Source organism: Pholcus phalangioides, unplaced genomic scaffold (genome assembly GCF_987345545.1).
Source record: "Pholcus phalangioides strain wild (caught in Gottingen) unplaced genomic scaffold, Ppha-v1.0 ptg000006l_1, whole genome shotgun sequence".
Lineage (NCBI taxonomy): Eukaryota > Metazoa > Arthropoda > Arachnida > Araneae > Pholcidae > Pholcus > Pholcus phalangioides.
The window spans coordinates 1,538,737-1,682,915 of NW_028301599.1; the positions used below are offsets into that span (position 1 = coordinate 1,538,737).

The window sequence follows — 144,179 nt, forward strand, 5'->3', positions numbered from 1 at the left end:
ATAAAATAACATGACATCAATGAAATTGATTGGAAATAAAAGAAACTGTTGAGTTCATAAAATGACAAAAAAGGATTTGAGATACATTCATAGATACTTTGGTTATAAAAAAATTATATTAAATTTTTTTAAATTTTTTTAAACAAAATTTAATTTTGAATAAGATTGAGTCAATAATATCTCAATATTCTTTATTATTTTATGAAGTGAACAGTTTTTTTTTATTGTCAATCATTTTTTATTAAATTACATTGATTTCAGTCGATTTTATCATGCGCATAAGCTGTTTTTAATGCACTTTTTTTAAAATTAGTACAAATTCGAGTATTGGAGATTGAAAGGGTATTTTGTTTCATTAGTCTCAATTACAGTTTTAGGCCATTGCAGAAATATCTCCAAACGTAGATGAGTTATAGCGGCTACTACTACTGCCCGAATATAAACCTACCGTCTCGGTATTATGAACCGAGTACGGAAATGTTTGTAAACAAGGGATGGGGATGCAACCTCTGACGTCCTACATAGCCTTCAGATTTGGTTGATAATGATAACCGATGGGGAAAATAAGTCTGGTTCTGACTTGGCTTCAAAATGCACCAACATCTTTCGACGAAACAAATTGGTAACAAACAAATTGCCCGTCACTGTGAACGAATTTTTTCCCATATGGTATTGGTCTGCTCCGTACTTTGCGAAAGTGATGACAATAGCCAAATGATAATATTATCCCTGATTCTAATAAGTCGTGTCTACTGTATCTTTCTGCAATCAAAATGTACTTTTTAAACAATTAAAAATCAATTGATTTTTTAAAATGATGTTTCTCTTTACACAAAAATTCTTGAAATAATAATCATAATATAATATCATCTCCCACACAATAATGTGTGTGTGAATGAGCCTCTCTATCCCTTGGACTAATAATAATTGTGTGGGATCTAACCCATTTAATGGAGGATAACCGCTCCAACATCCGTGAATGAATTAGTCCAATCGCATTTTTATTTACAGAAGCAACTTATGGAGAAGATGCATATGTTACTGCCAAAACTCGAAATTTGCCAGATCGCGAAGTGGCTGGTTAGATCACGAATTCGACGATTTCATTGTAAATTGAGTTGCCCAGTGTCTGAATTATGGGCTTTCACCAGCCAGGGATCTCCGGCCAATTCGAGACTTTGTCCAAAACTCTCGGCAAATTCGATTTTTATCAGTAACATATATGAATTCAACAAATATCTACAGAATATTGGATGAATAGTTTTTTTTTCTTTTCGATAACCATTGCCAAGGATAAGCATCTATCGACTCTTTTCGATTCAAGTTCACGACACATTCGATTTCTTCCATGACATATATTTTTTTTTATTTGACGAAACTGCACATAATATAGATACAATCAAAGTAAACATAATATTTTCTTGGATGTTAAAAAACACTTTTAAGCTGTCTTTATCGCGTTACATATACTAAATTTATTATTGATTTGTGTTTTTTCCTACTACAATACTGAAAATTTTTTCTCGTAGAGAATGGAAAATTGATGTTTGCCAAGATCAAAGAGAGAATGGCCGGTAAATAAAAGCATATTGCAAGTTTGAGTTGAAAAATATAACAGTTTGCTGACATTTTTTTTTTTGGACTCTGAAAAATCTAGAACAAGAAAAAAAAATTATGACGGAAACACAATATTACAATTTTAAAGTTGTTTCAAATTGAATTGGAAATTTTTCAAAATTGTGCTAGCTTATGAAAAAAAATATTTATGGATTGAAGGCCCATAACTGCGTTGAACATAAGTTTCAGATAACATTACATGAAGCAAGTTTTTTTTGAACATTCCAAAAGAAATAGCGGAACTACTTTCGTTTTGAATTTGTATGAAAAAAAACTCTTTGTGAAGTAAATTTTGAAAATGCTCCCACTTAGGATCTGTATTTTAACGATACTCTCTAGAAATAATTCTTTTTATTACCAAAGAAAAAATTATATGGAAAATTGGAACGTTTTAGTTTGTAAAAAAAAATTTCACTGTGAGAAATTACTGGCAAAATTGGTGCTATTCATGTTGTTTCCTATTTTTTTATTTTGCATTCTAGAAAAGTAGAAACAATGGAAATAATTTTTTTTCGTCTATTTTTAAAAATAAAAATTTACAGAGTAAGATCAAACACATTAGTATTTACTAGGCACATGGTTAATAAGTATTGCGATAGCGAATAATTTGTTTTGACAAGTAGAGAAACGTGTATAGTTTTCTCGTGCGGATTGGCAAAAAGCCATCGTATTTGTTTTTTGGTTGTTAGTATCAAGAAGCCAGTCTAATTTTCGGAGTTAATAATAATAATGTTTATTTAACAATTTTATATAGATTTCTTTTATGAAATTGCATCATATTGATTCTCACCAGCTCATTATGGAATTATTTTAACACCAGAATATTTATAGTTTTTACAAACTTAAAAGTGAACTTTCTTCGGAAAAAAATGTAGGAAATTAAAAATACTCATAGTATCAAAGTTTATTTAAAAAAAATTTCAACAAAATATTTAAAGAATTGTATTGCGTTTTCAATTTAAATTACAATCAAAACAACGACGAAAATTTGTGAAAAAAATGCACAGAAAAATAGATTAAAAGTGTGTGTGTGTGTGTTTTCTTGTAATTTTATTCATATCTTCACTTATATCAATTTGTATATAAGTATTGTAGAGTGAAATTCATGAATTCGTAAATAGTTTGGAAAAACATAAAAATTGAAGGAATATTTACATTTTTTTTGAATGCGGTTTCACGAAAAAAATATTTCTCACGAAAGGAGAATTTTTTTTTGGTACCAATATACCAATTTCCTAAATTTTATGAATTTTTATGGATTTATGGGATACCTTATATGTACCCAAATATTGTCGATAAACGATGGGAGTTACAAAAGAATATCATTTCAATTACTTTCATATGCATGCTCTTCTTGAAAGATGTTTTGAGAGTCAAACAGATAAAGCAGAAATACGTTGATAGAATTCTCAAAATTATGAAAGCACAAGAAAATATCAAAAGTATAAAATAATTTGAAAATAAAAATATACAAATACTAATTCTCTAAAATATATACAAATACTAATTCTAATACTAATACTAATTCAAATATAGAAAACTTGTTTTGGTGTGAAAATATTTTGTCCTTTGAGCGGCATCGACGAGACATCGCACCTCCTTAAAATGATCTTATTTTAGCATTGACAAGCCCAAGCATTTCATAAAATTGATTTCTCAACCGATCACCTTTTTCCTCTTCCGCTTACTTGGAAACTGCTGAGAATCGGGAGAAAGTGAACTTTATCCAAAAATATATGACGTTTTGAAGAGAGTTGCTGTGCCTCTTGAAGGGTTAATGCTAAAAAAGTATGCAAGTAATCCCGCTTTGGAGTCAAATTGATTTTATCTTGGGTTTTCGAAGGTTATTGTAATTATAATGGAGTATTTAAACGAAATTAGGAAATATTTGGCTATTATTATAATATGTTGGCTATTATTATTATTAATATGTGTATCCAGAGTGGATACTTTGAAGTGAATCTGTGATACAGAAATATACTGTGTCTAAACCTGGTGAGGTCTTATAGCTTTTCAAGAAGTACTTGTTTGAGAGAGAATTAGTCTCATAGCCTGGAAAATTATGACAGATTCCTCCTGTTAGATGATGGTTTCTCCCAAGCTAATCCTACAAAGTATACTCATAAAATGAAGCTTCATTCGTAATCTGTTCAACAGCAACAAAGTCACGTGGTATTTTTATAACATTGTATTACTAATACATTACATATACGAATAAACTCCACGGAGTCGTATCCGGGTCCGGCAAAATGTATTAGCTCTAAATACATGAAAAATAAATTTCCATTTTCCTTGATCTTATAATTCCAGCATTTCCAGAGCCGTAAAAAAACTTTATTGCGTATAATCTTTGATGTACGTGTTCTAAAAAAGTGTAGCTCAAGTGATCGTTTGGAAACCAGATAAAGCAGGAGAGGGTATCCGGCTTCGGTATCATCTAGTAAAGCACGTACTGTACCCATCGCTCTCTCCCATACACGTGATGAGTGAAGGATTAGGCGTATGCGTGTGCGTGAAAGGTTCCATTTGCGTAATAATTCCAGCAATAAACTGCCCTTACGTGACTTACATTTATACGAGTGAAATACATCTAGAAAAGAGGGAGAGATGGAGTCATAAATTTGACTTGGGGAAAAACTTCGAAACACCCTCATATAAACGCACAATTACGCCCCCCCCTAGAATTTATGGTTAATTAATTTTAATTTTGTAATGGAATGTTTACTAGAGTTCCACGTGCTAGGAAACCTAATTATATAAACTCAAGTAATACATCGTTCACTAACACATATTAATTTCCATAATTAAGTAATTTATGTCACATTTTTGATCGATGGTGAGATGTATTTGCGTGAGTGTGAATAAGATTCACGGTAATAGTATTGTTTGGGATCTCAACTGAAACACTGTAATATTACATGATCCCCTCAAAGCATTAGGAACGTGTGAAAAATGATGAATTATGATATGCAAAGGATGTAGAGACAATATTTAAGGGGGGGGGGGGTCTCATGCCTTTTAAAATTATCAAAAAATCTCAAAAACTATGGTTGTACTAAAAATATAAAGAAAACATAATCTTTAGCCATTGATTAATTTAAAATTTTTTACACAAGTGTTTGATTGCATATGCTGTGTTATGTTAGTGAAATATTTGACATACCTCGAATACTTTGGTTTCTGTAAATTTTCAAATATTGAAGGATAAAAAAAATTACCAATACTGCATGCGTGCTAAAATAACCTGACGTCAATGTAATTGAATTAAAATTGATTCAAAATAAAGAAAATCATTTCGTACACCAAATAAGGCACGATATTGAGATTTCATTGATTGGACTTTATTCAAAATTGAATAAAAATTTCAAATTTTTTGAAATTAACTTTTTTTTAAATAAATGGATCTCAATGTTTTGCCTCACTTCTACACTGAACAGTTTACGTTATGTTGAATCATTTTTTTATTCAATTTCAGTCATGCTATTTTATCATGCGCACAAGGTGGTGTTAAAAATTCATCTTTTTGTTAAACCAATGTTAAACAAATGGGTTGTTAAATAATATTTTTAATGATACTTTCAACTAGAGCATACTTTTTGAGAATTTTTAACAAGTTAAACGTTATGACACCCATTAAATCAGTGGTTCCCAATGCGCGGGTGTGCGCACCCTTAAGCGGTGCGGGAGAGAATTTTTGGGGGTGCGAGATTAATAATAAAAATCTTAAGATTAATTAAAATTACATGTTGACTAATTGAATGATGAAAATTTAAATGATGATATAAATTGAATTTTTCGCATCCCAAAAAAAATATGAATCATTCCAATATTTTTAAGCCTCGTCTTCTGACTCCTGCTCGCAAAAATGTGTCGTACGAATATTACGTTGTAAAAGTTTCTTTTTCGATTAGCGATAGTACTTGTTTTTTATTTCGGTTGAGAAAAAATACCATTATTTACTTAAACTATGTCGTGGTTTGTTTACATTGGTACATCATGTTATCAGCATGTTGTGCCTAGATTTGATAGAGTCGTCAACAGACGATTCAGGAAAAATGTCAAAAAATCCAATCAAGTGTAAAAGAAACATTGATTTATAGTTGCTGCGGCTCAAATAAATAAGTAAAGAACTATTCAATGATTTTTTGAAATATAGTATGTTTTTTTCAGTTTCGTATTTGAATTAACTTTAAAAAAATTATGTCAAAATTAAATATAGTCGAAAAGACATTATGTAATAAGTAAAAGAATTCATAGAAATTAGTTATTTGATAATTAATGCAATCAATTGCAAGAAATCCCCAAATTTTTTAACAGATTAAAAACGTATTATCCAAGGGGGTGCGGGAAGGGAAAAGTTTGGGAACCACTGAATTAAACATAAGAATATCTTATTAATTGATAGTTTTGGTTATTCGAAATATACTTTTGGTAATAATTAAATATCACCGTTTATTCCATATTGACAATACAATATGAAATAAATCCTGTATGATTTGGAAAATATTGATTATTCAAAAGTGGGGTAAATTTTAAGACTAGACTTGATGCTTATGTAAATTAATGGTAAAAATCAGTTCTTAAAGAGCATTATATGAAATAGTTTCATATTCAAATAAAATGGTTTGGATCTTTTTCGAGTGTTAAATAAATGAGATAATCTGGAATATGCCGAAAAAGTACTTTTCCTCTTTTTATGTGGAGCATTCAGAAAGACAATCGTGTGAAAGGAATTGATATGTCCCAGAAAATTCATCTAATTCTCAGGATGTTCCCAACATGGACTAAATTTCCTGTTAATTCGTTTAGAAAACATCAAACATTCAGTTTTCACATGTTATGATATTGTCTAAAAAAGATACTAATATTTTAGTGCAAGATGCTGCAATTGCATTAACAAATTTTTTCGGTTATAGACAGTGATGACATTGACAGAATGGTGGCGCCACGATATTATTTGTTGTTCCACACATTAACGCTGATGTATTTTTATCTAATAAGATCAGATAAGATACATCAGCGTTATCTAAAAATGAGGAAAACTTTTACCTCATTTAAAAAAAAAATCTAATTGATTATAGTATTCTTTTGTTTTGCCAGAACAGAAAAATTGGGGCATTATTATTTTATTATTGTACATAAATTTATTAAACAAACTGATATGAGGTTTGTTTAAAAATAAAAAAAATTATACAAAACATATGAGGTTATCGAATAAAATAAAATGACCCGCAATGTGTAATTCAATAATTTATTTTTATGCATAGAGGAAATAGAGTAGAGTAGTATGGGATAGTCAGGTTTTCTCTGCCTTTAGGCATGGCATCCAAATGGAACAGTGATAAACAATTTCAAAATGCCCCCATGATGCTATAGCGTCATTGTCACTCGGTTGCCACCACCATCACGGCTGCTATAGGAGAATATTTGTTTCCCCCCCTAAAAATGTACTTATGCAAATTTCGAAAACCTTTATTAATGATTAGAACAGAGTCTAATGATTTGCAAATAAGCCAAAAGTGTTGTGTTTTATTGCGTTGTGCTTATTTTTATTTTGTAATGCTTTTTCCGGTTAAATGGAACGATTTTTTTTTCATTGATGGTGTGTCGTGTAAGATGAAATACACTCATGTCCATAAATTAAGGATAATGCCAGCTACGGCAAATAAAGGTTCAGAAAAAAAACAAACGTTACTTATTCATAAAGCCCATTTATTAAACAAAAGATAAAGAACAAAAACAATGGTGTTTGTATGATACCATTCATAAAAACTACGATTTTTGCTCCCTGGAGCAATTGTAAAAAATATCTCCTTTACAAAAACTTACTATTACATGGTTGGTATGATGGTTAATACATTGTATGTCTCCCATGCGATGAAATACAGTCCGTACAACGCCTAGGCATGCTGAGTATCAAATTATCGATCTGATCTTGGGGAAGATCACTCCACTCAGCAAGCAATGCTCTTCGAAGTTCCGGTACACATGTAGGAGGTGGTTGACGGGCTGCAACTCGTCGGCCAAGCATGTCCCACACATGCTCTATCGGATTCAAGTCAGGTGAGAATGCTGGCCATTCCATACGGGTTATATCCTCAGATTCAAGGCATTCGTTTACGATGTTTGCTCGGTGAGGACGGGCGTTGTCATCCATAAACACAAATTCTGAGCCCATGGCACCCCTAAACAAACGCACATGTTGTTCCAGAATGATGTCCCGTCCCGATAAATTTGGGCTTTCATGGTTCCGGTTTGAACATGCAGATATGTTCTGGAACCCAGTATAATTCCACCCCAAACGAGCAATGCTGCACCACCGTAACGGTGTCGTTCAATGATGTCTTGGTGGTAACGGGTACCTGGCGTTCTCCATATGAAAGTCCGACGTGAATCAGACTGCAAGCTAAACCTGGACTCGTCGGAAAACATCACACACGCCCACTGTGACGATGTCCACATTGCATGTTCTCTACTTCAGGCTAATCGCTGCCGACAGTAAGTTGCCGTGAGCGGAACACATCTGACAGGCCTGCGAGCATATAGACCAATATCTCCCAAACGTCTATACACGGTTTGCCTTGAAACTGTGGTACCCGTGGCTGCAGATAGCTGACGAGACAGGTCGGATGCTGTGCTCCGTCTGCTTCTTTTGGCAGTTACTGCCAAATACTGGTCTTCATTCGGCGTTGTAACTCGGGGGCGACCTGTACTGTAACGTCTACTGACATTTCCGTTATCTTGGACTCGTTGCCAAAGCCTAGAGATGACACTTTGGGCAATTCCAAGTTCCTCGGATACTTCCATCTGAGTACACCCACATTCCAGGCGGCCGATAATTCTACCACGTAGAAAATCATCCACATGCGTCCTCTGTGTCATAACTATTCGCTTAGGGCACTGAGCGCCTTACAGAAGAACTGTTGTGAACAATTTTACTTCTTTGCCACCATTCCTTATATACTCCCCTCTTACACTCTCGTCATTGTGACGTACTATCGGCATCATCTAGTGGCTTCCTGAAATTTGCATATCATTCTTGCAGATGTGTGTGATAATTCTACAGGTGAAATTTTTACTTTAGATTTCGATTTCCGTGTGATTCTGAATTATCCTTAATTTATGGACATGAGTGTATTATAAGTATCGTGATGGAAAGTTTAGTAAGACAGAAGGGGAAATGTCTTAAATTAATGTTTCCTGTTCACCAACTTTGACTCTTGTAGGGCAGAATAGGAACGTGAAATTTTTTGGCCCCTGTAAATGATGCCTATGACACCACAGCATTATAAACTACGAAAAAAAAAACAAACGAAACCTCTTTTTTATTGTCATAGACTTACTTGTTATGTTGAATTGTCAAAATTCATCATAACATTACATTAACTTAATCTTAAAATAGTTTTAATTGTAGAGAAAAGAAAAGATTATTATATTGAATAGATTTTGCCTTATGTTGTATTTGTACAGTGGAATCTTACATAATTAATCATTTGATATATATTATGGTACATATAATAATAATAATAGTGGAAAGCAAAATCTATTCTATAGAAAGTTTAGGCCTTAAGATACAGTTGTACACGGTACTGCTGCCTTGGGGCCCCAGATGAGAAACACGGGTCGAATTACAAAGGGTTGTAAGAGAGTGAAAGAGATGGTCATCGAGCCATATAAGGTAATGTTTGTTTTTCAGGGGGTGTGATTAAGGGTCCTTGGCGAGAAGAATTTCTCCGAAGGTCTTAACAGTCCCCTTAAGTTTCCCCCTTTTTTCTGTTGTACCTCATTCCCCCTCTCTCTCTCCCTTCTCCGCCAACTGTAAATTAAAACGCCGAATAATTCCCTTCAGGACCTGTACTCAGTACATTTTCATATAGTTTTGGATCGCCAAGGGGCCTTTTTAACATACCCTCTGGGAAAATTCGCTCGCAGTCTGAGGAGATAATTTTTCAACGCTACTGTCGGAGGAGAGTTTTTGCTCTCGCTTGTAATTGAAGCTTGCGCGAGTTATATATGTTCGCTCGCTGGTGATTTGAATTTACTATGTGCCTCGTTGAAAATAATTACGCTACCCGAAATGTAACATTCACGCTCCTGTGTTCTCGAGTAAATCGCGTGCGTCTACCGCTATGTGATAAATAACGATTGCACGAAAGAGCAGAAATCATATGGATGGAGGGTCTGGATCAATGGTCATTCCAGCAATTACTATGATAGAGGACGGCTTCGCCTTCCAAAAGGCCGATAGTAGCCAGCTACCGATAGTAGCCAGCTAGCGATAGTAGCCAGTCGGTGAGTGCCCCTACCAACCTGTTCCTGAGAGGTGCTCTTAACAACAGGAGTGCTCCTACGAACCTGCTCCGGAAAGGTGTTCCTAACAACAGGAAGGATTCCTAGCCGCCAGTGACCTGCAGAATATGCGGGAAAATAAATTCCGTCTTCACTATGGACAAACCTCCATGCTCACCTTTTCGAGCTTCAACCGTAGTTTGCATAAATAGACAGAACGATAATATGTAAGTTTTTTTTTTATTTAAATCATTGTAAAGCGATGTTGTTTTTTTTTTGTCTCGGAAAATCTAACCTTCTGTAGATGTTTACATTTATATGTATAACCTTTTTAATTGTTAAAAGGTAGCTACCCACACCATTATTTTCTATTGTTAAAAATTAAATATCTTCTTTTCCTTAAAATTTGACTCTGATTTACTTGCTCATGAAAGTGTTGTGTTGTTTTCTTTCATCTTATGGATTGCTAAACCCCTTGTCTTGATCCTGCAATATTTATTCGAACCTGGGTGAATGGATTCCGATTTTGAATCAAAGAAAAATATAAATTAAAGAAGAAAGGATCAAGACAGACTCACCAAATCTTGTTAGTTATTAATTCAAATTAGTTTTCTTCATTATTAGCCCTCCACATCCCTTTTCCGCATTACTCCACGCGTAAGTGATTTTTTTCAAATACTTTTTTTCTCTCAGTTGTAATATTTATTTTTAAATACGATACACTCATCAATGTAAAGATAAGAAATCAAGTTTCATAGAAATAGAGATTTCAGGTTTCTATGACGTTTCGAATTGGAATGATTGAAAAATAAAAGTGGCATTCCCGAATAAACTTTATGCAGTTTTTTAAACAGAAAAATAAGTGCATCTAGGAAGGCGGACATCAACTTGTATAATTCATGTAATGATATATCATTCAATCGGTCCACAAAGAACTTGGCAAATAATTATCTTCTATTTTTCATTAAGAATAACTTCGGAAATAGCGAACAAGAAGTAAATTCAGATTTTATTTTAATAAATTCCAGTTTTAACAAATTCTCAAAAAAGTGTCGAGCTTTTCCACTAGTAACTAGATGGAACAGAGTTTTTCTTCTGAAAATTTGAATTATTTCGTAATCACTGTAATTTTCGAACATGAATTTCGTCTTTGCTTTAACTCGAAAAAAAAAACTCCATCCCAGTACATACCATAATTATTCGTTAAGTCAGAATTATTTAATGAACTACGCAACAGTTTTCTGGTTCATCCAACCATTGTCACCAAACAGTGCTGATGATACAAGATATGAATTTCTGCATTATTTTTATTTATACAAAAAGAAGTAAATATTTTTTCGCGATGCATTAAACCATTACAGAACCATCAATTAAAACTAAAAGAGAAGAGTTGTAATTTTTTTGCCAACATTTGTAACGCAGCCTGAGAGAATAACAAATTTTTCGTAATTATCCAACTCGGAGTGGCTCACGAGAACACACGCATCGTTCCAGTCAATTAAGCCCATATTTTCTACATTTTCGCTAATTCTGCTGATTCAGATCCTTTTGCAAACATAATTAAAAAAAAAAGAACGTTTTCTGGTTTATTCGAAATAATTATTTTGTATCAAACTAACAGCATTTATTGATTGAGCTGCTCTGCAATGCAACCAAAGCATCAACGGAGCTTACATAAAAAGAAATTAAATTTTCTAGTTCTCTGATTCAAGTATCTATTCAACTTGTGGCCCTTTGCTCTCAACTCAATGATTAATTTGGTTTTGAATCAAATAATTTTCATCATTCAGTGGATACCTCGTTTTTCTTTCATGTTTCATCATTTGCATCAGTTGCTGAGCGATTTCCAATTATTTCTTTTAGCATATGTTGCCTCGTTCTTTTATTTCTAATAAAATTGATAAAAATAATTTCTTCACCGAAACGAATAACTCTGAAATGGTTTATTATCATGACATTGGGAGCTTCTATTCATGCAGTTTCCAAAGATGGTAGTCAATTGGGAGCATTTTTATTTCCTATTGGAAAGTGGCATCTATCTCGAGAAACTTATAAATAATTATATTCATGAAATATATTTCAATGATAATTCAAAATTAATTCTGACGGTGGAAAACATTGAATTGAGAGAACTTCTGATAAAACCATGCATATTTATAGGGGGGTCCAGAAATTTCCCCTCAGACATTTTGCACCTGCTACGTCTCGTCGCCGGTACATTTCGTCTGCCCTGACCGCATTAGTGTCCCAGAAAGTAAGACGCTGACTGCGTGAGAAGCCAAATGGTTGAGTGAATGACAGTATGAGTGAATAAGGGACTGTATGGGTGACTAGGTGAGTTTGCGATTTACTGAATAAGTGAGTGTGAGTGATTGTATGGGGGAGGGAAATGACCATATAAGTGTGTAACCAAATGATTGATCAAGTGTGTGACAGAATGAGTGGACGTGTGACCGTATGAGTAGCCAAGTGAGTTGGGAAGTGACCACATGAGTAGCCAAGTGATAAGTGAGTGACCACATGAGTAGCCAAGTGAGTAGTTGAGTGACTGTATGAGTAGCCAAGTGAGTAGGTGCGCGACCGTATGAGTGAGTGTGGGTAGTTGAGTGATCGTATGAGTAAATGAGTGTGAGTGACTGTACGGGTGTGTGAACGACAATATGAGTGAGCACAAAGTGAGTAATCAGTTTAGTGACCGTATGAGTGAGCACAAAGTGAGTAATCAGTTTAGTGACCGTATGAGTGAGCACAAAGTGAGTAATCAGTTTAGTGACCGTATAAGTGAGCACAAAGTGAGTAATCAGTTTAGTGACCGTATGAGTGAGCACAAAGTGAGTAATCAGTTTAGTGACCGTATGAGTGAGCACAAAGGGAGTAATCTGTTTAGTGACCGTTTGAGTGAGCACAAAGTGAGTAATCAGTTTAGTGACTGTATGAGCGAGCACAAAGTGAGTAATCAGTTTAGTGACCGTAAGAGTGATCATTAAATGTTTGTAAAACGGTTTAATCGCATTTTGTGTGATGATTGTGTAAATCAGGGTGACATCTGTAACTCCTGTAAACAGACTATGAAACCATCATCCACTCAAAATTTACAAATCATGAAATTTTTATTTTTCATTGTGAAATACTCATTAGGTACTTTGCTTTTGATCAGTTTGAATTAGTTTCTTCATTTTGAACCCCGTAATCTATATTATCCCGTACCAACGTTTGTAAACGCTTTTTTTCCTGGTATATTTATTTTTAAATGAGATACACTTGTGAGTGTAAAGACAAGATACCAAATTTTTCAAAAGTACAGGTTTCAGGTTTCTATCTTGTTTAGAAATGGAGTAATCGAAAAAAAGACATGGTAATTCCTGTACCCGAACCTCATATATATATAGAAAGTCGATTCCCGTTTTAACGAATATTGTTATAGCGAAAAAAAAACTTGTTTTAACGAAAACTTTTCTAATCCCGCAGATAAGTTTACATAGGAACAATTTGAAAATCTGGAATTTCTTTATAACGAAATTCAGTTTTGACGAAGGGATTCCTCCGGTCTCTTGCAGTTCATTATAACGAGATTCGTCTGTATTTAACTAAACCAAGTATTTACATACATGACGCAAACATTTTCTTTATTTTCAATCGATTTTTGTTCGATTATTAGTTCTACGCTATTTTATCATGCGCGCAATGTGCTTATATAACATTTTATCTCACTGTTTGAAAATGTAATATTAGTTAATATTTTAGTTAAGTAAAATTATTAATTAATGCCAATTATTAGTTGATGTTTGCAAAAACTAAGTACTGCATGAAAGATATGGAGAACATAACGCTGGTATAGCATAGCAAAACAATCGAAAATGTGTACCGAATTTGAAATAAATCAATGGTTTTAATGATATTTCTGCAAGAGTATAGCACTATTGAAATGTAATTAATTAAATGCTGTAATTATAAAATGCAATTAAGTGTAATTATAAATGCTACTAAATGCTATAATTAACAAAATCCTATTAACGCTTTGCATGTTACCAGTAATATATTGAATATTGCACTGTCCGATTAATACTCTTGTCTGATAAATAAGCAGAAAATCTATTATTTACTGCGTACTTATCTCTCTATAATCAATGATTTTTAATGTTTTGTCTGAAATTAATGACAATATTCTTCTTAATGTCCAAGCAGCAATAAACAAAAATACTCTAATTAAATCTGTTCACTCTAAGAGAAAATAATAACAACAAAAAATTGAATTTATATTTTTCCCTCTAGTTTTTCAAAGAGGGCGAAATAATGATAAGCATCGCATAAACAAGACTTTTTCTCAGGTTTGAATTTCATCAATTAATTTCGATAGATTATATGTTAGAGTATCTGTTCGCCGTTCGAAACACAACACCGTAATTGCTCCCGATTCGAAAAGTATATACATTCTATTGGAGGTTTCATCATGGTTTTGATGAATCTCTCCCGCAAGTGTTATTGTTGGCACCGTTTAAATACTTTTGAAGAAAAGCTCTCTGTGTCCATTGGCCGAAGAAGTGCGATTCATCATCTGAGACTGACATCCACGGGTTGGGAAAACAATTATTGGGGGGAAGGGCGAAATAAAAGAAAGTAGAAATGGGCGAGGGTTCGGGCAAGATTAATGAAAATGCGCTTCTTTCCTTATTTTTAGTTTTTTTTTGGAATTTTCTAGAAGATTGGAGGCCCTCCTACAGCGTGCTGATATATATTTCATTTATTATTTCTAACTCCTAAAAAAGAAATCACTCTTTTTGGTCATCAGATGATAATGCGTTTTTTTCCCTTTGTTACATTCGATTTATTAAGGGTTTAATAGATTTTTTTTTTCGAAGAAAAATATGAAAGCGATGCAATATGCATATATCTTTTGAGAAAAAAAAAACGGTCCCTTAGAATTCGTGGGAGATGGTTTAACGCATTTTAAGTTTGACATTCGTATAAGTGATTGATATTCCTGTTAAGATTTACTTTGAACGTATGACATACCAATAAACTATCATAGAGAGATGAAGTGGAATTGAGAAGGGCTCGATACATCAAGAAAATTTATGGAAAAGGGTTTTTATGTGTCTTTTAACAGATACAGATGCCTCGAAGTTGTCTTGTGGCTATGGTCGTTTTAGTTGAGAAACTCCAGTCAGTGCAGGACTGGTCAACAATGACTACTAATATCTATTTTTTGTTTTACCGCACAACCAACTCCTGTCATATCGCCATTCGGCAATTTACTACCGATTGAGTTGGATCGAAAATCTTTCTCGCTAGAGAAAGTCATGTTGCACTTTTGTTCTCGTCTTGGACAGAGGGAACTTCTGGCGGTAGCATATCGGTCGAAAATGACTAACTATCCACAAAATACATCCCGACTGGATAATAAAAAGCCTCCAGGCTTTTCTAAAAATCAAACCAAAGGTTTTTTTTGCATCAATAACTTGACTGCCAGCTCACTGTCCAGCTTGTACTTGGTGGTGGCTAATTTGGCCTTTATCTCATCAACCGTTTGCCGCAGAGGCATGATTACAATTTAAAAAAATGCTCAAAATGTATTCAAAATTCACTCTACACCAGTGCGAGAGTGAAAATACGGTGTCTTAAAAAAAAGCGAAATTTTATATGGTCTCCCGCTTCCCCTCTAATTACCAATTAGAAATTTTTCGCCCTGCCTCTCCTGAGGCCCATAAAAAAAGTCCCATCTTCTTAAAGTTCAATATTCGTTACGATATTTTAATTCAAAATCCGGAGAAAACAGTTGGGGGGGGGAAGTAAAACCTACCGGACAAAATCATCCTTTTCACTGATTTATGCTATTCTCTCCCAACTATTTTCTATTTTTTTTTAAATTTAAATAAGTCAACGTATATTGAACTTAGAAACGTGAAATGAACTTAGAAAAATAACTAATGCTATTAAAAAACGTTAATAGCATTTTATTAATTATAGTATTTAATGGCAATTATAACTAAAGTTAACAACATTTTAAATATAGCATTTAATTGATTAGCGTTTACAAAACTCTTCAGAAACTTCACTCTAGTAGAAATACCATTAAAACAAAAGATTTATTTAAAATTTGGTACATATTTCTGATTGTATATTCTATGCTATACCAGCACAATGTTTTCCATATCTTCAATACTTTATTTTTGCAAACACTAACTAATAACTTAACGTAACTGAAACATTAACTAATAACATTTTCAAACTGTAGGATAACTATATAAACACATTGCTTGCATGATAAAATAGCATAAAACTAATGCAACTGAATAAAAATTGATTCAAAATAAAAAGAAAACAGTTTGATCCATCATATCAGACAAAATATTTGCTATCAATTTATTATTTGATCTGTTTGGATATGCATTTAGGAAGTGCGGGTAATATGAACACTATTATTATTTTTCCGATTTCTCCAATTTAAAGCATGATGGAAACCGGAAACCTGTGATTTTTGAAAAGTAGGAATCTTGTCTTTTCACTGACAAGTGTATCGTATTTAATTAAAAATAAATGCCACGTCTGAGGAACAAAAAAAGCGTTAGAAAATATCCTTCTCTCTATAGGATAAACTGGAATATATACCAGGGTCAAAATGAAGAAATCTAATTCAAATTGATCAAAAACAATATTTAATGAGCTTACGACACGGAAAATAAAGATTTATTCTTTTTTTTTGTAGCTAATGATGTGGTGGCTTTATAACGAAGAAACAACTATATTTTTAGAATGTGAGAAGAATTTATGGGTCCAAAAGCCAGAAACAGAATAAATTTCCAAAATTCTATAAATTTTAATTTTATAACCAATGAATCAAACAAAATCCAAGTTGTAATGGATCTTCAGATCTCTGAAACTTAATCTTTATAAAATTTAATTTCGCTAAGTTTTGTGGAATAATTATTATCAAGTTTAAAAATTTCTTTCAACTTTGTTTTCAACTTGATGAAGCTGCTAGAAAACGGAATTCTACATGTTTATACTATGCATTTGTTTCACATTTGTGTGAAATTATTATATACCCAGATGGTAGTTGAAATTTTATTATTCTTAGGGACGAGAGATATTATAAATGTTTAATTGAAGAACAATGTATAAGAGGTGAAAATAGAAAGCGAAATGAAATATAGTAACGTCTAAAAATGTAAGTATTTATTTTTTACTGTGTATCCCTTTTAGACTGTGGTGCCACAAATGCGTTTGTGGTTATTGCTCACTGTTGATTTTTTTCTTTTTGACCTCTGGGAGCTCTAACTTGAACAGTAATGTTAGTTTTGGATTAGAAATATGGCGAATATGAACTTTGAGGAAGCAATATGAACTTTCGTCAGAAAGCAGCAATCCAAGTTAAACTTCCATGGGTGGGGTTTAAGTTTAAGATCGCGTCCAAGAGAAAGTGCCTGCGAGAGAAATGGAATTTATTACGTAAAATTTTTAAAAATAAAATTCTGGAAAAAATTGTATGTGAAGAGATAAATATACTATACGCGTTATCTAGGCAGAAAAAAGTTGAACGAGGTGAATAATTTCTTTACAAAAAAATTGAAATTTGAAAAACAAAATTGAAAAAATAAAGATTTGCTGACATTTATGTATTTAATGCATTTTTTTGGATCAAAAATGCAAAAACATTTTGAAAATTCCAGAAAAATAAACGCTCGGGTATGAAAGGGAGGATACATCTCGAATCTTAACACCAGAAGTAGAAGAAATCATTGTATGTGTGGTAGGTGTTATATATTACACCTATCATATAATAAATATGTATTTCATGCACGTAAAAAATTACACATAGCAATCCTTTTATAGTAAGTACAGTATACATTACGTTTGCCAACTAGATATCCGTTTCCAATACCAATATCTTCTTACACTACTATTTATACAGGAAATTTTTCTTTTCCATTTCGTCGGTTCCTTTCATTTTATGCTGGAATACTCACACGTACGGGATTTATATTTATAGGTAGAAAGAGAAGAGATGAAGAAGAAAATTCACGACTCGCATCCATAGTAAAGTGTAAAAGGTGAAAATTCCTACGGGAGTCATTTTATGCGGCCTATTTTATCCAAAGTTTATCTCGCAGAAGAAATGAAATACATAAATTACGAATCTTATAGTCTCAGTTATATTAAGGATGGTAACGTTACACATATATACGAGTATATGTAAATATATTGCGACCGTGATTTTATACTGTTTCTTTCAGGCAGTCTCACGTAAATACGATCGAATTTACTCTAGCTTTTTCTTTTTCTTCCCTCCATTATGAGTGTATCGAAGTTTTTCCTGCAAAGAGAAAACTCGTTTTATGCATTAAATCAGTAGAGAATACTTCAATGTCACAGTATTGGGATGTCAATATTAACTCTACTAATTCATTCAACGTTCGATGCCGTTCTAACCATTATTCCATTGGTAATCAATACAAAAATATAACTTCAATCGTTATTTCCAGTGAAAATATCTATTCGAATACTTTTTATGGTTACTTTTTTGAATCCCTTCATAATTGTCTAAACATCTAATATTGTGTCACAATTTATTGATTTATAATATGAAATTTATTGATTTTTTTCAGTTCTCTGTATGATTTAAATATCATTAAAAATGCAGTAAAAGGGTATATAAAGATGTTTAAATACCTTAAAAACCCGAGTATACACTCTTCATTTTACTCTCACTGAACATTTTACATGCCAAATTAAGATTTGATTTGTTTGGTTTTTTTTAAATTTATTTCCCCTCTGATCTTTTAGTTTAGATACATCAACCATAAAATGCATGAAAAAAATTTCTTGTGTGTTTTGTGGACTTGCCCATATCCATAGAAACAACATGAAAATTAAAAACAAAACAATTAAATTTTATTCTTCCTTCTAAATAGGGGATACGTGCTGAAATAAATGAAATTTTTGTTTTGTAAATTAGGTTTGGAATCTTTCACGTACAGGGAAAAATGCAGTTCTTTTAGGTAAGAAAAAAATATTTTTTCTAATTAATAAACCCGATATTCTCGATCGGGAACATTGGCCATTAAAAGGTTAAAATCTGAAGACATTTTATAGGCACATTCATTTCTTGAATAGTAGCTTATATTAAAATTTTGGGATTTGTTGCTAATAACAAAATAACATTGCTATCGAAAAGAATGAAAATAGTTTACTAGAATGGAAGGAGAAAAAATGAACTAAACATATTCAAAGAAAGTAGAGAAAAAAAAACAGAAAAGAACATAGAGGTGAATGTGATAAGATCAAAGGAGATAATAAAGTGTAAGAAAAAAAAACAACAAAGAAAGTATGTGGAATAGAATAATAAATATGTTCAAAAAAAGAAAAGAATCAAGTGTGGAAAATATTAAAGGGGAAAAGGATTTTTAAAAAAGATGAAAGAAATAAACCCAAAAAAGGGGAAAAAATTAAAATTAGTTAAAATATACAAAAGAAAAAAATGCAAAAAAGATAAAAAAATATAAATGTAAAACAAAAAAAATAAAGTTGAAAAATGAAGTACTTTTCTAAACATATATATATTTAAAAACATTATTTTACATGCACAATTTTTTTCTGAAATGCGTTTTTAATTGGAACATTTCATCATTTTCACCGCACCACGGTCATTTTCTGCACACGAGAGCTAATTAAACCGGGACCTACAAGTTACTGCCGATTCCGAACGGCAGTCTTGTTTTTTATACTCATCGAGAGGTCGGTGCACTGACCCTTCGATGGGGGACTACCTGCGGTAGCAATTTTTTCTGTGGTCACGTCGCCGTTTCTGTTGTACCCCTGTGTCAGGAAAGTTTTCTGACAAGGGCGAACCGGGTATCGAACTCGCGACACCTCTAAACATCCTGTGGCACTTTAGGCGAGTATCTAATACAAATACAAACACAAACTCCCCAACAGGTAAAATGCCCAACCAGGTGGCTGAAAAAGCATGCCTATGTATTACTCCTTCTTATAAAAAGAAATAAGTAATAAATGAATATTAAAAAAAAAAGAAACGAAATAAGTGTAAAAAAAGGTAACAGAAATAAGAAAGATGGCAGATAAAGTAAAAGAAAGAAACAAAGATATGAAAGGCAAAAAAAACCAAAAAAAAAAACAAACAAACAAAACAGATATAACAAAGAAAATAAAATGTAGATAGAGAATGAAAGAAGAAAATGAAGAAGATAGAGAATGAAAGAAGAAAATGAAGAAGATAGAGAATGAAAGAAGTAAATGAAGAAGATAGAGAATGAAAGAAGAACATGAAGAAGATAGAGAATGAAAGAAGAAAATGAAGAAGATAGAGAATGAAAGAAGAAAATGAAGAAGATAGAGAATGAAAGAAGTAAATGAAGAAGATAGAGAATGAAAGAAGAACATGAAGAAGATAGAGAATGAAAGAAGAAAATGAAGAAGATAGAGAATAAAAGAAGCAAAGAAGAAAGAAAATAAAAAAAGAAGCAAAGAAGAAAGAAAATAAAAAAAGAAGCAAAGAAGAAAGAAAATAAAAAAAGAAGCAAAGAAGAAAGAAAATAAAAAAAGAAGCAAAGAAGAAAGAAAATAAAAAAAGAAGCAAAGAAGAAAGAAAATAAAAAAAGAAGCAAAGAAGAAAGAAAATAAAGAAGGATGATCAGAACAAAGAAAAATTCAGGGATGAAAGAAAAGGGGGAAATCGGGAGTATGAAATGAAAGAGAAATTTCACTTGAATTGATTAAAAAGAAGACTATATTGTGCAAGGGCGGAATACGGGGGGGGGGCATGGGGGGCAATCCCCCCCCCCTGCGTCAAAGGTAAAGCCGCCTGATCTAATGTATTTGCGTATACATTAGACCCCCAGACATTCAAGTCTATCCCCGCCTATGAAATGGTGAAATGATTCACTATACACACAGAATTTATAAATACAAATACGAAAAAAGGCCAGAACAGGCAAAATGCCGAACAAGGTCGCTGAGAAAAAGATGCCCATAACAAATATCAAGCAGAGACCTATCTGAGGAGACACTTCGTTTTAAACAGCGAGATTATTGTTTTTGTCACTTTATAGGCATTTTATGCACACCTGGTATACTTACCATAATTCCCCGTGTGTAATCTACAAACGCAAATTTCGTTACTTTGAGAAAAAAAAATTCACCATAAAGTCCGCAGCCGCTTATAATCCACACCTGAAAAAATTTCATTTATCCGTAATAAAATCTTAATGAATGCAAGTTGTTGTTCGTTACGATTTTTCAGAAAAATGCCAATTTTTATCAGTCCCCTGTGGACGTCATGTATGACATTCAAGTAAGTATAAAAAACATTTATCTTTTCACACGTTAATTTTCAAAATAATATATTTTTTCGGTATAAAACTGACAATCCATGGATTACACACAGAAAAATACGATGGACTCTTATCGTATGGTCCATACTGAGTTGGCCTTTGACCTTGACGTGCGAAGGGAGGGTTCATTTTCCAAGGAGGGGAAGGAAGGAAAAGAACTCGCTAAAATACCGCAAAAGACGCGAACGGAAAATACCAACTAGCTCCTTTTCCCTGAAACCTTTTTACCGAAACAAGATAAATGGAATCACCCATCGTGAAGTTTCATGGCGTAGCCAGAGGCCAACTCAATGTGGGTGTACAATATTTACCGTTTATACCAGTTTTTCTTCCGAAAGACTATTATTTTATGTCTTATATCGAGGTATCATTATGCTAAGCACTTGGTATGGCGGAATTGTACGGGTGATCTTTTTTTTCATAACAAAATTAGCCCGTTTCCGGAAAATTCACCAACCAACAATTCATGGAACGGAGAATCGTTGGGAAAATTCACCGCGCATCAACAGTTCAGCATGAGTGAATGAATGATCGAATGAGTGAGCATATGAGTGAACGAGAGAGCGAATGAATGCGTCACCAAATAGGTCGCTCGCTCTGTTACTCCCCGACTATGCCGCTCATTCAATCACTAATTGACCAGGTCGCTTACTCGCTTACTAAGTGATATGTACTAGGTCGCTCACTTTGTTATACTCCCTGACTATGTCACTCACTCTGTCACACACAGGTCACGCACTTACTAAATAGGTCACTCACTCACTCTGTAGATCACTCAGTCCATTGATGCGTTACTCAATATTACACTCACTCAATAAAACGCTCACTATTACATTCACTCACCAAGTCGCTCGCTCACTCACTAGGCCACTTTATGTCTAGGTTGCTCATTCACTCACCATGTCATTCACTCTATGTCTAGGTTGCTCTTTCCCTCACTATGTCGTTCTCTCTATGTCTAGGTTGCTCATTCACTCACTATGTCGTTCACTCTATGTCTAGGTTGCTCTTTCCCTCACTATGTCGTTCACTCTATGTCTAGGTCGCTCATTCTGTCACTCCCTCACTCACTAGTTTGCTGAATCACAAACACCACACAACCATTCTGTCGTCTCTCACTAATTACTGTACCATTTACAAACTCACTCCCTCGGTCATTCCTGGCTCACTGACTCGTGCCGAGCTATTGTCGGTGAATTTTCCGTGAAATAAATTAGCCGCAGGTCTTTAGTGATTGAACCCTGCGTTTTATGTTTACGGAGCCTTCACGGAACCCGAAACGTTAGTGCGAAAGGATACGAATTAGTAGTGTTTGCTATGTTTTTAAACCAACGTCATTATCATAGTTTAGTTAGAAAAGATTATTAAAATCTCGTCTTTGGAGTTTAATTAAGTGAATGTGTGTGTGAAGAGTTATCTCTTTGCCTCTTTTCTACACTCCATTTCCTCGCTTTCTCAGCTTGAGCTGAAATTAATCAATGACGGTGATTCTGTTTGAGCAAATGTTTATGAAAGGGATTCGAGTCTTTCATCGGTGGCATTGAGAAATGAATGAACAATTAACTCTGTGGGGGAAAATTTTCGCGCGATAGTTGTTACAAATTTTCTGTCTAAAACTTTGGGATTCTGGTGTAAAGCGTTTCTCACTCAAGTGCCAAGAGGGTGCTTCCAGGTTCCCCAGCACTTGATGTTTGAAACATCAATTAGCGGTTTCTCTTGGAGATATTTGACTGCTACTAACTCACTCTTTCACTCGGTGCTCTTCGTGACGAGATTGATGTTTAGTTATGGATGTTCAGTGATTTTCGAGGAAAGATACTCGATATCCTAAGCTTTAGAGATGCCTAATTTACTACGAAAAATTAAATCATTGAATGGTGCCATTCTTTTCAAGTAATTGATATTTGAACTAGTGAGTAACATATCTTAATCGTAATTTATTAAATTTGTTAGATGTTTTTCTGTATCAGAATGTACCCCAACTCCAAAATACCATCTTAAGCATTGGAAGCAATAATACTTAAAACATTCAATTAGTTTCAAAAATGAAGAGGAAAAAGAAACAAATATTATCATGAAAACCTTTTGTTTTAAAAAACGTACAACATCAAATAAAAAATCTACAACAAAATTTATTTTGTTTATTTTATTCAACTATTTCACAAAATGCCTTTCTCTTAATTTTCGACAAAACATACTTGTTCTTCATTTTCGAATATATTTACTTGAATTATTGAGATCAAGAATTAAGATTATTTTTATTATTTTTAAATTATCGCCTTTGGCACTTTATTTGATTGGGATTGGCAACTTTACTTGCCTCTGAAAATGTCTTCGCTGTAATTGGCAACATTACTTGCATTTGACGATTTTTCGGCGATGATCGGTGATAATCACTACGGATTGTGATTTCCCGTATTTTTATGAAGAAAATATAGTCAGCCCAGGCATTTAACGTGGTGTGTGTATTGATATCTTTCTGCAGGAAAATCTTTCGCGGGCTGCATGGAAACTCTTGGCGGGCCGCATTTGGAACGCGGGCCGTTGGTTGTGTACCGATGCTTTATATTGTTTGCAACCAGCACAAAAGAGCGTAGGACAATGATTTCCAGCATTACAAGAAACAGAAAAAAAAATACACTTGGAAAAAAAGATCCATAAAATTCAGTGAAAGAAATAGAAATGGGTTTTAGCTATATCATATTATAAAAGACTAGACAACCGACAGACCACAAACATTTTGTATTGGTAATATTGATTGTCCCTGAAATGAGTGGGAGAGATGATATCAAAAGGCTGACTGGATTTAATCCGATGAAAAAAAGTCACCAAAGTCACTGGACAGAAGAAAATGGGAAATTTTGAGATGGTCCAGACGTAGAACGATTGATGATGATGATAATGCCATTTGTAAGGCATGAAACAAGAGGGTCAAATGTAATCAAGCTCGTAACGAATCGGTTTGGTCTCAGACAAAGTGATCCCACAGACGCCATATCAACCAATAGCACAAATACAAACTGCACCACCTCGTCTCGTCCACAAAGAAAAAAGAAATTGGTCAACTATAAAGAAGACTGACTGATGGCACAAGAACAGTACGATGCCGTGGAAATCGAACGATTTAAATTGAGGATGAAATCGATTATGGATTTTATCGGATTAATTATTGATTTCAATATGCAATTTAGGATTTTATATTCGAATTACGATTTAATATGCGATACAGGATTATACGCTTGTATTTCCGATTGTGATCTCGTAATTGATTTTATATTATGATTTTATACTTATATTATGATTTTATACTTATATTATGATTTTATACTTATATTATGATTTTATAGTTGTTATGATTGTAATGAATATTGTGTAATGTATGTCTTTATAAATAAATTGCCAGAGGTATCCTGTATCCTGGGGACAATGAGCCGATATTGCCATATGACAATGTGGCCTGCGTATCTTTCGCTTTGACGGTTTGGTTACAGATGCCACTGGGAAAGATGAAAATCACAAAACTTTTAAAACTTTGAATTATATTGATTGATGGATTTATTTATTCAAATACTAGTGAATTTCAGCAAAACCTCTCTTATCCGGACTCCTCGTGACCTAGGTGATTCGGTTTATGGGATTTTCCGCGTTGTGAATCCAGTTTTGTTTATATATATATATATATATATCCCAAGTTTTCAGAAGCAATAATGTTCCTCTTTGTGCACACATTTTGATTTTTATTTTCATTTAAAAGAAAATTTATAAAGCAATATATATGCATATGAGAATAGATAGTAAGTTAATTTTAAACCGCAACTTCCAAATTACATAACGTACTAGTAAAAAAAAGACAGCATTTACATATTCTTTGAATCTAGGCATTGTGCGTATCCAGAAAAAAAAACCACAACAACCCTGTATAAAATGAGTTGTTTTTTCCTGAAGATCATAAACAGTAGATTTTCCGATTCCGCATTGTTCCCACAACATTCTTGCTGCTTTTACGCTTTCTAGTCTTTCCAAAATTTCATTTTAGGGAGATTTCACGTATAAGAGAAATTGTTATAACTTGACACATTATTTTTCCAATCCAAACTTTTTTCCTCAATCAATTTTTACCGTAAAATTTCATTAAATCCATTTTTAGAATCTGCATACTATATGAAACATCATATAAATTTTAAATTACCTTTCTTTCTTACAGTAATCATAAAATATTGATTTTTGCGAAAGAAAAATATTCCAAGGTACAACAGGGCGGAGGGGGGGGGGGGCTTGCGCTTTAAAGTATGCACTGTTGTATGTTGAAATAGGGTAAAATTACAAAGACCAAAAAGAGGAAGAATAATATAATGGGTATTTTTTAACATAAATCAAAAATTTTAATAAAAAATATCAAAATAATGACACAAATACGATTATTAATATATATATATATATATATATATATATATATATATATATATTAAAGTAACAACAACGGAGTATAAGAGCATATTTATTTTGATGAAATGCATAATTAGTCTACGTTGTACTTGTAGAAAGGAAAATAAAAGTTTTTAAATCTTTAGTTTTAGATCTGGCATTGATGAACAATGGAATATTTTCTTTTCTTCACGTCTCGTCCTAAGGAAGTTTACTTGGTAAAAGTTCTTGTTGGACGCACCCTAACACTGTGTTTTTTTCAAAAAATTTGACTAAGAAATAACTGAAGGTGAATGGAAGAGAATAAATGGAGGTAGCTGAATTTTTTACAAGAAAAAACTATGGAACTGTAATTTAAAATATAAATTGTATTTAATGGCGAAAAAGAGAAATATATATATAAAGAACTAGTTTTAGTAGGGTATTCTGATGTAAACTAGAAAAATTTCAAGCTTTATATTGTTCCGAGGTACATGATGTTCCACCATTTGTGAAAAATATTAATAACTTTTTTCACAGTGATTGGAAGGATTGAGCACTTGGTATGGTTCATCAAGTGATTACATAGAATAGAATTACTATATATAGTTCAATTAAACTGCAATGTTGAGAAACAACGTGACGAAAACAAGCGAAGTATTTTTTTACTCAAATGTGCCAATTGCAAAATATCGGTCAAAGAAACAGGAATGAACACCAGAACTTTGCCACCAGAGTTATACCGTTGTCAAAGACCCCTCCCAGCCCAGCTTCGTGGCAGAGTCAGGGAAGGTAACAGACAAAGAGCTGAACACACATTCAGTTGTAAAGTTATATATTTGTATTATCTCTTGCACTCCAAAAACATCCGCTAAAATGCAATACCAGTAAAAACTATTTCAAGTACTTCAAGGTTTACTATGGTCAAGGTACCACTGTTTACCCTACTTAAAGCGTAATGTTTCCGTTTGTAGAATCAACCTGCCACATCACTTGATGCTTTCGGCATGTTTGGAAATTCACCTCTAGGTAATTACAGAAAATAATAGAGCGCTGGAGAAGTTAAAAAAAAAACACAACAACAACTAAGGTTGACTGTACAGCGCAGGGAAATAAAATGATGAAGGAAAAGTAATTTTGACCGAAACTGACTTTCTTTCACATTCATTAAGACACCAGGCTCTATCAGTGTTTCCACTTTCCCAGAAACCAGAAAATCACAGTGGACATCAACAACCGAAAAAGATATAAAATGAGCCATGTGATGGAAACAGGTGAAATGAAATGTGGATAAAAAACGTTAAAGTGTCCGGATGGGAAAAGACAGAAGTGTCCAGATTATGGGTGTGAGGAATCCCGCCGCGCGCTCTCTGACTCCATTAATTATTTAAATTATAACGTGTATATCTGTCATCACATCGTTCACGCACATGCATCTTTACCGACAGCGCCGCCACAGACATCCAGATTACAGAGGTTCTGTTGTATCCAAACATGCAGTAGCTGCTGCTTATAAGAATCAAATTTTGTTCAGCCATTTTGATTCGTATAAGCGGTTGCTTCTTATATATGGAGAGGTTTTTTGTTGTTGTTCCTACATGGTTACCACTTACGTAAGCAAGGGTTGTGGGGGACTTATGAATATCTTATTAAATATTTTAATTATCAAAATTTTAACAACAATAACATACATAAGGGATTTGCACATGTGGACACCCAGTTTGGCCTGAAAAAAGATTTTGATATCCGAATTGCTTCTGGCTGTGCTCGATGCGCAGCCATAAAATACTATAGCCGCGTTCACATGTGCAAATATTGCGGTCCAGCACTCGCTTGACGACTTTTTTTTCCTTCGTAAAGCCGGGTTTTCTTAGGAGTAGAATTTCTGCGCCGTGTGCAGCGTGAGAATGCTGATTGGTTAAAAACTTGAAATTCAGGGTTTTTTTTGACCAATCAGAGTTTTCACGCTGCATGCACTGTAGAAACCAGCTTCTACGAAAACCCGGCTTTAGGAAAGAAATGGAGAGCATTGGAGAGAAAAAGATCTGGTTTTCAATAACCGCTCTTTTCTATTTCCCATGTGAACGGGGCTTATGGGTACACGAGAAGCAACTGCATCCCCGACTCTGACGCCACTGATATCTTATTGTTATCCTTCCATCGCAAGACTTCGCTCTCCGCCAATGTAGACTGACAAAAATGTTTCACAATACTACTATTGTGCTACTGCTCGAAAGCATAACTATAAAAGATCGATCCGCTTGTCAGCAACTTTTTTTCATTCATTCTTTTTTTAAAATTTTACTGTCATTCGGTTTCTGACTAGTATATTTTTTTTCTTTACCATAAACCTCTTGCCGATAAGTTCTATCATACATGGAAGCTCACTACTACTAATCTGTGATACTCACTGTTTGTAGGGCGGGGGCAGCAGCTAATATATGGGATGGTTATTACAAAGGCAAAAGTGACAATAAGTAGTCTTCAATATAACCTAGAGCATAGTTTCCCAACCTTTTTTTTATCCCATCGCCTCCTTCTTCAGAAATTTTTTTCTCTCAGCGTCCCCAACGCAATCTAACCCATAGAATCCTATGCTATACCCGTAGCTTCTACCGACTCCTGGAACATTCCATCGCTTCCCAGGGGGTGTTAACACTCACGTTGGGAATCACTGACCTAGAGAATAACAAAAATATTCTACAAGCTCCAACCACTGAGATGGTGGCAGTTTCTGTGAGAAAAACTTTTTTTTCATTCTTATAAGCGATAATCAGATTCTTATAACCGATGATTTTGCTATTTTAAAAAACTGCGCTTGGTACCGTAATTTCACACAACTATGGTCCAAACACCCGTGCTCACTATAACATTGATAATCGAAATGCATCTAGTGAACAATTAATTGCTAAAGCAAAAATCATACATAGTGTAATATGGAGATGTCATTAGGATGTCCTCTTTCCGATTCTTTCCCGCGAATCAGCTGTTAGTTAGGAGTTGTTTTTCACGTTATCTTGTCAGCTGCAAACTTTCTCGGCTACAATTTATTACAACAAGCTGTTCTGCGCTACTGGTGTTCTGTATTAGAGGTGAATTATATTGTAGTATTTACATATGTTTAATAAACATTTTTACCGTGACGTGCATATAAAAATAATTATAAGAAAAATAATAGAAAATTGTACTTTGCTCTTAACTACGGTCCAACCATTTTTATGGACCACAAGTTGTCACCCGCGTGGATTTGGTAATCTGAAAATTACTCGTCGATGATTTCCTCCATGTAACATTTGAACCCCTCATGACCGCCTTGGGTTATGAATATTCAGAAATCCCGTCTTAGTGAGTAATTACATTATAATATACAATATCGACTAAATTTCACATTTATGGCTTCAGCGATTTCGGGTCAGTGATGATTGCTCCATATAACCTTTGAACACCCCTCCCTAAGGGGGCCGACGTTTGGGAAATCCCTTCTCAGTGAATTCTCTCCTTCTCTACATTAAAATATGAAAATATTGACCAAATTAATACGACACCCCCCTTCCTCCTATTGAACCCACTTATCTCTCTATGAACTCCCTTTTTGACCCTCTTAGGGGTAGAATTTAGAAGGAACCCTTGTTTATTTTCTTCTAGCAACGAAGATAAGGATCGATGTATGATACAGTTGAAGTAGATTCTCTCAACTATGCGATTCGTAAGCGATTTACAACACGAAATATATGATAGATTATACTAGTTGTGGCTTCATAACACAACTATGGTCCAAAATTTAATTTAAAAAAAAATCCATATTTGAGCTATGGAAGCTAAGAAATGAAAAAAAATGTTTAATATTCATGCTTGATCTTTCTAAAGGCAATATCAGCAATTTTTTTTAATAGCTTGTGTGTGCAAGCGTGCGTGTGTGTGTGTGTGAATACGGAAGTTTTTTTTTAAATTAAAATAATAACGTGATCCTCACGTATTCCCAAGGGACCAGCATGATCCATCCAGAGAATTAGTTGGTGTTAGTAAACATCCATGCCCGAACCGGGATTCGAACCCAGACCTGCACAGTGAGAAGCTAGGTCCCTAACCCCTCGACTGCCAGGCGGCCAGTTAGTCTATACGGATGTAGAAAATGGTGTTATTTTGGACCATAGTTTTGTGAAATTACAGTATTAGTTTTGTCGATGTGATTCTTATAACCAGTGGTTCTTTTAATTGGTGGCTACTGTATGGTGGATTTATTCAGTTAGTTTCAGTTTAATTAAAAATGTTACCCAAAAGATATGAATTAAATCGGTAATGAAATCCTTCCTAGATCATCAGTGGTTGCGACTTCTTAAAACACGAATAAGTCAAATTCTCAGTAGTATGAAGCCTTTGTAGCATCAATACAAGTAGAAGATATACACAACAGGAAATAAACAGACCAAATACGGAAATAAAATTTCCCGTGTACAGTTTTTCCCATTTTTCTTGATTCCAAATCTTTATGTACGCAACATGTATGTTTTTTTCCTTATAATTCAATGACATATTTGGTGAACTACAGTATGTTTGTTCTGATAGAGTGGTATTATTCATGCAGTTGGTTTAGAAAAGAGCTTCCTGCAAATAATCTCAAAAACTGAAACTTTCGATTGTGAAGGCCTATTGTGTAGTGTATGAATAGGAAGTTAGATAGCGAGGATTTCACACACGCACTCATACACATAACACACACAAACACACACACTCACAAAGAATAGAATGAAAGGAGAGGAAAAAGATTCCGAAGAGGAAAGAGATCGAAAATAAAAAGATGAACACTTGCTGACGCGTCTTACGTTTGACTTATTGGGGGGTTTTCTTTTTCTACTTCTTCTTTGAAAAAGCGCCTTCGCCATTCGTGGTGAAGACAGCTTTTGAGTTATGACATAGATAAGACATATATATCTGCCGGACACAAAAGGAAGAACAAATTCAAGAAAGGATGAGAGATCGAGCAAAGGATGGAGTAAGATAGAGGCTCGCAGAAAAGAAATATCGTGTGATGCATGGAGTGGTTTGTGGGGAAAACTGAAAAATGCTGTTTGAATGAAGTTTCTCTTCATTTTTTTTTGTAGTTCTCATCCTTACAATATATATATACATATACGTACGATTTTTACATAACAAGAACTTTCTATCGAATTAACTTTTTATGTGCGTCAAAATTATGTATTAAATATACGCAGTCGAGTCGGATTATTGTGATCATCATGTGTACGTAGATAACGCTGTGCAGCAACGGAATTTTTACACGAATGAAAGTGGTTATTTTTATAGACTTTTTTGGTGATAGAAAATAATAGTAAAAATCTTCTCTTAGCTGCGGTTACGGAGTAATATGAAAATTTTAATTTTGCGTATATACGATATGTTTTAATGCATTAGTGAATTCATAGCCTTCATATGGTTAATTTTTTTGCTTGCCTCTTATGGACAACGTTCAATGTTATCTTTGGGTAGCAGCTATTTGTATTCTTTTCAACGATTTCTGAGACATCGAGACATCACTTGGAGTGGGAAACGTGCAATCCTGCAAAGTGGAGAAGAACGAATACAATATGATGAAATGGTGATTTTTGGAAAGAAAATTTACAAGCTTCCGCCTGGAAGAATTTTCTTTCCAAAATTTCATGGTGGAGAGTGGTATCACCTCTCTCTAAACCTGCTACTACCTAAAAACGTCAATACCGAGATCCTTTATAGGTGTTTTTAGCTAAGGCTGCATATTCAAAAAAGGAATATATTAATTATTATGTTATAGTAAAAACTTCCAAGGTTGTTTTTTGATGCGTATTAGCGATTTATAAAAGCACTGCGCTGATTTATAAGCGTCGCAATTATAACGTCCTATTAAAATATAACAGATAATAACCCCCGGCCTGGGAAATATAATTCCACATACGGGGTTTCCAGAGGAAGCATTTATTTTCTTCAGTAAAATGAGGGGGGGGGGGAAGAAAAAGTCAACTTTGAATCCTTCCAGGGAGCAGCACCATTAACATCTTGCAAGCAGCAATTTTGTGCCCCTGGGTTTATAGTAATTATTTTATATTCTTGCATTGAATTAAAACAGTTATATGCATAGGACATACATGTACGGTATATACAAATATTTATGCCAGCTATTCCGAATAACAGTTCACAAACAGGTACTTGGAGAGGCTGAGAACTTCCCTTAAAAATGGTATTTTAATGCCCATATTTACTACGCTTATCACAGTGTAGACACATATTCTCAAAATTCTTCGACATTTTATGTCATATTACTACTACGACTTATGACTTTGACCGATACAAATGAAACACAAAAGCGGCCGATTTACTCTGAAAATTGAGGTAGATGAGGTTTTTATTTGGGATTTTCCTGTTTATAGCGATCTCTATTAAACATGACAAATTTTGTCTTTGTAAGAAAGAAGAAAAAGTTGGAAATATTTGAACTGCGTCGGAATTATTTTACGAAAACTACAATTGGCTTATGAATTTGATAGGAATAACGTCATTAGTTTACAACCAATAAATTATCACATAAAAAATACAAAAACCGAAATTAGTTACGACTGGAACTTGTGAACTTCCAAAATCGAAGTTACGTAAGAAAAGAATTGCGGGAGAAAATAGAAGAGCCATTCATTTGATAGAAAAACATCGACCCCAGGCCTATATTTTGGGATATATTCTGAAATTTATTTTCGGTGTTAATGGTGTATTGTGTGCAGATGTCTTACAACAGATGTGACGTGATATGAATGCATTCTGAAAATGTATCAGTTGTTACTGTCACAGATTGAACAAGTTGTTCATCAGGTTAAAAAAAATGTGACGGCTTACCAGTCAAGCCTGACAGTGTCTGAGAAAGTTTGTGTTGTCCAGTTCATGAATTTTTTTCTACTCTCTTTGTTGCTGCATCACATTCTTTCGGTTAATCAACTAACAATGGTCGAAAGAAGAAGCGTTTTATTTTGTCTGCAGCGTTTTTATCTCCTCGTCCTATCGTCCTAGAAAACAATATGCCATATGCTTCCTATGAAATATAAGTTAGGAGCCTCCTTGATGTGGATCAGGCACAGAACAGAATGGACCGACCACGACCAAGCTTTGTCACTCATGCGATATAAACTCATTGTCCTGGAGGGTGTGACCGTGCCGGAAAAAAATTTGGAGTTACAAGGAGAAAAACAACTGGAGTCCCTATCACATAGGATCTAAAAAAAACCAGTCATGTTTGTGCTATCATATACAATCACTAAAAACATGTGCGAGGTCAGATATATAACGAACGGAACCAGATTATACATTGAGTTCAAGGGGCCCTATTTGGGGGTACCTAGAGCAGGGTTTTCCAGCGTAAAGTTTCTCGCGGAACCCTTGATAGTTATGAGGCTGTTCCGTGGTACCCTTGATGGCCGTGAGGATGTTCTACGTAACTCAAACAAATACTTGAATATTTACAAAAACAGAAAAAATGTCTCTTCCGCCGTCTGAAAAGCTTCATAGCCTCCAGGGCAAAATGAAAGAGAGCTTTGGTAACAACTTTAAAAGAAACATATGCCATAGGTGAGCTCTCGGGGGAAGCAAAAACTTTATTCACGCATTAAATGTTTGACGTCCAACTCCTTTTTTCCTAGATATAGTGGGAGCATTCTTTTTTATTTTACCTGCACAGACCTGTTGTTTCCCTGCATATGGAATTTTTATACCTCGATATATCTGCGTGAAATGGCAAAAATAAAATGCTACCTTATATAGCATGGGGAATTATTCTCTGCTCAGTAAAAAAAAAAAAACTCTGTTTACAAGGAAGGAAAGAATTTTTAAAATTCACAAAAATATATATTTGAGCTAAAATACAATACTATGACCCTAAACTATAGAATGAGAAATACAAGAACATAATAATGTCTCAAAATTGACTAAAAATGGATATACGATAATATGGTTCTGGGGGTACGATTTATTACAGTCGATTCCCATTATAACGAATACTGTTATAGTGAAAATCTCGTTTTAACGAACACTTTTCTAATCCCCCAAATAAGTTTACATAGGAACAATGCTAGGTTACCTGATATCCTTTATAACGAAATTTCTTTTTAACGAAGTGATTACTCTGGTCTATTGGCGTTTGTTATAACGGGATTTGACTGTATTTTAATTAAAACATCATTGAACTGGGACGATTGCTGTCATTTATCAAATGAAAAATATTGTGATTGATCACTGGTTTTTGATTACGTGCCGCATTGAAAAAGAATCAATACAGTATGATATTGAAAAATATTTTTGAACTATATTAATTCAATTGCCAAGTGTGCTTCAAAATTTCAATAATTGCTGTTTGTGCGTTGTAGATTAACGTTAGCAAGATGCGCAATAGTAATAGAGAGCATTCTTCTTGGCTATAGAAATTGTAATCACGAAGAATATAGATAGGACTCGGTTCGATTCTGGTTTATATCGATTAAGATCAACATGACTGTTGTAGTAGACTTAATGGCATAATTATTGAAAGAAATTATTTCAAGAGGCATTGAGAAAGAAAACAATTTTGTTCAAAACAATTATATTATTTACAACATTAACCGGTAGGCCACGTGAAACAAATTTCCAATTCTTTTCCTATTCAAATTGATAGGCGTTGTACTCCCTACCCCCTGACTATTAAGAAATTCGGTTGTATAGTACGATGGTCATTTACTGAAAAAAACATTAACTAATATATTTTTGTTACAGGGCCGTCATTTCAACTTTTCTGGGGGGGGGGGTGGGGAGGCAAAGAACATATACTTAATATATATATATATATATATGTATATATATACATACACTGAAGAGCCAAAAAAACTGGTCACCTGCCTAATATCGTGTAGGGCCCCCGCGAGCCCGCAGAAATGCCGCAACACGACGTGGCATGGACTCGACTAATGTCTGAAGTAGTGCTGGAGGTAATTGACACCATGAATCCTGCAGGGATGTCCATAAATCCGTAAGAGTAAGAGGGGGTGGAGATCTCTTCTGAACAACACGTTCCAAGACATCCCAGATATGTTCAATAATGTTCATGTCTGGGGATTTAGGTGGCCAGCGGAAGTGTCTAAAGTCAGAAGAGTGTTCCTGGGGATACTTTGTAGCAATTCTGGACGTGTGAGGTGTCGCATTGTCCTACTGAAATTGTCCAAGTACGTCGGAATGCACAATGGGCATGAATAGGTGCAGGTGATCAGACAGGATGCTTACGTACCTGTCACCCGTCAGAGTCGTATCTAGACGTATCAGGGGTCCCATATCCCGCCAACTGCACACGCCCCATACCATCACAGAGCCTCCACCAGCTTGAACAGTCCCCTGTTGACATGTAGGGTCCATGGATTTATGAGGTTGTCTCCATACCCGTACACGTCCATCAGCTCGAAGCAATTGGAACCGAGACTCGTCAGACCAGGCTACGTGTTTCCAGTCCTAAACAGTCCAATGTCAGTGTTGTCGGGCCCAGTCGAGGCGTAAAGCTTTGTGTCGTGCAGTCATCAAGGGTACACGAGTGGGCCTTCGGCTCCGAAAGCCCATGATGTTTCGTTGAATGGTTCGCACGCTGACACTTGTTGATGGCCCAGCATTGAAATCTGCAGCAACTTGCGGAAGGGTTGCACGTCTGTCACGTTTAACGATTCTCGTCAGTCGTCGATGGTCCCGTTCTTGCATGATCTTTTCCCGGCAGCAGCGATGTCGTAGATTTAACTTCTTATCGGATTTCCGATATTCACGGTACACGCATGAAATGGTCGTACGTGAAAATCCAAATTTCATCGCTACCTCGGAGATGGTATGTGCGCCGACTATAACACCACGTTCAAACTCACTTAAATCTCGATAACCTGCCATTGTAGCAGAAGTAACCGATCTAACAACTATGCCAGACACTTGTTGTGTTATATAGGCGTTGCCGACCGCAGCGCCGTAGTCTGATTGGTTCCATATATCTGTATTTGCATACGCGTGCCTGTACCAGTTTTTTGGCTCTTCAGTTTATATATATGTATATAAATGTACATTATGAAAATTTACTTTTTGTCGAAAGTCACCAATTCCAGCGCCATAGGCAGTCTGTATATAAGTCCTCATATCAAGTTTTAAGAAAATAATGGAACTCTGTCAACTGTTCCTGTATCGAAACACGTAAACAAAATAAAAAATTCAAATAGGAATTCAAGATTGAAAAAAGTCATAGCCAAATGTCTATGGCCCTCATCAGGGAGGAACAACCTGACTCACGTTTCCGAAGGAACGAACGGAGTCTCATTCTGGCTTAACACAGTGTTCCTCCCTGATGAGGGCCCTAGACATTGGCTATGACTTTTTTCAATTTTGAATTCCTATTTGAATTTTTTATTTTTTAATTCGTTGATTAATTTCTTTTTGAAATTTTCAATGGTCATATTTTTTTCCCTCAGAATTACCGAAATAAATAATTACAGAATCACCAAACAAATAATTAAAACAATAGAATTATTTAGTGATTTAAAATCGAGATTATTCTCAGAATTAATTAATTTATAATCCATAACTATTCAAAACATTTTTTATAGAATTAGAGGAAAATGCCAATCCTTTCTGGACGTGCGGGCCACATCATTGGTTTGAAAACGTGCCGCAGGATACTTAAGTGATCTGTAACTGTGTCGTGGGAATCTGGAACTGATCCGATTTACAAATGGCGTAAGGCAGTCGTGTTAGCCCGTTCGGGTTTGAGGCCGTTCTCGTAAGTACGTAAGCGAATACCGTTCCCTGATTTCAATTGCGTTGTGTATTGTTTAAAAAGTATATAACCCAGGCAAAGTTTACACAAAGTAGTCATACACGAGATGCTGGAAGTTAATTAGTTTATTTACACTATAGTTAATTGAATTAATGCAAATTGTATTCTCATATTACCATCCTTATTAAAAGAAATTAATACAACTTCATTCAAAAATACTTAACAAAATCTTCGGTTTGCCCCCAAAACAATTAAGCTCTTGGCCCTGAACATTATATGACCCGTGATTTTCCATTACACCTCAGTTCGCCCCCAAAACAATTAATTACAAGTACCTACACTATATGTCACATATGGGAGAGAGAATATAATCCATGCATCACTCACCAGGTGAGACCCTTCTCCAGTCTTTAGCCCATTAGACACTCATCGCAGCCAGAAAACCGATTCTTCTGATTACAACTCTCGTCTTCACAAGTCATCTCTTTTTCAGTCTAGTTTCGTTACTCCATTGCTCTCTAACTCCAAAAACTAATTCCAATTCCCCGTATCCAGATTTTCTCCTCCCTTTTAGATTTCATTTCGGACGTCCCCCGTCCCTTGGAAAACTCCACCCATTTAATTTGATATTTTACCCATCGTCTCTAAGTTTCTATTCGTTTCTTGAAGGTTTATTCATAAGATTGGCCACTGCCGATCCATCCCTAATTTCTTTGTCCAAGCGACTCTCCCTTCAGGACCCCGAGAACCCCAACGGCCATGGCCTAACCTTTAACCTTTCCTTGTTCGTCAATCTTCCCCACTGAATGAGCCAACCATACAACACTATTTCGATTCCCTTCTTTAGGAGTAATTAGAACCTCACTTCCACGTTCAATATACGGTACTTCTACTGTCAATAACTTTTGCGTTCTAGGAGGAATTCTCAATTTACTGACATATCCTTATTCCTTAGACAACCACTCTCAGCATCCAATGCAAAATTACCAGCCTTAATAAAACCATAGCCCAATATAATATCATACTCAGGGCTCAGCTGCTGTTCCGCCACATATACCTTTTGCAATTCCTCTCTAAAACCCAAATACCGCTGTGGTGGTCGAGTGGTTATAGTGCCGGACTCGTGATGCGAGGATCCGGGTTCGCACCCCGCAGTGGTGGTCGGCTGAAGTTGGTTTTCTGTGGTTCCCAACTTCAAGGCGCAAATGCGAGCCGATCTCCCCGTTAAAAAGTCTCGCCACAGAGAGCAACAGTCCTACAACGGTAAATCATTCAACCATAACACTTCACTCATAGTTAGTAAAACTGGGGGCAGATGACAGCACTACACATAACAAGCATTACACAGAAAACAAAAACTTTACGTCAGGTTGCACTACACGTACACGCACATTCCCGCATGTACCGATTCGTTGGGGGGGGGAAGGGGGTGCATGTGTGGTGTAGCAGCAGTAGGTAGGGGCTCGGGGATCCATGATGTTCTTAAGTCAGCCACCTCGTTGGGCAATTTGCCTGTTGTGGCGTTGTATTTGTATTTGTATTGGCACGAAGTACACAGCGGAGTGGCTCAAAATTTTCCCGGTCACCCCTCGAATTTGGATGTTGTCATCATCGGCTCTAGTACAAGAAATTTGTTTCATGATGTCTTGCATTGAAACTGAATCAATCACACTAATGCACGCACCTGAGTCTATAAGTGCACGAAACTGTAAATTAGCTATCTTAATCTTTACAATCGGTAGGAGAAATCCATTAGCTTCCCTCTGTTGCAATATACATATGTTCTTTTTCTTATTTACAAGATTTCCCCCCACCTTTTGATTGTCAATTTCCTGTCTGTTGGGGTGGGACCCCTGGAGCTGTTGTCACCTCTTGAGTTTGCCTTTCGTTTCCCTCTTGCCTGAATCCATTCACCGATCTTTTCTGTCGGCACCACCGCCGAATATGGCCTTTTCCCCCACACCCATAGCAAACAAAAGAATTCTTGTGGTTTTGAGACGTTCTCCACTGCGGGAAGTTGCTTTGTTGGGACTGAGAAGCACCCTGTAATTGTTGCTGCGGACAGGCATTATATCCCGTGAACTTAACTTGCGTATTGTTATTATTATTATTACCTGCCGGATTAGCGGAGCTAAGTTTCAAACCTTGTACCTCCCGAGCTAGTTCTTCGAATGAAGCCCTTTGTTGCCTGGCTTCTGTCATTAGTTGAGTAACCAAAGTCTCTAATATTTTAATTTCTGTGTTTCTAGATTCATTTCTTTCATCTGCGACCAATGCTGCACTAACTGATGAAAACTTTGTTACACCAAACACGGCCAAACACTTTACCAAACACGGCCAGGCTCAGTCGCTTACGCAATCTAAGCGCATTGCCCGGAAGGCGTAGCCGAGTCGGAAAAACCTCATGCATTCTCTCGATTTACAAAAATAGCATAAATATACACAAATAATAAGATACATAAAATCAAGAACATTTTCTGAATGATATTAATCATCGTGACAGCATATGCAGACGAATCGACTAATAAAGAAAAACCAAGTTACTGTACAAAACATTTTGGTGAAAAGGGGTGGCTCGGGAGGGGTACCATTGAGGAATCCTTTGACTGGGACCGCTTAAGTGGTCTGGAATCTCCCGGTGGTCACTAAAGTGATCTGTAAATATGGCAGTTGTTTCGTTTTTACAAAATTAGATTTCAAGTCGCCGGACACTTCGGATGACTCCGATAGCCACATTTGCCCCGCGGGTTATGGGTTGGGCATGTATGATGTATAGAGTTAATAGATTTTTAATTTTTGTCATAAATTATATCATTTGTGGCTTTATTTAGATGGGTTCTCACTTAGTTTAACAGAAATTTTTTGATGTTTTCATCCTATTTCAAAAGAAATTTCTATGGGGTTTTTGAAATTTCCCGCATAAGTGAAGTAAGTGTATCCGTTCATCTGGTAGACAAAGTAATCACATCCTGAAAATGAATTAAGTTTTGCTCTATCCAATTGACGCTAAGTGAATTACCCAAAAGTCAAAGGCCCGAGTAATCACTCCGCGCTGGTTAATGATCCGTATCGGCAGTTTAATTTGAGAATTGCGATTGCATTATCACCTACGCGTGCATTGTACTTATTTATGGTAAATTAAGTCTGCGAGAATGGCGATAATGGAATCACAGGAATACGAAAATAACTCTTTGGATCAACGTTTAGTCATTTAGCTCGCGAGACTTAGTTGCCGAATATAAAAACAATAAGTTATAATTCATTTTATATTTTTCTTTATTCTAACACGTTTCACAATATATTTTAATCGTTTTGTTCTTCAATTTTACACAGTGAAGGGATGTTGTAGAAGACACATGATTTGCGATGCTATGGCGTAAATTTTATGTGCAAATCAAACCAATCCCAATAACAATTTAACGATGAATAAATCGTCCATTACTTTAAGAAACTGCTCCCTGGACGCGTATGAACACATCACGGACAGTAAAATAACAATTCACCTATTGTTGCCTTTGTAATTGTATTTGTATAGTAAAAAATAAGCATGGCTAACTTGAATGAACAATTGTATGTACTGCTTTTTAGAAACTTCAGGATAAAAAAATTCTTAATTTAATTCTTAAATTTAAAACTCTTTAGGCTAGCAATGACTATAATATTAAACTTCGAAAAAGTTATGATTATTTTGATCCAATTTTCTGTCTTCAATTGAACATGGTATTAACTTAAATTTATGAATTATTAGTAATATGTTAATTCTCATAACAGCTTACAGCAGTGCTTGAGTATAGAAGTTTATAGAGAGTACCAATACACTTTTCCGAAATTCACAAAATGTTTATAAAATTCCAAGCAACCATGTAGTTTGCACGAAAATTAATGATCTTATTATTATTATCCTGCAAACAAAACTTCAAAATTCACCAGCAGTTAGCGTGTCTCCTTAAAAAAACATAGGTATCCATATAATATTACATGTAAACAACATCAGCCTATTCTCGAATCTCCCCTTTTATAAATATTTCTTGTCCATATCTATTTCTTGTCTTATTCTGTCTTGCCCATCTGTTATCCAGACTATGGTCTTTGTTAAAGAGGGTGCCACCTATCAACGAAATTTAAAACTATTTTTTCGCAAAATAATATCCAAATTTAGAACATGATTTTAACGTAAACCAAACATTCTAACTGTATTTATTACCGCCGAGAGACAATCGACGGATGTTATATGCGAGATTTCTAAATTAATCATCGTTATTGGGCCCGATTACCCTAAAATCTATAATTATGTTTGAAAGTAAGTACATGATATTGTTATATGGATTATTGTTGAAAAGCCACTAATAAATTTACTTTTATTTTCTTTGTCGGAAGCGGCTCTATTTTAGTTGCCATTTAATAAAATTTTGGGACACATCCATCATACGGGAACACTTCGACATCTTCTTGAGAGATGTGAAGTGGGATGTGTCCGGTCCTTCAATGTTCAATGTATTTATTGTCATCCATTTATTCACTTGGTCCCAATTCGGATCGCAAATGTCAAATTTTCCACATGACAGCAGCCTTCAACAGATGGCCCGCGGGCTACATTTGGCCCTCAGATCTTTTTGTCGTGGCCTGCCGATCATTTTGGGGAAATGGTTTTAAAACATTGAAAAACGATTAATTTTTTTATTATTTTTTAGAATAGAGGAAAGAAATATTTATATAAAAAGAACGAGGAAAAACTCAGAATTTTTTAATGGAGAAAATGATTACAGAATTGATGAAAATTCAAAATTACTGAAAGAAATAATTTTATAATTTTTAAAACAAATAATTTCGGGATTAGTGAGAAAAATATCTCATAAATCAATGAGGGAAATAATTTCGTAACTTCTGATAGAAATTATTTTACAGTCAATAAAATAATTACTACATAATTGTTAAAAAGAAATGATTCAAGATATATTGAGACGAAAAATAGTTTCAGAAGTATTGAAATAAATAATTGAATAATCATTTTAAGTGATTTCCGATTAAAAAAAAATCTCAGAATTATTTAATTTAATCAACGATTATCAAAAACTTTTTGAGAATTAGTGAAAAAAGTATTTCGGAACTAATCAATAATCAAAACTGATGATAAAAGAAGGAATTTCAGAATGAATAAATGTCTTCAATTATTTTTGTCCCTGTTTAACTCGCTCTTCCCATTGGTCCCTTCTATTAAGATGTCAGTAAAATACATGAGTTGGTGGGCCACGGGCTTCGTGGGAAGTTCCAATTCGACCCGCCGTGTCTGAAAGGGTGAAGACCCCCCTACTTTATAAGTAAAAAAATTAATATTCCAAACACGTTGTACTTTTCTGCAGATAAGAAAAATTTAGATTATTTCCGAGTGGCGAAAGACTGTAACTTCTTACGGCGGATTATATACCGCTGCGCTTTTTCTGCAGATATGTATGTTACTGCCAAAGCCCGGAGTGCGACTAGTTCACGAATTGGACAACAGTTTTGGGCAAAGTCCGAATTGCAGAAATGTTTCGTATTCCGGCTGGCCATTTCGTGAAGTGGCCAGAGATCCTTGGCAAAAGCTCGACTGCTGATGTAAGACGGCCCGGTAGGAGCCAAATACATATTTTTTTCCATCGCCAACGTGTGATAAATGTCCTTGTTTAGCAGCTGTATTGGATTAGTTCCATGTGACGGGAGGAAAAAAACAGTTAAATTTGAGAAAAAAAAACTAAAATTTATTACCATATAGTTTTTCTCTGCAAAATTGGCGAAAAAAAAGATTACCGCATCGTGACTGCTGTTTGATGGTCTGTCATAACTAACGTGGAGATAATTATCACGGAAAAATACGCCAACTTGACTATCATCCCGCATCATGTCTTCTGTTATCGGAATTTGACCAGGGATTATACCGACCAATTCGCAAACTGACCATTGTCCGAATTTCACACATTGGCTGAGTCAACATTTAACGAAATTGTCCAATTCACGAAGGGATCGGTCCCGCCTCGAATTGGCCAATTTTTGTTTTGGGCAGTATCATACAGGGTGAATCAAAACTCAACGTACAAACTTTTAGGGGAGGTAGAAAACACAAAAACAAAACAGAATCATATAGGAATGTATGACTGAAAACCCGAACCTGATAAGCTGGAGGGTAAGCAAAGATGCAGAACTGACAAGCAAATAATGAGTGAAAAAACCCTTTATTTAGCGATACTTTCCACGAGGATAGTATGTGTACACACTAAGTTTCACATCAAGTGCTCAAAGTTCTTACCCCATCCACGCGTGGTTATGCATATATTTCTTAAGATTTCATTATTAGTTTGTTAAAAAAAATAGTAATGTGAATAAGTATGTGAACTGGAAGGAGAAAGAGCAAAAAAGTATGAACATTGAAAATTTCAAAAAGAAATTAAACGAAGAATTCAAAAATAAAAAATTTAAATAGGAATTCAAAATTGAAAAAAGTCATAGCCAATGTCTAGGACCCTCATCGGGGGGGGGGGGGGGGCACTGTGTTAAGCCAGAATGAGACACTGCGGAAACGTGATTCTAGTACTTGTCCGCCTGTCAGAGTAACTTGTGGTTGTCCTTGCACCGGTTGGTGATGAAAGCTTCCTGCGGATCGTTGGATTTCGCTATGGACAGCAGAGCATGGTTAGCCAGAAACATGACGTGGACAGTTACGGACACGACCTGTTTGGTTCCTGAGACGTCTAGACAGATCCCACCGCTGATGTTCGGATGTCATATCTCCGTAGTAAACTTCGCCTTCGGGAGCGTTCCTTCCCCCTGGACGGAAAATAATTTCGTCCTTTTTCCACGACCTGTTCAGCACTTGTTCCCGTTGCTGTCCTTCAACTTTTCGTAGTTGGCAGGAATTCAAGTTGACATGCTCTACTACATATTGAACAGTTTTAACCTTAGACTCGTTTACGAAGCGGAGTCCCCGAAGAGCCATTGCTTTCGCTTGAGATCCAACACTATACCAGCTTTCTGTAGAAAGTTTTGTTACTGACGATTCCAGGAAGAACTATAAATTTCGTCCTTAGTTGCTTCCATTGGATGTTGACCAATACCGTTGTGGTCAACACATTCACCGTTGATTGCTGTCCGTTTGGAAGACGCATTTCGACAGCTTCTTGACGGAATTTGGCATTTTGCTCTTCCAAAATACGATGCAGAGTATCACTTGCGATACAGTACATAGCACCGCTGTCGGCAAAGGCGGTTCCCACTTTGCCATTTACATGAATTTTCAACAACGCTACGGGTTTTGTTACAGAAGAGCATAAATTCAGTTCCAACTGACCGAACTGAGCGGTTGTCGCTGTGGTTTCATGATTACAGGTCGGACACTGCGCTCTAATTACTCCCGGATGTTCACATACATAACAGCTTACAGGTCGCTGTTAATTGAGGCTCATCATGGGAAGTGCCTGTTCATCTCCACGAAAGGTCTGGGAAATCACTGGTTTTGATGACGTCCATGGATATTTCCTCGGTGTTTGCTTTCGACGACCCTCGACATCGTACTGCTGATTGAATTTCTTTGTGAAGGCACTCCTGGCATCTTCATACGCGTCGAGTTTTTCCGCGAGTTTAGAAGACGAGATCAACGAGGCCCATACACCGATGAAATGTCCTTTCACTAGCGGAGGGCACTTCTTCATCTGATCAGGTATAACTAAATTGATCAAGTCCTCGAATGTTGTGACCTTAACCACCACCCTTCAAGGTACATTTTCAACTCGAAATAAAAGTCACGCCATGAACTCTCCGAGTTCTTCCGATGCTCTACAAAAATTTGTCGGAAACTGTCCGCATGTAGATGAAATCTGTCCGCATCGCTTCAACAGCAGTTCCTTGACATACCGATAGTCCTTGAACTTGTCGTCAGGCTCCCTGGCACAGATCCTCTTTCGGTAAGCTATTGATGAGATACGTAATCCACAGTTCTTCCGGAATCCGGTGTAATCTCATGTGTGGTTCGAACAGGAACAGAAACAACGAAATCTCATCCGATGATTCAAAACGCGGAACTGCTACTTGAAAGTCGCGATTTATCACATCCAGTCGAACAGAAGCTTGGCACTTCTCCGCTTCTATCCTCAATCTCTCGAGTTCGAACTACATTTCTACTCGCCGGTTCCTCTCTTCCGTTTCTTCTCGTCGAATTCTCTCTTTTTTTCGGTATCCCCGTCGAATACTCTTTTCTACGAGGTTCTGTAGCACTCCTTTTGCGAAGACCTCGTCGTATTCCTTACTGCACGTAATAAGTTTCTTCAGCTCTATCACTTTCATCTCGGGTTTGGTAGGTTCACCCATCTCTTCGGCAAGGAGCCGGAGTTTGCGTTTTCGATATTTCGCTAAATAGGCTATTTTCACTCACTTGCTACCTATTTAGAATGTCCACTTAGCTAAAAACACTCACTCGTCTGTTTTAAAACGTTGGGCGCCAATGTGACGGTCGGTGTATACAGAGCGGTGAACATGGAACATTCCTTTATTCTACATTAATACAGAACAACTCTACGTTAATATGCGAAACTGACAACCTTCGTCATGAAGGTAAAAATCGAACTCCTCGAGAATGTCTTCGTCTCTCGATACAGACTTAAACCTCATGTGTATCGCAGAAATGCTTACAAAATTTTAAAAGAATGGCTGGTCCTGCATGGGGCATTAATAAAAGAATTAGAAATACGCTTTATAAAATTGTCGCCATCCGCATTATAGCATATGGTGCTATCGCATGGTTCGGTGATCCCAAACAACAATTAAGAACAAAAGTAGACTCTCTCTTTAATGAAAATTCCTGCTATTCATCACTGGAGCCTTTTCCACAACACCAAACAGTGCTTTACAAGTATTAACTAACAATCCTCCACTACATGTACTTTTGGACAACGAAGTACAGAAAGCAAATTTAAGGCTAAAGCGTGAGATTAAAATAAACAATGTAACATATCTTCCTACAGAGGTAGAGCATAAACATCCACCATGGACGTATCACCCGGTGAAAGATATTCTGCCGACACAGGTCTTGACAACAGATGCAGAAGAATCAACAAATTGAATTATTTTCACAAATGGTTCGAAGCCCGTGGACGGCGTAGGGGCAGCCTACATCAGTATATACAGGGGTGAAGTAACGGACAAATGGAACTGCCGATTGCTCAATAACAATACTGTATTCCAAGCAGAGTTATACGCAATCTGGATGGCGGTCAATTATGCAAAAAATTTTGCAGAGAAATCAACTATAAATACAGACAGCATGTCATGTATACAGGCATTACGAGACGTAGAATCCCCTCATAGCCTAGTGCATGACATTAGAAAAATACTGATGGACAACAGGAAGATTACAATACGGTGGGTAAAAGCTCATGTAGGCATTGAGGGGAATGAAATGGCGAATAAATTCGCGAAAGAGGCTACAAAACATCAACATGAAAACCACCTAATGAAATTACCGGCATCCTACGTTAAAAATGTGCTCTCGCAAGAAGCGTCAGAGAAATGGCAACACCATCGGCAAATATACACAACTGGAAGAAAGGTCTTCGACGTTATACCAAAAGTGGGTAAAATGAAAGAAGTCATGCCGAGAGAAATAGTAATGTTCCTCACAGAACACGGTCCATTCGGTGAATACATGCAAAGGTTCAAAATCAGCCAGACCAGCACGTGTAGATGCGGCCATCCGGGAAGCGTGATACACTATGTGACGCAGTGTGAGTACACAAAGGGATACCATTTACAGGCGCCACCGAACGGACGAGAGATCATGTGGAAACGGAAAATTATTTTACAACTTACAACGAGAAAACTACAACAAGTCTTGGGCTATCTGATAAATAATAAAGAAACTATTTTGATATTAACTGGAAGCAGAGAACAATCCACTAGTGATTCGGAAGTAGAATCTGAAACAGATGCAGATTCAACATAGAGGGGCGCACTTAGGCTCATAAACCATAATATTTAAGTAATACACCCTGTATAAATTATGAATATTTTTGTATATACAATTTCATAGTATGATGGTGGTTTAGTAACCTTGAATATTTGTATGAGCTCATTATGGCATTTTTTCCAATATATGTGTCGTGCATAGTAATGTTTATGTGCATCAACAATTATATAAAAAGGGAAATTTATATTATGTAAATAGTGTATATTATATAAATATATTATGTAAATAGTGTATATTATATAAATATATTATGTAAATAGTGTATATTATATAAATATATTATGTAAATATATGTATGGGAAATTCAAATGTGATCGCTGCCACCCAGCACTGTGAACGGAGGCTGTGTTTGATTGTTATCGCCGCACTTTTATAGTATGATAGTAATTTTGTAGCCTTGCATATTTATATGAGCTCATGGTGATATTTGTACCCAACACTACCTTCATAGTAATGTTTATGTGCATTCCCAATAGTATAAAAAAGGGAAATTTTTGTAAAGTAAATAATGTATGCATGTAATTCAAATATGAATACCCAGCACTGTCAACGGAGGCTCTGTTTGATTGTTCCCGTCGCAGTGTGTATATATTGCATGTTCTGTAAGGGGAAGGGCGAGCAGAACTGCTCAGCGCTGTGAACGGAGGCTTTGTTTCCCGTCACAGTCGAGGTGCTGCATATATGTAATTTGTATGCATTGTGCATTTAGACCATTCTCAAATCTTTCCCATTTCAACATGCCGGCTTCTTTTTCGCCCACAAGTCTTTTCCACACTTCTTTCGAAATCCCAGGCTGTGTTCTCCGGTCCTTATGTGCCACTGGGCGCACGTGCAATTTTTCTCCTTAGACATTGGATTCAGTCACCCATTTTTGTAAACTGGCTTACATGTTGCATTGAGTTTATGGCTGTCTTCATGGGGAGAACGACGCGAGTAATTCGAAACTTGCGAGCACGGGGCAAGAGGAGCCACTACTATAAATCTTTGCTAACTTTTCCGACACAGCTCTGCCTCTTTTGAGGTAACGGAAGTAAGGTGCTTTGCATCAGTCCGGGGCTGTGAGCGGTTCTATCTATCTATCATGTGTATCGTGAATAAAAGTATTACTGTACAACTGTGGGGAATCGGTCAAAGCCGTCCGGATATTATATATATATTTTTGCTTGTGGTTGGTACTCAAAGCCGTCTAGAGATGACGCTTGGTGTTTGGTTGAGGTGTCATATGTTGTTTTGTATGTCCGTTCCTTGCGTTTGCAGTGATTTTTGTGGTTTGTTTTTGTTAATTAAATAAATTGAATAGATTCTATCATCGCGTCAATTACTACACATTCTTGTCAACAGCTTGCCTGTTGGCAAGCTCCGTGTTTTGCACGGAAGGATAGACGTATATGGGTACATCCCATTGATGAACAGGGACTTTCGTACAGTTTTTGAGGGCATCTGTGGCAAATTAAAAAATTCCGTACAAAATCATCTTTAAAAAGTAGCCAAAGATGCGGATGAATTCGACCCGCATCGTGTGAATAGCTCCGAATAACCTAATGTACAAAACTTGTATGTGCGGAGCACGCACTTAGGTTTTGACAGTTGCGGGCGAATTTCGCATCGTCTGAAAGGCTCCGTATATACCAATTGTTAAAACTTCCGGACCCGCGTCCGCTACGTGTGAAAAGGCCCTTAGAGGGTGCAGAAAGAGTCGAATTTACCATCACCACCCCAACAAAGGCGAAAGAGGAAAATAAATTTAATTGCATGTTCAAATACTATAAAAATTGCAATATATTATTCGTAAAAAATTAACTTTTCAATCTATTAACATAAAGTTATTTTTCATAATTGAGTTATTTGAATACTTTTTAATATACATATTTTAATTTCTATCATATAAATGCATCATATTATGTGAAAATTGAATCGTGGCATATTTTTTAGTATTCCTTCATAATGGTTTATATAATTTACAACAGATAGCGCTTTTTTACTGGTTTTGTACCCCTCTCCGCCCCCACTGATCTAAAAGGGAGTGATGGGGGGGGAGATCGTCCCTCTCTAGTGGCGAATAATGTGGGGGAAAAATTGTTCTGTCCGGTAAAATACGGGACTATCCAAAAAACCTCCACAATATATCGCCCCTCCCGACACATTTCCCTGGATCTGCGCCTGACAAGTACTGGATAGAATATCCTCCATTGCTCGAGAATATTTCCGTTGTTAGATGGATGTAGTTTCCGCTGCTTGAAAGAGCTATAGATCAGGAACTATACTATGCTACTTTCCTAAACCTGGTCATATCACTATATTGCAATTTACTGCCATTAATGAGTTGGGCTGGATTCCAACTTTGGCAGAAGCAAGCTGGCACAGGCGTGGCAAAACCTAGCAGAACTTCTTGTGAATATTTGTGTCTATGGCAGATACCAAGATTGCCGCTGTGGTGTGTTCGAGTGGTCATAGTGACAGACTCGCGTCGCGAGGTCCCAGGTTCCAACCCATACCGTCGCCACAGTGGTGTTCGGCTGAAGTTGGTTTCCTGTGGTTCCCAACTTCAAGGTACGAATACAAGCAGATCTCCCCCTTTAAAAACTCTCGCCACACAGACAGCAACATACATACAAACAGTACAAATGTAATTCAATCATAACGCATCATTCACTTCTGAAATATAGATGGCTGCACTGAAAAATCAAACATAACACTACATGCGCACTCAGACTGTTAGGTACACACACAGTTACACTTCCAGCAAATCTCACTAGGTAGTAAACGCCCATAGATGATGATAGACCTGAGTTGTGCTCGGTTTGAAAGCAAGAAAGATACCAAGATTTGCGTGGTGGGGCGTGGGAGGGGAGGGGGTCTACGGTTCAAACTATTTGGGAACCACTAGTATATCTACCACTAAATTCCTACCATTTCAAAAATGCTTTAATGCTGGGGTTCTTAACTGTTGGTCCATGGACTTTAAGAAGTTTACAAGGGGTCTTTTTTCGAGCTGAAGTAAGAAAAAAATTCACTCACATGAAAGGAGTCTGCGACTTTCAGTTATTGGCACAATTTTTACATAAAAAACATAAGGTTGAGGCCGGGATTACACTATAAAAGTTTGATAAAAGTACTTTTATAAAACTTAAAAAATGCCACCAATAATATTGTTGGTTACATTTTAGAAAATAAAACCGATGATCTTATTGGTAGCATTTTTCAAGTTTTATAAAAGAGCTTTTATCAAACTTTTATAGTGTAATCACGGTCTAAGAACAACCATTACTTTAATGTGTCGTCTTTGTGTAAGAAAACATTGCTGTCAACACGTGTTTGAACCACAGAAATTTTTCTGTACGATTTCCACATCACTATTAACTTACACAATCAAATTGCTTGAAGTGAAATCTTAAACACGTTGGAAAAGATGTTTCTAATTTCCAAATGTTGCTTTTGCTTTTATATTTCAGTTACATTGGATGTGAAATCTGGAAAACTATTTTCTACGACGTTTCAGAAAGATGTTAATGAATATACAGAATATTTAAATAGTATAATTTGGTGAGTCGAAATTCCAGTGATTAAAAACATGCGAAAAATGTGACCAAACATGCTTTCCGGGCAAGTGGAAAATATTTACTCGGAAATTCTGATTAAATATCCTTTAGTTGCATCGGTAAACATTCCTTATTAAAAACCAAAATCTAATTAAATATTCTGTTAATATTGCTTTTAATTTCTGTGTAAATATTAACGTTATTTTAATTTGTATTTCCCATTACAATATTTGCATTAGAAAACGCAGAAACATTTTCTTCAACTTGTGTGTGAAAAATAAAACAGGTTTGTACGAATTTCGGCAATAAAGTACTCCACAGACTGTCTAAAATCATTATTAAGAATTTTTTTAAATATGATTCACAATGAGGGGAAAAGGAAAAGAATAATATGTATACTCACTTTGTAAATTGGTATATGCAAATGAAGGAAAATTTACTACTACCTTGACTGACATAATTACCATTTTAATGCCGACATTATTTAAATTACAAGAATTTTGACGCAGAAAAATTGAACTAAAGGTGAGTTTAGTTGACTAAAATACTGTTTCTCCTCATCGCGTATTCGATTTTTATGAAAAGAGACAATTTTTGTAGACTTTTTCTTATATACGGAATTTACTTACTGCGTAAATGACAGTCCTTTACTCTTTCCCCAGGATTTTCTTTCAGTAAAAATAGGATTGATCTTAGCAGACAGGGCACACACTGCGCAAATAATGCATATTCGATAAAATAAATAATTTTTCTAGTTCTTTGTATCATTAAGATCTATGTAAAAATTTTCACAAGTGATGCACGATCACCTTAGTTTGTCATTAAAAAATAATTTTATCAAATATTTCCCCCCCCCCCCCCCATTTCTATTGCCTACATAGAATTCGGATCAGCATAATTTCGTTATAAAACCTTTGAAGACCTCTTATGACCCCCTTAGGGGGTTGAATTTCGAAAATATCCTTCTTAGTTTGTTTTTAAGACATGAAGTCATGAACTACCGACCAAATTTCATAATTATAGCTATAGCGGTTTCGGCTCAGCGTGATTTCGTTATATATCGTTTGAACACTTTTATGAGGGTTAGATCCCCTTTAGTGGGTTGAATTTCATAAATCCCCTTCTTAAATTGTTTTTACGTGAGCAATTAAAACTATTTACCAAATCGCATGATTATAGCTCCAGTGGTTTCCGCTCGGCGTGGTTTCTCTATGTAACATTTGAACGCCCTTATGAACACTTTAGGTGTCGAATTTCGAAAAAAAACACTTCTTTACTTTTTTTTACGCCATGAAATAACACTATTGACCAAATTTGATATTTATAGCTTCAGTGGTTCCGGTTCGGTGATGAATCAGTCAGTCAAGACATGTTATTATATATATGTATAGATAAATCAATTTGTTTAAAAAAGAATTTAAGTAAATCCAAGCGATGATATTTTTCGGGGATGTAAAAATATTGATTCGGGTATGCATATTCTAATTATAATTATTCTTACCCTGCTATAGATGCGTAAATTACCCATTATAATGTGTGCACTATAAGTACCCACGTACAATGGTGTAGTTGGCCAACCTTTATCTCCAATAAAATGTACCGACTTTTCTAGGTCGCTTTAAGCAAGGTTTTGAAGCACAGCTATACGTGCTTGCGTTCAACTTATGTAACGGTAACACTAACTACAACACTTTGTAGTAAGCTTTGATTTGAAATTTCCTATCGCGGCATAATCCATGTCATATGGGCTTTGTGGGATTAGAATGATGATCCTGCGCTGGCCAGTCAAAACATGGCATGGTATTATCGTCTGTAATCTGCGTAACAGACTTTGTGGTTGGATGGATTAACATGTTGGTTACATAAAGGCTTAGTTCTCTAGTATTACCATAAAGTTGCTATAGCATAATAGTAAAGTGAAGATTATATGGAAATATCTAGCATGGCTGTGTACAACACAGGTAGGATTTGAAATATTTTCGGGCTTTAATACTAATATATATTTACAAGGACTAATTACTCTGGTACAGACAAAACAATGTGCGATACCTCTTTTACCAAATACTGATTTAGTAAATTTATGAACTTTGAATTTTATCGTGGAATTTCTACCCTTTAATGAATTCACTCAAATGCACAATATTGTTCTACGAAACCCTTCAATACAATCTTATGAATATTTATGACTAAGAATACATAAATGCAACTTCAATATTTCAAGTTCAAGTTGGAAAGTCGTGATTGAGATAACACAACATGCTGCAAATAGACCAACTAGAATATTCCATAAAACAACAAACTTTCTGCATCCTGAGAGACAAGTTGCTTAATATATTTTTATACGGCCAAAACTCGGTTATAACGACCTCAGTTGTAACGATATCTTGGCTATAACGTCAATATTCGACAGCCTCGACTGATTCCTATGAAAAATGATATTAATGGGATTGCTTGCAGTGCCACGTTATTGCATCTTGGACATAACGGCACGTTTCTCGTAACTTTGATTTCGTTTCCTACGAAATTCTTAGAAACTTCCCCAAAAAATACCCCGCTTTTTTGACGAAACTTTCGTTAATTCAAATAGTAAAATCAAGTATGAAGATAAGTAGCGAAATTTATAATTTGTGTCATAAGAATATTATTATAAAAACAAAAATTCTCGCAATATTTTTGATTTAGAACTTATCTTTTTTGCTGTGAAATAATTTTGAATTCCTTCCATCTTAGTTTGAGCACTTTATTCCCAGCTAATGATTATATGACCAATAATTTGTCATTTCGCTGAAAATTGGCAATTCTTTAAAGAGAATGTTACGAAGGGGGGAATGAAAGTTAGGCCTCCCATTTAGATGGAGGGGGATCCGTGATCGTATAGCTTAAAACATACTCATTAAAACCAATACATGAAACTCAATGATTACTGAGAGAAGGTTCAGAGAAAGAGTTGCAGTTAATTGGAATATATAGCTCAAATAATTAAACACGGCACAATATTACGATAATTTCAATGACGAGGTATATGGGAAAAGGAGGGGACCCCCGGCTTACGTTAAGAAATCAGAATTAAGGAAAAGGGGACACATGAAAAGGTGGAGTATCGAATTACACAGGATTTCTAAAACTCTACTCAAAGCGGTTGTGGCCACTTATGCACAAGTCCTCGTGGTGTCCCTCATGTTGGCTGAGGCTTCACGAGTCCTTGAACAGTTTCTAGGAGCGAACATGTCCTGATGGATGATGAGATGAACTGGTGAAAGCGGCTAATTCTTCAGGAGTGGCTCGTCGCAACCTCATGGGTGTAATGCGTTGTGATGGGATGAGTTGGTGAAGCACCTGATGAAGCGATCCACTGGGAATCATTTCTACGTTGAGGTAGATCCCACGTGTGCGAAGTCGTAGGAGTAGATCCGAGTGCATCTTGTCGTTGAACGTTATCATAGTAGACATTCTTGGATTCACATTTGTCCTGGGATAGGAGGAAGTTATCGGGGGAGTTATTCTCTCATTATGTTGTATATTAGCGGAGCTAGGCAGAACATCTCACTCGACACCGCGGCAAAAACCACAAGACTGAAAACTCGTATTTTTTTCACTCTTCCTGCTCGTTTCTCGAGAACATTATTTCTTTCTCACCAAACCAGCCTCTTGGCGGCGGCGCGCAGGTTTGCTGGTGGGAAAAGTGTATGACTTCACAACAAGAATAAGCGATGTGTGCTGTGTTTAAGATCCTTTTAATTTCCCGTATTTTTGTCGATAAAATATAGTTATCCAAATCATAGTGAATGACTTTTTGTATTGCATTGCGTTATATTTTCCGCATTTGAAATGTGTTGCATAGCGCCTCTAAATTTCAACCTCGGTTATTACGAGGAGAATTTGAAGAAATCTTCGATGTCATTACAACCGATTATGAATATATATATATATATTACCATTAAAAATTGGTTAAAAAAACAATAAAAAAAACCACATAAAAATGAACACTCAATAACAGGAAATAAAATTTAGATAAAAATGCACTTAAAAGATATTTCAGAAAAAACTTTTCTTTTAATATCCTCGAATTAATTTGAGTTGAAGTATGCGAAAAATAACTAAAATGAACTTGTATCAAATAATGTTACTTCCTTCTTCGACTGAAGACATTCATTTTCAATCTGAAGTTCAATAACTTCACTGTCATGAAGCACTTTCTAAATACAGGTAGTACTATTGAAATGAAACTCCCTCATCTTGAAAACGTGAAAAGAAATAAACCTATCAAATATATGGCTAGACGATGCATACATCTATTCAAATCCCTACTCTTACGAAAAGAACTACAGCAGTGTTATTCTTCAAGTAGAATGAAGTATCACTAACTCAAAAAAAAAAATCTATTAAGGAGCGCTTAAAACCTCTCAATGTAAAGAAAACATTTTTTTTATAGTTTTACCGACATCTAAAAGAAAATCCAGAATTTCATCTGAGAACTTCATTTTAAAAAATGATCACAAATAGAAAAATGCATATAGCTAAATGAAACAAGAAACTGGAGAAGACAAGATAAGCTAACCCTTTTTTTTACTTGCTAACAGGATATTTCACTTCTTCGATTAAATATCTAGATTGATACGAGGAAAAAAAGGCTTTACTAATAACGAGACAGCAAAAATACATATGCGATCATCATATTGCATCCTAGAGAACAAAAAATGACAAAACACAATAAATACCAGGTGCTAACCATTTTCTGTGGAACTGAACTCACTTCTCCATTATGCAACAGTGTCAAAAAACGCAGCATCTATATTTTGGCCCAGTAGAGGCTTCCAGAGCATTCCTGTGGAAACAACGCTCGTTGAAAAGGCAAATAAATGCAAAAATAACATAATCAGATACGTACAGAAAAATCGCCATACACTTCACAACAAGAAAAGCCGGTGTTCAAATGGTCACCCTCCCAGATCATATGTAGACCCAGACTACTCGCCACCACGTACGCGATCCCGAGTATCTACTGCGCCATCGGAGATGATTCGTGCTTCCTCGCCAAAGACACTGTGAAGAACTTTAATACTGCGATCACGAGTTGGAGTGGATAAGAAAAGCTATTGGAGGCAAAAAAATGTAGACTAACGCCTGCTGTGATCCAGCTTTGGATTATGATTTATGTTAAGTTTGCATCATGATGATTCCTATGATGATTCATCATGAGATTTTGAGTATCAAATAATCAATGACAATAATTCAAGTAGATGATATGTATCAAATTAGATTAAAAATTAGCAAAATAACGATTCAATCAGCATGACAGGACGATCTGCAGTCATAGCCGTTCAGTACACCAATTAATAATAAAACCCACCCTTTAATAATATAAATTAATCCTTATTAATTTATATTATTAAAGTAATTTTAATGAATCACGCGTTATTACAAGTTTTGATATTTGATCGATCGCCATCTTACGTAATTTTGATGATTTACTTTTTATATTTGAATATTAATTAAATAAAAGGTGTTCATGAAGCACCAATATTCGTAACGGCAATGACTGATATCACCGTAAGGCGTTGTGGTCTGGGTGCCACCTGGCTTCAAATTTGCTAACCATAAATCTCTCTAGAAATAATAATAAAAATAATGAGAAAAATCGTATTAATTCTCAATCATAAAATCGATAACTTCACTACTAGGAATCACTATTTAAATAGTGAAAATAAATAGGAAACTCCATATCTAAAATTTTACGTATAACTGGATGATGTACGTAAAAGCGTTGTGGCGTAAGGCGTTGTGGTCTGGGTGCCACCTGGCTTCAAATTTGCTAACCATAAATCTCTCTAGAAATAATAATAAAAATAATGAGAAAAATCGTATTAATTCTCAATCATAAAATCGATAACTTCACTACTAGGAATCACTATTTAAATAGTGAAAATAAATAGGAAACTCCATATCTAAAATTTTCCGTATAACTGGATGATATATACGTACATATATTTTTTAATCTCTACAGAATGAAATACCAAGCTGAAGCAAAAATCTATTAAGAAACGCTGAAAACATCTCAATCTAAAGAGAACATTTTTCTATTGAGTTTTACCAACAGCTAAAAGAAAATCCAGAATTTGATCCGAGAACTTCATTTTAAGAAATGAACACAAAGAGAAAAATGCATATAACTAAATGAAATAAGAAACTGGAAAAGATTAGATAAGCTAACACAATCTTTTTTCCTTTCCAAAGGGATATTTCATTTTCCTGATTAAATATCTAGATCGTTACGGGACCAAAAAGGCTTAACAGATAACGAGAGAGCAAAAATACATATATATTCATCATCTTGTATCCTACAGCAAAAAAAAAAAAACAAAAAAAAACCACTAACTACCAGTAGCTAACCATTCAGCCCGCTGGGAATAATAATAAAAATATATATATAACTGGATGATATACATGTATTTAAATCCCTACTCTTCAGAAAGGAACTGTAGCGGTGTTATTCTTCAAGTAGAATAATGTTCCAAGCTAAAGCAAGAAAAATCTATTAAGGAACGCTTAAAACATCTCAATCTAAAGAGAGCATTTTTTTCCCTTGAGTTTTACAAACAGCGAAAAGTAAATCCAGAATTTCATCAGAGAACTTGATTTAAAAAAAAAAAAGATAAAAAGAAAGTTAAATGTGATACAAGAAACTAGGAAAGATTAGATAAGCTAAAAACACAATTTTTTTCCCTTTCCAACGGGATATTTCATTTCCCTGATTAAATATCTAGATCGTTACGGAACCAAAAAGGCTTTACAGATAACGAGAGAGCAAAAATACATATCCGATCATCATCTTGTATCCTAGGGCAAAAAAGAACCGAAAACCACTAACTACCAGTTGCTAACCATTAAGCCCGCTAGAAATAATAAAAGAAAAATAAATAATAATAACAAGAAAAAACTTTCGGTATTCTCTGCTTGAAAAGATACATCCCGTAACGCTGGTTAAGTAAGATAAAAAAAGATATATATAAAAATGGCGGATGACATTAAAGTACATTCGTTTTGACAGTAATCTCTTTTTGATGGAAGTCAAATGAACACAGGCAGAAGAAGAAATTATTATCTTTTTTTTTTTTTTCTCACGCTGCTATAGCATCTCTTTATGCGTTTTCTGTAGCGGTGATTAATGGGTAACAGAGCGGAAAATAATGATCGGTGACCATCACCCTACGATCATCTCGCGTGTGGGTAACAGCAAATGCTCTTTTCCGTATCGATCGGCCGAAGGATGTCTTTCCTCGCATACCACTCAATCCACTAGTGGAATTTTGAAAATTTCGGCATTTTTTTTAATACAATGAAATCTCGCCCAAAAGATACTCGATATAACGGTAAGTCCCTTCTATAACGATATTTCTTTCAAATCTTGTTTGGATTTGCCTATAGTCTAATGTCAAACTCCCCTCGATATAACGATATCATTTACTACATGGGTATCAAACTCGAGTGGACCTTGTCTCATTTATTTTAAAATTATCTCTCAAGTGGGGCACCAATTATTGATTAAAAGTATGTTTAATAATAACAAAAATTCATAATTGATTATCAAATTTTTTTTAATGTCAGCAATTAAAACTAACTACAAACATTAGAAAAACTAAATTGGAATCGAAAGGAAGAGAAAGAAGAGTTATAAATAAATCAGAAAATTAATTCTATCTACATATCCAAAGTAATTGAAAACATTCTCCTCTAAATAGCAAGTGAGCAACTCCAATTTACACATGAATCTTGCCAGTGCATGAAAAATATGCGTTATTAGTCGATGTTTCCCTTTAAGTTAGAAATTTAAGTCATTCAAATCTCATGTAATATCAATGGAGAATGCTGAATGTAGCACCTGCGTCTCGTCATAAAAGAAATGAAACATTTCGATCTAATAGTTTCTAGGGATAGTTTTACCTCGTTTAACAGTACACAAACGGTTTGTTTTTAATTTTGTGAAAAAACAACCAACGAATTTCCGTGTAGTATGGTAACCCCTTCAAAATTTCTCAATTATTCCCTTTATTTCGGGAATAAATACTTAGGGCCGATGGATTGAATGAAGTTGAAAATGATCGTCACGGGCTTTAGAATGTAACTTATTTCCAGCTCGTTCCATCAAAAGACCTGTTGATGAATGACACAGTGGAAAAAGATCGCAGTTCAAGATTGCCTGAATACATTTCTTCAATTTCGGTGTAAGTCTTGAAGCAAAATTTCCGTTTGCGTCAGGCATTGATGACATACTATTCTTTCTCACTGCTACAAGTTTGTTAATATAGAGGTTGATATTTTTCCTAAATACGTAATTTTATACAGTTTGCCACGACGTCAAAATATCTTCCCTTGTTGTGGTTTCGTGAATAGAAAATATTTCTGAAAATTCTTCAATGACATTCATATTAGCCCGCGAAGAAACATTCATTTGAGTTGAGTCCACGAACAGCCGAAATTTCGTCGAACATTATTGAAAAGCAATGCACATTCTGTGATATATTTACTTCCAACTGGTCGCGCAAATTATCGGCTATTGCTGTTATTCTTTCGACCCCAATATGCATCGATTCAAAAATATCATGAAATGCTTGCGCATATTTAAGACAGACATTTTTTACAGCATTTATCATTTATTCTTTAACCAAGGAACCGTCGCCGAAGTTCTTGGAATGTTTCGCGAATACGTAGGTGATTTCATATATATATATGTAGGGGCTCTCATTGCCGTTTTTTGAGATAAAATTTTCGCACTTTTTAATAACAAAATTATTTATCAGTTCGTTTTCTTAGTTAAAAAACAACAACAATATTTTTGGATCTTGTTGGGACGTCGCGGACTAGTTCCTTCGGGGGCCGCGCGTTTGAAGAATCCCTTTACAAAGATATTTCTCGAAGGTATTGCGAATTCGCAAGAGCGATATTTTTTTTAAATTTTGCTCACAAAATCACCATTAATTCATTTTTAAATATAAAAAAATAGAAAGAACAAAAAATCATCAGTCTTTATTCTTTCGAGTGTGTCTAAGGATATTGGTATTTTATGTCCATCCTCTGAAAGAGTCAGGTGCAGTTGCTGTGAAGCTACTTTTTGTGTAGTACACGTGAGTGCTGTGGGGTAAACTACATCACAGAGTGTAGCGGCTAGCTGAATTTTATTCATCAACTATGTAATTAGACTTATTTGCTACGAATAAATACTTATGAATGCATTTTATGGGTGCACTAACAACGTTAATTGAAAAGAGATACCAACAGCAGAGTAAATTTGGTGGCGAATAACGTCAAAGCTACCTTTCAATGTAACGATGAACCCTCTACAGCGAAATATTTTCTTGGTCCACGGAATATCGTTACATCGAGGCTTAACTGTATACGTGTTGTTCCACCAAATATCCCAAAGGAATGAAGATTTCACTGTTCGTTTGAAAATTCAAGTAATGTGTGAGAAATTATTATAGCAGAGTGAAATTTTTTGTGATAGTTCAGAGATATCAAAAATGATTACAATATGCAGCTGCGAAATCAAGCTGGAACGCTCTGTGATTGTAAAAATCTCACAATCTACTGATATGTGTGGTATACACTGGTATGTGTACTCCCACTGATATGTATACTAGTCGCAAGTCTCACAATGTGTGACTTGTGATTTATGCATTCAGTGGCGAAAGCATGCAATGAGGGGCATTGCCAACAATGTTGGCAATTTTTTTTGTCCTCTAGTGCATATTAAAACAGTTGCTACATGTTAGGTTGTGAAGCAACATTCAGTTTGTTCGCGCTTAGATTAATATTTATCTTTTTAATAATCCAATATAGTATATAAACGATTTTTGTTCGATTTTATGCGGAATGACAATTTATTTAAGATTAAAAATGCACGTAGAAAACTGATAATCCTTAGCAGAATTATTAGAAAAAGAAGAAATTTATTATCAACAAGAAACATGTTCGATCATTCCTATAATTTTTTGCTTCAGAACGCTTTCGAGAAACAAGTTTTAACAATTAAACATTCATAAAAAATAAGTTCCTAATTAAATTGCAAGCAAATTGTGCAATTAATTAAATTTCTGCGTGGGAATTGAAAAATATAAAAAACAAAAATATTTGTTTGTAAATTTCGAAATATGTAAAGAAATGCATTTTACTAGAAAAAGCGATTTTCTTTTGTGTTTATAACTTCTCTTTAAAGTTCACAATAATGGCAATTGCAATTTTTATTTCGATTTTCATATATTTCGGAAAAAATTCTTTTATAAAGTACTCGATTGAATGAATTCAAGGCATAAAAAAAATCAGGATTATTTTAATTCAAAGTATTTTGGAAAATTTTCCTATTGTTCTTCTACCTCTTTGTTTCCATGTCCAAACATCAAACAATTATTTTGAAGAAAAAAAAGATTATTTTTATTAATTAAATAGAGTGTTGGTGCATTATTAATCGATAGCAATTCAAATATTTTCATTTCCATTTGATATTGATATAAAAAGAGCTATATTTTTCTTCCTAAATGCCCAATAATGGTTTCTTTCATTAGCTATGAATTGATTGATTCATTATTTATTTTGGAAATAAATATTTATGTACAATTTAAAAATACATATATATGGAAAATATTTCTTCCCTTTATCCAATTCTTTCATTTTAGGTATGATTTTTTTTTGCAAAATTTATTTCAATTACATGAATCAAAAAAACTTCACAAAACTATATTATTATCAAAAGGTAAGGAATATGTTTTCACTTTTCTTATCAAAAATTGAACAGCTATTTAGAACAGTTATTTATGTTTAGTTGTGTTGGTTGTGCGTATAAAGTCTAGCCTTATTATTATAGCCACCATTCCAATATGGCTTCACCACTATCAGTTAATACTTAGAGTAGTAATTTTTTTCTGCATTCTTGATAGCAGATTGTCCAGAAGTGTTTAACCTTCTACGGACGCTCATGACACAAACTTGGGTAGCAAAGAATTCTAAGGTGAGTCGTACTAGTGCATATCTAAATAATGTGTCACTGGTTTCGGAGGTGTCTAAATGACTTATGCTGATTGGGCTATGTGACCCAGGCATTTTTGGGTGGACTCTTTTCATCAATGATTTATGCTTTTGTTTGGGGTGAAATGCAATTATCAAAAAAAAATATCATGAAAACATTATAGAATGCACACAAATTTTGAAACATATCAATACAAAATGTATGAACACCCTACACAAAAATCAATGAAGATTCATAGCTGACCAGAATTCGGTATTGATTAAAGAAATAAACGATTCTAGAAGACTTGAAAAATATCCATAATTAATGAAAACCATTTCCAAAATTGGTGAAAATCCTTTCCAGAATTAATGGAATTCATTCCACGAATCAGTGAAAAATAATGCTTGAATTGAGAGAAGAAAAAGTTGAACAGTAACGAGAGAGCAGTAGTTTCAGAATTAATAAAAATTAATAAAAGAAATGAAACGATCCTGAACACATTTCCTGAATTGGTCAAATTTAGGAAGTGAAATTATTTCTTTATGAGAAACAATTTCAGAAATATTGCAAGCTTTCAATAATTTGGGACCTCCTGTTTGATTCTGTACCCTGGCTCTGGCTCCAATGACCAGATGATATAAGACGCCGTTGACTGGGTTCCAAAAATTTTAAAAACCAAACATTTTATTATTTATGAATATTACGCAAGAATTTTCAAACTCGCAATAGAATCATGGGTCATTGATCGTGTTGTTTATTTTGGGTTTCGTATGGAAAAGTTTAAGAACTCCTTGAAATACGTACTTACGGAAAGAGCCGTGGCAAGAAAAAAAATCTGACGATTAATAGAGTATGTATCTCAAAGCAAAAGCAAAACAATAGTTTGAAAAAATATTTGTCATAATAAAACAAAAATTTCAAACGTAAATCTACTTTTCCAAGAATGTAAATTCGTAAGTTAAAAGATGAATACTTTGAGAGAGATATTGCTTAACACCCTGAAATTCACTCACGAGAGAGTTTTCATAACAAATACCTTTATGGTATGCAAATTCCTGATGATGATGATAATAACGAACAACTGAAAACAACAACAAATTCGACAAACAAACTGTGTAATGGCGAGACAACCCTTCTGCAGATCAGAAAGGAGAGATGTGCTAATTATCTTCTTCTGCTAATTGACTTCACGATAGAATCGATAAGGGAACACGAAAAGAGAAGCGTGAAAACTCCCAAACAATTTATGAATAATTTATACTCCAGTGGCTTTTGTGCTATCGAATTTATAACGAAGTACTTGCCTATCACAAACGTACGCAGGCATCCTCATTATAATTTCCATCTCCGTTCATTCTCATTTCCTAAATATCCGGGAATTTTGGCCCAGTTGCAATGTTTAATGATAATGGTGTGAAAAGTAAATATATATATAATAGTAGGACTACGTGTTTGAAACTATTTAAAACGGGCTCAAAAATGATATAAAACTAGGAAATTTCCTGTACTTTCTATGAAGGAACAACGGAATTCAAAAATAATCTTAAATTCATCGAAAATTATTTCAGTCCAATATTTCTTTCTTATAACAAATACGAAGGCCACAATAGACAAATTGCTCCACGAGTGACTGTAAAAGATGCCCGTAAAAAATAAAAAATATGTATGCCAAATATATATCTAAATACAGTAATATGTTTAAATCAAAATCACTGTAATACAATAAGAGAAAAAAAAATTATTATGATAAAATATGAATATACTACCCACGAAAGAATTGTGGTCGTCTTATCTAAGTAATGGGTGGCTTCTCGATTTATCCCAATATGTGTATCCTATTTCTTTTTAAACGTGTCAATTGTGTTATAATTCACGTTCCCCCGGACGTAAGCTATTCCATATATTAATAACACTATCAAAGAAAAACTCCCTGCGACACCACAACCTAGAATTATCCCTTACCAAACTATACAGTAAGACCAGACATGGCCCAGGCTTTTCGCCTATTCAACTTTCTGATCACCGCTGAACAATGTTCAGAAAACCTAAGCCGATTGTCATGAGAATACCCAGATCGGTGATTGTAGTTGCATCCGGAAGAATAACATCCTTCAACGCTTAAACGAAACATGGGTTGTTTGAACCAGAATGAGTGATCATGCACTTGTCCACGCAAATGTAAAACAAGTAAAACATGATATTATTACCATTAAACTACATTTGAAGAACTTATTATTCAAGACTCAGTGCGTGCAGGTTGCATTCTAGAACCGTCAGCGAGTATTTCAAACCCCTGCAGTGCCTTCGATGCTGGAGTTTCGAATAAGGCAATCCGCACAGGGCCGCCGTCATTTCAAATTGTACTCAATGTATGCAACATTAAGAACATACTCAATATATATATATATTTTAGTGTATTTTCAAAAGCCAGAGGGGGGGCCCTGACCCCCCAAATGACGGGCCTGAATCCGCAATGGTTAGTCGTGCAAAAGATGTGGGGGGAAGAAGTTCATAGGCTCGCAGAAAAAAAAAGTGAAACAGAGGGCGTTTAAGCCCTTCTGGCAAACGGGTCATCCTCGCATATCGAGTTCGAGTAAGGTGTTAATTAAAGAACTACCGAGATTAGGACAAAATGCAAATTACGGGACGTGAGGTAAATTAAAATTAATGAACTGTAAGAATAACGGGTGACGGTGGTTCTAAAATGTTTAAAAACCTTTAAATGCGTAAAATTGTGAAAATGTAAATGTTTCTGGGTAGCTTAACGAGGTAGAATAAACCAATGTGATGATCTAGTTTAGGAGAAATTTAGTTATTTGTTTGCAGTACATCAATGAAATCTGCGTTCGTCGAAGTAATTTTAGTAGGTGTGTGTGTTTTTGGTGACAATTCGATTTTTCACTTTACCGATCTCTCAACGCTTGTAGCTCGTCATTAAGTACGGATATCCAGTAGACAGAGGTAGTGTCACCTTATAGGATTTTTTTTGCAAAATAAAATCGTCGCCAACATCTGTAACCGCCAATTCCGAATTTTCGTCGAATATCTTCGTCGCTGATTTCAGTGATGTACACTGCTGGCCACCGTAAATGCAACACCCTGAAGGAAGCATGCAAATAATATGAAATTTACAACATGCATTAGCGGAGGTGAGATATGCAAATGATTAGAGTTTCAGCGCAGACGCACATCACGCGCGCCTGTGGCGCCACTTCAAAGCTCTATTTAAGGCTTGGAGATTTCAACGATTTGAAGTAAGGCAATTGTGTTTTTCTTGTGGTTTTTTAAAAAAAACGATCAATTATGCCTCGTAGAAAACAGCGATCATCTTTTGATCAAGTATCCGAGTTCGACAGAGGAAGGATAGTGGCCTACCGAGATTGTGGATTATCTTTCAGGGAAATCGGTAGTCGTGTTGGACGAAACCAAACAACTGTAATGCGGATATGTGATAGTTGGATGCAGGAGGGTACGACGTGTTCGATCGCATCCACCTCAGTGCACCACTTCACGTGATGACAGGCGTATTGTGCGTATGGCAGTGACGGATCGCTCAGCCACATCACGAACCATAGCACAGCACATTCAGTCTGTACCGCATCATCCAGTGTCTGCGCGTACCATTCGACGCCGTTTACAGCAGAGTGGTCTGTCCGCAAGACGTCCATTGCTTCGTCTACCCTTGACGCAGAACCGCAGACGTCTCCGCCGCCAATGGTGCGATGAAAGAAGGATGTGGACGGCACAATGGAATGAAATTGTCTTTACTGACGAGTCACGCTTCTGTCTGCAACACCACGATGGTCGGATTCGAGTCTGGAGACACCGTGGAGAGAGGATGCTGAACAGCTGCGTTATGCACCGCCACACTGGTCCTGCACCGGGTATTATGGTATGGGGCGGTATTGGATATCACTCTCGCACTCCTCTAGTACGCATTGCCGGTACTTTAAAAAGCCAGCGCTACATCTCCGAGGTGTTGGAGCCAGTTGTCCTTCCTTACCTTCAGGGCTTGCCCACAGCCATATTTCAACAGGATAATGCGCGACCACACGTGGCACGCATTGTCCAAAGGTTCTTCGTCAATCGCCAGATTGAATTGCTTCCCTGGCCAGCTCGCTCTCCGGATCTTTCGCCGATAGAAAACATGTGGTCCATGGTTGCTCAACGATTGACCCAGATTACATCCCCAGCTGCCACACCAGATCAACTTTGGCAACGCGTGGAAGCTGCTTGGTCTGCTGTACCCTAAGAACACATCCAAAGTCTCTTTGAATCAATGCCGAGGCGTGTGGCAGCGGTGATCTCCAACAATGGCGGCTACTCTGGCTACTGATTTTGGCAGGAACCACACTTCACAGAAGTCTATAAATTTAATCATTTGATGCTTGGTCAACATGTTATCTACAAAATAAATATTGTTGCGATATCTCTTGTCTTTCTTGGTGTTGCAATTTGGGTGGCCAGCAGTGTATATATTTCAAACAAAAGACTAAATTTCACCTGAACCGGATGACCGATATGCTTTTTTGTAAGCTCTTTCGGAAACAGGGGGAACGAACAAGTTTTTGGCAAATTTTACCGATTGTAGCTAGAAAGGTGTTTGCAGAATTAGCGATCAAAAATTTTGGTGACAATTCGATTCTGATTTTTGCCAATCTTTCCGCACTCGTAGCTGTAGTATCGACAGTAGGGTCATTTCATGACCTGAAATGTGAGTGATGATGACTTGAGGTGATGATTCTTGTGAATTATATCTTACGTCAATGGTGAATATCGCAAGCACTCGTAGCTCCCCGTTGAAACTACTTGTAGATATTTCTCGATGATGTTGGTGTCACGTTTTATAGCATTTTTTTCTGCTCTTTCCAAATGTGTGTTTAGTTTGCGTAAGGTCTTTCAGAAAATTTACAAATTCTGGCTTTTTGACGCATTTTTTTACCGTAATCCATTATCCATTATCAATCCATTAATCAATTACTCGAAAACGATTTGAAATAGGACAGGGTTGGTGGGATGTTTCATGATCCACTTTGGCTCATCTATCAACTCCCTTTCATTTGGCAGATTAGGTCGGATTCACCCTATATATTGTAGAAAAAAACGAAAACGCCTAGCTTCTCATCGATTGTGGCGTATTCCCCTATCCGCGGTGTAAGATTCTTCACACTTGAATACAAACTTTAAAAGAACAAAAACCGTTTTTTTTTAATTTTATTTATTTTTTTTCTTCGTCCTCTATCACTCATATTGCAAAATAACATTGAACTTGTTAATATTTACCCTTACAGTGGGAATCCCGAGATATCTCGTGTTCTTAAAATTCGCTCAAAGTGGCAACACCGAGCCCACATACTTTTGTAAGTTTTCTTATCCTGATGGCATATTTTCTTTTCCCCCGTCCTCTTCTGTCAATCAACTGCCAGTGGACGGATTCAGCTTTTATTTCAATTCTGATTACAGAAGGGGATGGATAAAAGGCGTTTTCTCTTTCCTTTCGGGGAAGTATAGTAGTATTGCATACAACATAAATAACACTAGAAAAAACTATAGTTTTTCCTCTCTTCCTTTTATTATTATTATTTTGGGAAGGGGCGTTTACCAGCTTGCAATCAGGGAAAAGAAACTCTTCTTGAAAATATGTTGCAATTTCTAGAAGGTTTAGTGATTTCCAACGTGGCAGTTATAATGCGGCTCAGGAAAATTTTAAAAACCGCTTAAAGGGTAAAATCAAGTAATCTTTGTATAGCTTGTTCATGGGAATCTACCGTTTTTCATTTATATACAAGTATCTCAAACACTAACGTTCGCGTGGGTACTGCAGTACAACAACCGAAAATGGCTCTAAAAGAAACAACAATGGAAACTAGGTTGCTTAACCCGCTAGCATCTTGATAAGAACGTCAAAAACTCAGCTACTGAAAAGACGAGTTTTAATGATAGCAGAATTTTTGGAACTGATGCATTTGTCACGATTGGGGTACTGCAGTGGACCCACACATACGTTCTCCTGGGTTGATAATGTAAAATAATGTGGATTATAAATGTGTTTCTGGGAGTTGCATAAATTGCAACGTTCGGTAGAGTACTAACTCTTTTTAAATAGTTTTTAACGAGAAATGTAGCCTTGTAACGCTCAGGTAAGAGAGTACCAATAAAAAAATCCTCCAAAATGGGAGTGACGTGTGTGTTGAGGAGTGCTTATTTCCCCCTAAATATACAGTTTTTGCGCAAGTCGCGTTTCTGTGTGGTTGTGGGTCCTGTAAATGTTTTGTCTCGTTCCGAACTAGATTGTCCTCGCGGTTTGCAATTTACCAAAGTGAAGTCGCGTGTATCTTCAAGGACAGGACGAGTAAGCCACAAGCTTATCACCATAGTCACGAACCTGCTGAAAGGAAAATTTATTTCTCAGGATGAATAAAGATAATTGAATATTTAAATACTTATAAATTGAAAAAAAATTATATTAATCTTTTACAACACTTTCATGAGTTAAATTTTCGCTACTATTATGGTTAATTGAGCATTAAATCTTCCACAGTATTTTCAGTGAGAAATGAAATCACGTACAGCTAATTAATAAATTCAATATTCATGTGCTAATTAATCTCATAAATTGATGGTTAACTTCATGAAATTAATTTATTATATATAACACAATCTTTTTTTTTTCGAAATTTTGAGATATCGGAATATTAAATCTTTTTGATAATTCCCAAATTGTTTCGAACTTATCTTTTTAATTAAGCAAATTATGGTAAAATGTAATTGATGTATGACTATGACGATAACGTTTCACATGATTTATTAGTCCGTCATTAATATGCATGGATAAGCAGTGAAATCTTAATTAAGGGAGTAATGCCGACTTCTATGTCTTTGATTTATGCTTATAAAAATATGTGCTAGGGAAAATCTTCAAAAGAACTAGAAAAACATTTAAAGAAAAGAAAGAAAATCAGTGTCTAAACAGTATTGGTTGAATGCCAGTAATGTGCAAATAACGGTGAAAAATATTCAATTATTCACTCACAATTTGAAGCAACATTGTGAAATCAGACACGATACTAGATACGCGCACAACTCACTCGGTAGTAAATTGCCCATCGCGATAATATCGGAGTTGAAAGAAGGAACGTACTACAGTGAAACCTCGCTACAACGATGCTCGATAAAACGATAAATCCCTCTACAACGATATTTCCTCAAATCTTGCTTGGAATCGCCTATAGTCTAATGTTGAGCTAATCTCGATACAACGATATCCCTTACTACGATAAACCCCTCTATAACGATATTTTCAAAGATTTTGAATACGCGACATTTTTTTTTTTTTTTTGCATTTTCACTTTGCATTCACTTCAGCATATTTTAAAACTAGTCACGTACGAAATTTAATCACACTAAAAAAAGCCGTATTTTATCGATTTCTTTGAACATGCTTTAAATCCCAAACTGCCGATTTCCGTAATGAAAACCATCATTATCAAACTATATTATATATAAGTATTTATTGTCTTATATATATTTTATATTTCCTATTAGCTGTTATCCGGGGATCGCTCGCGTGGAGTGGATTTGATTATCTGAAAATTTCTTAGTGATGACCCCTCATATATCAGAGAGAGAGAGAGAGAGAGAGAGAATCCCTTTCAGAACCTTTCAGAAATCTCGTCCTAATGGGTATCTGCATTATAAAATATAATACTGACTAGATTTCATATTTATTGCTTCAGCGATTTCGGCTCACTGATGAGCCGAAATTTACCCCACATAACCTTGGTACCACCTTCCCCTAATGGGGGGGGGGGGTGGTTGAATTTTGAAAAATCCCTTCTCATTGAGTCTCTATATTAAAATGCAAAAATATTGACCAACTTTCATATTTACAGCTGTAGCGGTTTCAGCTCGGCGTGATTTCCCCATATGACCCCCCCCCGTTCCTATTCAACCCTCTTAAGACCCTTTTAGGGATCAAAATTTCAAAAATCCCTTGTTAGTTAGCCTTTACGTCATGCAATAAAACTACTGAACAAATTTCATAATGATAGCGATTTTCAGCGATTCAGCGATTTTGATTCAGCGTGATTTCTCTGTTGACTTTGAACACTCTTATGATCCCCTTAGGTGTTGAATTTTGGAAAACCCCTTCTTAGTGAGTCTTTGCGTCATGAAACAAAATTATTGACCAAAAATTTGATATATATATATATATATATATATATATATATATATATATAGTTCTTCAGCGGTTTCGGCTCGGCGATGAATCAGTCAGTAAGGAAATATTATTTGTATACACAGGTGTTGTGAATTATAAGAAAATAATTATAGGAGCTTTAATTTCAACTATAATTACTTCCAATTAAAAATTTGTTGTGGCGTTGTCTCTTTTGAGTCCATAACAAAAAAATTACATGTTTTGAAATGTAATATTTGCTGAGATACTTGAATTAAAAAATCGGAGAAAAGTGTAAATTACAGCAAAAATGAGGGAAAGAATCGTTCTCTATTAGATTTCGCTATTCTATCCCAACTTTTCTCTGGTTTTCGAATTCAAATATCATGATTATAGAGATAGAAATGAACTCACTTAAAAATGAATTTTTTTATTGGCCTCAGAAGAGACAGGTGTACAACTTTGTAGCTGGAAGTTGAAGCACGGGCAGGGGCACAGTATGAAAATGTACATTTTCTTATTTAGTGACACACACTATATTTTCACTCCCGATACTGGTGATGGGTGATTTTTGAATGCATTATGAGCATTTTTCAAATTGGAACCATCCCAACGACGAACGGTTGATGAGATAAAGGCCGAATCAGGACTTGAAGGACACACTGTATATGCATTAAATAGTCTTCACTTTAGATCGTGTCGTAATTGCAAAATATTACTAACAATAATAATGAACTTTACAGTTGGCACTTAGCATGAGTAACTTTATTTATAATTGCCAATAATTCAACAACCCACATATAACAACAATGTTGAGATTACGTTTGGTAAAAAGTATTTTAATTTACATGCTGATTTCATACGTCACGATTACGGTTCCATTCGTTATTGATTACTTATGCGAACGATAGTTTGTCAATGATTATTCGAATCTGCATTATGTTTCTTTATTGTTTTTAGGTTTTTATGGAAATTTTGCATAGTGCTATTTTTTTTTAAAATATATTTTCTTGTTGTTCATATGTGATATATACCCTTTATAGACTGTGGATAGACAAAGATTGATTGCCATTACCAGATCCCGATCAGGAACTCTAAAAACATCGCTCATTATATACAGGGTGGTTCCGTCATTCCCCTTCCCGCATTTTAATGGCGAACAGTTGAATCTAGACTAGCGATTCCCAACGTGGGCGTTAACACCTCCTGGGGGGCTATGGAATGTTCCGGGGGGGGGGGCGGTAGAAGCTACGGGTATAAAATAGGATCCTATGGGTTATATTGCATTGGGGGAGATGGGAGAAAACATTTCTGAAGAAGGGGGTGATGGGACAAAAAGGTTAGGAAACTATGATCTAGAGGCATACTTCCGATTACAAAAATAAATCCAAATAACGTGTAATACTCAGATACGTCATTCATGTTGCAACGGGTTGCATTATTATTAAAATATTAAAAAATTTACTTTTTATATCCTCTCCCCCTGACCTCGCAAACCCAATAAGAAAGTTGTTGCCCTGTCTCTGCTGAGGCCAACAAAGTCAAATTCCATGATTATAAGTGCAATATTCTTTGAAATATTTTTGAATTCACAAATGGGGAAAAGTTGAGAACGAAAAATGCTTCTTTCCCACATTTATGATGTTTTTTTTTCCAATTTTTCTCCGATTGTGTAACTCAAATACTTCAGTTCTTAAAAATGTGGAATATTTTTCTCAGGAGAGACAAAGCAACAACTTTCTAATAGGGCTTTTGAGGACAGGTTGTTCATATAAAAGTCAATGTTTGTATTTTGATAATTATGCAACCCCTTGCAACATGAATGGAGTATCTGTGTTCTACACGTTATTTGGATACATTTTCTAACTGAAAGTAAGCCTCTAGGATCAACGGTTCCTCATAAAATGCGTCAAGACAAATTATGGAATCACCCTGTATATGGATCATAAATATCTTATCAGAAATGTTAGGGATCCAAGCCTGGATATACATGTAAAATAACCTAACAACTCATGCCTAAGCCGTCACGTTCTTTAATTTGGGAAACCTGCATTATTGCTAGTCCTAAACATTCACACATTAACACAATCTGAAAGACTATCCGTCAACATTATGTTTAATCCAGTAGTATTACGATCTAAATACACTTCTTATACCAGAGAGAAAGAGAGGAATGCTATAAATCTTTCTCAACTCAATAACTTTTATGGAAAACCCATCAACCGCAAGTTAGAACGTCTCCGTTAACAACATCAAAGAAATGTAATAGTAACGAAATCGAATAATTATAATTCAGACTGTGTCTAAAAATAATGTTATTTTCTTCCCACATCAAGTGAATTACTGTTATGGTTTTTTTTTTCGGGGAAGAGAGAGACTTGATAATTCTATTATTCCCAAATAAGTTCTCTGATTAAAATATCCTTGACTTCAAAGTGATCCATCATCTTGATGTATCGTTAAGGTACGCAGTCATGCACGCACATACACTTTTTGATTTATGTACCGTTATATGTATGCATGTAGACCGATACAGCAATGAAAACAAAATGTTATTTTTCCTTCGTGCATTTATTCGGAAAAGACGAATAAAAAAAACAACTCGGTAATCCATCAAGTTAAATTTCAATGAAGAAATTGGTGAAAAAAGAAGCGTTTAGCAAGTAATTAAGGGTAAAAGTAAAACGTTTTGATATAAACGCACTTGGATGTTAGGGCGTCTAGATTCCATGTCAATTTTTTTTTTCACCCTTATTTCACCTCGTTGTAAATTTCTTTTCTTCCTCTTGTTATTTCTAAAGATTCTTCGAGAGAGAGAGAGAAGACACTTTTTAAATATTTATAAGCTTTAAAAGGATAACATTTTTAACGCACGCACGAGCTCGTTAGATATTCCGTGAGGGTCACATCTAGAACTGCAGGGGAAAGAAAAACAGCAACAACAACGACGACGTATTTTTAGTTGCCGTTTATCTTAACGACGAAAAAATAATTGCTTTTAATGTTGCTTAATGTTAAAAAATGAAACGGGAGGAAAAACGTATTAATATTCAGGGGGAAAAATACCAGAACGTTCGTAAAGTTGTTTAATTCTTTTTTCTGGTTTTTTTTTTTTCAAATTAGGAGTCATATTTCATTTAAAACAGGGGAGTATGTGAATTAGATTGTACTTTGATTTGGAGGAAAAAAAATGTTTATAAATTAATGGCGCGTGTTTTGTTAACATAAATTGGTTTGGATATTTTTTTTTTCGTGTGTGTGTAAAACATATAAATTAAAGGAAGATGCTTTTTTTTTGGGGGATATTGAAAGATTTTTGAATAAATTTCTTTTGAATAGATTTTAGTAATTATAGCTCTTGAAAACTGATACTGACAAAATATTGATTGTTATTGTCTTGAAAATTTTTTTAATATAGAGTAAAAAAATATTTAATGAAAGATTAATTTATGTTTGTCGAGAATCTATTCTGCAAAAAAATATTTAGAATCATATCGTATAGTGTTTTATGGATTCATAATTTGAATTTTTTGAGTTTTGTTATAGTGAATTCAAAGTATTTTACCATATAGTGCATATGAACAATACAATATCTAAAACTCATAACAGGCTATTGGCCCAGCTACGTAGCTGTATAAAAGCTGCTCTCCCCCTTCTCAAAGTTTTGAAAATTACCTAATACAAATTTAAATAAAACCCAACTTGTTAATTCGAAGTCTAAAGTTACCGGAATATATTTTTTTGGAATTTTATCCAATTTTAATATATATTCCCGTCCCTATAAAATGACTACAAATTGCACAACTTAATCATCAACATTTACATAGGATAATAATTATCAATTATTAAAATTTTATTATCAGTTACGAAACAGTTTCTCAAATTATAATAATTTATTAATTATAATATAATATATAATGTGACGATACGTCACATATATAATATATATATATGTGACGATGCAGGATCGACATTTCGTCAAAAAAAATGTTATATTCAAGTCTATTTTTACAGATTTTCTTGGTGATAAACCTGCGGGAACCATCGACTCTACTCTACTGTACACTTCTGGGAGGAAAAAATACTCGTCATGCCGTCTCTGGGTTTTTCTCCGCCATCTCCTCCCGATACAAGAGCCGTATGACGTCACCATTCGATTCGGAACGTAGCCGCCAAACCACCCCTCCCCAAGAATGGTCTCGTCTCGCAGCCGTCTCTGGGTTTTTCTCCGCCATCTCCTCCCGATACAAGAGCCGTATGACGTCACCATTCGATTCGGAACGTAGCCGCCAAACCACCCCTCCCCGAGAGTGGTCTCGTCTCGCAACTACTGCTGCCACCTGGATTTCGCTGTCGAAGTGGGCGTTTCACCGCTTGTATTTAAGTGTCGCTACCCATGGACTTTCACGATGCAGGATCGACATTTCGTCAAAAAAAATGTTATATTCAAGTCTATTTTTACAGATTTTCTTGGTGATAAACCTGCGGGAACCATCGACTCTACTCTACTGTACACTTCTGGGAGGAAAAAATACTCGTCATGCCGTCTCTGGGTTTTTCTCCGCCATCTCCTCCCGATACAAGAGCCGTATGACGTCACCATTCGATTCGGAACGTAGCCGCCAAACCACCCCTCCCCAAGAATGGTCTCGTCTCGCAGCCGTCTCTGGGTTTTTCTCCGCCATCTCCTCCCGATACAAGAGCCGTATGACGTCACCATTCGATTCGGAACGTAGCCGCCAAACCACCCCTCCCCGAGAGTGGTCTCGTCTCGCAACTACTGCTGCCACCTGGATTTCGCTGTCGAAGTGGGCGTTTCACCGCTTGTATTTAAGTGTCGCTACCCATGGACTTTCACGATGCAGGATCGACATTTCGTCAAAAAAAATGTTATATTCAAGTCTATTTTTACAGGTTAGTTCGCTTCACATTTTCATACCAACTTATTTAATCTTTATAAATTTAATATTCTTTGTGTCGATCCTGCATCCGACGTTTAAAATTATTATGTACTGTGTGTTTCTATTTTTTGCTCAACCATCAATTTTTTACTTAAAATATATGTGTGCTTTAAAGAAAAACCCTTTTCGCTCCGGTCCTTGTTACCACCATTCAAAATTGCTCCATTCAAAACCTCTTCCCTTTTTCCCTCTTGTCCTTTTTACCCACTTGGCTAGCTTGCTTCTACTGGCGGGAGATATCGAATCCAACCCTGGGCCTAGGGTCAGCCACTCCCCAACACGCTCTCAAAATAGATCAAATCCTTCATCTGAATCTTCGACTCTTTCGGATAACTCATCCATTCTCCGTAATATTCAAGACACCCAAGTAGCCATTCTTGACAAACTTACCCTCCTCACCCAAAAACAGGACTCATTCAGTCATCAGCTAAGTGATCTATCCCACCGTCTTAGTGCAGTTGAGGAAAAACTTTCCCCAGTAGAGGAACTCCAAAGCCAAGTCTACGACCTCTCCTCTAATCTCTCTGAACTCCAATCCTCCCTTACCAATAAAGTCATCGATCTTGAGGATCGTTCTCGACGGGATAACTTGATTTTCCGAAACATTCCTGAAGAATCTGACTTCGAGTCCTCCTCCACCCTCGAATCCAAAATCATCCAATGCTGTTCTGATCACCTTGACGTAAATATTACACCTAGTGAGATAGACCGCTGTCACAGATTAGGTTCCAAAAAGACCCACGGATCCAGACTTACCATAATAAAATTCAACAAATTTAAAATAAAAAGTGAGATTCTAAAAAATGCCTCGAAACTTAAAAACAGCAACATATCTATCTCAGAAGATTTCTCTTTCGATACACGCAAGCTTCGTGGTCAAATTTGGAGAGCCAGTCAAAAATACCGTGACGAAGGCATTAAAGTAAAACTTATCCACAATTTTGCACTCATAAATAATACCAAATATGTCTGGGATCCCGATATTAATGATATCCGCCCCATCTTCCCCGCTCATACTGCTTCGAACCTTTCTATGCCCTCCCTCTCCTCCCATATTTCCTCGGTACCCCCTTTAGGCTACTCCCCCCGAGCAACCCTTCCGTCTACACAACCTCCAAATTAAAAAATACCTACCAGTTGGGAACTATTAACACTCGCAGCCTGAAAAACAAAACTGATTTTCTAGAATCATTCTTACTCATCCATAATCCCCATTTTCTTGGTGTTACAGAGTCATGGCTAAATAATACAATCTCTAATTCCGAAATTTTGCCACCCGATTACAATGCTTTTCGAAAGGATAGAAACTCTCGGGGGGGCGGGGTCTTACTTATTTTCAAAAAATCTATCCCTTTAACTGAAATTCTATTAGATTCCGAACTCGAAATTGTTGGAGCCGAATGGCTTCAACCCAACTGTCCCCCACTTGCCATCTTTTCTGTCTATTTCCCTCCCTCTCCTGATTTCCACCTTTTTGAACAACTGGAAATTATTCTTGAAAAATTTTATAAAACACATTCTATTCTTATCTCCGGAGACTGGAATCTTCCCGGCATTGACTGGAAAAATATGGAATCCCTGTCCGGCAATCACGGAATTAATAACAAAGTCCTAGATATCTTCCTTAAATTTAACTTGGTCCAATCCATTTTTGAACCCACAAGAACCACCCTCTACTCCAGCTCTACCTTAGATCTCATTGCTACCTCCAATCGAATTTCAGTCCTTTCCACCTCCATCTTTGAGGGTTGCTCCGACCATAATATCCCACTCATTAACTTTTCCCTCCGCCACTCTATCCCATCCTACAAACTCGCCCCTAAACGTAATTTCAACAAGGCAAATTATCCACTTATGCAAAATATTTTTCGCTCTCACTTCAATGATTTCTTATCCATATCCTCTTCTAACAATATCCACACCCTCTGGACCTCTTTTAAATGTATTATAGACAAATGCTTAACTACAGTTCCAATTAAAAATGTTTCTCCTAAGTCTTTTTTTAATCCATGGATCACCAGAGATATTATTCATTTAAAGAGGAAAATCCGCCGAATCGCCTTCAAATATAAAACTAACAAATCCAATTCACTCAAATCCATAATTTCAGCCTCCACCCGAGACCTCAGAAACCTCATTTCCGTCCAAAAGTCCAGATACCTCTCTCATTCTCTACCCCATTACTTAAAAACCAATCCAACAAAATTCTGGAGTTATCTTAGACCTAAATCTGTTGGTCCCACTTCCCTGAGAAGTTCAAATAAATATACATTTTCTCCTTCAGAGATGGCTACCGAATTCAATTTAGCTTTCTGCTCGGTTTTCTCAATAGACCCCTCTCCTCCCCAATACTCTTTTTTTGATTCTATCCACAACTCACCCCCTATATCCTTCTCCAAACAAGGTATCCTAAAACTTTTGAAAAAACTGAAACCCCATTCTGTTGGCCCTGACGACATCCCAAATTCTATTCTTAAATTCTGTGCTGATGAAGTCGCCGACTATCTTTTAATCCTGTTCAATGTTTCACTAAATTCTGCTACCCTCCCGAACGACTGGAAAATCAATAAAATTATTCCTATCCACAAAACGGGTTCACTTTCCAATCCCCTTAACTTCAGGCCAATAGCAATCACTTCCTCCTGCTGTAAAATCTTCGAGCATATTGTAGCAAAAGAAATCCGTATCCACTTAGACTCCATCAGCTTCTTTTTCCCCAACCAACACGGCTTTAGACAATCTCTCTCTACTACCTCTCAACTGGCCCTCTTCATCCACGACCTCTCTGAAGCCATTGATAAAAACCTACAAACTGATGTCGTATTCCTAGATTTCTCTAAAGCCTTTGATAAAGTTCCCCACGATAAACTTCTTCTCAAACTCTCCCGCCTTGGCCTTAACGTTCAATTACTTAATTGGGTGGAGGCTTTCCTAAAACACCGTAAACAGTTTGTTCATTTTAATGATCATAACTCGTCATCCGCCTCCGTAAAGTCTGGGACCCCTCAAGGATCGGTCCTCTCCCCGTTACTTTTCCTAATTTATATCAATGACCTTCCTCAATCCCTCAACTGCACCACTAGACTTTTTGCTGATGACTGTGTAATTTACCGTATCATTCTCCATCAATCTGATCAAGAACTTCTCCAACATAACCTGGCTTCCATCGCCGACTGGTGTTCCGTATGGCAAATGCCAATGAATATCTCAAAAACGGTTCACATGAAAGTTACCCGTAAACTTCTTCCTCTTGAATACTCCTACTCCATCAATCATTTACCGTTATCCCAAGTTTCACATATCAAATACCTTGGTGTCATTATTTCAGCCGACCTACGTTGGAACAAACACATCGACTACATTTACCAGAAGTGTCTTAACAAACTTTTCTTCCTCCGCCGCAATCTTAAACACTCTACTCGGGATATCAGACTTCTCTGTTACCAAACTTATATATCCCCCGTCCTCTCCTACGCCGCTGAAATCTGGGACCCTTACACCTCCAGTAATATAGACAAACTTGAATCTATTCAAAATAAATCCGCCCGATTTGTTCACGACTGCTGGTCATCTTTCATTTCTGTGTCCGAACTTAAAAATGAACTTCATCTCCTCCCTCTCTCTACTCTTCGTTTCATCTCTCGATTAACATTGCTTTATAAAATTTTCCATGGTCAGTTCAACATGGATACTTCTGGTATCTTAGCCAAACCATCCTACATCTCTAGAAGACTCGACCATTCCCTTAAAATAAAACCTATTTTTGCTTCCACTGACTGCTTTAAATACAGCTTCTTTCCTCATACCATTGGTGAATGGAACAAACTCCCAAGCTCTATTGTTGAATCTCCCTCTATCACTAGTTTTTTATCCAACATCAAACAATATCTTTGTCATTCTCAATCGCATCCTCTTGTATAGGCCCAAGGGCCAACAATATTGTATAAATAAATAAATAAATAAATAAATAAATAATTGATCTTCAGCTGCTGCATTATTCCCCCTGTTCTGGAATCAGTATCACAACAGAATTTCTTGACAACGCACAAACCCTGCTTTACAGAAACAGTTCACGATCATCCGTTATGAAAACAGCTTCCCAAATTTTGCTTAGCATTTTATGCTATCAACGAAATATACTTGGAATAACGTATCACAATCTGAACTTTCCGATACTTTCTATACTCTTTAAGACGACAAAATATTCATATTTCGAATGGTAAATTTTGATTATATGTTTAAATAGCATGATCGGTAGTAAGTAGTACACAATCTCGATGCGCTCCAGTTGAACAATGTTAAAATGGGCATTAAATTATCGAAGCAGAAGTAGAGGAAAACAGAATTTTCAAATTCTTATTAGCCTTTAAAAATTTGTTGTTCAAAAACTTGATCAAGAAAACAAGCAAAGCCTGGGTTCTTGTAGAATTTTTTGTAAACCAAATTTGCTCACACAAATATCATGATTTTTGTTCCCCCAAATTATCCGAAAAATTCGAAAAAATTTCGAATTGAAAAATAAATGTTAACATTAAATTAGGTAGAAAACTGAAGGGGGGGTTTGTAAAAGATTGAATTATCCAAAATTCGAATTAACCAAGTTCTACTGTATAACCCCCTCTTTCCCTGTCTAAAGACTGTCCTCTGCTGTTGTCTTTTATATTATTATCATACTTTGTTTTGAATTTTTTATTGACTGGCCACTCTGATCATACCGATGATCCCACGTATGGAATCTGTCATGTACTTGGTATAACTTTTAAATATATAAATCAAAATATCTTGAAAGCAGAAATAAACATTGAGGTCTTAAAATGATCAATGACTCCAAAAGATTACGTCTCTAAACATAAAACCCTTTACCTTTGAACGGTTTAGAATGCATAACTTTCATGCAGGTGATTCGTTGAGGCATGTCTCAAATAACGAAATCCCAATGCGATAAAACCTGACCACCCCACCGTTAGAAAAGGCTGTCGACAAGGCAGACAATGCGCATGAGGGATATTAGAACACGAATACCATCTGCGTAAAAATTACGTAAAAAGAACAGGAAGAAGACGAAAAATATTCATCCAAATACAAATAGATATAGAAATATTCATCAAGTGTCTAAAACCAAGAAAACGTTGTTTCAAAAAAGTTTCTGTTACATCGCCTCAAAAATAATGAGAACTTCATCTGCTCCAATAAGTACACAATTAGCAATAGAAATACAGATTACAATATCTTTTACACGACCAAAAATACAGTGATTTGAAATAAATGATTAAATAAATAAATCATATTAAATATATATACTGTCGACGCTCGTTATAGCGAATCCCGCCCCCCCCCCGTCCCATAGAAAATGGACGTTACATTGGAAGGTAGTTGTATCGGAAAGAAAAACAAGTAGGATATTCGTTATATGAAAATATCTGAGACTTGTCCTACCGGTCATTGGAATGGAATGGTCGTTGCAACATGTGGTCGTTATAACGAGCGCTGAGTGTATATATATATATATATAGTAAAATATATAAATGTGTGTGAAAGTATGTATGTATGTTTGTTCTTAATACAAATCTACAATTGTAGACCGATCGTCGCCAAATTTTGCATATATACCAAATAGGACCGGGATTGAATCGCAGGCTACTATAAAAGTTCATCAGACCTGAGCAAATGCCCGAAATGGACGAAAAAACGTCGGGCAAAAAATTGTTCCTGGGCTCCAACAGTCACTTTTGGAATGTCTACTTTTGTTATCGTGGTTCCCTAAGAATGCGTATCAGACATGCACATTGCACATGCCTTTACAATGGTTGGTCACTCCTTTAATAATGCCAGTATTATGTATGATACTTCATTCTTTTTATTCCTTTATAATGGTTTGTAATTTTTTCAATCCTCCCATTAATTGAAGAAAACCCGAGAAGCGCCGGGTATTATAGCTAGTAGTAAAATATATCTAATAAATAAAACACCTGTTGCTGAAGGAAAAAAAAAGAAAAATCATATAGGCCTGCCGGGAGGACCTGCTTTAGGACCTTGGGGTTACATAGTCCAAGGGTGGACAAATTCCAGTCGCCAGGTGACTATAGCAGCTAAACACTTGGTATTGGCGCCTAAAATTTTCTTTGTGCAGTTACAGAACATTGACGAACATTGATTATAAGTGAATTTATATGTGCAATCTATATGTAATATTTTATTCATTATTCTGAGGATATTTAATAAAATTTCCAGACACACCCATCCTCCAGGAACGCTTCGATATCTCAATGAGATGGGAAGCGGGGTGTGTTTGGTTTTCAAAGGTCAAAAGTTACAGAATTGCAGGTTAAGAGCAGTACAAAATGTTTGGAATTTATAACAGCCTATCTATCAATATGAAAGCGGGTCACTATGCCCTGAAAAAGTAAAAAAAGTTTGTCTTCTGGTCAAAATGCTTTTGGCGCCTAATTTTTTTTGCGATTCGTTCAGCTTTCACATAGTGTTTGCGCATTATAAATTTGCATCTTGTGATTTGTTTAAATTAAAAAAAGCGAATAAAATCATCAGCTAGCACAGACAATTTGGCCAATGAATTTTCGATTCCCTTGAAGTTTTAGAGAATGCTCAAGATTTGTTTTGGAACCTTTGACTAGAACAAAAATCAATATAAATGATATAAATAATGTCGGGAGAAAACCCCATATAAATATTGTTTTCATAACATAAACACAGCAACCCAATGACTAAAAAAACAAAAACAAGAAGAGATCTGAGCAATTCATTCAATTCATTTTATGCTAAACGCATTGGTTCTCCATAACGAGAAAACAAAGTAATTTGAGGAAAAATTAATTTTATTCTTCTCTGAAAATTTTTTTTCACAAAAAAAACCCCATTGAAACATCGATAAAAATTAGTCTTTCTTTCATCTCATATATTTATCAGATGTTCTGCCATCTTTGAGCTTATCTAGCTTGTTGAGAATGAATTAAGTTAAAACAAAAACTTTAGGTGAAGCATCATTCCGATAAAATAAGTAATTTTAACTAGGAAATTTTCGAAGAAAGTTTCCAAAGACGAGGGATCGATACTCAAATTGAAGTGAAGAAGGAGAGAGAGAGAGAGAGAGAGAGTTTGTGCTTCTTGATCAAGAGCCCAGACATGGTAATTTCCGTTCGAAGAAAGACATCGGCTCTCATTTACATCCTTCAAGTGTTAAATCGCGCGTAGTGTACTTGACAGATATATAGGAGTTTACAGCTAACGTTAGAGTTTGCTCGACATTGAGAGAAGAAAGTTTGTAAACACATTATCGGGGTTGACTGAGGATGAAGTTTTAGAGAATGCTCCAGAGTTGTTTTGATACCTTTGAGCAATTTCCTGTAAATACTCCTGTGTGTGCATTCGTGGATCAAAATAATGCTTCCGAGCGTAAGAAGCAAAACACAAATACGATGTGATTCTCTGCTCGTCGGTCTATTTAAAAAGGACCTGTGACAGTAAATTCGTAATTTTCTCTGGGTGTAATATATATATCGTGTATTTTAGTAATTTATTTCTTTCTCATTTATCAATGAGAAAGAAATAAATTACTAAAATACACGATATATATATTGATATATTTATATACAAGATATACAAGATATTTATAAATTGATGTGAGGCAGCTGAATACGAGGAAAAACATTCTCGGGTTTTGGATGGTGAATTTTTGCTCGGCTAAGATACATGAAATAAATGGGCTTCCTGGATCGTCTCTACATGGTGTAATGGCCGATGCGCTTGCCAGTATGCAAGAAATTTTGGGTTCGATTCCGGTGGAGAGAAATGACACTTTTTCCCTGTTCACCTCGGCATAATATGCAGAAAGCCTGTTGATTTCATTCGTAACACTTTTGTTCAGCTTTTCTTTTATATTTACATATGAAGTTGAATAGTACTAGTTTCATTTTTCTCACTAGATCACGGAAAATACAATGTTTGATTTGTTTCTACCGATATTGAAATTTTCACGGAATGCGAAATTATCTCATTTCTGGAGAATATATATATAATTTATATATCCTCTCATACCCCATTTTTAACGGTTTTTAATCGTTTCGAATGGTTTTTAACGATTCTTTGTTCAAGGTAGGACCTGAAGTAAACATATTTGTACCAAAGTCAATAAATAGTCCTGGAAGAGATTAATTAAACGGTTAATTAATTAATTAATTTCTTAAATAGCTTTTGACATAATGAACACAAATGAATAGGAAAAAAAATTAATAAGCAGTTTTGACTGAGGTTTGAAGATGATATGAACGTATAAAATTATTTGTAACTTATTGCAAACATTTGTATTTTGCTCTTGGAATAAATTGAGTTTTTAATAATTTTAAATTTGACATTTAAATAGTTATTTTTTTGAGCTAATAATTTTTTTATTAGTTACTGACACGTATAAAAAACCTGGAAAGTCATTAAAAAAAATATTTTTACTAGCATTGCTTATAGCATGTCTTAACCCTACAGTGCATACTGTTGCCAATCGGAAACATCTACTTTAAATGTTTCTGTTCCCCGTTGCTCATTGACAACTTCATGTTTGAGACATGAAGTTGTCTCAAAAAAATGATACATCTTTCATTTTCATTCGAAAATGAAAGATGCCTCATTTTTTTGATGGGTCAGAAGACCCACTTTTCATTTTCATTCGAAGGCCATTAATAGATGGCAGTGAAACTCCTCAATTAAAAAAAGAAATGTAAATCTTCTGTAACCAGTCAAAAAAGAAAATCATGCACTTTAAGTCGGAAATGATTTATTTGCATTTTGTTTTCTTACGTTGAAGTTCGCAACCCAATTTTTTTTCTGTCTATAGTTTGAATCACAAAGAAGGTAGTTATGTATTTGGAAAGTAATAATATATATACTTCAATACATTTATTTTATAAGCGATTTTACGTCGTTTAAAAAATTAGGCGCCAAAAGCATTTTGACCAGAAGAAAAACTTTTTTTACTTTTTCAGGGCATAGTGACCCGCTTTCATATTGGTAGATAGGCTGTTATAAATTCCAAACATTTTGTAGTGCTCTTAGCCTGCAATTCTGAAACTGCACAAAGAAAATTTTAGGCGCCAATACCAAGTGTTTAGCTGCTATAGTCACCTGGCGACTGGAATTTGTCCACCCTCGGACTATGTAATCCCAAAGTCCTAAAGCAGGTCCTCGATTTTATGTCCTCTTTGAGACCTTGTATAAGGAACACAATTCGGAATAGATTGTTTTTAAATATTTTTCCCGGCTTTCCATAGGTTTCATTAATTATGGAAAAAATTATCAGCTCAAAATAAAAAAGGCATGCATTGTAGGGTAAAAGCGTACGTACAGAGGACCTAAAACGTATTGAAGTAATATTATATTCCAAACAGACAGCTACCTTCTTTGTGATTCAAACTATAGTAAGATGGATATTCGGTTGAAAACTTCAAGGTAAAAAATAAAAAATAAATGCAAGCAAAATACTTTAACAAATTAGCGAAAACACAACCACGCACGCTCTGCAACAAACGGAGTTGTTAATTTGGACAATTACCAGGAAATTCAAAACTTGAAAAGAAAATTACCTCAGCTTATATATATATATGTGCAAAGGTGATTCTGAATTTTTATCTTCAAACTGAGTGCGGTAATGAACGTTTAAAGCAAATCTACGCATTTAAAAGATAAATATTTTATTACCACATGTTCTAAAAAACTCAAGATTCATGATGCTGGTGAAAATGAATATTCAGAATTTTTAGAAGATTGAGAACTGGGCTACATGGTAGCTGATTATACGTCACACCCTCCTCCGAATAAGCCATTTCAAACTTGGATCTATGTTAGTTTTGGCATAGATGTGCCCGTTCAAAATCAGCTTCGAATTTGGAAGTGTAGTCAATAAAACTGCTCAATACAGCTGTTATGCTGTGTGTCATTAAATGAATAAAAAATTTTAAAATTTTAAATGCGTATGATATAAGATTTCTTATGTAAAGCGTTGACTTTTCAGCTAGAGTGAATGTGTACTATGTGGCTGTAATCGTTATAATGCGATCCTTAAAAAGATTGGAAAAGTAATTAGGGAAAATTGCTACCCAGTTTGAACTTTTTCTTTTGAAGTTTGACACTGAAGATTTGGGATTGACTCGATTGAAGAAAATCTAAAATAATTGAGACAAAAGAAAAATAATAATAACTGTTATTATTATATAAAATAAATAAAATAAACAAAAAAGTTGAGCTTTTTCGAAACATATTATTCGAAAACTTAACTATTTATGCTTTTCTTCCAAATGTAATCAAATTCCAACATAGTATTAGGGGTGTATCTTGATATTTCATGGCTGATCTAAATTAACCCCTTTACGATCATGGACGAAATATTGCGTCCAGACGCTGGTGGAAGAAATCCAATCCAGTTCTCTTTTTTTTCTATCCTCTCTGCTTGTTATTGTGAAGCTTTATTGTAAACCTATGAACCGAAGTTTTTTTTTTTTAATCTTTGTTCTTACATTCTGCTATTATAAATGATTTTACCCTAACTTATAATGTATCTTTCTACAAAAAACATGTAAGAGAGAAAGATAATAGGTAGAGTGAAGATGAAAGAAAAATCTAAACTATAATCTTTCTCTCTCTCTCTCTTATCTACTATATTGTTTTCCCCCCCTTCCATTTATTTTTTCTTTCTTTCATACTTTTTACCCCTTCTTCCTTTTCTCGAATGTGAGAACAAGGTTATCAATTTTACCGCCGATACGGCACATAGAGTCATCCAAATTTGTTGCCAAAAGTCTGTATGTGAAGGGGAATTAATCATATGTGGTGAACACCTGTGAAATGAGACAACAAAATCGTAATTAATAGGCTATTTGCTATAGGCGGTTATTACCATCGACACGGTACTTCTTCCGACAACAACGAGGGCAACCGTTTTCGTTACTGTGGGTCCGTCAAGACGGGCTCCAACAATCATGCCCCTATCGAAATCTGTGAGGAAAGTAATAACAGTTTTAACACCCCAATATACTATTTTGCCTCCGAACGCTATCACTGCTATGACTAGAACGATGTATGCACATTCTTGCCCGCTAGGTGGAACTCTCCCACACTAGAAGGTGAGACTGTTGTCTCATTTCACAGGTGTCCATATTATTTTGTCCAATCCCTGTAGGTGCGTTTCAGCAGTGCGCAAGTTCTATGATGTCAAAGTAATGCGCTTTTTAGCATCTGGAATAATGACCCTAACTTCATAGCGTAATGTGCTTTTTCAGCTTCTCGATTTCTACTATGCCATTTCTAATGCGGATCAGTGAAAATAATTGTTCTGCTGAAAGAATTAATAAAATATTTTTAAGAATTTAATAAAAGTAACTTGATTTTCATTTAGATCTTCATTTGCATAATCCCAAGTTCATAAATACTTATGTTGAGAAGAAAAACGGGGGGGGGGAATTTATGATTTCGATCATAACGATAGGAGAAATACCTTTATCACGATTTTTGAATTTTTTCCCGGAATCGGGAGAATTCCGTTCCGAAATGTAATGCTGACGCCAGCGAAACAAACCCGTGCCATCGTTTACTGCATACCGTACCATAAGCTCGCTTCCACCCGCTCACGCTAAACTTATCTCGCGTTAGTTGAGCGACGGAATTCAAAAATCGATATAAAGTTTAAATACTGACAGCCAGAACCTAATAAACGTCGCATTCGATCGTAGCTTCGAGCGATAAACTGTCCATAAACTTACGCATTCTACGTGATTTGTCTGCGAAATCATCACCTGCATTTTTATTTTTATTATTTTCCTCTTCTTGTTCGTGCTTCCAACTGACGCAATAACTTAAAATTCGTCTTGACGTGAAATAAATAAATAATGCGATATTCGCATGTCAAAGGCAAATTTGTAAATCATAGGAAAGGTTCGCGTGTGATTATAAAAGAGACCTTTTTCGCCGGCTTTCGTTTTAGAAATGTTTTATTGACAAAATATCAACGCAAATTCACGTCTTCCATCAAATTTGGAGACGCAATTATCTAGTCTGTGATTCTATCCAAGAGATAATATTCCTTAACATGTTGACACGAAAATTATGTAAATAAATAAATCTGAATACGTGGGTGATTGATAATTTAATTTTTAAGAGATTTCATTGAATGTATTTGTGTGAAAGTTCTGTCATCGATCAGCAAGAGCATATATTGGAGAACTTTCAATTTCCCTATCTTTGGGCATGTATAGGAATCGTGTTTGATAACACTTTTCGAATCAAATTTTAACCCTTTAATTGGTGAGCATTGAAATATCCACAGGAGAAAGATTTTGAGGGGTTATTAAAAAGAAATACGATAAACATGTTCATGTAAATCGAGAAGCTATCCATACTTAGAATAAGACAACCATAAATACATTATTGGCATTGTATAGTATTTTATCATTTGTATATATTGTTTATAATTTTTGTGACTGTGTTTTTTATTGGGTTGCTGTATTTTTGAAATATATGACATCCATATTTTTGTTAAGGGCATCTTTTTCTCAGCCACCTCGTTGGGCATTTTGCTTGTTGCTTGTTGCGTTGTATTTGTATTTGTATATGAAGCAAATGAATCGGAATTGCTATTTTGTGAATTAAGTGCCACTGTGGTGGTCGAGTGGTTATAGTGACGGACTCGCGATGCGAGGATCCGGGTTCGAACCCCACAGTGGTGGTCGGCTGAAGTTGGTTTTCTGTGGTTCCCAACTTCAAGGCGCAAATGCGAGCCGATCTCCCCGTTAGAAAGTCTCGTCACAGAGAGCAACAGTCCTACAACGATAAATCATTCAATCATAACACTTCACTCATAGTTAGAAAAACTGGTGGCAGATGGCAGCACTACACATAACAAACATTACACAGAAACAAACTTTACGTCAGGTTTCACTACACGTACACGCACATTCCCGAATGTACCGATTCGTTGGGGGTTCCGCGGGGGGGGGGGTGCGCATGTGTGGTGTAGCAGTAGTAGGTAGGGCCTCCAAAAAATGGCTCGGGGATCCATGATGTTCTTAAGTCAGTCACCTCGTTGGGCAATTTGCCTGTTGTGGCGTTGTATTTGTAAGTGATCTGAATGCTATTTTTACGACAAACTTTGTCATTATTACCTTTCAAGGTAGATTATTCGCTGAAATATTTGAATTGTAAAGAACTGCATGATATAACGAACAAGCTCATTTTACGTTTCATATGCTGTTTTTCCCTTATTTTCAGCTATTTCCGAACGTTCTTTGTCGGGCTCAAGCGAGACAGGGAAACACCCCCCAACTGGTTTTATTTTAAATAACACGACAAAACAAAATGCTTATATTTTTATTATAATGAGTAGGGCTTGGATTTTTATGATATGCCATATTTGTTTTATAACAAGTCATATTTCTGGCATTTTCGAGGTATTGGTCATATTTTAAGCATTTTTGAGAAATCAGTCCACATTTTAGGAAATTTCAAACGATTGATCATATCTTTTTATCATCTATCACTAAAAAATTTGATCTGTAGGTATCGGATCCAGTGACAAGGACAAGCTAAAAATAGACAAGAATTCATCAAAATAACGAATGCATGTATTTTTTTGTAAAAAAGGCTTTCGCTTTCAAGATAGCCACTACTTTATTCCTGGGGGTGAACCCTTCCTATGCTTTTGAAGGGGAACTCTTGATGACACGTCAAACACATGTGGAAGATCTTATTCATTATTTGGACACCAAAAATCTTCGGGTTCAATGCATTTGCATGTCTAAAGTCAAACACGTAACTAGGTTTATTTTCTGGAGGGCTTAACATTGCTTTGTGAATTCTCGTAAATTTGTTAATCCCTTCTCAAGATTGTCGTCCAGGACAGTTGCGCCCCAACTCCCTAATTCTGGCTCGACTTTGAAGGATCGGAGATAAAAAAATTAAGAAACTGATTCCAACAGGAGTTAAGTGCAAATATTTTCAGTACCGATGATACTCTATATTTCATTTTTTAAATATGTTAAAAGTTCTAGCCCACAAAAGTGACTTAACGTGAAGCCATATTGCTTGCTACTCAGCTAAAGTGGGCGTTAGCGATACTGCTGAAACAAGGCGTCAGCTTTATGACAAGGCTTTTTCAGATATTGCTCGATTCATTTTCAATTTTTAAAATACTTTTTCGGGTTTCTTCATATACTTCTTAGAAGACACTATAGAATTATAGCAGTTTTCTATTTTAGTTTTTTTCTTAGAGAACTTCAAAATACATTTCATAATTAAGGAAACAGATATTTTTCCTGCATCTTATGCCCGGATGAACTCGGAAAGAAGAATCATCTGGTTTCCGCCGGGACTCGAACCCAGGCGCTGTTGCATTCCGGGCGAGTATGCGACCATCTACACCACTGAAGACACCACCCTGCTTTCCTTATTTCACGCATTGTGTCGTGAAGTGGTGACATTTCATAATTATTGTAAGTGTAATTCTTGAATTTTCTAAAATAATAATAATTGTGCATGAGGGTAGTTTGATTTTCATTTGAATTTTGAGACAGTTTTATAATTAAAAATCATTTGAATTTTTTTTGAATTGATGTGATTTGATGAAGTGAATTGATGCATTTACAGTTCAATTTTTCAATAAGAAACACTAATCAAAAAAGGATGTAAAATAATGCGGAAAATCATAACGTCATATTTTCTTATTCTAAGGACAAATTTTTTTTTTTAGGTCATAAATGCTTGCATATTTCTAAGAGTTTAGGACCTAAAATCATAATTCAAGCTCTAATAATCACTATATAACCCTTTTGCAATATGAATGACGTATCTGAGTTCTGCACGTTATTAGGAGTTTTTTTTTCCCAATTGGAAGTATGCTTCTAGGATTAACGGTTCACGAGTTATTCAAGGATAAATGTACTTTCCTGTGCACCATTTATAGAAAAATTGTTATCATTGATTCGTAAGACATGATGCAATACCCATACATTCCATTCGGATTTCAAAAGATGACTCCATATCTTTCATCAAAAGCGCATTTTCCCCTCAAAAGAAAAATACAAAAGTAAGAAAAAAAAACGTGAAGTTTCTCTTCGAAACCACCAATTTCGCACAAGAGCGAACTCCATTCTAATTCTTATCAGAGTATTCTTCCCTATTGTTCGTTGCTCTTTTCTTTCCGTTTGGATTGAATAATTTAAGCATGAAAATGAGGTTTAATCTTCCCTTGAAATAATACGCTTCCTTCTTTCTTTATGTATACTTAGTTCTTAAAAAGTTAATCTTATTTCCTTAAAAAAATGTAGAATCTTCCTTGTTCAAGTAAATAAACAAATATGTCAGAACGAGATTGATAAAATAAATAAATAATAGTATGGTTGGAAAAGAATGCATTCAAGATACAATTTCAGTTCTGAAAATGATTGAGGAGTTTTTCTTTATAATGAAAACTCAATTTCTTTTCTTTTGCTTTTTTTTGGAAAGATTTTTTTTCTTTTGTTGTTGAAAATATGAATTACTTTTGAAATTCTTTTATGCGGGAGGCTGATCTCTGAAATGAAATTTAAAATTTAATAAGAAATTCGTAATTTAGAGTCGACATTGGTGAACAAAAAGATAACCAGAACAACGTCTGAAGACGCATTAGCATAATATTTATGAATAAATAACAACGCTAAGACACCGCTTTGAAATCAAGGTATCGAAAACAAAATGATGACCGTAACCATCGCAATTTTTCACAATAAAATTACTTTTTTTTCCCCTGTGCTTTTCAAATGTACAGACATTTTAAAATATAGTCAATGAAAACACAATGAGTCAATTCACGAAACGACAAGAAATTACCTGTATAGAAAGCTGTTTCGGGTTTAATCTAGACCCTTCGTCCGCGGAAATAGCCTGTTATAGCGCAGGGTACCAGCTGAAATCAATAAAGCCCGTGGATGGATCGAAATCCCACAGGGGATAGTGATGATGAAGGTGAAGGAAGAAATGAAGCGATTACGATTGTCAGACGGAATGCATTGGTGATAGAGTGGCAGAGAGGGACAAGTTATTAACATCATGTGAATTAGGATTATGAATGAAAAGAAGACATGCACTTTGCTCACGAAGGAGATTGTTCATTTGACGGCAGAGATCTTAAGAAATTTTCTATTTCTTCGCAATCTGTATTGTCCGATTTAGTGAGATCAAAAGAAGCTGTTCACATTCTGAAATTACGTGCATAAAATATCTTTGCAAAAAAAAAAATAATTGGTTCCTTGGTATATGGGCACAAGGAAAAGAATAAGGTCCAAAGAAAGAACGGATTAAAGACTTAAGTAGTCTTACCATAGATAGTATATGATTTGAAGAAGTGTTTCTGAAAAAAATGATAATTTCTCGTATTTTTCTCGAATAAATGTGGTCACCACTAATCATAGTGAAATGCAAATACAAATACAACGCCACAACTGGCAAAATGCCCAACGAGGTGGCTAAGAAAAAGATGCCCATAATAAATATAGATGACATATATTTCAAAATACAGAACTTCATGCACAGTATGAACACCACCTGGTTATATTATTGCCAAAAAGTCTTGAAAACGACATATAAATCGGTTATAACGACAACATTTCGTGGAATTGTCGGTTATTATAACCAAGTATGACTACTTTAGAGACACGCTATATATATAACACAAGAATATGGTTCTATTGAGTGAAAAAATATATATTTCGGTAAATGAGTAATAAATCAATTATTATGTATAATAACGGGATATTATGAATAATCGGCAATCCTCTCGGTAAATTCGATAAATTCATTTCTTTTACAGGTGATTATGCATAATACCAAAGCGTTGTTTTTAAATTTGATTAATGCTGAAAAAAATATTTCTTTTAACGGATATTACACGTAATACGCAAGTACAATTGGCGTATTTGATGAAGATGAAAAAAAAAACCTAAATGAGTCGCGGTAGTATGTTAATATATCTATTATGATACATATTTGACCCCGATATAACGAATTACTTTTGAGCGAATTTTACGATTTAACGATTTCCTCTTTCTGTTCCCGTCTCTGTGCGAATCTTTTAAATTGTAACTTGAAAAAATTCGTTAAAATCGAAGAATTTGTGAAATGAGAGTTTGATATACCGGGATACGTTGGTGGAATTTGTTAAATAAGAGTTCGTTACATCTAGGTGCATTCCAGAATTTGTCAAATGAGAGTTAATTATAGGAATTATTTCGGTAATCTTCGGAAAAATTAGTTATATCGGAGTTCATTATATCCGGTTTACAAAAACGTTCATCTAAATAATAAATCTTATCACAGCAATTATTATACTTCCGATTGATCATTTACCATTACGCATAATAACCGGAAAATATAATAGATTTAGTACGATTTATCATGTTTATACCAATGACGCTTGGACATTATGTATAACCAACGCTAAAATTGATAAAGGTTTGGAAATCTATCAAACTTATCAAAATGATCGGCGATTATGGAAAACACAACCGAATGTATCATATTCACCGTAAAAAAATACATGCAATCACACTTCATTATATTCTGCTTAAAAAATAATGAATAATATTTGAAGACACTTGCGCGCCAATTGACTGATGTTTTAATAAAAGTCTTTTCACCAATTTTTTCCCCCACTTCCATTCAGGAAGAAAAAAAAAAAAAATTGAATTTTTTTTTTGTTATTTAAGGGGTGCGGGACATTGATTAAAATCTTCTTTCGTCGCCGTTATGTGGAAAAGAAAAATTAAGAAAAATTTCTCCTTAATAACGCGTCGCGAACGAGACGAGATTCACTTTTTTCCCCTCGGTTTATGGTTTTTTACCAGAAAAAAAAAATAAAAACTCCAGGCTGTCATTCTCTGCATCTTATTTAAATTCCGAGCTTCTCTTTTGTTTTTCCTAATTTTTTTCCCTTCATTAAGGGGTTTTTTTTAACACTTTTTTTTCTTGAAAGGAGGAAACATTTCTTTTTTGGTGGTTTTCTTGTTCCATTCCCATTTTGAAAACGTGGAAAAAATGTAGGAAAAATTAAAAAAAATGTAGGAAAAATTAAAAAAAATGTCTTTGTCAAATGTTGTTCAATATAGTTTTTAATTCTACTCAAAAAAATATCGATGTCCAGAAGTAAATGTAATGTAAAGAAGAGCTTGGGGTTAATGGAAAACTCTAAAAAATGAAAAAATGATTTTGCGGGGGAAAAATGTTATTGATTAGAAATGCTTTTTAACATCTGGAAATTATTATATATTACTTTTCATATTCTGATTCGATTTTTATTGCATAATGCAAAATGTTGTAGATTTCTGCTTGAATACTGTATTTGATGTTTGAGTTAACCGGGGATGATTTAAATCAGTGATTCGTAACGTGGGTGTTAACGCCCCCTGGGGGGTCGATGGAATGTTTCGGGGGGGGGGGAGAAGCTACGGGTATAACATAGGATCCTATGGGTTAGATTGCGTCAGGGGACGATTTGAGAAAAAAATTTCTAAAGAAGGGGACGATGTGTTTGTGTGGGACAAAAAAGGTTGGGAAATTATGATTTAAATGAATATTTAATACACACAAGTAACTAGAAAGGGAAACCGGTGCTACTTGGCATATTTTCTAATTTTCGGTTTTTATATTTTTTCGTGTAATATTTAAAGGAAAAGACCAATGCGCTCCAGATAGCGGTACTCCTTGCACACAAATTAGTATTGAGAATTAAAATTGTATACTAAAGTCATCAATAATTGTTTAAAAAAATTATTTATGTCAACATACCCCCAGACGTGGGGTAAGTTGGTGAAGCATGATCTGAGGAATAAACGTGAGAATTTACAAAAGTTTTATTTCACTACGGAAATGCAGAAAAAAAGATTAATATTTTGCACTCAATAATTATAAGTGGAAATTTATGTGAAAGTAATAGTCACAAAAAACAACAACAAAAAACAACGAGAAGAAGGCATTATTCACGGCATCATGTCCAACAAGGAAGTTGGTCGAGCGCTCATTTAAACTGACGGTTGCAATTTTCGCGTAATTTTGCTGGGGTTATACCACATCGGGTAAATTGTTATATGACACGTGCACTATGCCAACTTGCCTCACCATGGCTCTTTACACAAGAGAGCTGCCTCACTGTTCCACGAAAGTTTTATGGAGCACATTACAACACTTGAATACAATCATTATTGACTACTCTAACTTCTATCTGATATTCAATTGAAGGTTATTGAGGTCTCATATAAGGTTATAATGTCTCAATATTTTCACCGATTACATACATCTCAAAAAATTCCATGTAGAAAATCATATTCACATGAGATAAATAGCCATTGCTTTATAATAAATCCAGTAGAACGTAAATTTTTTTGTGATGTGAAAGGAGTGAGAGAAGCAACTGAAAAATACCTCTTGATTCTATCGAGTAAAGTTAAAAGTTAGTTTCAATTAAGCAAAATAATAACACCGCAATCTCAACAAACAAACACAACCTTCTATAAATGACGAAAACTCGAGTGGTTTGTGTATAGCCACGAAACAAGATCAAAACAAAATAAAAAGAATGAAATAGAAAAGGTTATATACGGCGTTAACGAATAACTAAGGCGTAACATTCTTTTATAACTAGCCAAGCGATAATTTTGTTGCTCGTTACAAATTTTCCCGCAGTATCTTGCTGTAGCATACCGGGATCTCCCACTTCTCCTAATTAGTTTTGCCCCGCTAATTAATCTGAGTTTTCTCAAGCTTATGTTACATTCAGAAAATTTTTAGCTAGAAAATTGTTGTTAAAATTTTGTCACGTATATATAACATGCGTTAGAGAGAGAGAGTGAGAATATCAGGAAATCATCTAATTAGATAAAGAGAAGTTTTCAGCGAGGAAACATCCAAAGAGACCTTTAATAACAACCACAGAGACGTAAAAAAAATAAATTCCACAATGTTGTTGGTAATTAATGCGAGAGCATCTAATTTATAGACTTTACTGCCGAAAATACCAATTTTGTGGTTCAGTTACCGAATCGACGATGATTAACTGCTTCATGACACGAACATACAAAAGGGGGTACTTAATTTCGGTACATTTCCGACTGCACCGCGGTATATACAGGGTGCCCTCTAAGTGCTGATGCGGCCATTATTGGAATAATTTCAATTTAGAAATGTGATCAAAAGGCGTTCAAAAATTACCCTTAACCAGTTGTGAGAGTGAAAATAAAGTGTGTAACAACATTAAAAAAAATCTAAATTTTTATGCGGCTCCCTTATCCTCTACCTACTTATTAGAAAGTTGTTGCTTCGTCTCTCCTGGAACCAACAAAAAAAAAATTCCGAGTTTTTAAGTTCAATATTCGCGGAGATATTCGAACTCAAAAATTGGAGAAAAGTTGGGCAGGGACAGCCTATCTCTCTCTCTCTCTCTCTCTCTCTCTCTATATATATATATATATATATATATATATATTGTATTATTATTTGTATATATATATATCAAACCTCAAATGCTGTGAGGTTTTGGAGACCATACCTACAGAGGGACATAGACTTGGTTGAAGGGGTGCAGAGAAGAGCTACGCGTGTCTTTATTGGCACACAGGGCTTGAGTTATGAAGAGAGACTTCATTTTTTGAATATGTTTACATTGGATGAACGCAGGTGTCGAGGAGATATGATCGAAGTGTTCAAAATTTTCAATGGGATGGATAGGATGGACCATGAACTTTTAGTACACCGCCAATCGACTGCTTTTACAAGGGGACACCAGTATCGATTGGTGAGGGACAATGCGAGGTTATGGTGTCGCAGGGAATTTTTGTCTAATAGGGTTGTCAATAAATGGAATAGCTTACCCCCGGAGGTAGTAAATTGCAACACAATTGACACGTTTAAAAAGAAATACGATAAACATGTTGGGGTAAATCGAGAAGCTATCCATTCTGAGAATAAGACAACCATAAGTATTCTTTATGGGCGTTGTATAATATTTTATCATGTGTATATATTGTTTATAATTTGTGTTAATTGCATTTTTAATTGGGTTGCTGTATAATGTTTTGAAATATATGACATCCATATTTGTTATGGCATCTTTTTATCAGCCACCTCGTTGGGCATTTTGTCTGTTGTGGCGTTGTATTTGTATTTGATCATATTTCTAAATTGAAACTATTCCAATAATGGCTAGTTTAACTGTAACTATAACTATAACTACTCCAATATATATATATGTATACAAATAATAATACAAATTGGTAATTCGATACAAGGGACACACGTCTGACCAAAATAAAAATTCAAAAATAAACCCGATGTATGGAGATATATCGTGTGCAAGTAATATAGAAAGATAAGTAAAGAGAAGGAAATTAATTTGGAAAACATATGAGAAGAAGAGGAAAAAAAGTGATGATGCCAAAGCACTCTTACAGATAAAAAAGAAACATTAATGAAAAATATGTAGAGTACCTAGTGGAGAATGAGGAATCGTTATGACAAATATCTGGGAATTCACCCATATTATAGTTTTTATAATACGTGGTCACGAAATAGGTGATGTATCCAAAATGTTTGTGCGTGCACAAGGTAAATAAAAAAAATTGCGCGAACATATGAGTCTGCCACTCGTGAGAAGGCACGGACATGTTAATTAGGTTGGTCAAATAAGAGCTATCAATTCTGCCAAGAAAAAATTCGTGTAAAAAGTATAGTTGTGTGCACGGCTGCTATCGAGAGATGATATCTGGGATCCGAAGTAGGTGCGTCTGGTCGTAAAATGCCAGAGGTTCTGGGACCGAAAAACACCTAAGATTTGATAAAAAAATTATTTATTTACATTAAATTCGCATTAATTTGCATTAAAATATATCGAGAATGATATGTTTTTCGTTTCTTTTAAAAAAAATCGAGATTTTGAAAGAAATACACAAATCTAAAAAAAAATAATAATAGTGATATGGGCAGTAGTGAAAAATCTAAAATTAGTGAAACCGATAATTATATTATTTATGCTCTTATGGTGTCGGAAAAGAGTTCACCAACTTACAATTTGCCTCGCCTTTTAATCATAGCCGATTTAGGTTACGAGACCGGACTTGAGACCGTGGGCCTAGGATAGCGATAGCAATAGAAACCGAGACACACCCAGGCTCTTGCACACTAGCTATTGTAAGCCTACGAAATACAAGTGAATTATGTAATAGCCCCAGGGATTACATAATCCGTCCTGGGCATATTCATACGATTTACATTATGGTTGGCACAACAGACCAATGGCATTTAACTTCGATTAAAATATCATATAATCGATATTTAGAAATTAGAGGAGAAATAGAGAAATCTTATATTTCTTCTCGATGACTTACATAAGTTTATAATATACCAATGGCATTTACCGCAGATTTTGTAATTTTCTCAGCGCTTTTGATCTTTCATCATCTTTAACATGCTATGGTTTTTAGTTTATCACATATGAAGTTTATTGCTTTTATGTGTTTGAGGATTTTCTGAACCTATTACTATTAAAGCCATCTTTTTGTGTATTTTCTCTCCTTTGCTTGTGTTTGTGTGTTGGGCATTTTTCATTGCTTTTACACATATATTGTTTTTTCCCTCCAATTGCATCAATTTTTTGTATTGTCCGCATCAAGTGAAGTTGGAGTTTAGAGTGTTTAGCCTTTCACAAAAGTTTAGATAACAAATTAGTAAATAAAACAAAAATTAGCGTTCAGAAAATGGATTGATCGAATAAACATTTCCGATTGATCACTCGAAAACTCTTAAATCGATTCCTTACCCTATTTAACAATAAAAGAAACTGATGTTATGTTACACTGGCTATGCTTCCGAAATGACGGAAATAGACTCCGTCATCGCTATCGAAACTGACGGCGCAGAGATTTGATTTCAATGTATGAACTCGAAAATTCCGGTGACAGTCGGGACTTTAATATGCGTGTTTGGATCATAGCCGGAAGCGACAGTTTCCCCGTCGAGTGGCACTTCTTACGTCAAGAAGTTTGGATGAACGATATATTATTTTGCTTGTTTGCTTTTTTCGTAGTCGTTTTGTAATACTCGTAACAAGACGCCTTAAGCCTAATAATAATAATACGAGCAAAACAATCTTATTAATATCTGACATAGGATTTTCTTTAATTACTGTATTTCTGACTGATTTTTTTTGCTCCTTGTGAAATTACGTTTTTCTTTTGTTTAAAATATTTCTCCAACGTTGTTCGTTTAATAGAACTGACTTTTACTTTTCCAACTGTTATTGATTTGTCAGTTCTGCATCTTCGTTTATCCTCCGGCTGATCAGCTTGCGGATGTTTGGTCATACATTCCGATGCGATTCTGTTTTGTTTTTGTGTTTTTTACCTCCTCTAAAAGTCTACGTTGAGTTTTGAATCACCTAATTACATATATATATATATATTATATACATGTAAACGCGACAGTTATATATTTCGATAGTGATTTCAAATTTACCATGAAACTTCGGATATCCGTCGTGTTGAGCATGAGGATAGTGCTGTAATATCTGTGTGGTTAAAACGATGTCGGGGAATTGTTTGTAAAGAATGTGTTAAACTCGATAAGACTAATTTTGGTGTGTTTGAAAAAATGGTAAATATTATTTAAATTTGTAAATTTCATTTTTAGAGTATATTTTAAACATCTCAGTTAATTTTTTAATTATGAAAATTGATTTCCAAAAACATAATATACAAATAGTTGATAAGGTTTTCACGGTCATTAATTGATGAGAAATGTCTATTCGGGTTGGAAGACCCGTCTGTTTCAGTTAGTTCTCGAAGTTTCTCCAACACTAGTGGTTGGCATGCTAGGATAGTTGATAAAAATGGAACACAAAAAGTAAAATTTTGCGAAATCAAACTCGAGGGCATAAATACACCCGAAAATTTCACAAAATTTGACTTTTTGTTCTAGTTTTACCAATTCTCCGGAAGATGCCAACCACTAGTGTTGGTGAAACGTTGAGGACAGACTTTGATCAAATGGTACCATGATGCTAGGCTATGCACAGAATTTTCACGACGCCTTTTAAGGGTTAATACTTCACGCCACATGATAAAACAACACATACACGTAATTCCAAAAATCAGGTCTCATTTTATATTATAATTCATACTAAGAATACAAAAACAGGATTGAATTCACGTGCCTGCATATTCAAATACCCGAGAATTTCATCTGATATGCAAAAGAATATGTATCTATACATTTTCTTTTCCCGTATTCTGCGGATTGGTTCGCATATCTTAGTGTTTGTTTAGTTTGACATGCAAGCACTTTCTATTCATTTCTCTCGCGATCTGAGCTCCAACAGAGTAACGGGAAGGAAAAAAAAAATATTTTATACGGAATTTCCAGTTTCCTAGGAATAACGGTTTTCATCCCTAACTCCAGACACGGCTTCTTTCTTATTCAGGAAAATGCAGAATCATCCGATTCTAGAAACTTCTATCAAAGCGTTCTACTTCCCGTTTCATGTTGCCGTAGAAAGTCGAGAGAAAAAGAAATATTTATTTTAGAGGATGTTCATCTTCACCGAAACTAAGCCTGAATCATGAGGATGGAACTCGACTTTATTCAACTATTCAGGACTTTATAAATCATGGTTATCTTTCTGGATCAAAAAGAAAAAAAAAAGAAAAGATGAAGCTATTTCAGGAAGAATTTATAACGGTAATTCACTAATGCTGGCTAAAACGTTCATATATCCCTACTGAAAGATACATTACATCAGACTGTCATTTTCAGACTTTGAATTTTGAAACTCAGACATCATTTCCCTTTGTGACGGAAAGATTTTTCGGATTTAAGAAAGCTCAGGATGCTAAAATTGTGTTCAACTTTTCCTCATTGCAGCACTTTTTCTCATAGCATCACTGGCGTTTACATAGGTTATTCTTATTTGATTTTATTACTATTATTAAAAGCGTCATTATATAGATATACATATAATTACATATATATAATCACTGGAATCACGTTTACAACAGACTCTTAAAGATATCTATGAATATAAAATACATAAAATATGCTGCTCATAATTGTTTATGGGCAGTATATTTATATTTTATCATACTTATTGGTTTTTACTGCTCTTATTGGGTTGCCGTATTTTTGATATACATAGTTTAGATGTGTATTCGGCATTCGTATTTTGTATGGAAATTTTTTTTCCAGCCACCTCGTTGGGAATTTTGCCAGTTGTGGCACTTGTATTTGCAATACACAAACACAGAACACATGTAATACAGGAGTATAAATCGGACTGATTATTGATTAGAGTGGACGAGAAATAAAATCAAAATCAGAAATATGGAATCAAACCTGGTACATGATGATGGCAAACAGAAGTATCAGATCGTGACGTAAGTCACAAAAAATAGATAATAAATTCAGTCATCAAGGCACTTTTCTTGAAAATGGAGAATAAATTATACATATATTTTTTTATATTCACGTACCAAAATACATACACATAAATGGAGGTCCAGATCTGAGATGAAACTTAACATGAGGAATAGTTCTCCAACCTTAAACGACATTTTTTATTTAAGTACTCGCAAGTTATTATAGTGTTTTGGAGCAAATTATACGCGAGAGTTTTGCATAAAATACGTTTATGAGGATTAGGGATTAGAAAAATCTGATTTTTGGTCTTTTAGGATTTATCGTAATATGTTTACTACATAAGTTTGGTTAATAGTTTTATTTCCATTTAAATTACTTTTATGAATTAGTCTTGCATTGGAGTTATTTCACTAATATCAGCTCAATAATCTCCTCAAAACTCTACAAGACCATGACTAATGTGAGACTGAATCCAAGCGTAGTAGACGGTCTATAAAAATGTATTGTTCGCTTTATATTTAGAATGATAAAATATATTCAAGGAAAATCTCAATTTCTTTGAAACATTTGCTATTTGAGTTTTCCCTCTCGAGTTAGAACCAATATTAAGGTCTAAGGCAATAGAATTAACTTTTTCTAAATTTTGATATTTGGAAATATTTATTGTAATGTTAGTAAGAAATCATGCACTGTATCGTTCAGATCTTTGTTGATAATGACTGATATACAGGTCATTAAATAGATGGCTATCAATTTAGATAATTATTATACTTATTAAGGTAATTTATATATTTTGTGGTTTATATGATAAAAATGTCAAGTGAATGTCAATCGAAAGAAGAAGTATTTGATGAATTTCGTTCCGTTATATTATCATACGTTGAAGAGCCGGACGCAATCTGCTTCACATCTCAGAGACAGTATGAGGTAGAAACTTGAGTCCGTTTTAGGTAAAAAAACTCGTTTACAGTTGGTAATATAGAAATGTTCTTTCAGTTAGAAAAGTAATAAAATATTTGCCCATTTTAAATACCGTAATCTGGTGTGACTTGATGACTGGCGATAAAATTTGTGTATATAATCTTATTTCTTATTTTAGATAACGCCATAGCCACTGTAAATAAAAAAAAATAATCACAGCTCTTTGCATTAGAGTGATCCTCCATGATTAAAAATGGCGTCGAAATATCTCACAATTATATCGCCTTTTTCTCCTCATACTTTTATCATAATCTGTTTCATGAAACCATTGAAAAACTGTTTACAGCTCGTAGGGGTGAAATCTTATAAGGTTGATAGCAGTTTGCTCTTTGGTAAATATATTTACCGTTTTAACTGTGGATGATAGTTAATATAATTAAATCAGCTAGTTAAATACTGGTTATTTTTGTAATGAAATGTCTAATATCTACGTGGTGACTTGGGAACAATATTTTATATTCGTTACAGACAAACACAGTTATGCCTCACATCACTTCATTGACTGTCATTCTTAAGTAAGGCCACGTTCGAATTTGTGTCAGAGGACGAAGTTGCTCACTGAGGTTCATTTTGAAATTATTTACAGTTGATTCCGCTTAGTACGACTTATTTTCGTGAATTTAATTTTTTTCCTATATTGATAATGTTAATTTTTCCCGGATACAACTTTTAAATTTTTTGCCATTCCCGCTTACAACGTTCGGAAATTTCACATCCAGCTTTTTTCTCCTGTCAGCGTACTTTTTTCACTTTTTTTTTCATGTACGAAAATGGTGATTATGTTTGTGCTCGCGTTGAAATTTTTTTTCTTGTTCTCTCACTTCGTCCAACAATATTTTATAGAGCATAATTGCCCTTACCACTATTCAAATACACATGGTTGATGGACGTTATGTCTCTGAATAGAGGAAGGCTTAGATAAGAACTAGAAAAAGTTCTCTTAAGAGGTTATTTTTTTTCCATTGCGGTCTTATTCAAATTCGTCACATTTTAGATTGATTTCAAAAAATGAATCTTCTCATATTGGTGTTATAGACTATTGCGTATGACAAAGGAATATATGAAAACGGCAGTCTTTTTTTTTCATCCATTTTTGAATCTATTCATACAAAATCAAGCGCCAAAAGAGTGACTTGACACAAAACATACACAACTTGACAGATTTTCAGACGCCAACATCAAGTATCATTCAAAAGCGGCTTTGTCAGATGAGGAAAATCGGATTTCCCAACTGTACTTCTTGGAATTCGATTCTTCACAGAACAGCCCATACGATGCCTTCATAATCTTTTAAATTTCGGAAAAGGAATCAGTAAAAGGAATAGATTTTGTCGAGTAAAGTTCGAGTCAGAGTGTCTCAGAGCAAGTTGAAACGAAAAGCTCTACGTTTGAAGGGGAAAAAAAAGAAAGAAAATTCTTAAATTTTTGTAGATGATAACCACATTCAACACCGGTTGTAACGTTTGCAGAAGCAATTAAAGGACCGAGAATTTTTTGATGTTTCATTCAAAGCGAAGAAAATGTGCCTTGTGATGCCATCCAGATTTTATGGAACTTGACTGTTATAAAAGAAAACGTATAGTTTGACTGATTATACCAAATAATTGCTTCTTATTAAATCACTATATGTACCTTAATGTTTGTTAATAAATTAAAAATGACATAAAAAAAAAGCTATGGTCGGTGAAAAACTGTCTTATAATTCTTATAAACATTTTCGCTTATAACGTTTTCAGTTTCGGTTTTTGAAAAACTTTATAAGCTGGATCGACTGTATAAGATGATTTAGTGGCCACTGGTCATAAAATGTGGCCACGGAATGGCCACTTTATTATGACCACTTGATAGTTTAAGCAAGTGTGTGAGCTATGACGTCACACTGTTGTCGCTAGAGGGCTAGGCTAGTATAAAGAAAGCTCAGTTCTTGAGATACTAGCATATGACCTATCAACATCGCTCTGGAAATTCCAAGAATTTCGGAAAATTGAGCTGGTAGTCCATGCCAAGAAGAATCAAGCTGTATTAAAAGCAAAAGGTGGTCTAACGAAATATTGAAGAGTTGGTCATAATAAAGTGTCCACTCAGTTTATGCGCATAGTGTTTATAATTAATTACCTCTTTTCATTGCAGAGTCAACGACATATAAACTCAAAGACAAACTCAGACACGTGGAGTGCATAACCTGGAAAATCTTGCAATAATACTTGAATGTGGAGTGAAATTCGATAAGGTAATTAACGATTCAATGAAGAAGCACGGCAATATAAGAAGAAAAAAGAGAGACATTCAAGTGCAAACAATTATTTATTTTTTTCCAACTTTAATTATTTTCATTAATTAGAGTTTCCTTTCCAATAAAATGATTATTGAAAACACCTTTTTTATTCGTCATATAAAAACTAATATTTTCAAAAGAAAAAAAAGTGATTTAATTACATGCTCTTAAAGAAGTCGAAATATTTCGAAAACTTCTTTTGAGAAAAAAAAAATTGGTCCTAAGAAGAGAAGAAACAAAAATATTACGAAAGAGAGAGAAGTTTAATCATTTCTTAGTCACAGCATCTACCAGATTCACTTCCTTTTTTTTCAACACTTAAGATAGGACACATTAATCATCTTGTTAAACTTAATATCTGCTCGTAATTCATAGCTTTTAAGAGAACAAAAATAATAACATCATTAACAAGGCAGAATTTAATTAACAGCAGAAAGTAATGAGTTTTAATTAACATAAATTGTCAGCTAATGTCGTTTGCTAAAAGAGAAAACCGTTATTACTTACTAGCGGCGAAGAAACAACGTGTGGTCTAACGTGTGGGGTTGTGTAATTATAGACACAAGCCCACTTATACATGTTACATGTGTTGTATGCAGTCACGCAACCTAAACTGACTCGGATTCATGAAACTGTTGCTCACACACAGATAGATGATAGTAACTAATGTTTAACGATTTTCGGTTATTTAATTTTTATTAAGTTTATTTTTACTAGTGCGTATTTTCTTTCAGTTATACGATATGTTAAGATATTTTTCGTTGGGTTTTAATTAATCAGCAAATACATTCTCAGTTTTAACGCAGTATAATCATAAATCGATCAAATTCATTAACAACAGTTATTATGATGGCTGTTTATATTAGATATTGATTCTCAGTTGCATCAACATATCAGCTATTTTCGAGATCAAACCTAGAGAATACGATGGAAAGGAGTGAAGATATTTCGGATTTCTGTAACACGATACTTTAGAACGTGATGCTCGTACTCACATCTCATTAGTTTAATTAATATTAATATAAAGTTGCTCTACAACTGTGGTTATACAATACGACATAAAAATAATTATACGGTTAAAACAAAGTAATTAAATAAAAAAATAATTAAACAAAGATGATAAAACGAGACCCTGATCGTTACAAAACCTTTCGAGAAAAAATAGTGTTGTATTGATATTTATATATCGATTTGATTGTACTGTAAGATTTGAATGTGAACTGCATATACAGGGTGAACATAACACCCTTGGCCGCAAATTACTAGTGAACCGTTGATCCTAGAAACATACTCCCACTCAGAAAAAATTGAGAGATTTTTTCTGAGTGGATTTTTTTGAGAGATTTTTCCCACACAGAAAAAATTGAGAGATTCTCTTTGATATTTAGAGTGGTCAACTTGAGACTTTTTCTGGAGTCACAACTTAAGTGCCACAATAACGCGTTGACCTTATATAAGTCATTCATATTGCAAGAGGTTATAGTATTAAAAGTATTATAGAATGTCGATGTAAAAGTATTATAGAGTAAGTATTATAGTTATTAAAAAAGAAAACTTTTCGTCACCTTGTCCAAAAAAACAGAAAAACTTAATAAAAAAGTTGATGTGCCTTGTCTTTCCTGAGGCACGCACGCACAAAATGAAAACAAGTTTTTAAGTGCAATATTTTTTGAGATATGTAAATTAAAAAAAATAGGAAAAATGAGAAAAAGAACCACATCAAGTAATGGAAAAGCTCATTATGCTGTTCTTTCTTTCTAGTGATTTTTCGAATCTCACCGAAGATTGCACTTAGAAACGTTGAACTTCTATTGTTTGTCTTAGGAGAGACAGGACAACAACTTTTTGAGACAACAATTGGGTTTTTGAGGAAAAATTGCCCGTATGAAAATATAATAAATTGCTTTTTTTTAATTTTAATAACTCTGTCCTCAATCGCTTTTAACGGTTCTAAATTCGTTTTTAACGGCTTTAAACGGTTTTTTGAAAGGTTTTAATGATTCTTTTTTCAATTTACGACATTAGGTATGGACATATATGTGTTCATTTAAGTTGCGAACGTATATGTGTTCTTAACTCACGTTCCAGTTGAGTAAAGAGCACATGCATGTTCTTAACTCAACTAGTCCTAGTAAAGATATCGATCCAAATTAATTAACTATATAGCCTGTGTGGTGGTTATAATTACAGCTCGTGTACTCTGCGTGATTTTTCTCAAAAACTGTTCAAGCGAATACAATGAAATTCTCAGGATATCTTGAGATCAAGGGGTAGAGAGATTTATGCAGTAAAAATTATTTCAATTTTTGAACACCAGGTGAATAACTGGCGCATTTTAATCGAATTTTCTTTTTTTGTATGGTCTATATAGCGTATATACAAAGTTTCGATAATCAAAATTTCGATGGAATACCAAATCAGAACGGATGCTTCGTAGGTCTGAGTAGTGTCAATATCCTGAAACTACCTTTTTTCCCCATAAATATACAGGGTGTCCTATAGGTGCTAATGCAGCCGTTATCTCATCAACCGACCAATCTAGAGGTATTACTCTCATTTAAATGATGCTCAAAACGCGTTAAAAATTGCCCTGTACCAGTTTTGAGAATGAAAATACAGCATGTCACAAAATAAAAAAAAAAATTTTAATTTTTAAACGGTCCCCATGTCCTCTGATTTCCGATTAGAAAAATTTTGCTCTGTATCTCCTGACGCCACCAGAAAAACTCAATGTTTACAAGTATTCGCTAAGACATCTGAATTCATAAATCGGAGAAATGTTATGAAAGAACAGCAAAAACAAACGGACAACACTCCTTTTTCAACTTACATCCGATTTTTGGGAATATTGCACTTAGAAAGTTGGATTTGTTTTTGCCTCAAGAAAGACCAGGCAAAAACTTTCTAATTGGAAGTTAGAGAACAAGGAGTACTATATAGAAATTTTGATTTTTTTATTTTGTGATACAATGTATTTTTTATCTCAAAACTGGTACAGGTTAAATTTCGAACGAATTTTTGAGCAATTTTTTTCAATTGAAACTATACCTCAACTACGAACCGTTCATGAGAAAATGTCCGCATTAGCACTTACAGGACACCCTGTATAAAGAACGAAAAAATACATCCAGAAGTGTTTTGAATAATTCCAAAAGAAAACTTTTTCTTTCAAACTCAACGAAAAAATTTGAAAATTATTTACCTTATTTGCGCGATAATTATTTACTCTACACAGCAAACTACTAAAAAATCAATTCCGAGTGGTTAAGAACAAAAAAAATACCTATCCAAATATACAAAATAATTGTTTTGGAGAAAAAAAATCGCAAATCATATAATTTTTTTGGAGGAAAAAAAATTTTTAACACTTGAAAAGACAAGAAAAAAAATTCGATATCTGTTTTTTGTTTTTTAAACAAATGAAAAATAATCCAGTAAATAATGTAAAAGTTACAGGAGAAAATAGATGGCAGAATGCTCAAGAGAAAAGAAAAATAACAGTAAAATCATTGGAAACCGAGCAATTTCTCGCATGACCGAATGCCATTCTAATTTGTAATGCAATTGTTTTTTGTTTTTTTTTGTTCTTGATAAAACTCAGCCAATTTTTATTTCTACTTCACTTGATACTTTGGATTTCCAAAATGAAGTCCAATTGTTTTCGGGAGAGAAATCTCCATTTCACTCTTACTTCGATTGGTATTCTAAATAAATATTAGTTACAAAAAAAAGAAATATCAATGGATTCCGTTTATTTTTTTAAAAAAACGATTCGATTTCTCTTGTTTTTTCTCTGCCTTTTTAAGGGAATCAGAAAGAAAATGAGACTTGATAAAACGATAATCGAATGTTCAGTAAATTATCGGATGTATGCGTGATTTTTTTTATATTTTTTTCATTTGAAAATCATTTTATTATTATTATTTTGAGTTAAAAAATATGTACTAAGAATACGTATGTAGAGGATGTCTTATAAGTTCCAATCAGGGACGCCGAAAGTCAAAAATTATTGGTATTGCTCGTTGTATCAACTAACTTTCGGTTTCGATATATAATGTGACCATGCGCCCTGCTTTCAACAAAAATGTCCCGTTTTTGGGCTTTTTTGCTGAATTCAAATTCCACATTTTTTTCGCCATTCCTCGCTCAGATATCTCTGTCTGGTTCCAAAGAAAATTGGAGTATTCCGACTGAATGATTTATTCGTGGAGCCCACACCCTAAAGCAGGGCACCTAAGCTGGTATCTTAGACAGGCCGCAGACTAGACTTTTCACGGGCCCCTCTATAGTGAATTGATGCAAATAAGCAGCTCCGGAATCCTAACCAAGGCCTTATCCTTAACACCAGGAACGTCGGGAGCGTTTTGAACTTGTGGATTCTTGTCTTTATAGAGGAAATTTTAATTTTTGGATCACACACAGTTCGGGGGTGGGGGGAGTTGCTCGGACCCTATGCCACAAACTACCGCGTGTGATCGAGCACCCACTGAACTCCCAATTTTGACGGATCTGTTCAATACGGCTTTGATCCCCCCCCCCCAACCAATCCAATCACATTTGTTGTTTTTTTTCAAGAAGAGCATATAAATGAACTTTTCTTTAATTTTCTTATATGTTATTTTGATCAAATGTTATTTTGGAAAATAGATGGCAATGTAGGTAAAATTTTACTGGGGAGCTACAGACCCCACACCCTGGAACAGGGCCCCTACACTGGGATCTCTTTGAATTTCTCAAGCCACACTTTTCACGGGAACTTTTGTAGTGAATTTAATAGCATGAAAAAACAAAAGATAATGATAATTGTCCCGGGCCCCAGGACTACAGCCCTGCCAGCCGCACCCTTGTGGGAGCCACTGCTGGATTAAAAAAAAATTTTTAATGAATGCAGAAGTTTGCTTTTCCAGAGTTATTCATACAAATAAAATTCTAAGAAGTCATTTAGATAAAAGTGGAATTTTACCCCCTTGAAGTGAAGCAGAATCTACTTCATCAATGTGTCACTACGAAATTCTTTGAGGCAACAAATATTATGTAATTATCCTTTTTTTCTTCAGAATAATGATGTTTCATCATTCCAATAATGCACAAATTTGATATAACTTTTAGAAGCGGCAAGTAGGAAACGTTCGCATTCCCTATATGCAACTGATCATCCAACAAAGATGAGAAAAATTTGCCACACACACACGCCATGGAAAGTTCTTGGAAAAAAGTATATGGCTGTAGCAGTAGAAACGAGTTTTTTCCTCATATGGCAAATACTGTATACTGTATATCTACGCAAAAAAATAGCAAGGGACTTGAGACACTGGCATTCACTCATTGTATGCTTTATCAGCGGCTCCCTTTTCATTGAGTAAAGAAAAGGCGGACAGATCCAACTATTGTTAATTGAATGCCCGTGTTCAGTATGTACAGTCTGCATAAAACGATTTTTATTTTTTCGTATAGAAACGTTTGGTTTCGGAGAAAAAAAGCCGGTAAGTTGCTAAAGATATCCGTTGTAATCATTTCGAGGGCCATGGTACCCTCAGGCATCGCGTTGAGCATGGCCCCCACATCCTAAAGCAGGGCCCCTGGCTGGGCTCTTTCACGGGCCCCTTTATGACGAATTTATAGCGTGAAAAAAAATGATGAAAATCATCCCGGGCCCCAAGCCCACCCTTGTCGACGGTTATCAGCCCACCCCTTGTGGGGGCCATGGCGTTGAGGGCCACCGAGAATTTCAACAACAGGAAGCAAATCACAGGGGGAGTGTTGAATACATGAAATGGCGGGAAGATGACAATGTCATTCGATCAGGGAGGCGTTCATTAAGCACAATCCGGTTTTGTAAACCCCAGGGATAAACGACGCAGACCCCCAGCAATCGCCAGACGTTCATGGCCCTCACAAGGGTGGGGCTGACAGGGCTCCAGGCCTTGGACGATTCGCATCAATTTCTGTTTTTTCACGATATAAATTCACCCTAATGGGCCCCGCAAAATATCCCAGCCTAGGGGGTCCTGCTCTAGGATGTGAGAGCCATCTGTGTTCAATATTTGCGGAAACAATTACAAATACATGCTTACAACAAATTTTTATTTCTGAATCTCGGGGTGATCTGCTCCTTGCAACAAACCGCTTTTCCGCGTCCGACGCCATTTCAAAATCAGTCAGACCTCGGTATAACGTCACACATGAGTACCGAATAAATATGACTTAATTAACGGGGTGATTTAATAACGAGTAAACGTTTTGCCAGCTAGCAGAAGCTAGCAGAATTTTCAGAAACTGACATTATAGGAGTGTTGACGGTAAGAGTGATCGAGGTTATACCGAGGTCTTACTGTATATCAATGATTTTCAGAGGGTGAGCCACATGTCCCTCCCATGAAGGAAGGTCCCACAGTGCTCCTTGTGGCTGGAGTCTCGGGAGGAATTTTTTTCCGATTTTTACCATATAAATTCACAACAGATGGGAGGGGGGATTGGGAAATCCTGTCCTGGTACCCACAAACCAGGGCCGTCTTAACAGCATCATGGGCCCCCGGGCCAAGTGGTTTTTCTGAGGTCCTACCTGGTAAATTCTAGAAAATTTTCAACCGAATCTAATTTTTGTGAGGCCCCCGGGCCGTGCTCGGGGGGTCCATGCGTTAAGACGGCACTGCCACAAACCATCTCAATCCAGAAGCCTTATTCGATCGCGTGGGGGCCCATTGCTGAGGGATACTTTGCAGATAAATTATATTGAATGTACACTATACCGTGCTGTATTTTTATAGGGCTGTGATTTCCAATCTGTTTGTTGCAGCACTTTCTGGGTGTCGCGGACAGGGTCGTAACTAAGAGTGTAGATTATTTCTGTCAAGTGTAGGGGGGGGGGGGGGCTGAAACAAATGTAGTTTTTCATCACCTCCAAAGTCGATGACTTTGGAACATAGTTTTTGTATCCCCTAAAATTTGCCGTGCTCTCAAAATCGCTGCCCAAGGGCCAAATGTTTTTGTGAAGACATCACAGCGTTTTACACGCCGCACGTTATTTTTCTGCAATGACTGATGAAATACTGATATTCAAATAAAACTTAACTTCCTTCAAATTCCCTGGACCGACAGAGCCATTTGAAGCCCCCAACAAATTTTGTGAGCGGGCTGCCCCCCCCAAACAATGCAATGCACCCCCCTCCTGCGTTTGAGTCACGAATATACCGGACGACCACCGCCTTTATCAGCCCCCCTCCCAATGTTTTCTTCACGTGGGAGCCTCTGCATGATCAGCCCAACATTGGTGGGGCTGACAGGGCTCCAGTCCAGGGGTTCGGGATGATTCTTGTCATTTTTTCATTTTTCACGCTGTGAATTTACTATGTCGAAGCCCATGAAAAGTCTGGCAAGGGGTCCGCTTACAGGATGTGAGTGCCATACCCCGGCGTGTTGCGATTAAACTCTTTACGAGAGCAATACATCCAAATGAATTTTATTTATCAATTAATCAATTAAATTATTTTTGCGGTGAATAAATACTCAAAAGCGCATTTTTTTTAGTGGGACTAACAACGCCGATTCAGAAAAGATGCCAAAAGCAACAGAAATTTCAGGGCATGTGATGATAATGTTGCCTTTCGATATAACGATAATTTCTCTACAACGACATTTTTTCTTGGTCCGCAATCGTTATATCGAGGTTTCACTGCATTTCATTTAGCTATTGTTTATTTGTCTCAGTGTTATTAGGCATTTAGTATTTTGTCAAAAAATTTTTGAACCGGGCTCCCGAACTCGATAAGTAAAACATGGCTCTCGGAATGTTCTTGTTTTGGTTTCAATCATTATTGGTCTACTTTTCAACTTTTCTTTTCCTCTTGCTGCATCGTCTAGAACAGTGTTTCCCAAACTTATTCAGCCCATCGCACCCCCTTTTCAAAAACAAAATTTCTCATCGCCCCCCTGGAAGTGACTTTAAAAATCCACACAAAAAACTTAAAGATGCAGTGAAAAATTTTCGATTTTTTTGCACGGGGGCATTCGATGTTTTCCTGCAACAGGGTAGTATAAAAAAGTTAAAAATTCGAAAATAATTACAGTAAAGTTTCAAAAGATTACAGTAAATTTCGACAGCTAAACAAAACAAAAAAAATTAAATTTGTGAATTATAAAATTATAATTCACAAAACAGATGCACATATTTACATTGATTGCAATCAAAGTAATATTCGCATGGCACAAAAAATAATTATATTATTAATAAAATTATTTTTTTTTTAAACACAGACACAACGACAATTGTCACTTAGTTTTAATAAAAATAATTTTATTATTAATAGAGAGAGAGAGAGATATTTTGTAAGTGTGATGTGATTGTGTTGCGACTGGAACAACCTCCCCCCCAAACATTATTGATTGTGAAACAATTTCCGATTTTCTTTGCGACATCAATTATCTCTGTCTAACTTCATCACCGCATTCCCTTGTATAGGCCTCGGCCAACCAATATTGAATAAATAAATAAATAATGAAAAATAAAAGATATATATTATATTGCTGAATATTGGTCTCTATTTTCTTTTGGTATTCAATGAATATCTTTTGGTTAAAATCAACAGAAATACAGTTCCGAAACATTAATGCTTTTGGGAAGTTTTTCAAATAAGTTTTAATAAAAACTCTGGCTCAAATCGATACTTGAAAATAATGAATTTAAGTATAAACTAGTCTATTTTCGAGTGTTCAATTCTTTATTAATTCGGCCTCTTTTCGTATAACATTAAGAAAAAAAATATAGCAACGTGGGTCAAATATATATATAACACATCGGCGTTAGTGTGTGGTGCTGCTGGAAAACGATCTTGCAGGGAAGATGCGTTTCGAGGACGGATCTCGCTGACGTCCCGAATCTCGGGGTCAGGCTTTCTGCTCTAGGAGTTTGTTGAGGCGGGGCCTACATGATTTTTCCCTTCTTACCGAAGGATCTTTACGAAGGGAAAAACGGTCGAGGTCGATTCAGAATGGCCTTGGAATATCTACTGGACAGACGAAGCGCATTTTCACTTGGATGGTGCGGTCAATACTCGCACCTGCCGAATTTGGGAACCAGAAGAATCCGAACGTTATCTTGGAGGTTCCGTTGCAATCACCAAAAGTGACGGTATGGTGTGGATTTAGTGCATCATTTATTCTCGGTCCCTACTGCTATAAGAGAAGTTTATTCTACAGTGACGTTCGATCACTGGGAAGCAATATGCATTGCTGTTACAGAACGAAATTGTTCCGGCTCTACAAGCACGTTACTGACTTGCAGACACAATCTTTACGCAAGACGGAGCTCATCCACAGATTGCAGTGTTAAGAATGTTCTTAAAACATTTTACTGAAGAACGTGTCATCTGCCGGCACTTCCCTAATCTATGGCCTCCCCGACCTTGATCCATGCGAATTTTGGCTTTAGGGGCATTTGACACGTCTGGTAAGTCGTGACAATCCAAGAATTTTACCTGACCTTAAAGGCAGCATTTCACGCCACGTGCAGAACATTTCCCCGCACACCTCGTTCAGTTGTGGAACATTCCATCTTGCGATTTCACATGGTATCTGAAAATAATGACCATGCGGAACATGTTGCAGTAACAATTGTTAAAATTGTAAATATTTGCCCCTAAATGTGTAATTTCTAAAAACTTCCTCTAGTGGCGACATGTGCAACTAATTTTATTTCCCGAAACAAATTCCCAACAGTTCATGATGTCTTCCACAAAATTTCACAATTTCTGATGACTGGTTTCACCTGTAGGGTACTTTAAAATAGGGTATTTTAATTATGGACGCCCTGTACTTGAAATAGATTTCAACTTTTTATATCGTCTCAAGCACGAAAATGAAAATTATTGTCCCTGTATTGTCTTATAATATCTAACTGTATCAATCTATATAGTTTAGGATGTTTGAAATTAATTATGGGCCAATAAATTGCATTGAAGAAATTCTCCTCAGCTGTAATAAATCATTTTTGAAGCAAAAATAGGCAAATCGATAACTTTAAGAAAATTTTCGAAACATCTGGTACCCATCAAAAATAAAAAAAAAACTCATTTCTATGTTTCTTTAATTTAGATTTGTCGTTCACGAGTCGTGCAGGAAGTCGCCATATTAGTTACTTTGTCTACGGTTTGTATGTCTCTCAAAGAAAGGCTGACCACATTTGTGCAAAGAAAATACGGGATGTTGGGCTTCGAAATACAGGAAAATACGGGACATTGCCAATTATCGCCAAAAGTGATGCCGAAAGTGAGCAAAGTTGCCAACTCGTGCTGAAATCACAGAAAAGTCGTCAATCGAGGGAAATCAAACGCCACTTGAAATTGCAGTGAATTAAAAAAACAAATGCGAAATAAATATTATTATTTGTAGCCGTAAAATGATCGTAATGTAATTTCTGAGTCGGGAAGAAAATTCTAATCGTTGATTTTTAGAATAAAAGTCAAGTTGACTTCTCTCTCGTTGAAAATACGCGAAAAACCGGGACGATTTTGCTATAAATACAGGTACAAAACTTGATGTTATAAACATAGTTTTAATTTCAATAAACTAAAAACATATATATACAAGGAGTAAATAAAGTAACACATTATTGAATGATTAAGTAATATTATTTCTATATATATAAACCATACAAGTAAATCAATAATTCCAATATATATTCATGTTTGGACTTAGGAATATTCTTGGCTGTTTATAACTAAAAAATAACTCATAAAATTCCTCTGGGTGAGGTGAGTTCTTATCTCGAATAGTATACAGTCCACATTCTCATTCAGATTTCTCGTTTAAAGCGTTTTCTCGCCCACAACGTTTTCTCATGACGATTTTTTGAAAAACGTTATAAGCGGGATCCACTGTATTTGTTTCCTTCAATATGTTTGCAGTTATTATAATAGTTCTCGAGTTATTTGTTTCCTTCGGTATAATTTTATGTGTCTGAATGCGTGAAATATGAGAAGAATTTACCAAGGATTTGTACAATAATAATCTTTTTTGTGGGTAGTGTATCATATTATTAATTATTCGTTGTTTTTATTTTTTTCTTGATATGTGCTCTTATATTTGGATGCTTTATTTTACTTATACAGGGTGATTCTAAAGTCATGGGACAAACTATAAGAGGTGACATAAGACTCCTAAACAAGCATTTTTAGTCATATAATGTGCGGTCGAATCGCAATAGCAAAGGCGGTAGAAGTTGTTTTTAGAGAGTGCACAACAGCACTTCACCAAAAGCAAATATAATTTTCCTGACGGATTTGCTGCAATAAGCGCAATCAATCATTCGAGGGTGAAGGGTATTGTAATGTGATAGCCCCCCCCCCCTTCTCATGGTGCACCCTGGATAACACAAACTCTACCAAATTTCATTATATCATTCTTTGGCGCAGCATGACGTTGATGGTGCTTGTACCAATGGAAAACAAACTGCAAACCAATCCGAAGGTGCATATGTACCCTCGAACGGTTCATAGCACATACCGCAGCAAATCCGTCGGAAAAATGAATTTGTTTTTGGTGTAAAGTTGTGAGCACTCTCTAAAAACTCCCTCTACCGCTTTTGGTATTGCGATTCGACTGCTCATTTTATGATCAAAAATACTTTTTTAGGTGTCTCATATAACCTCTTTTAAAGATTATCTTATGATCTGTATTTGACTATATATATATATTTTGGGAATATTTTTTCAGCCACCTCGTTGGGCAATTTGCCTACGGGCTTTTGTATTTGTATAATACGCATTGGTATGTTATCCGCGCTAAGTAAAGATGAAGAACGCTAATCCAATTTCAACGTGATAACAACGAACAATTTCTGCTTGATTTAACAATTTCGATTAGTAATTATATAGTGATACATTTTTTATGTTATAAACTATGGTGTTTCTAAAATTTCTTTAGAAATATTTTAGGTTACGGCTCCGAGAGCGAATCTCAGGTCGAAGAAAATCCATTGGTAAACTGCTTGAAGGAACTGATCGAAGATGGAAGGGAAGAATTCACTGATTTCTCTTTGTCTTGCGCCGTAAGCAGCGTGAAGCGAGCAACTCGTCTCTTTGAGGAGAGTGGTGCTGGACTGCCGCATTCCGTGGATGATCGAAAAATGAGATGCACGTAAGTCAGATAGATTTTCATGAAACAGCGTGAATGATAGTGCACGTCAAGACAAGCAAATTTTCCAGTGGAATCTAGGGTCGCAACCTATGCACGTGAATTTCGTATTCGGGGGAGCACGTGCTTTATTCTAATTCAGAAGATGCCAAACTATGGCAACCTCACTCATATTATGAGCGGTTTCTCTCCAGTCACCGGCAGTTACCAATGGAAAATGCATCGTCCCTTTTTTTACTCTATAAAGGTATTCTGGTGGTGTAGTGAATTTTCCCCCCTCACGCTTCCGGGTTTGCTTTAGGACCATTTTCCTCCTGTTTCGCATCACATTGGCTTATACTCTATGCTGAAATGCACTGAAAATAAAACTCATTTGCAACCCTAGGTTAAATTATCCTAATTCTATTGCTAAAATTTTCTGTCTCGGCGTGTATTATCCCCTGCGCCCTATATGGATGAATAATAATGATGATGATGACGACTTGACTTCATGATACGTCTAGTACCTCTTTCACAGTCGCGAGGTTAGCACACAATTAATCTTGATCTATTGGTGTGGTTTCGAATCTCAGCTGGCACACCAGGTCAAAACATCCTCCTAATTTACCAAAAGCCATTAAGAGAATTCAACAGTTCGAAATCGTTACATTAATCGTAAAGTTGTTCAGAGGTACTAGTTTCAATTGAGCCATACAGTTTAGCTTAGGCTTATTCTACAAAACGTCCCTACTTTGAGCGTTTAGGCGCATTTATCTCACGGTGAGAAAGATTTTTCTCCATGGATTACTCTCATTCCTTAGCAGGTGCAGATCCAGTGCGATGTATCGGGAGAGGCCCCCCCCCCCCCCTTATCGTTCAGGTTCGTTTTATCGTACCGTATTTTACGGGGCAGACCAATTTTCCCAATATTTTTCGGTTCGCTTAGAAAAAGCACACTAGTGTCTTAATCGCCTCCTCTAGATCCTCGCCTATTACCCTATCTACATTACTGAAATTATCTGATTTTAATGCCTGTATTGTGTAAGTGAACGTGTCCTTTTTTTGTTCCAGATCCTTGCACCTGAGTAGAGAATGTATACTGGAATTAGTAGAGGAACGATGTGGTGAACTGTCCGATGTTGAAAGAGAAGAAGCCGAAGAGGGATTCAACGAAGGTGCCAATATACAGGATTGCACAGCGGATGACTTTCCAGCTGGCTTCTTTGACCACGTGGATGACACTCCTTGACGAATCCCATAAGAAACTATGGAAGTTACAGTATATGACAAGGATTTATATATATATAATTGAAAATATTTATATTCCTTGATCTGTCATCGACATGAACTTTTGTAACTGATTTATTTGATTTTCAGATCAAATAATTTACATTATTAATTAGAATAAAGTAAATCTTTTTTCCTCCCTCTCTCATCACTTTTATATTAACTTATGAACTTACAGGGTGGTCATAAAATAACTTTGCCGTTACACGAGCCCCTAGCGACCGCGAAAATCCACGACTTCGAACGAAATTTGAGCTATAGGAGTTTCAGAGTATGTGCTCGAGAATGTGATAAAAAAAGATACCCTAGCTTTATTTTGCGAATACGGCTACGACAAAATAAATTCAAAAAATTCGAATGGCAACACCCACTTTTATGCATTGCAAAATTATCGGCGTATCAAATAAAAAAAAACATGATGGCGTTGGAACGGTACCTGTAGCACAGTATATACGGACGCAGACATAGATCTCATCAAGGGGTTGGTGCGCTAGACGCTCGGTCAGGAAATTACGCGCATATTTGAAGTTTCCCGACCGGGAGCACGAACTCGACAGCCCCCCCCCCCCTTTACGGGTTGTTGACCAACACCTCGTTGAGATCATCTTTCTTTGTCTGCGTCCTGCGCCCGCATTTATGGGAATACAGGTACCGTTCTAATGCCATTTATATTTTTTTGATACGCTGATCATTTTGAAATGCATAAAAGTGTGTGTTGCCATTCGAATTTTTCGTTGTGGCCGTAACCATAAGAGCAGGGGTTTTTGTTGGTTTTCACATCCTCATGCGCATACGCTGAAACAGCTATATCTCGAATTTCATTTGAATTCGTCGATTTTTCGACCGCTAGGGGCTCGTATATCGGCAAAGTTATTTTATGACCAACCCGTATTTCGATGGATAAAATGCTTATTATTCTTAGCATAACAGACAATGTAAAATTATAAAAATTTCAAGTAAAAGCTTGAAGAGATGAAGGCGAAAAAAACCATTTCCTTGGAGAAAGAGATCCTGGATTTTTTTTTAGAAGTAGACCTATATTCCTCAACATTTCTTCACCGGCGGACCGGCGAAAAATGGTTGAACAACTTCCGCACCGGTTAAGAAGAGAGAAAGTATTTATGGAATCGGCAAGAAATAAAAATAAATAAATAATAAATAAATAGGTGAGAAAATATTTGCAGACCAAAATGGGGGAATGGGAGAAGTAATTTGTGGATAGGAAAAAAATGATAAATGAATGGGAGAAGTACACAACACACTCAGTGGCCAGAAAATTAGAAACACCCTCAGTCAAACTTTGACTCGTCCGTGCAGCGCATGCGCAGCCGTAATAAACAAGATTTGCTGATAGAAAGCTTTTCCCTGGTCAGAAGCACCAGTAAACGCTGTATGCCTGTTAATGAGGAAAACAAGAGATTTGAGTGACTTTGAGAGCGGCATGATTGTGGGTGCCAGAAGTGGTGGTTCCAGTATCTCCGAAACCGCTAACCTCCTTGGGTTTTCTCGTACAATAGTATTTCGAGTCTTCAAAGAATGGCAGCTAAGCAAAAAAGTTCGAGCGCGGATAGTGGGCGGAAATCGCTTCTGAACAAAAGAGATGCCAGGCGACTGACGCATTATGAGCTACAACGCAACAAATTGCAGCGCAATACAACCCAGGATCACCGCAAAGCTTATCCGTACGCTGAAGGAAGGATCTTAAAACGAATTGGTTTTAATAGCCTGCGTCCAATAAGAGTCCCTTTGATTTTGCTGCAAAACCGCGCGCGCGCGAAGGGAACAGCTCTCGTGGGCTAAAGAATGCCGAAATTGGACACTTTATGAATGGTTGTCTTTTCTGACGAGTCACGATTTATTCTCCATGACCGGCATCCGTGTGTGTCGCAAGTAGCACGAAGTCATGGATCTGGCATACCACATGACAACTGTTCAAGTGGGTTTGCGGCGGGATCACAGTATGGGGAGCATTTCCCTGGTGTACTCTTGCTCCCTTATTAACATTGGAAACATCCGTCAATGCCAGTGTCCACCTCCACATCGTTGCTGACTACGTGCACTCGTTTATGGCCAAAATGTTTCCTCACGATGATGGCTATTTCCAACAGGACAATGGACCCGCCCACGGGGCTAGAATTGTGTCAGATTGGTTTGAGGAACATGATTCAGAGTTTAAATTGCTTCTATGGCTCCCCTTTGTCACCCGATCTCAGCCCAATTGAGTATTTGTGGGACGACGTTGAATGTTTGTTGAGAGCTCCTTCTAATCTGAGTGAATTAAGAGCTGCCATTTCGTTAGCATGGGCTAATACTCCTCCTCAACGGTTTCAGCAACTTGTAGAGAGTCCATGCCTAGAAGAATAACTGCTGTCATCAGAGCCAGAGGAGCTCCCACACTACATTAGTAGTAATTCCAAACTAAATTTGTGAAAATTATGATTTTTTCCCCTGCAACTTTAAATTATGCAAACATTAAAAAAAATTGAATTGAACAAGAAATTATAACATTAAATCTGATGGAAAACTCAGAGGGAGTTCGTAAAAGTTCTAATTTTCTCATTGGGCAATATTATTGGGGAATTTTTCTCAGAGCAATAATTTTCTCATTGGGAGTTGGAGGACAGGAAGACAGTGTTTTTCATTTTGTGACAAAAAGTGTCACGGGGTGATTTTTGAATGCATTTTAAACTTTTTTTGAATTGGAACCATACCTCATCGACGAAAGGTTGATGATACAAAGTCCGAATTAGGACTTACAGGGCACCCTCGATACATAATACACAAGGAAACCTTTTTAAATGATGAGGTATGGATGGGCAAAATTGGACAGTTCGCGAATTGGCCAATTTCGTTGAAAATTGACCTTGCAATGTTTGGATTTCCGTCTTCGGCCAGGCAGTTCGCAACGTGGCCGGAAATCCCTGGCCCAAGTCCGATATAACAGTCATGATTCGGGGGTCATTGCCAAGTTTCCGTGTTTTTTCTTGATAATTATGTCCACGACGGCAACCAATCAGACCACAGTCACGATGTGGTAATAATTTGTTTCTTCAAAATTTGATAGAAAATTATGTCTATATCCACTCTATAATATAAAATCACAAAATTCGAAAAGAGGGGGGGGGGGTCCATGCCGAGAGGTATGTATATATATAATATACACACAGCAACAGTGCTCCCAACACAGGGTCGGGGTACCCGGGGGAGATTACACGTATAAGTAAAAAGTTTTCATTTCCAGGGGCCCTTGATGGATCTCATTGTTTTCTTGCTGCTTTAACATTGGACAATTTGCGATAGCGGAAGCAAAAGATATATCCAGTCTGGGGCCCCACAAAAAGTATGCGAATTGGTGTCCCGGGTAATTGGTTGGGGGGGCCCTGGATTTTATTTGTTGGTAAAACGAATACAAATGAAAATTTTTCATGGCACTCACACTTGGGGATGACCAACAAGCTTCCAAGTCGGAGGCCCCATGTTTACAGGTTTCAATTTGGGGGCCCTGGATGAATCTCATTCTTTTCTGTTGTAGAATTTGCAACATCGGAAGCCCGAGATAAAGCCAGTCTAGGGCCCCACCAAAAGTATGCGAATCGGTGTCCCGGGTAATAGGTTGGGGGCACTGGATTTTATTCGTTGGTAAAACGAATACAAATGAAAATTTTTCATGGCACTCGTTCCGGGAGATGGCCGACAAGCTTCCAAGTCAGGGCCCCATGTTTACAGGTTCAATTTTGGGGGCCCTGGATTTTATTCGTTGGTAAAACGAATACAAATGAAAATTATTCATGGCACTCGCTCCGGGGGATGACCGACAAGCTTCCGAGTCGGGGCCCTATGTTTACAGGTTCCATTTTGGGGGCCCTGGATGAATCTCATTCTTTTCTGTTGTAGAATTTGCAACAGCCGAAGCCCAAGATAAAGCCAGTCCGGGGCCCCACCAAAACTATGCGAATTGGTGTCCCGGGTAATTGGTTGGGGGCCCTGGATTTTATTCGTTGGTAAAACGAATACAAATGGAAATTTTTCATGGCACTCGCTCCGGGGGATGATCGACAAGCTTCCAAGTCGGGGGCCCCACGTTTACAAGTTTCATTTTGGGGGCCCTAGATGAATCTCATTCTTTTCTGTAGTAGAATTTGCAACAGCGGAAGCCCGAGATAAAGCCAGTCTGGGGCCCCACCAAAAGTATGCGAATTGGTGTCCCGTGTAATTGGTTGGTGGCCTTGGATTTTATTCGTTGGTAAAACGAATACAAATGAAAATTTTTCATGGCACTCGCTCCGGGGGATGACCGACAAGCTTCCAAGTCATCTTCATCCGACAAGCTTCCAAAATTTTTCATGGTCCCGTGTTTACAGGTTTCATTTTGGGGGCCCTGAATGAATCTCATTCTTTTCTGTTGTAGAATTTTCAACAGCGGAAGCCCGAGATAAAGCCAGTCTGGGGCCCCACCAAAAGTATACGAATTGGTGTCCCGAGTAATTGGTTGGGGGCCCCGGATTTTTTTCGTTGGTAAAACGAATACAAATGAAAATTTTTCATGGCACTCGCACCGGGGATTGACCAACAAGCTTCCAAGTCGGGGGCCCCATGTTTACAGGTTTCATTTTGGGGGCCCTGGATGAATCTCATTCTTTTCTGTTGTAGAATTTGCAACAGCCGAAGCCCGAGATATAGCCAGTCTGGGGCCCCACTAAAAATCTGCGTATTGTGTCCCCGCTACTGGATGTGGGGCCCTGGATTTTATTCGTTGTAAAATTGATAAAAATGAAAAATTCTCACTGGGGGGTGTCCGACAAGCTTCCAGGTCAGGTCTCCATGGAAATGTTGGCAGGTTGTAATTCGGTGCCCCTGGATGTATCTCATTGATTTTTGTGGTTTAACATTGTAAAATTTGCAACACATTGGTAGCCCAAGATATATCCAGTGTGGGGCCGCACTGAAATTCAGCGAATTGAATCTGGGGACCCCCATGGGGAAGTTTTCTGGGGATACTTGATGAATCTCATTTGTTTTTTGTTGCTTTATTATTATTTTTGTTAAAATTCGCTTCTTCAGTAAGCTGGTGCTTTCACACGTCCCTTTCCCCTTTCCATAGCACGCTGATGAAGTGGGACGAAATAAACAAGATATGTTGGGAAGAGAAGTGGGGGGGGGGGGGGGGTTGACCGCCAAAGGTGGCAGGGGGGCAGAGCCCCCCCTAGTTATTATATAAATAGTTAATTATCAATAAGTGATAGGTATTATTGAAAGTTTTTCCCGTCAAATTTATCTGTTTTCTCTTTAGTCACATGGAACTACTATACAGGACGATTGAAAACTCAACATACAAACTTTTACAGGAGAAAAAAAACAGAATCACATATTTTAATAAGAATGTATGACCGGGAAACCCCAACCTGATCAGCTGGAGGGTAAACGAAGATGCAGAAATGACAAGCTAATAATGGGTGGAAAATCTCTTTATTTAGCGATATTTAGCCTAGATTTCTTCTCGGGGGGGGGGGGGGCATGAAAGCCATGGTCTACGAGACGCCTGTTGACTCTAACACCAACCTCGTCGCAGCTGCAAACATCTCTGAAATGCTGGGTATTTTTGAAAGGGTTCGACAACCAACGTTTCGCCGTTGCAAAGCGTGCATAACTGTGGATGGTAAGAATTTGTACACGTACTGTCCTCGTGTAAAGTATCGCTAATTAAAGAGTTTTTCCATCCATTATTGGCTTGCCATTTCTACATCTTCGTTTATTCTCCAGCTGATCAGGTTTGGTGTGTCCAGTCATACATCCCTGTGTGATTCTGTTTTGTTTTTGTGTTTTCCACCTCCCCTTAAATTTTTTACTTTGAGTTTTGAATAATCCTGAACATATGCCTGTATCACATGTTATCGATGAAAAAATTGGATTTAGACCTACCGGACCGTCTAACATCAGCATATCGAACATTGGCCAGGGTTCTCCGGCCACTTCACGAATTGAACGAACTTCGGGCTTTGGCAGTAAAATTTATAATATGGTTCGTGTAAAATGACAGATGACATGGCATGGGCCCTGTAGTTTCTTCTAATTTAATTAGTTCATTCTTACTTCTAAGCAATCCCCCCGTACGTTTTCTCTAACAACTACTCCATCTCGTCTGGTATCATGACAAAATCTGTTAAAACCAAAGATCATGACGTTGCGCTTATATCAGGCAGTCACAATGAAGTGCTGATTTTCTTAATGAATATATATGAGCCTGTCTGTATATTCTTCTCATATATCAAGAAAGAAAAATCATTCTTTTGAATGGTCAGAATCCTAGACAGCGCACACATGCACTCACACATTTATTTATCATCAGCCTACTAGATGAATGGTGCCTCTTACCATTATAAGCATTTCATACCGAATGCATCGCTATTAAATGTCAAAACACTTGAGCTTGTATTTGTTTATTTCTTTTTTGTTGCAAAAAAAAACAAAAAACAAAAATAACAGGTAGACAGTGAGTTCGGACGTTGTATTGCATTGAATGACTTCTATATTACATGAAAAATGGCGTGGAGTTTGATAGGGAAACATTCACACACACAATACACTGATCGAGCCAGTTGTTATAATGCTCTCCAGCATGGTCCAACCCTTCTGGGTATGGTGTTTATATCCGTTATGGGACAGAGCCTGGACCATGCCTGGTCTTACAGTTGTTATAACGGAAAGGTATCAATACACATGGATCGTTATGACGAGAGTCGACTGTAAATGCCAAAATAAACTATCAGACTCACTGGCCAACGCACCCTGAACAACCTTTGAGCACTATTAACAGCTAACGAAACGGGTAGACAGTCATGATGTCCATCAAGTGAGCATGACACCTATGGCATAAATGGTGATTTAGGCATACGCACACAACGTTCATTTCACCGTTAAAGCCGTCATACAAACTTCTAACTTAAAATACACCGTTGTTACATGACAGTTTTTTTCAATGACAGGATGATAACATTTCAAACAATGGGATAAGGCACTACATTTTTTGTAGTCCTCGTTGAAACCAACTTTCTCGTGAAAAACCCGAGACAAATGCTTATTCGGTGCTGACGTCTAGCCGCCATTAATGAATTATGTGTGTGTATGTGATTGGCCATCTATTCCATATGGTCATCTAATTCCGGTATACGCTATGCTTTTTTATACAAGCCTTCCTTTTTACCCCCATTCTCCTTCAATACAGCTTATTTGTTGGAGTTTAAAAATCTCGGTGAAGCTTACGTGAATGTTTTTCCATGAATTTAATATAAATCGTATTTCGGCATGCAGCCATGCAAGAAGTACGTAGAGTGAAGGAAGGTATAGGTGGTGATAGTAGAACTTTCAGAAACAAGACGGTATCTGATGTGGTCTGCTTAGGATCACTCCAAATGCACTTTAAATGCTTGGGGATATATTATTCATAAAAGAAAGAGAAAAAAATATACATTTTAGAGGCCGATGTAACTTTTTTTTCTTACGATTTATTTGACCGATTTCAAAATGTCAGCAAACACTGTATAAAAGATGGGTTTAATGTCTTGAAGTTGCAGAATTTCTTCGATGGAAAGATATTTCCTTTTTTACTGAAATGAAGAGTATTTCCCTACCAGCCTAATTTCCGTTTTCCTTTATCTAAATGAATTATTGCAATTGCTTTGTGTTTGATTTTCCTAAGGATATCGATGTGTACCTAGTTGCATCCAGAGCTTTATAACAACAGCAGATGTGAAGACTCAATGGAAAAACTTTCTCAAAGTCTATAAACGCCGCACGCAATGAAAATTTTTATTCCTTCTGTCCGTTCCCTGATTGTTTATATACAATCCATCGTTCTAAATCTACTTCGGAAACCTGCATTTTCTCTTGGTTTAACTGCACCCAGCATGAATTCAAATCTATATACGTCAACACTTTGGTAAAGATATGACAGCATAAAATACCTAGAGTACATATAACGCTTTGATTGGTAAACTTGTTGCAAGACTAGTCAAACCTTTTAAAAATAATATATTGATTAGAATTTAAAATATTTCACGCATAAATGCGTTGAATTATATCATTTTTTTTCCCTGGGCCAATAAATACAAATACAGTTGGTTTTACTTGTAACGAAGTAAAAAAGAAATTGAAAATATTCGTTATACGCCGACTTGGGTACATTTACAGACTTTATAAAGAATACGAAATTTATAAAAAAAAATGGGAAAACTTTGTTATGTGAGTGGCTTTACATCAAAGACGGACATTTGCAACCCTCAGTAGGTTGATAATAACAGTTCTTCGTTGTGTGCAATTTCCGTTGAATTATATATTGGTGATTCTTTTTGAAGCTAGAAATAACGGGATTGCGTCCGTTATTGACAGAACCAGATTTCACTATTCAAAAGAGTAGAAAAAATCCTATAACAGACTAATGCTAAATAAATTTTGACTTTTTTGACAGATGCTCGTCTTTGATGTAAAGCCATTCATATGTGAAAATTCGTAATATTCGTGTTCATTAAACTGCTATCCAACAACAAACACAGCATAATTGGTTGCTAATGCACGCATTTTTCATCGTTACGAATATTTTTTACTACTTCTACTTAACCGTTCATGCACCTCGTACACATTCTTCTAAGGGATTACTAACCAATTCGTGCTGCCGAAATGTGCGTGTGCGTGGTGTGAACCTAACGTGAAGTTTGTCAAAGTAACGATTGCTAGGGTAGTGCTCCCATCTGCCATCAATTTTTCTAACTATGAATGGAATGCAATGATTGAATTATTGTGACGTTGTAGGCCTTTTGCTGTCTGTGGCGAGACTTTTGAACGGGGAGAATATTCTGCCCTGTACGATCATTTATAGCAGGGGTGGCCAACTTATTTCTGTTCGCGGACGAACCAGCTGTAGCGTCCCGGGCAGCATCAGTGGGGCAACTTTAGTGCATAAGCCACTCCATTATTAATTGAATTAATTAGTTAGCTATTAAATTAATTTCGTCACTAGAAATAAGAAGTTTGTAAACAGTTTGTTAATCAAGAAATCTGCTGTTGGAACCGAAAGTTCAAATAACGATCAAAAATTTAATTTTTTCACGGTACTTTTACCTGGACGCGGGCTGCACAAAATCACTTCCGCGGGCCAAACGTTGGCCTTCCTTGATTTATAGCATGGCATGAACGTTGCTACCTGCTTCGAAATCACAAAAAAACACACTTCATAAATGTTTGAAAGCAGTGCCAATTTTTCTCAGCCACCTCGGTGGGCATTTTGCCTGTTGTGACGTTGTATTTGTAGTTAATCTAATTGATATCATTTTTAAAGGAATTTTGGTTGATATCAGAGATTATGTGCCATACTGGAATTACAAAAAAAAAAATGCAAATTTATTTATATGGTGATATGTCTGGAGTTTTTGAATGAGATACCTGAAATTTTGCTCTCTTTCTTAGTTTTCCCATGTACTGAGTTTAATTAGATTTTCCTTGGATTAAAAGTTAACTCATTTTTCAAAATTATAACTCATTTGGATTCATAGTATTCATCACGGAATTATTGTCCTAGTTGAATTGTTTGTTTAAAAAAACTTCAAACAAAGAGAAAAAAAATCGCTCTGAAAAAACTCTATGGTAATAAGTAAAACAAAGATCCTCTTAAAAGATGCGATCAATTGGTTCCTTGGCTCACCTTCAACACGAATTACGCATCAGATGCTTCTGTCTGAAAGAATATCGGAAAAATTTTCTTAGGTCGGAATTGTGTTCGATGCCTTTACCAGCAAATCACGAGCACACACTGGAACGATCTTGCCCCCCTCCCCACCCTCTTTCTCTCGGGAGAGAGACTTTTCAAGTCATTTCAATTAAGAGTTAATGGCGACGTCCGGACAAGCTGACAGACAATTAATTCCCTTTTAACTCCACAGTTACACCCTTGACGAACCAAGGAGTTTCGTAGCGATTTGATTGAATTTTCTCTGCCGTGAAAAGGTTAATTTCTTCCTTGTCTTTGTTCAAAGGAGACAATGACTCCACCATCGACCGGCAACCAACTCTTTCGAGTCATCAGCCGCGTAGCTTTTAGATTTAAAACTTGCGTGTGAAGTTTCCTTAATTTTGGTCCAGACACACATTCTGAAATCGCCTCTTAATCTACAAATGAAATCTCTACTCTCCGCAATCTCCGCATGAGATTTATAATCCGCTATAATTAAGAGCCATCATGCCGCAGAACTATTTTCTAGAAATCTGAGTACCACCATTTCCATTTGAGTCTGTATGATTGGTCCGGTCAAGTTAATGCTTACGCATTTAATAAGATTAAAACTCCGTCGAGGTCCCTAATTGGAATTCCGCAAATTCTCAAATTTAGTGTGGTTATCGTATTGCATACGAATAAGGTTGTAAAGAAAAATATTTCTTCCTGAATTAGTAGTAGATATATTGGTGAAAATGGAATCAATTATACAATATACTAATCATGATTACTAAACTAATTATACGATACATAAATGTGTCGACAAAACTACGTTCCTAATTCATCACTGGTTCGTGCCATCCATGAGAGTTGCATGTTTTTCGAATAAAAGCTGAATTTTTCTCAAATTTCCTCCCACAAAAAAAAAAGAACACACGTTTTCGGCTTTCTAGACGAATAACAAATCTAATTACTCGAATGGAGATCACATTTCGAGAATTAATTAATTGAATTAGAGCTTCTCTCAGTAGTCACTCGAGTATCGTTCTTTGTGAAACGATGAATATTCATATCAACTATACGTGACAGCAACTTTGAGAGAAACTCAATCGATGAATTAGTTTTTAAAACACAAGAGTGAGGAGAAGAGAGACGCGACGCGTTACTTCATGCGACGTGCATTCGTTGAATACTTGAACTCATCGCTTTTTTCATGATGTTCTTCGATTTCCGAAATGCCGAATGTTATTTGTTTGGGATTAAAATTCGTTAACGTGACATGCAGACGCCGATGACAGGTTAATATTTCAAATACTAATGATGCACTTGTTCTGATTGCAACGAAATATACTCAAGATGATTCCCTATCTTATGGGAGAAAAAAATTTTCAAATGATTGAATAGTGATGGGTGGGAATATTTTTTGATAATTACTTATTTACATTATTAAGGTATAAGTTCCATGATGATTGTAAAAACAACGAATCTTTTTTTGTGTGTTTTAGTATCTATATAGTAAACTATAGTAACTGTGGTAAAACAAAAGGGGCCATTCAAGTATTGCGTCAGCAGACTTTTAGCCATTTTTTAACTGACATTTTTTAACCTTCAGTTAAAAAATGGCAGCAAAAAGTTGGCAGCCAAAAGTAGCAGCAAAAAGTCTGGCAATAAAAAGTCAGCAAAACTCTGACTCCCCCTGACATGAAAATTTCGTCAGCTCTGCTCCTCACCCCGCCTCTCCTAATGCATATTGGGGTCAGAGACGTACAGTGAGGCATAAGCCCCCCTATGTCTCACACCCCAGACAGTAAAATATGTATTTCTGATAAAAAAGAATATTTAAAAAGAAATAGGTTTTTATAATTACCACCATTGTTAGGCTTAAGCTGATTTTCTGTGGTTTTTTTAACTATTAGACGCCAATGCGAGCAGGTCTTACATTTGATAAGAGTTAACCGTGATAAATTAAGAAAAATGAAAATTTATATCTTTTATTATTAGTGGTATTCAGCAGGGAAGTGTTCTCAGGCCTGTGATATTATCGATTTTTTTCGAAAACTGAAAGAACAGACAAGAGTATGTAAGAGATGGAATTTTGCGGACCATTTTGGACAATCTTGTGGACAATATGGAAGGTAGAAATAAAAAAAAACTTCATGGTTAACGCAAAATTTCATTTCAGAGAACGTAAAATTCCATTGCGTCATAAAAAATCGATCATGCTCAGTAAATAGACTGGTATTTGTTTACTTTGTACCCAAAAACTACCTATAGATGCAAAATTAATAATTTGAAAAAAGGAACATAAAAAATATAATCGATTTATGATGATATTTATTGCACAACGTGAAATATCTTGAATGCACACACACTAACATAGCTCGAAAAAAAGAAAACCGCATTGTAAAACATTAAACGTTATACGAATCGACAAATAATCAAACTAGAACGAGAATCGTAATTATCTTTTCATTACCAGTCTATAATTTGATAAGATTTGCGTTGAGAAATACTAGAATTCCGACAGAATTTAATTTCCTGTTTTTCCGATTCTCAGTTAGAGGCAAACAAATGAACGTAATTTTTTGAATCGGGAAATTCGGGAAAAAAAGCACGTATCCGGTTGCAACAAAATTAACAAGGTGTAGCGTAATACATCCGTCAAAGGAGTTTCATTAATTTTTTTTTCCTTGCAATTTCACAGTTTTTGTGAAGTTTTTATCTCTTTTTATTCAATTTTTTTTCTCTCTAACTTCTCTTTTTCGACTAAAATTTCGTAAGTTTTTTATAAGCAAGTAATTTATTTATAATTATTTTTTAATTTTCTATGAGGGAAAAAAAACTTTCATTCTATAGTTATATCTTCTTCTTCGAGAAAGGAAAAAAAAAATTATCATCGTTAATTTCTTTAGAAAATAAGCAAAAAAAATGTTTTTAAACGGCCACGGACGCTTGTTAAAAAACACTTCGCAATTCCGTTGATTGCTTTTCACAAAGAGTGTTAATTGCTTTGTGAAGTTCTCGTTCTAATTAAATGAAATTAATGCTTAGACTGCGTATACATAAAGTATAAAAAGAAAAATAAATACATCCGTGCTCTGATTGTTGTTTAGTGCTTCTCTCTCGCTGTTTTTAAATACGCAGTTAATGGATACATAATTTATTTTTGTTTGCTTTCCACGTGACTCGTATTGCTGAGTGGGGTGAAAATGGATGTGTTTTTAGAGGAATAGCTGTTTTTATATGTGTAGTTGAAGGAATTATGGTAATTTTGTATGTATAGAGATGATACCGTGACATGGGGTGAGAATTATCAAAATTTTCCTCGTTTTGATAGTTATGTCTCAAAATTATCAAAATTTATCAAAAATTTTATTATTATCAAAAAATTTATAATAATTATCAAAATTTTTCCTCGTTTGATATTTTGATAGTTATGTCCTCCTGCATAAAGCAGCTTAATTTTTTGTAGTTGTTATATATATATCACGGCCGACTCAATTAAATGGCAACTAAACTAGAGATCACGTGACTTCTCCCGTCCGAACCTCGTTCTTGGCCGACTTGATGTGTTTGTCACGTGGCACATTCTGTTTGACGAGCTTGGGATTATGAATATAATATTGGGATTATGAATATGAGGATAATATTCGTCGGGGATATATTCAATCGTAAAGAATATATTATACAGGTAGAATGGATGAAATCACGTGATTTCTAGCTTTGCTGGCCTTGTGTTGAGTCTGCCGTGGTTGTACAGAAACTATTATTATTATCTAAACTAACGAATTATTTTTTTACAATTTCAAAGAATACCTATATATGTGATAGTAGAAATTTTCGGTGAGAATATTCACCCCGTGTATATTGTTTTGCCCCGTGAAAATAGTTTTTTCTTTTAGTCATAGTATGTAAGCAACATGCACACAACGATACAAATCTTCAATCAGTACACTGCACTCATAGTTCGAGAAACAGATGGCAGCACTATGACAAGGATTACTAAAAAAAAACTACACGTTAGGTTCAGTACATGTTAGGTTCAGATGTACCAATTCGTTAGAAGTCCCACAGAGGAACATTGACGAGGTCCATGTGTTGTTTAGTAGTAGTAGTAGTCATAATAAATGATGCATTTTTGTAACGAGGTACAACTCGTCGGAAAGAGTGACGAATTTCAAGCTTGACTTGAAACGAATTTGCTGAAGCCTGTTGACAGTTTACGAAAAAATTATATTGAGGAGTACGTTTAATTTGCTTTTAATCAGCGACGCGTGTTGAACACTATTGGATGCTGTGTGTGAACTGAGTGGAATGTCAAGACTGCCTCCTTTATGTGGAGAAATAACAACTCACAAATGCTACTGAACGTTTGACGAAAGACAGAGTACCATTCGAATATTTGTATAGCGACTAATGGGTGCCCACATTGGATTTCATCAACTTGAAAATAAACTTCAGAAGTTTCTTTATTTCATGCATTTAAAGTCTATGACGAATCATTGGCCGTTTTCTAACTTTTAGGCATTACTTGTCGATAACTTCAGCCCGGACATTCTTTATAGCAAATTGATCTTTTTGGGGTAAGCTGTACTAAGCAGTATTAGCGGCAACAGTGTGACGTCATGACTGATTTGCTTAATGTTGTTAGGTGGACATAATAAAGTGATCATTCAGTGTATGTTACCATAATTGTGATAAATCCGGTTCGTTCGTATACATAATTACCGGATATTATACATAATCGCCATGCATTTCCCTTAATTTATCTTTTACCAGCGTTTATGTGTAGTGCCCAAAACTAAACCAAAAATAATTAAAAAATTTTGTATAGAAAGAAATTATATACAAAATTTCTAAATTATTTTTATGCATTCTACAATACATTTAATACACTACAGATTCACGTGATTAAAAGTAAAGTGATAGAGCACAAATTCTTAATAAAATTCTGACAGGTAAAATGGAAGAAACCCGCGTTTGGTACCCGTAAGCGAGGAATCCAAATTCTCGAGATAGCAGGAAAAGCAAAAGCGTTCTTGTCAAATACGGACACATCGCTGGATCCGCAAACTATTCCCAACTAGGAAAAGCTCTTTACAAAATTGATCGGACCTCTTTCATCTAGGCTCAATGATACAGATTCTTAATGCCACGGTATTCATTTCCATCTAAGCTTCGGCGATAAAGTAATCAAAAGAATGAAGTTTACTAAGAATATAAGTTTTCGCCATAGGCTAATGAATTATCTCAGCCTTATACAGTTACATAATACATCTACGCCATTAGCATAAACCACGAATATCCCAGAAATATCAACGCATTTTTATGAAAGTTCTATTTTTATCTAGCACGATTTTACACAAAAGAAATTCTTAGATGTATTCATGATGGAGCTACAGCAATAAACTTGATAATTTGCAATTATCTTTCAAAAGTAAAATTTATAATTCACAGTTTTTATGGGAGAATGAACACTCCACTTTAAAGCCTACTTCATTCAAAGCTCGCATCACAAGCTGTCACTTATTGGATTTCATTAGCTTTCCTTCAACATTGAACGCAGTGTGTTCATTTAAAATACTTTCTGGAAGAAATTCAACTTAAACAGCAAAGTTAGAGCAGTAAGGAAAAAAAAAACAGGATAAAGAGAAGAGATCGTCTTTCCCCCGAAGAAAACACGCGAGAGAAAGCCGAGAAAACCCCAAGAATTTTAATGAAGGCTACAGAGTGTTATAGCGGCTTAATCAAGTTCCGTTCTTACAAACAAGGGTGAAAAAGCTACGCAAAAGAAAAATTTGCATGCTTCCAAATCGATTGAATTTATTAACTTCGTGCTACAAGACCAAGCCTAATATCGGCTATTATGCAACGAGTCTTCCCCCCCCCCCTTTCTCATATACAAGAATAAGATAAAAATTCCCACCACACTAATCCTTTGTCAGGAATTGAAACTCAAAGGAACTCTTGTCTAGCATTACCATAAGAACAAAGTAACATCCGAACGATACCTCATGCTTGCCATTTCCAAGTTAAAAGACAAGACTTTGCATATCATTTAACTATCAGTTAGACTAATCTCCGTTGGGAGTTATTTAAAATATCCGTTATATCGGTAAACAATGTTGGCAAATAACCGAGGATGTTATCACAACATATTTTCACGAGCCACACGCTATTCGTTGCGGCTATTTCATGTTTTAGTAGCCATAAAATGTTCTTGCGTTGTAAGGATACCCCTTATTTGGAGCCATATTCCTCACAAGAATTCTTAATGTATCAAGGTAATGGACCCTTCGGACTTCACTTCGAATTAAAATTAAACGAGATTGTGCCATTTCCCATCCAGTATATGCTTCCGAGTTGCTGAACTTTACAACCGATACGGCCACGAGAGTCATCATTAACTAACCCATTAGTGTGACAGTATCGCGATGCTCTTCTATAATTCTAATGTTGATATTTCTGCACTCTTGAGATTAAAATTCGAAGTGTGTCAAATATTTACCACGTCTTGGGCATAAAACTTCGGATGTATATATATATACTTCAGACATAGATTAATGTGACCGCTCATTTCTCGTCCGCATGCAACTGTCGAGATATGTTTCCCAGATTGGGTCGTGTTGACACGAGCTTTAGACGGTTTCAGATTAAAAAGCTTTCGGAATGTGTAAACGGGTATATGGTGGAAAACTGAGGTATCAAGTATATTCTACTAATTATCCGTATAAACTATAAAATTATGTAGGTAGAACTTGTGAATGGCTGTATTAATCCCGCATGGGAGCAAAGTAAATAGGTAGAATGAGTTTGATTTTAAGAGTGAATACGTGTCTGTCTTGAGACAGAAGAATTTGTGATATTTCACCTCCTTATCTGTATCACTGCACTTACATCTGAAACTTCAGAATGGTCTTGAATATCGTCAGCTGAGTAATCTAGAATGCGATTGCATAGTTCGCTGCAAAAACCTGCTAGATCTAGAGTGCACTTGATCCACCGCGGTTGGGGCGGTTCACAACACTGAGTGGCCACTTTATTATGACTACCTTTTGCTTTTGATGCAGCGATGATTACTCTTGGCGTGGACTCTACGAGGTAGGTCAGTTGTGAAATCTGATAACATGCTTGATGAAAAGTACTTTCCAGTAGTGTGAGATTGGATGGTTGTGGATCTAGATTTCTGATGGCTCTTTCAAACTCACCCCACAAAGGCTCAATGGGATTGAGATCTGGGGATTGTGAGGGCCCACTAAGCAAATTGAACTCTCCTTCATGTTTCTCAAACCAATCCTGTACAATACCAGCAAAATGACAGAGTGCATTATCTTGTTGAACGTGTCATCACCATTGGGATAAACTATCAACATAACAGAATGCCAACAACGATGTTTAGATATGCTTTTCACGAACACGTTAAAAATTCTCGCCACAGAGAACAACTGGACTCCAACGGTAAAATCTTTAAGCATCACACTTCACTCACAGATTGAAAAACTGATGGCAGATGGCAACACTACAAATAACAAGCATTACACAGAAACAAACATTACGTGAGGTTCACAACACCGACATGTGCATTCCAACATGCACCAATTCATTACAAGTTCCGCAGACCAACGTGGACGAGGTGCACATGTATGGTTCAGTAGTCTTAACGAACATGAATTAAAGGTCCCAAACTATGTCAGGAAACAAAAAAAAGAAAACCTGAAAGTATGTGTGTCCATACTTTCGTGCTGTTTCCGCAGAATTCTCACTGGACCATGTGGGGTGACGTAACAGAAAATATGATTTTCACCGGACACACGTGACTTTTTTTTCAACTATTCGCTGTCCAATCCTTTCACTCCACTCCCGAGCAAATTTCAGACTTTTTTTTCTTGTTAGCTGCAAACAGCGACGGTGTTCGAACGGACCTTTGGCATTCAAATCCTATAAGATGCGTTGTACGATGGACAGTGCGTTTTGGGATCCCTGGAAAGGATCCTTGATCAACATCTGCTGCACTGTTGCCGTTCTGTTGCTTTCACGAGTGTGGAGACTCTCCGTTCCGTCCGAGCATTCACCGGTCGGTAACGACCATAAGTTGCACTTTGAGGAAAAAGTTTTTTCCCTGACCGTCCAGTGTTTAAACCTTTTAACTACAGCTGCTTGTGAACATTTCATAAATGCGGTGGTTTCGCTTGCACTCAGTTCATGGATCCGAACTGCTTTTATCATCTCTTGTCCGTGAAATCAATTCCCCCCCCCCAAGTCTTTACAAAACTTTAACCTATACTACTGCGTCAAGATCTAAATTTTCCTTTTTTTATACTAGCCTAGCTTTTAGCGGCAACAGTGTAGCGTCATGACTCATTTGCTCAAAACTGCCTGAGGATTTTCATAAGTTTGATAAATTTCTCTAAATCTATATTTTACCAGTGATGATGTCTAGCATCCAAGCGTGAGTAAGTGATAAATTTTCCTAAATTTATCACTTATACCGGCTATTATACGGTAGTTATTACCCAAGCGTCGTTGGTAAATATAATAACTGCTAAAAATTGTATTTTTTTCAGTGATTATGCATTACCCAAGCATTGCGTTGCGTTGTATGATACAGTCAATAGGGCACAGACAATTTCTTCCAACCTAAATGAAATCTCAACCTAATCAAGTTCATCGAAAAAAAATCCAAGTATGAACAAAAACGAAACTTTCAAAGTTGATCTTCACATAAAATAATCATAATAATAGACAACGATGAATGTTGTGCACGTTCAGTACATCGCTCGGAATGCCAACTTACTCACGAATTCCGAAGATAGTTCATCTATTCTTCAATGTTATGATATAATAAATATTTATGATACACACATACACACAGGAAAGAAGAAAAGAAAAAGCGCAATAAAAACTAAAATAAGTAGGAAAAAAATCACAGTTATACCCGATGAACTTTATCAAAAGAGAACAGAAGTTTCTGTTTGAAAAATTGCAGCGGCAGTTACGTCGTTATTTCAATGGCTTCTTCTAAAGTGTTTCATTTTGTGGAATACTTGTAAGAAAGGATAAGGCAAAAAATATATAAGGATTGAGAAAGCAGGATGAGAGAAAAGTAAGGAAAAAAAAGGAATATACCGAACAATAGAGCGGAAGTTGTAGAAAATTTGGTATTCTAATACAGTTGCTTCCCTTAAAAGAAACAGGATGGAAGGTTGCTGTTGGAAAACCCCTTGAAAAATGAAAAATAAAAATAAAATACGTACACAAAGCCTTTTCGTTTTAACATCCACGAACCAAATGTGCATCAGCATAAAGAACTCGGACGTAAAAAGGAATATAGCAACGAGAGGCTGTGCTAGAAAGCCTGTGGAAATAATAGACAATTTTTAGAGGACTATATTAGCATTGAAATCTCATTCACACATCCAATTGCCTCTTGGATTTTTTTCTTATCTCTCTCTCTCTCTCTGGAATAAGAACTACGTTTTATTTCAGTATTCCAGGCTTTTGTATCTATTTGGTGAAATTGCCGCTAATTTATCACCAGAGGACTTATAAAAAAATTGTGTAACTTTGCATTTTTCAAAGATTCCGTTTTATAAAAGTGTGCAAAGAAAAAGGAAATGGAAAATTGTTGCAGTTTTTTTTTTTGGGGGAAGAACTTCCTTTCGTTGAAAAGTACGTAATTTTATACTGACATGAAATGGCCGGTATGGTTATTTAGTAGCAGGCTTCAAGTACGGACGTCGGTATTGCGAGAGCTGTATGTAAATTAGATGAAGTTCCCTATTAAACAAGAGGTACTAGATCGAAAAAACTCGCATGACATTAATTTTGGTATAATCCAGAATGTCTTTTTCATAAACGATTCCCTTCGAAGAGACTTAAATATTCAGTAAAGGAGTCATTTTACGCTCAAGACTATATCTAAGTCTCATTAAAATTCCAAATATCTTCCCAATTTTTTTTCCTTCTAACTTCGGCATCTTTTATATATTTCTATCATGGGCTATTTAATGTCACCTTAATTTCATTCAGAGTTGATAAGAAAAGGGAGTATTAAGAAAGGAAGAGAAAAGATTTGCAATGCGAGTATGCTGAGCTAGTTATGGTATATGCCAAGAGTGAAGCTAATGAAGTCTTAGAATAAGAATCAGAACAAATAGCTTTTTTTCCCCTTCATTTTTTCGTATTGGGTCATCAATAGGGCATTTCTATTTTTTTCACAAATTTCCGAAAGAAAATATTAAGAGATTGTACATCAGAAGAATGCTTTATATATATAGTTCGAGTGGATATCAGAAATTAATAAGAGTCTTTAAAAGGGAACGAGTTTTAAGCCTATGAAAAATGCAAGGTTCTTTCAAAAATGTTTCCGAGCGTATTGTTTGTCGTTTTTGAAAGAAAAAAACGTAATATAAATTATGTGCATTTTGGTCCTTAATGATGTGATTCAGGTGGAGTTAATCTAATATTAAAATATTTTTTCTTGTAAATTTTTATTTTCACTTGTAGCTATTTCGATGAACGTAATTTTTTTTCTGACATGAAACGACCGGTCGTGTTATTTAGTGGCCGGCTTGAAGTACGGACAACGGTAATCCGAGAGCTGTATGTAAATTAGACGAAGTCCCTATTAAGCAAGAGATACTGGATCGAAAAAAGTCGCATGCCGTTAATTTTGTATAATCCAGAATGCCTTTTTCATGAACAATCCCTTCAAAGAAACATATATTCAGTGCAGGAGTCATTTTACATTCAAGACTATATCAAGTCTCATTAAAATTCAAAATATCTTCTCAATTTTTTTGTTCCAACTTCGGCATGTTTTATATATATTTTATTAAGGAGTATTTAATGTCTCCCTAATTTCACTGAGGTTTATTAAGAAAAAATAATATTAAAGAAGGGAGGTAAAAGATTTATAATGCATGGTAATGCTGAGCGAGTTATGTTATATGCCAAGAATGAAACTAATGAAGTCCAAAAACAAGAACAAATAGCATTCTTCTTCATTTTTTCGTATTGGGTCATGAATAAGGTTTTTTTCATTATTTTTGGAGATTTCCTTAAGGAAATATTAAGGGATTTCGTATCCAAAGAATGTTTGGGTCTGTGTGTGTATCAAAAATTAATAAAAGTCTCTCGGAGAGAATGGGTTTTGAATTTTAAAGAGCTTATAAAAAATGTAAGGTTCTTTCAAAAATGTTTCTGAATGTGTTGTTCTGTCTTTTTTGAAGAAATTAATATAAATTATGTTTTTTGTCCTTAATGTCGTGATTAGGTGGAGTTAATCTAATATCAAAATATTTTCTTGTAAGTGAACGATCGTGATCGGCATTTTTAAATAAATCTATTGACGTTGGAAAAAATTCGATGGTAAATGTCCCAATTGATATTATTGTAAATATTTAATTTAGTATTCTCCCTAAAACTGTGCATTTCAAATTAAATATAAAAATTGCAAACCGTACACGCAGCGTATAATATCTGTTCTTGATATTTGAGAAATGAAATGATTTTAACAAATACGCTATAATCAGATATAAAAAATAGGTTTGTGCACTGTGTACGAAAAGAGAAAGAAATTGTAAAATGATGAACGGATGTATATGGTTGTTTTTTTGTATATAAGTATAGATAGATGCATGCATATGTTATATGTACGGTGTTACATGTAATGTACTAACTGATATTTATAATACGTAATTATTAATATAACCATGATTATGACTCTCAAAATGAGAACTCCAACATCTTAACGTATACCGTAATCGTAAATATATAAATAAAAATACAATATAACATGTCTAATCTTTATAAAAGCTGTTGTCTGAAACATATGTGATTATAACCCCCTTTAGACCTGCTGAAAGGACTTTTAAGTCCCTTGGGGTCACAAAGTGTTTGTAGTCATGTGTTTTTATGTTTGTACCTATGTGTATGTTTGTATTTGTATATATGTGTATGTTTGTATTTGTATATATGTGTATGTTTGTATTTGCATATATGTGTATGTTTGTATTTGTATATATGTGTATGTTTGTATTTGTATGTATGTGTATGTTTGTATTTGTATATATGTGTATGTTTGTATTTGTATATATGTGTATGTTTGTATTTGTATATGTGTGTATGTTTGTATTTGTATATATGTCTGTGTTTCTGTGATTTGTTTATTAAAAAAAAAAATGATGCAGCATGGTATCCACTCTACATGGTGTCCGAGAAGACTACATATTCTGCGTTTTGATCTGAAATCAAACAATGAAAAATGTCAGCAAAAATAGAGAGATTCAGGTATGATAGTGGCATTTCTCTTTAGTATAGTAAAATGATAGAATAGAAATTTGAGAAAAGGTTTTAAATTTGTATTTTCTTCAGTAACTATTTCAATGAACGTATAATTTTTTCTTGTATGAAATGACCGGTATGGATATTCAGCGGGCTGCTTGAAGTACTCACATTGGTATTCTCAGAGCTGCATGTAAATTAGATGAAGCCCCTACAAAACAAGCGACACTAGGTCAAAAAAACACCCATGGAATTAATTTCAATACAATCCAGAATATCTTTTTCATGAGCGATTCCCTTCAAAGAAACATATATTCAAGGTTGGAGTCATTTTACGTTCACGATTGTCTCATTAAAATTCAAAATATCTTTCTCTTTTTTTTTCGTCTAACTTCGTCATCTCATATATTTTTGTCATGGGCTATTTAATGTCACTCTAATTTCATTAAGAGTTAATAAGAAAAAAGATTATTAAAGAAGGGAGAGAGAGAGAAAAGATTTGCAATACAAAAGGATGCTCAACGAGTTATGGTATGTGCCAAGATCGAAGCTAATGAAGAACAAGAAAAAAAATAGCTATTCTATTTTTCACATTAGGTCATGGTGAATAGGGTTCTTTCCACTTTTTGGAAATTTCCTTTAACACAATATTAAGGGATTTTTTTTCTCAGAAGAATGTCTTGGTTTGAGTGGATATCAAAAATTAATGAGTCTTTAAAAGAGAACTGGTTCTGAATTTTAAAGAGCCTATAAAAAATTCAAGGTTTTTTTCGAAAATGTTTCTGAATGTACTGTTTGTCTTTTCTTGAAGATATTAACATAAATTATGCATTTTTGTCCTTAATGACGTGATTAAGGTGGATTTAATCTAATATTACTATATTTTCTTGTAGGGAAGGATCATGATCGGAATGTTAGAATAAATCTATTGATGTTGGGGAAATTGATGGTAAATATCAGAACTGATTGATATTCATGTAAATATTTAATTCCGGGTTCTTCCTGAAACAGTGTATTTCCCATCAAAGATAGGAAATATAGACCCCCATCCACGCATCATATAATATCTTCGTATTGATATTTAGATAAACGGGTTGTTTCCTGAGTAGTATCCGAGAAGATTAAATGTTCTACAATTTATTCTGAAACTAGTTGTAACCCGCGGCTTCGCTCACTTGAAATTGGTCATCTGAAAATTGCTTTGCAATGATTTCCCCCCACATAACATTTGCATCACGTTGGGGGCTCCCGTTGGGGGTTTTCAGAAATCCAGTCGTATTAGAGTGATTCTCTGTATTATAAAATATAATACTTACCAAATTTCATATTTATAGCTTCTGCTGTTTGGACTCAATGATAATTGCACAATAAAATCTTTGAAACCTCCTCCCTACATATGACCCCGCCCCCATAGATGTCGAATTTTGAAATATTACTTTTTAGTGAGCCTCTACATTACTACTAAACAAATTTCATAATTATAGCGGTTTCGGCTCAGCATAATTTCACTCTATAACATTTGAACCCTCTTTTGACCCACTTAGGGGTCGAATTTCAAAAATCCCCTTCTTAAATTGTTTTTACGTCATCAAGTGAAACTACTGACCAAATTTAATAATTATAGGTAAAGTGGTTATGGATCGGCGTGATTTCTCAATGTAACCTTTGAACCCCCTTAGGTGCTGAAATTTGAAAAACCCCTTTCTTAGTGGGTCTTTACTTCATGAAATGAAACTACCGAGAAAATTACATGGCTATAGCTTCAGCGGTGTTTCTTTGGCATGATTTCTACATGTTACCTCCGAACCCCTCTTTTAACCCCCTTATATGTTGAATTTCGAAAAACACCTTCTTTGCTTTTCAAACATGCATGGAACTGCTTCTTTGCATGGAACAAATTCCATGATTATAGCTTTAGTTGTTTTGGCTTGGGATGATTTCAATATATGTTACCTTTGAACTCCCCTTTTGACCACCGTAGCAGTAGAATTTCAAAAAACCCCTTCTTAATGAGTCTTTACGGCATGAAATAAAACTATTGACCAAATTCGATATTTATAGCCAATATGAAGAACATAAAGGTCCAGGTATCATAGTGGCATCTCTGTAAAATAATAATGTAAATAAATTATAAAAATGAATTATAATTATTGATGTATGAGGTAGCCCCCCCCCCCTTCCCAATCGAAAATAAATAGCAATTGGTAAAATTTGCTTCTCTATAGTGTCTAAATAAATTTACCTCTTAACAATGGAATAAAAATTTTCTGATATGGTAGTGATTTGCATCTTTTCAGCCTGATTTTTTTTTTGGATGTAAAAATTGGTACAAATAATGATCATCAACATTTCAGCAAATTTTTATTAATGATTTGGTATGATAGAAAGAGGCAAAAATTTTACGTCTTGTGTTTTTTGATTATCGAATGATTAAAATAGTTTCTCTAAATAATTTTTTTATGGGAGGATAGAGGGGAGAGTTTCAACCCCCTCCCCTTTATGCATAAAGAGTCTAACCCCGGTCTCTCGTTTGCCATCATTACATGAGGCTATCAGGTGGTAGGTAGAGCACTCGTCCGGCAAACGAGGCCGAGGCTCGACTCCCCGTTGGGGCAGAGATGAATTTTCTTCCTTGTAATCATCATCTCCACAAATGACCAGTCTTTCGGTGAATCTTGTATTATGAAGTGGAGAGGACATTCATTGCCTTCTCTTCCTTCCCCGAATCAAATTATACATATGCTTGATGTGGATTGTTTATATCGGATGAAATAATGATAATTTTAATGTATGTAGAAAATATATACATTAATTATCACCATTAATGTATGTATGTATGTATAAAATATGTATCACCTCCACTTGACAAGATATAGGCTAGAGAAAACTGGCTGTTATATAGAGATGCTTAGTTTTGGGAAGAAAAATTCACCAAAGTAACCGAAGCCACGCCCTATTGCATTCCGGACATGTGTGCTACCACTACGCTATAGAAGCAGATGGGATATTCTTTTGTCATCCGCGTGGAGGTAAAACTTTCTCTCAAAAATCTACATTTCCACATAACTGCCAGTTATATGTATATCTTAAATTAACAAGTGTAAAAGGGATATCTTTCTTCACATATATGATGCCATCTGGTGACTCTTGTCATTTACGAGTCATTAGCTGATTGCTGTCACCGTCCATCGCATGCCACCGTTCAGTATATATACGCTCAGTAGAAAGAAATATTATTTTTGCTTCTATAGCGTAGTGGTAGGGCACTTGTATGGAACGCGAGAGACATGAATTTGTGTCCCCGTGGCCGCTGATGGAGATCTTGCTTTCCGAAAAATCAGCATCTATACATGCATTGTTTTTGTGTGCAGTCGAATCCCGTTATAGCGAAAATTTCGTTTTAACGAACACTTTTCTAATCTTCCAGATAAGTTAACATAGGAATAAAATGCAAAAACCTGGGATTCCTTTGAAACAAAATTTCGTTATAATGAAGTAATTTCTCCGGTCTCTTGGAGTCCGTTATAACGGGATTCGACTGTATTATATGTGTAAAGTATTCTGTGTATATGGGATCACAGATTGCGTTTGCTTTTTTTTCCCATTTAGGGATGAACAGAGGTTTGTGGTAGTATAATGTTGTTAAATTCCAGGACACGAGCTGGCTATATATTCTATTTTTTTTTCTTGCTACTCTAAATTCTTACCACTGATTTCTATTCTTCGAGAAGTATTGTATTCTAAACACTGGAAATTCAATAAAAATGTAAACATGGGCGTCTGTGTGAAGTTCTTCAAGTTTAGGTTGGATTTTTATGTGCATCAAGAACATCAAATGTGCCCACTGACTCTAAAATATGTCGTTATTCACTTGATTATAGCAAGAAATATGACCTCAGAGAGAAATTAATCCCTTGATTTATGAAGTCCAAATTCCAGGAGTGATTTCATGGTTCGCAAATGGGTGAGATTAATTAAGTCAAGCTCGATACCAGACGGCCATCTCGAGTGTATTCACGATACACATTGCAGAAACTATTTCCATCAGTCATTATAAAATGCCATATATCTTGGGCTATCCTCCGGGGTGCTTACGTTTTGAAGAATATGATTTTAGAGGTATGTACGTCACGTGGTGGTTTCTGTATTGAAAAATCACATTCGTTATGACCATTGGGGAATTTCAAATATCGATTGCCTAAATCGCATTCCATTTTTTCAAAATTGATTGAGGTAGATTGACCACGGAAATTTAGGAACTAAAAATGGTCAAAATAGACAGGAAAAAAAAATCACCAAAAATCATTTATATAGTCACTAAAAAAAGCATTTATAATTATTTATCATAGATCATTATTTATAATTAATGGAAAAAGCAATTAAAGGAAAAATAACTAAAAGCTGCGACATTTAGAGTCCAAAAATTAGACAATAATTTGTCTGCACTCGCCGGATCTACTGTTTGAATAATACATTATAACAATTATATTATTAGCTAATTCGATATTATTATGCCAAAAAAAAGTGGTGGCGATCCTTCGAGGTTGGGTAGGAGTTCAATTTATAGAATGTTGAACTTCAGGGATCGCACTGCATTTATATGATTTACATGTATTTGAATAGTTTTAAATGTTATTTATTGTTTGTCAACATTCTTTTCTATCATTGTTGAAGAAAAAAAATGCGCGCACACGCACGCAGAGCCATATGTTTTTTCCACAAACGTATTTCCTTCCAAAATGCAAGGGCCAGAAATCATTCTTGCTTATCGTGTCAAGAAATAGAAAGACGTTTATTTTTGAGCCATTATGCTGGTGATTATGAGAACTTCATGATGAGGTCACAACTAAAAATCAAATGTTTTTAGGAGTTGCTTAGAAGTATCAAAGCCAAAACGAAGTCACAATATTTAATGCCTTTATTTGAAAAGTAATAGAAACTCGCGTTGCTTTTGAGAGCAACACGTCCAAATAAAGGGTTAAATGCTGGGAATATGCATTACTGCGCGTACATTGCAGTGAACAAGTTTTTCAATGTTTTCTCAATGGTTCTGACTTATTAAGGCAGAAGAAACATCGTATTAACCGATATTTTATAGCATGGGCACATCTTAACAAATTGATAAATTATTAGGTAAAGCATTGAGGTACTGATTTCTCGGATAAAAGTAATTATAGAAAGTGAAAAAAACAATTATGACCCAAATGTTTACGTGTAAAACTAGAAAATGATAATCAGACTCAACGATAGATGACGCTGTAAAACAAAACCAAAAGTTTTTTTAAAAGCACGAAATCAATACTTAAACTATCTCTAAAAATAGTAAAATGTGTCCACCACAAAAAATTAAATAAAAATGTATTAACTGATATTTAACTGCATCAACTTTCCCTGTAATTAAACTGAACCATAAGAATTTTATCAAAACAAAAATTTGCAACAATTTTTAAAAAAAAAAGTAAAAAAAAAAATGCCTATAATATGCATCACATCAGAAATTACTGTTTTAAGTCAACAGCAGAGAACGCTAGTACAAACATTCCTTTCCTCTCACACGAAGGAAAACATTCTGATCGCGCGCGCTCTTCCAATTTCTTAATCACACAAATTGTACATAATCTTTACATACAGTATGACTATTGATTTAAAGAACATTTAAATAACATGCGAGAAGTTCTGAAATAGCCCCATCACCTACAATGTTTAAAATCTGATTGAGACGACAGTCAACTTGTCGGTGGGAAGACGGAAAATTCAAATCGTTCCATTTCGATGGCAATCGACTGTGTCCCTTAATTTGTTATAAGGGTTAAAGACTTAAAGACTTCAAACAAATATTATTTTGAAGCTCTCTCAATGCTAAAAATATCTGAGTTCTACAGAATAAGGCCTCTAAAACTCCCGAATAAATATAAAACAGTAACGAAATAAATATTCACAAAGCAGGAAAAATTCATAAAAATAATTTCTACAAAAATGTTTGAAAATAGCCAAAAAATGCATTT

At 35.5% G+C, this 144,179-nt stretch overlaps 1 protein-coding gene and 1 long non-coding RNA gene across 3 annotated transcripts; both read left to right on the top strand.

Moving 5' to 3' along the window:
• Positions 1-9,543: 9,543 nt before the first annotated feature.
• LOC149085652 (uncharacterized) lies at positions 9,544-75,790 on the top strand. Of its 2 annotated transcripts, none has more exons than XR_016192752.1 (2): positions 9,544-10,133; positions 18,863-19,191. XR_016192752.1 is itself a non-coding variant. In XM_089232458.1 (2 exons), exon 2 carries the CDS (start codon positions 73,293-73,295, stop codon positions 75,234-75,236), a length of 1,944 nt encoding a protein of 647 aa, XP_089088584.1. In that variant the 5' UTR covers positions 9,544-10,133; positions 73,167-73,292; the 3' UTR covers positions 75,237-75,790. The 2 variants fall into 2 exon arrangements, 1 of the variants encoding a protein (XP_089088584.1); XM_089232458.1 differs by lacking the exon at positions 18,863-19,191 and adding an exon at positions 73,167-75,790.
• A 12,634-nt stretch (positions 75,791-88,424) lies between these two features.
• On the top strand, positions 88,425-116,322 carry LOC149085653 (uncharacterized). Its single transcript, XR_016192753.1, has 4 exons — positions 88,425-88,596; positions 102,647-102,746; positions 114,722-114,923; positions 115,971-116,322. It is a non-coding gene; the product is annotated as an uncharacterized LOC149085653 (long non-coding RNA).
• Positions 116,323-144,179: the final 27,857 nt, after the last annotated feature.

What these genes read in the sequence shown, in the direction of transcription:
- LOC149085652 (XM_089232458.1), top strand. Translation starts at nt 73,293, where the DNA reads ATGACGTCACCATTCGATTCGGAACGTAGCCGCCAAACCACCCCTCCC.